Source organism: Tiliqua scincoides, chromosome 7, assembly GCF_035046505.1.
Source record: "Tiliqua scincoides isolate rTilSci1 chromosome 7, rTilSci1.hap2, whole genome shotgun sequence".
Lineage (NCBI taxonomy): Eukaryota > Metazoa > Chordata > Lepidosauria > Squamata > Scincidae > Tiliqua > Tiliqua scincoides.
The window spans coordinates 55,244,451-55,388,629 of NC_089827.1; the positions used below are offsets into that span (position 1 = coordinate 55,244,451).

Below are 144,179 nucleotides of genomic sequence, written 5' to 3' on the forward strand. Positions count from 1 at the left end.
CAACTTGACCTTTGTTGTTAGCAGATCAAAGCACTTATTCACACTCAGTTTCTCTTTTGATATTTTAACTCTGCAATCCTACTGCCATGTTCATATCCCATATTAAAATATTCCCCATAATTTATCATCATCTCTGTGACAGCAGGTATGTGTGTGAGTGCTCTGGAGTCAAGTATTGAAGAGAAGGCTTCTAGCTAACTTCAGGGATATATGAAGCAAAACCAAGCAGATTTAGTCCCCACTGAACTAGCCACATGAACAGCCCGCGAGTGCCTTGCTGCTAACATTAATAATTCATTAAAATATATTTTATAGTGCATTACAATAAACAGCAAACAAATCCTGTAAGCAGGAAGATTGATACTGTTGACAGTGCTTCTTGCCGGACACTTCTATGAGATCAAGTTTGCAGTCCAGGGTGCCAAAAAATGTCTGTTGTTATTAAACTGTGTTGCTCCTAGAAGTCGTTGTCACAAGATGCGGTGATGGTCACTGGCTTTAGATGGTTTTAAAAAGGGATTCTGTGATGGCTTAGTGGAACCTCCATGCTCCCAGGCAGTCTACCTCTAAAGGGCACAAACAGGTGGGTAGACATAAATGCCTCAGTCTGCCTCATGGACAGTGGCATAGCTAAGGGAGTGCAGGGGGTAGCAGTTGCACCGGGCATCAAGCTTTAAGGGGGTACAAGCTGAGCTTGACACTAGTGACCAAAATTGCGAAAATCTTGGTATGTATGAATAATACCATCATGTTACATATTGTTGGAAAGGTAATTTAATGCAGAGTACAATGAAACATACTGCGCTGGAATATCTGTATTCTATCAAAAGTTATGACCAATTAACCAGAAAATGAAAGCACAACTGTTTTGTGGAACAAAACGTGGATTTGCTTAACTCCAAACTGACCTATGAGACTGTTTGCTCTGAGTGCCAATGGGATGCTATTATGATACAGCATGGAACCAATAACTTTTTATTTATTTCCTTAATTAAATTTGATTTTATAATGCATGGGGGGCTACAAAATCTTCTTTGACCCCAGGTAGCAGATAGATATCTTAGCTATGCCACTGGGGGAGGCAGCAGACCAAGTAGGTGGTGAGCAACTGGGGGGAGGAGGTGGGTTCCTCCCAATTTTCTCTTTTTAAAAAGCCCACGTGTGATGTAACTTCCGGTTGTGACATAACTTCCGAAGCAACATTTTGAGCTTGGCACCGGGCTGCATGATCATTAGCTATGCCACTGCTCAAGGGTGGGCTGGCTTTGTTCCTAGTACATGTTCACCACACAAAGGAATAATGCTTAGTGATCCAGTACATGTTTGGCATGCAAAAGGTTCCAGTTCCACTTCCTGGCATCTCCAAATAGGGCAGGAAAAGGGTTCCTTCCCGAAATCCTGGAGAGCTGCTGCCAGTCTGGGACGACATCACAGGCTTAGACAACATAGGCCTAGAGTCTGAGTCATGCCAGGCAGCTTCCTATGAGCAGAAACTCAGGCAGAGTTGTTCAAGATATCATCTCAGTCTGCCACCGTACATTAATAGTGGGGAAGGTGTTGCTAAAGTAATGCTGGTGGTGAGCCTCACATCTTCTGAGCATCGTTCAGCCAACATTAAGCAGGCTGAGGTATAATTGGTTTCCACTAGAAGAAAGTTAAGGGCATTCTGGGTATAGCCCCAAAATCAATGAACTTGCATGTTTTTACATCAGGTTTCATTATTCCTTTTCATAAGAACATAAGAACAGCCCCACTGGATCAGGCCATAGGCCCATCTAGTCCAGCTTCCTGTATCTCACAGCGGCCCACCAAATGCCCTAGGGAGCACACCAGACAACAAGAGACCTCATCCTGGTGCCCTCCCCTACATCTGGCATTCTGACTTAACCCATTTCTAAAATCAGGAGGTTGCGCATACACATCATGGCTTGTACCCCATAATGGATTTTTCCTCCAGAAACTTGTCCAATCCCCTTTTAAAGGCGTCTAGGCTAGACGCCAGCACCACATCCTGTGGCAAGGAGTTCCACAGACCGACCACACGCTGAGTAAAGAAATATTTTCTTTTGTCTGTCCTAACCCGCCCAACACTCAATTTTAGTGGATGTCCCCTGGTTCTGGTATTATGTGAGAGTGTAAAGAGCATCTCCCTATCCACTCTGTCCATTCCCTGCATAATTTTGTATGTCTCAATCATGTCCCCCCTCAAGCGTCTCTTTTCTAGGCTGAAGAGGCCCAAACGCCGTAGCCTTTCCTCATAAGGAAGATGCCCCAGCCCCGTAATCATCTTAGTCGCTCTCTTTTGCACCTTTTCCATTTCCACTATGTCTTTTTTGAGATGCAGCGACCAGAACTGGACACAATACTCCAGGTGTGGCCTTACCATCGATTTGTACAACGGCATTATAATACTAGCCGTTTTGTTCTCAATACCCTTCCTAATGATCCCAAGCATAGAATTGGCCTTCTTCACTGCCGCCGCACATTGGGTCGACACTTTCATCGACCTGCCCACCACCACCCCAAGATCTCTCTCCTGATCTGTCACAGACAGCTCAGAACCCATCAGCCTATATCTAAAGTTTTGATTTTTTGTCCCAATGTGCATGACTTTACACTTACTGACATTGAAGCGCATCTGCCATTTTGCTGCCCATTCTGCCAGTCTGGAGAGATCCTTCTGGAGCTCCTCACAATCACTTCTGGTCTTTACCACTCAGAAAAGTTTGGTGTTGTCTGCAAACTTAGCCACTTCACTGCTCAACCCTGTCTCCAGGTCATTTATGAAGAGGTTGAAAAGCACCGGTCGCAGGACAGATCCTTGGGGCACACCGCTTTTCACCTCTCTCCATTGTGAAAATTGCCCATTGACACCCACTCTCTGCTTCCTGGCCTCCAACCAGTTCTCAATCCACGAGAGGACCTGTCCTCTAATTCCCTGACTGTGGAGTTTTTTCAGTAGTCTTTGGTGAGGGACCGTGTTGAACGCCTTCTGAAAGTCCAGATATATAATGTTCATGGGTTCTCCCACATCCACATGCCTGTTGACCTTTTCAAAGAATTCTGTAAGGTTCGTGAGGCAAGACTTACCCTTACAGAAGCCATGCTGATTCTCCCTCAGCAAGGCCTGTTCGTCTATGTGTTTTGAGATCCTATCTTTGATGAGGCATTCCACCATCTTACCCGGTATGGATGTTAGGCTGACCGGCCTATAGTTTCCTGGGTCCCCCCTCTTTCCCTTTTTAAAAATAGGCGTGACATTTGCTATCCTCCAATCTTCTGGCACCGTGGCCGTTTTGAGGGACAAGTTGCATATCTTAGTCAAGAGATCTGCAACTTCATTCTTCAATTCCTTAATAACCCTTGGGTGGATGCCATCAGGGCCCGGTGACTTATTGATCTTTAATTTATCAATGAGGTCTGAAACATCTTCTCTTTTAACCTCTATCTGACTTAACTCCTCGGTCAGGAGGGGCCATTCGGGCAGCGGTATCTGCCCGAAGTCTTCTGCCGTGAAGACAGATGCAAAAAACTCATTTAATTTCTCTGCCATCTCTAAGTCTCCTTTTATCTCCCCTTTCCCTCCCTCACCATCCAGAGGGCCAACCGCTTCTCTGGCGGGTTTCCTGCTTCTAACATATTTGAAGAAGCTTTTATTATTCCCCTTTATGTTGCTGGCCATGCGTTCCTCATAGTCTCCCTTGACCTCCCATATCGCCTTCTTACATTTCTTTTGCCACAGTTTATGTTCCTTTTTATTCTCCTCATTAGGGCAAGTCTTCCATTTATGGAAGGAAGCTTCCTTGCCCTTCACAGCCTCTCTAACTTGGCTGGTTAGCCATGCGGGCACCCTCCTGGATTTCGTGGAACCCTTCTTTCTTTGCAATATACACCTCTGCTGGGCCTCTATTACTGTTGTTTTAAGCAGCCTCCATGCACTCTGGAGAGATTGGACTCTTTTTACCCTCCCTTTCAACCTCCTTCTAACCAGCCTCCTCATTTGAGGGAAGTCCGCCCGTCGGAAGTCAAGGGTTTTTGTTAGAGATTTGCCTGGTATTCTTCCCCCAACGTGCACGTCAAAACGGATCGCAGCATGATCACTGTTCCCCAATGGCTCAGTAACGTTTACATCTCTAACCAGGTCCTGCGTACCGCACAATATTAAATCCAGTGTCACCTGTCCTCTGGTGGGCTCCGTGACTAGCTGATCTAAGCCACAGTCATTTAGCACGTCAAGAAATCCGGTTTCCTTATCGTGACCAGAACACAAATTGACCCAGTCAATATGAGGATAATTGAAGTCCCCCATGATTACAACCCTGTCCCTCCTTGTCACCTCCCTGATCTGTTTCCTCATTTCAAGGTCCCCATCAGATTTCTGGTCTGGAGGACGATAGCACGCCCCCAGTATTACATCGCTGCACAAGCCTGGTAATTTAACCCACAGAGATTCTACGGTGGAGTCGGACCCACCTTCAATCTCTACTTTGCTGGATTCTATCCCTTCCTTAACATAAAGGGCCACCCCACCTCCAACACGCCCCTGCCTGTCCCTCCTGTAGAGTTTATAGCCCGGGATTGCGGTATCCCACTGATTCTCTGCATTCCACCAGGTTTCCGTTATGCCCACTATGTCAATATTTTCCCTTGTCACCAGACATTCCAGTTCTCCCACCTTTGCTCGTAGACTTCGGGCATTCGCATAAAAGCATTTATACACAGAATGCCCCAGGATGGGCTGCTTATTCGCTCCTTTGTCCCCGCATCCTCTCATTGTGCCAAACCGTCTATCACATCCCATCACCCTACCTTTCCCAATTTCTTCTCCTACCCTGCCTTTGTCTTGTTGTTCTCTAACCTCCCCATCCTCATCCCATAGGGATGAGGAGTCCCGAACCGGATGCCCCTCGGCTCCTGTCGGCCTTCCCCCAGGGATCAGTTTAAAAGCTGCTCTGCCACCTTTTTAATGTTATGTGCCAGCAGTCTGGTTCCATTCTGGTTCAAGTGGAGCCCGTCCCTCTTGTACAGGCCCCGCTTGTCCCAAAAAGTTCCCCAGTGCCTAACGAATCTAAACCCCTCCTCCCTACACCACCGTCTCATCCACGCATTGAGACCCCTGATCTCCGCCTGCCTAGCTGGCCCTGCGCGTGGAACAGGTAGCACTTCAGAGAACGCTACCTTTGAGGTCCTGGCTTTCAGCTTCCTGCCTAAAAGCCTAAATTTGGCCTCCAGGACCTCCCAGCTACACTTGCCCACGTCGTTGGTGCCGACATGCACCACAGCCGCTACCTCTCCCCCAGCACTGTCTACTAGCCTGTCTAGACGAGAAGTGATGTCCGCAACCTTCGCACCAGACAGGCAAGTCACCATGCGGTCCTCACATCCGTCGCAAACCCCCCTCTCTATGTTTCTAATAATCGAATCCCCCACTACAAGAAGCCCCCGACCCCCCTCCTGCCGAGGAGTATCCCGAGTGCGCTCGGATACGGGCCCATCCCCTGGAGAAGGGATCCCCCCTAGGGGATTGTTTCCCTCCTCTCCAGGATGACGTCCTCCAGTCCCGAGACTTCCCACCCGGGCAGCCGAGGAGCTGCACGCCTGAGGTTGGGACACAGCCTGATCGTCCCCGGAAGTCTCCCCACAGTCCTCCTCTGGCTGCCTGCGCTTCTCCAGGTCGGCCACCAAGGCTTCAAGGGAGCGGACGCGTTCCCTGAGACCCTGGAGCTCCTTGCACCGAGGACACACCCATGACTCATGCCCCAGAGGCATATAATCATACATGTGGCACTCGATGCAGAACACTGGATAGCCCCCACCCTGCTGCTGGCTGTCTGACTGCATAGCTTTCTTGTTGTTGTTGTTGTTGTTGTTTTATTTAGGGGTCCTTTTAAAAACTGTACACTGGATAGCAGCCCTTTTCTCAAGGGAAGAGGAAGGGCAGTGTATGGGGCCCTGGCCTCCTCGCCCTGCTGCTGAACTCGCCCAGATGCTCAACTCTCGTGCCTTACCTGGCACTTAGTTTTCATTGCATACATTTAAAAAGTAACATCATGTTCCAAGGCATGATTGAAAACATGTGCAACGTGCATCACAGGATGTGATGTGTTCTCTGCAATGTCATTAAAATGGCTCTTGGACCACCATTTCCATTCTTAGGTAGATTCTTCGTTAATACTTGCAGCCCAATCCTATGCTACCCTGGCGCTATGAGGTACAGTGGCGCCAAAATGGCTGCTGCTGTATCCCACAGGGCCAGAGCAGCCACTAAAGGACACCTCAGGGTTGAGGTTCCCTTACCCCATGTAGAACTTTGCTGGCCCCAATTGGGTTCGTCAGATATGCATCAGCTCCTGAGCTGGCCCAGAACCAAGGAGACCTGTGTCAGGCTCTGCAGGTAGGGAGGGGGGAGAGGATTCTGTTGCAAACTCTGCTGCTGTCCCCACCTCCCTCCTGGGCCCGATCCACCCTCCATCCTGCCCTTCCTCTGCCCAGATTCTCCCCCTACCCACCTCCCCCCTCCCTCCCCCCACCCTGAAAAGCCTTCTCACTGCCCGGTGGGGACACTCACCGGCTGGTGCTCCTCTTTTGTGTCCTGCTGGTACAGAGGTCCAGCACTGAGTAAAACAGATCTCTCTGCCAGCAATGTGTGTCTCTTACAGCACTTTTGCAACACCATCAGCGCTGGAGCTGAAGCAGCAGCGATGGGCCCTTTGTGTTCCCCAATGGGCAGTACATGGAAACTGGTTGGGAGATATCCAGGGATTGCTCTAGGATACCTGAGGTCAAATTTTAAAGAGAAGACCTAAACCCCCTGCCCGCCAACCTAAAAGAAAACAAAAACTAAGGGGAAGTGCTGATATAATATATACATGTGAAGAAACTGTGACTTGCTGGTTTTTTGAAGACATGGAGCCTAGAGACTGAGAGAGGGAGCTGAAGGCTAGAAAACACCTTGGGGTGCAGAGTGTCTCTCTGGAGATCTGATGTGGGGTAGCAGATCTGCTGCTTTGTAGGAGTGCATCTGCTCCTACAGATGCTGCTTGCTTCCCTTTGATGTTCTGCTTGTATGATGATAAATAAACCAAATATTATAAAAAAATATAAGCCTCCAGTGATCTCTCCTCCACAGGAAGCCCAACTCAAGGAGCTCTGTCCCTGAAACTTCTATCCACTTAAGGAAGTGGAGAGCAACACATTGCAGTACACTGATAGTGCATGAAACCTGCTGAAAATGAAATCAGTGGGCATTGGGCACATCTAACTTTGAACAACTATTGGTTGTAAGAGCACTGTGAAAAATCAGCCAATAAACCTTACTGTAAAGATGCACACAAAGTCTTGATACAAGATGGGGCAGGACTCTGGGATCCACATACCAGGGACAGACTCCACTAGAGGAAACTTGGTTTTGTTGCTGAAAGAGGACAGAGAAATCAAAGACAACACGAGAAGCCTGTTGTAGACCTCTAGAACTAAGAAGAGGAATACTTGTGTTGGAGGCAGCCAGGGCAGTTTATTGGTACACAGAAAATGAATAATCTCTTGTCTCTGTGGCTGAAATGGGATTAGGGCAGGAAGTCTGGTCTAGAGGGTAGAGCCTCCATTTGCCTGAAGATAACATCTACAAGGTCGCCGGCACCGTGCGACCTTGAAGCAGCTGACAAACTGAAGCCAAGCTATTCCATCTGCTCTGAGCGTGGGAGGATGGAGGCCAGGATGGAGGCCAGATCAGAACGAAACATCTGAATTGATGTGGCTCTTGAAAGATAGAGCCTTCTTTCAATTGTAAAAATCCCTACGGGGATTTAAATAAGCCTGCCTATGTAAACCGCCTTGAATAAAGTCTTGAATAAAGACCAAGAAAGGCGGTATATAAATACCTGTATTAATTAATTATTAATTAGGGGAAGGTTATTACATGCATAGAATCACCCAGAAGATCTCTACAGTTTCCTGCCTGATGCAAAGAGGGAGCTACTTTATAAAAAAGCTTTTAAAAACAGGAGGGCAATGCTGATTAGCATGAATTACAAAACCTCTAATACCAGGTCTGTGACTTTCCTATGGTACCTGCCATGATAATATCTTTAAGCACGGTTATCTAAGAATAATGAACCGGCATCATTCCTAAAAGGTGACATTCGACTGACAGAGGTGCAAGAAATGGGCCTAGAGGAAATGGTTAATGCTTCCGCAAACCCTTCGAAGCTCCATCAGTTGTATAAATGTCATGGCAAATGAGAGGAGTTCCCACTGGGAGTAATGCGCCTGTTCTCAGTGTGCAGCACTCTAGGGCAAAGACACAGTGCTTGCTCATTCCCTCCCTCCCTCCCTCTCATATAATCTCACATCTCTTAAGAGATGGTGAGCTGAGAGGGTTGGAGGATGGAAACAGAAATTAGGAGAAAGAAGAGTAAAAGGGAGGAATTGGGAGCAGAAGGGCTGTATGCAGTATAGGAAATTAATATGGATGGGTGAGTGAGTATAGACCAGGATAACAGACTAGAGGAAAGAGGGGAGAAAGTGATGCAAAATCTAGAGAGAAGGAGTACAGATGTAGGCAGAGTGAAATGATGGGAGGAGGAGGGAGAAGGGAGAAAAAAAATCACAGAGATGGAAAAGGGATACAAGAAGGGAGGACTAGAGTGGTTGCCTGATGTCAGCTGTAATAGAAAAGGGGATTTATCTGTGGAAAATAACCCAAATCTCAGCTGCCGCTTCAGAGCCGCTGCATTTCAACTCATAAAGATTGCGGTGCAGGTGAAGGGAGGAGGAGGAGAAGGGCCGTCAAATGAAGTCTTTGCTATTGAGAGAAAACACAGAAATGCATCCATTTTGCCAGGACCCTGAAGACTGTGAGAGAGACTGATCTAAAGAGCTTCGTATCCAGTTAAAGCCAACACAAGATGAGGGATGGACAGAGCTTGAGATCTTGTCCATGGTGCTGAAATAAGCAGTTATCCCATCAGTCTTGGGGAGTAAACTCAGAGGCATTCACCCCCACCCTGTTATTCAGGGGAGGGGAGGAAAAGGGGGAGCTACAGGTGTAACGCTTCATGCTGGGTTCCCCTGTGAAAAGGAAACTGAGGCCACAGCGTTGGTCAGGGAATTCTGGTGGTTTTTAAGAAATGGTTTTACTCTATGGGATCAGATCCAGAGAGGAGGCTAGGATTCAGTAGATGCTGCTGCCACTATACCTGCCCTCTTCTCAGAGTCAATCTGCCTTCCCCTTGCCCTTGTCGCTACCCTGTTTTGCACTCCCCCCACCTCCTTTGCGTGTTGGACAACTGTGCCCCGCTCAAATGCATCCCAGTATGGGACATCAGCATCTGTTCTTTTTGTGTCCCAAACCTTTGTGTCCCTGATGTATATTTATCATAGATACACTTTTTTTATAGCACAAAGGTAGTTGGGGTTAGGGTTAGGATAAGAGGCGAACCATATAACTGGGGTTTATTGCCCAGTTATAGTTTGTTTACTGCCCAGTTGTAGTGGGATGCAAAGATAAAAAGAAAAACCCGGCAGGAATGTCCAGAGATGCCAACAACCAGGACAAATTTGACCAGCACATCATCCGACAGAATGCATATACTCTAGTACCCTTGAAATCATAGTAGGGAGATGCTGTGCCTCAAGGGCAGAGCACCTGCTTTGCATGAGAAGGCCAAAGGTTCCATTTTTGACTAGGGCTTGGAAAGACCCTTCCCCAGGCCCAAGACAGCCACTTCCAGATTGAGATTGTCTGACAATACTGCCAGCCTGTGTAGACAATACAGGGGCCCCCGATATCTGTAGATCCTGTATCCGTGGATCTGATCTCCCCCCACCGCATGCACCCTCTCTGGAGGCTCCACTCCCCTTGTCTATGGAGGGTGTTCTGAGCACTTCAGAGGCTGCTTGTCTCCACCCATGGCCTCTGAGGGCTTCAGAATGGCTGCCTGGGTCCAAAAAAGTGACTTCTCAGAAGTCCTTGAGGAGATTGGAAGTTGCTTTTTTGACCCAAATGGCCATTCTGAATCCTGCAGAGGCCATGGACAGACACAAGCAGCCTCTGTGGGGCTCAGAAAAACCTCCAGACCCAACTGGAGGTGGGAGGGCTGGTGGGCGTCCCCAGTTATCCATAACCGCGGGGTGTTCTGGAATGGAACCACTGCGGATACTGGAGCATGCCTGTATTGACAATTCTAAATGAATTGATGTTTTGATTCAAGATAAAGCAAATTCCTATGATCTCATATTTTACTCTCCACTGAAATTATTATTATTATTATTATTATTATTATTATTAACAGTATTTATATACCGCTTTTCAACTAAAAGTTCACAAAGCGGTTTACAGAGAAAAATCAAATAACTAAATGGCTCCCTGTCCCAAAAGGGCTCACAATCTAAAAAGATGCAAATGAATACCAGCAGACAGCCACTAGAACAGACACTGCTGGGGTGAGGTGGGCCAGTTACTCTCCCCCTGCTAAAAAAAGGGAGCACCCACTTGAAAAAGTGCCCCTTACCCAATTATTCTAAGCCATGCTGTCCATGTACACACGCATATATAAAATGCACATCCAGGATCCAGAAAGAAATTCATTAAACCATCGCTGGATGGTTTGGTTCAAGCTGATAAATTAGCTGGAATAATTTACTGTCTACCCAAGTGAAATACGTGCGGGTAGCAAGATTCTCTGCAGTCACACTGAAACTGCGAACAAAATTTATTGCCACAAATGTTCAAGTTTGTAAAAATATGCATATGTATGAAGACGTGCTTCAACACCATTAAACATATGGAGTGCCTGCATGTGCCTTGTTTGTGTGTGTGTGTGTGTTTTACCTTCGGACGTAGCTTTATTTAATCCTTGATTTTTATTTAACTGCAAGAATGTCCTGCGATAACTCACTTGGTTAAGCAAGGTATCTTTGACGGACTGTAAAATCTACTAGGGGAATGGATCCACCGAGAAAAGCTTAGGCACCAAGGCTCACAATTTCAGTATAAATGGACAGAAGGGTCAATACCATTGAAGGCAGCATCACACATCCACATGAAATGGTGCCTACAGTGTTGTCTCCTCCAAAAGTTATTCTGATATCTCCAAATTTGAAAAATACCATATAAGCCAGTGGTTCCCAAATGTTTTAGCACTGGGACCCACTTTTTACAATGACAATCTGTTGGGACCCACCGGAAGGGATGTAATTAACCTGGAAGCGATGTCATGGCCAGAAGTAACATCAATTACTTGTAACCCCTGCTAATTGGGTAAGAGGCACTCTTTCAAGTAGGTGCTCCTTTTTTTAGCAGGGGGAGAGTAACTGGCCCATCTCACCCCAGCAGTGTCTGTTCTGGTGGCTGTCTGCTGGTATTCTTTTTGCATCTTTTTAGATTGTGAGCCCTTTTGGGACAGGGAGCCATTTAGTTATTTGATTTTTCTCTGTAAACCGCTTTGTGAACTTTTAGTTGAAAAGTGGTAGATAAATACTGTTAATAATAATAATTTGGGCTTTAAACCTAAGCCACAGTCAGCCAAAGGTCACAATAAACAGGGTTTAATGTTGAACGTTAAACAGTTCGTATGATGCATAGCTCGATATCCAAACATTCCAGCTCAGAAGTCAAATCAGAATCCTTGGATCCTTCTCCAACCACACAGCCCTCCCCCCTTTCCAGCATCTCATCTTCCCACAAATTCAGAGCAAAGCACCAGATCTCTCTCCTACCAGAAGCCTGTCCTGCCCATTAGCTCTGCAGCCTGTATTTTTCAGCTCTGTATTTTCAATGGCAGCTGAGCTACATGCTCCACGAGCCCCCTGAAATTGGTTCGAGACCCACCTAGTGGGTCCCGACCCACAGTTTGAGAAACACTGGTCTAAGCAATTGTCTCAGGGCTGTGCTTCACATCATGATGCATCTCCTACCCTGATCTCTCTTGCATGTTGGAAATGGGGCTTACCACACATTCACACCGAGCGCAGGCTGTGAACATACATGCACATCTCTTGCACTATGGGAGTGCTCCACCCTGTATAACTCTGGTACAATGGGAGGGGGTGTGGGGGGTGCATGCACACTTTCTAACATAGGTAAACCCAAGATGCACTTCATGTCCCACCTAGAAGTGCTTGTAAGGGAATTTTTAGTGCAAGGAGCAGTTTCAGCCCAACCTGAAGTACAAAAGTCACAGCTTTGGGAATCACAGCTCTGGTTCTCAAGAACTCTTTCCTAGCAGTGATGCAGAGGGACTGTAGGAAAGCCCCCTGCACCATATGAAAGATTGCACTGGGACCATTTTAAAATTAGATCTGGGAATAGGCACACGCATCTGTGAAGAGCCCTGCGTACAGCAACTCCCTGACCCAGAGGAGCTTTTCCATCTCGGCTCTCCATTATGCGCTTCTGATGGATCGCTGGCTGCAGACTGGATGGCAGTGGCGTTGGCAGCTGTTCCCCTCCAGTGGGTGAGAGGCACGTGGCTCTGCTGGAAAGCCGTTTCCCAGCTCGAAGAAATTGGATTAAGGGTCAGAGGATCCTGGCTGTTATTTACCTTTTGATTAAAACCAGCCTGCTTCCCTCTTGAGCAAAAGAGGACAATGTTGCTGTTATTTACTCCGCTGCCAAGCCTGGAGCTCAGTCTCTGGCCTGCGCTATTCAGCTCTCGCCAAACACCAAGAGGCGGAGGGAGGAGAAGGAAACAAGAAGCCTGGGCCGGCCTCCAGCCCTCTTTGTTTTCTAGTGATGCCATCATTAATGACTAGGTCAAGAACACTGCCCCAGTGGCTGTGACCCTGAGGACTGATGCAGGGCACTGCCCGTGGTCTAGGCAGGAATCTCTCTTCTTAATGACCGCTGGTGTTGTGCAGCTCTCCGCATTGTGCCCACAAAGTACAGACCATGTCCGCTATTAAGAGGAAGGGTGCCCTGAAGGTTGTTAGGTCCTAGAATAAGAGCAGGGGTAGTATCAAAGAGACTGGGTGGCAAATCAGGACTCCCGCAGTCCAAATCTTGCCTCTGCTAGGCGATTCCAGGCAAGCCTTTCCCTCTTCGCCTCGGGTTCATAGCTGCAATATGGAGATAGTAATGCTTACTGAGCTTCTCGGGTGGTTGCAAAGATTACATCCAGATGATAAGCACACCTGCAAAATGGTGGAGGCGACACTTGGTTTGGAATGAGTGCATGAGGGCAGGAGGTCTGGTCTAGTGGGTAGAGCCTCCATTAGCCCGAAGATAACATCCGAAGGTCGCCAGTTCGAGGACATCCAGCAGCTCCCTGAACGGCTGAGAATGCAGCTGACAAGCCCAGCTGAGTGATTCCACCTGCTCTTGGTATGAGCAAGAAGCATCTTGGCTGCCCTCCATGTGAGAGATAGAACTACTTGTCAGCCTGCATGGGAGAACTGGAGGCCAGAAGTGAGACCAAACCAGGAAGATCCATTCTGAAATGTTGTTGGTTCTTGAAAGAGAGAACCTCTATGTTTGTAAAAATCCCCTTGAGGGATTTAGAGACGCCTGCCAATGTAAACCGCCTTGAATAAAGTCAGAGGAGTAATCCGATGACCAGAAAGGCGGTATATAAATACCAAGTTATTATAGTTATTATTATAAGCATGACAGCACTTTCTGATAATGATCTGAAAACTGTTCAGGAGCAGATTCAGGGCCAGCCCAAAGTATTCTGAGCATCCACATGGCACCCACTCTCGAAATCAATGAACCTGGGGCACAATCCACCTGGAAACTCTTTTGCGCGAGCCTCATTGAAATGAACGGGAGCAACAGAAGAGCCCTGCTGAGCTCCTGCACACCCATTTATTTCAATGGGGCTTGTGTCCAAAAGCACTTGGACCAATTGCACCCCATGGGTCAGATCTGTCTTTCCACATTGCTGCCCCTAGTGCCCCCTGGTAAGACCACCTGCCTGTGGGCATATGTCAAGGCCATCTGCAGTAGCTACATAGGTCGCGAATGGGTGGGGTCAGGCAATCCATTGTAGTCCCTAGCTATGTAGCAAGATGATGGTCTCAAAGCTGTAGTAACATTGAGCTTAAGCACAGTGGGGTTACAGCTAACTACCCGACCTCACAGTTTTTGGGTGCCATAATACTTAGAACTTTACTCTATCTAGCTTCTGGTTATCTCAGTCCAACTTAGCTGCCCAACCCTCACCATGTTGCTTACTCAAACATGAGTTCAATGAGGTTTCTGAGTTTGTAGTAGCCTAAGGACACACTGTGGTCCACACACTGTGATACAAGCATCTTGTGGTCTTGTATGTGCTCCCCAAGGCATCTGGTGAGCCACTGTGAGATACAGGAAGTTGTGAGATACAGGAAGTTGGACTAGATGAACCTTGGGCCTGATCCAGCAGGGCTCTTCTTATGTCCCATTGCTCTTCTCCCCTTCCAACTTCCCCCTCCCATTTCTTAGGGCCCGGATTTTCAGTATGGCATTACTCAATATAGAACAGAATGCATAAGATCACTGGTGGATGCCACAAAAGACTAAGGGCCAATCCAATTTTCCAGTGCTGGTGCAGCCATGCCAATGGGGCACGCACTGCATCCTGTGATGGTGGGGCAGTCACAGAGGCTTCCTCAAGGTATGGGGGCATTTGTACCTTGGGGCTGCATTGCAGCTGCACCAGTGCTGGAAAGTTGGATAGGACTGGGCCCCAAAAGATTTCCATTTAACCCCTCCTTTCTCCTCCCTCCAACAATATCCATTCCGAACACCGTCATCTTCTCCTATTGTCTTCCCTCCTCTCTGAGATGCCACCTGAATTTTTCTTGTTATCCCCGTTTCTCACCCTTTCCCTACCAGTTCTGTCCTTCCACCTTTCCCCCTCCCTTTCTCCTTCTGTGCTCTCATTTCCTCTTTCTCCTCCTCCCCCAGCTGCTACTCCAGGACAATGGAGCAGATGGCGAGTGGTTTGTTTTATACGTCCCTTTAGAAAGTCGCTTCAGCGCTCAAATCTGCTGCTGTTTCTGGAAACAGACACTATCTAATGCTAAACTGAGCAGAAAGCAGAAAGGAGGAGGCTTGGCTTCTGCAGTGCCACCTGCCCAGGCCTGGGGCAGCTTGGCTTGCTCTTGTCCCTTTCACAGAGGCTTGACATGAAGCAGGCAGCAGGCAGAACATGGTGAGATTCTCACCTGCTAATTGCTGCAAATCAAACTGCTGTGAAAGGGGCAGCAACTGAGACCAGTTCAAATGCTGGCAGCCCTTCCCACTGTGACACCCAAAACAAATCTTGTTAGTCTTTGGTGTTATTTATTCTGGAGATGGGGAAAATCACCATCATGCATTCCTCACTTCCATGAGTGGCAGAGATCACTGAAGACTTGAGGTGTCTTTATAACGTTTGCTTCATTTACAAATGTACAAGCCGAGCATCAGGTGGAGGTGCGCAGCATGTGCTCCAGCCAGGCATCGGACCTACTACTGCATGGCACGTCTCCAGAGAGAGGTTCTGTACTGCATAACTTCTAGCTCTAAGCTTTCTTTTTCAGCTTCACGCTGCCCTCCATTCAACCAACATCTCACCCAGAAGCTACAGAATTGCACTTTTGACACAAACTTGCCAGTCCCTCCCCTTAGCTTGGGAGCATCACCTTACAAGCTCCATTGGCTGCCCCATTCAAAACATCTCAAGGTCTCCCGTTAAAAAGCATCTACTAACCAGTAAGGAACATCAACGTTCTTTTGTCACCTCCTAGACTCTGATCAGGTATTGCCTTAGGGCAGTGGTTCCCAAACTTTTTGGCAACAGGACCCACTTTTTAAAATGACACTCTGTTGGGACCCACCTAAGTTTACCAGACATTAAAAAAGGAGATCTAAAAAGATATTATTTATTGATAAGTAATAATAACCAGAAAGAGACCCTCAAACACTTATCTCCCTATACTTACAGGAACTGCAGGAACTCAGCTCCTTGCGGGGCAGTTAGCAGTTATCTTGAAAACTGCAAGAGCCAAGCTCTTTGCAGGGTACTTAGCAGCTACAGTATCTGATCTTTCAATAGACTCAAGGTTTGAAGCAATTAGTTATCTGATCTTTCCATCACCCTTCAGCAACCCACCAAAAATCAGGTCACAACCCAACAGTGGGTCCCAATGGACAGGTTGGAAACCACTGCCTTAGGGTAAAGCCCTAGTGATTAGCTCATTTACCTGCAAACAGACACCAATTTTATTATATTGTAATATAATATCCTTTCCCCCTATATGCCATAGGACTCAGTGTACCCAGGATATTAGCACTAAAACTGACACAATCATTCAGAATGAAATACAAATACAAAGCTGAAAAGACTCAAATCAGAGGGCTCAAGTTGCAAACTTTGGAAGTGAAAATTCCTACTTTAATTTCATATTTGTTTCTAGAGTATTCATGCGATATGTATTGTGTGGGGGTTTGCTCTTGACATAGTGACCCTGTTCTCTCATTCTCTCTCCTAAGTGTGGACACAAAGCAGATATGTACAAAAAATCTCCAAACTTCTGAAAATATTAACTTTAAACTTGATCCTTTGAACTGAGTCAGGTTTCAGATGATTCAGGCTGGAGTTTGAATTTTGGTTTTGTTTCATTTGTACCAAATGGCTTCTGTGGTATGCCAACCATTATCTAGACCATAATATTAGATTTGTACATTAGATGGAGTATTTACACAATTATCTAATGGGTTAATGGGCTCACTACATTTTGCAACACTTACCTGTTGGTTGCTGTGGATCTGTGGAGCTTCTGATGAATTCATGAGACTGACTTCCACGAGGGAATCTTAGTCTGTTACAATGCCATGCCCCTAAAAAAGTTGCTAATTCAGCTTAATAATAATAATAATAGTAACAATAATAATAATTTATTTCAGCATAAACTTTCATAGATGACAGTTGCTGTTTTGACCATTACAAATACCTATTTTTGTGAAGCACAGTGACACAATGAACACTGTTATTTGGCACCATTTGTGCTTTGTGTTTGGGTTACTTATTATTTTAATATTTTTAAGTTTTCAAAAAAAGCAAGATATATTCAACACATTATGTTCCCTGCCTGATTTATCAAGTGAGTCTCTGCCCCATTCTAGTGACTCAGTTTTGGAGAGTGACACTGGATAATCTGGTGTAATGCTTTGGGAGCTTGACTGGGAAGATCCAGGTTCAAATCTCCACTTGACCATGAGGTTTCCTGGGTGATCTTGGGCCAGTCACTATCTCTTAGCCTCATCTAACTCACAGGGTTGTTGTGTGGACAAAGGGAGGGAAAGAACTATGTACACACCCTGGGCTCCTTGGATGAAGGGTAGAATAATAATAATAATAATAATAATAATAATAATAATAATAATAATAATAATATGTAGAATGAGAGACACCTCTTTAAGTACAGTTTGGCAGAGCCCATCCACTAAAAACAGGGTACCTCTAAAAACCAGACTCAGTACTCATATATCTAAATATGAGATTGGGTGGGAAACCGGGACCGAAGGGTGTCAGGGACAGGAATTTCCAATGAGAAGGCAGGCTGAACACAGGGGAATAGTGCCCAGTGGTTAGTGCGCGCACACCCCATCCTGCTTTCCATTTTCTCTTTACTAGACTAGCAGCTAAGTAAAAGTCTTTGTAGATTGTATCCACTGCCACCATCCCAGGTGAGGGGGAAGCCCTTCCCACATGCTAGCTAGACATTCCCTAGCTAAAGCTACCTACCTGGCAAGAAATCCCCAGCCATTTTCATTCACAGTTCAGCAAGTGGGTCAGTCAAGCAACTGGAAGAGAACAACCCCCCTTCCTATCAGCTTGAAAGTGTTATCACTTGGTTGTAACAGCATCATCTGCACTACCTGATTGGAGGAATGGAAACTACCTGGTCACTCTCTCCTGCCCCTTGGATCAAGATAGGCAAGGGTGCTTTCCAATCACTAGGCACAGTCAAATCTCAGCAGGGAGCCAGCTAACTCAGAAGGGAAAAGGAGCTGAATATACATCTCCTATCAAATTGCCAATGTCATCAGCCAAACAAAAGGCAAAAACTGCCTGTAAAGAATATCCCAGCAGCTGAATGGCACAGAACCTACTGGGGAATTGAAAATGGTCTAAAGTACAGAAAGATGGGCAAAAAAATAGGGGGGGAAACACAGGTTATTCCTCACAATGGCCATGGAGACATCAAGGGCAATCAGTAGAGGTGTTTGAAAATGGTGTTATTTTACTCAGCCCACTGCATTCAGTAAACCTAGGCTGTAACCCTCTCTTACTCACCAGAAACAAACACCTCTATCAATGGGTCTTATCAGGCTTTTTGAAGTCCCTCCATTCATTTACGTTTTCCTGCTGATGGGTGTTGAAACAGTGCGAGGGGTACGTGCTTTATCGAGCACAGCCATTTCCTGCTGTGAGATGCACAGTCATTGCCGAGAAGGGGATTGTAAATAACACCAGCCCCGGCTCACACAATTTCTCCCCAGAGCCAGAGAAATGCCTCATAAAGTAGACAAAGTGTAGACACGAGCGAGGAATCCAGTCCATGAGGAACAAGAATCAAGCCAGAGGTGCCAAGGATGGAGCATGGAGCCATATGCAGTTTCCTTTTCAGACCTGGCAGGCCCTCTCATTCATGCCCTCTTGCCTACCGCCTTCCCACAGGGGAGGTTTTCAGTTGGTGATACAACAGACCTACTTTTAAGACAGAGGCACTAGCTGTCAGGTCCTGATGGGCAAGGGCAGGAAGTCTGGTCTAGGGTAGAGCCTCCATTTGCCTGAAGATAACATCCACAAGATCACCAGTTTGAGGCCACCGGCACCGTGCGACCTTGAAGCAGCTGACAAACTGAAGCCGAGCTATTCCATCTACTCTGAGCGTGGGAGGATGGAGGCCAGATCAGAACGAAACATCTGAATTGTTGTGGCTCTTGAAAGATAGAGCCTTCTTTCAATTGTAAAAATCCCTATGGGGATTTGAATAGCCTGTCTATGTAAACCGCCTTGAATAAAGTCTTGAATAAAGACCAAGAAAGGCGGTATATAAATACCTGCATTATTATTATTATTATTATTATTATTATTATTATTATTATTATTATTATTAAGGCTGCCACACACACACTGCCATCCCTCATAGTTATCCCTTCTTCCCAGAGGGTTGCCAAGTTCAGAACCTGTGCAGCTTCCTGTACCTTTAAGACAGGCATAGAGGTGAGAATTTCACCAGACATGAAATTTTTTTCCAGTCAGTGCAGTACTGTGATGGAGTAAGAGGCAAACAAGTATATAAGGCTGCAGTCCTATACAGTACACACTTTCCTGCAAGTAAACCCCTATTGAACACAGTGGGATTTACTTCTGAGTAGTCATGCACAGGATTGTGCCCTAAGTATAAGTGGCAAAATATTGCTCTTCCCATGAAAGCCCAGTTGTTACAAACAGACTAAATGATGCGCGCACATACAAGTTTTTGCACCATGTAATCTGAGGCTCACTTCCAAAGTGCAGTTCTATGGGGAAAATGCATTCACAAGCACATCCAGCTTCAACCCACAAGGACTTGCAGCCACACGTTCGCTCCAATCTTGGGGTTTCGTTGTGGGAAAAGCTGTTAGCATTTCCTTCAGAGCTGCCAAATATCCTCCAGTAGACTTCCTGTGTCTGCAGGTATCTCAGCAGCACTTGCCAGGCAAAAGGGATGGGGGTTTACCCCTGAAGTTCCACCTTTCTGAGGGCAGGAAACTTCCTGGTCCTCCCCTTCATGGGATAGCAGGTTTCACCATATGTTTTGCTTACCATGTTTATTTGCCATGCTAGTGTGCACCCCAAGATCTGCTTGCGTGGGAGCAAATCCCTGGCCTGCTTCTAAGCAAGCGGACTTAGGGTGTGCCCCAAACCCTGCTGTTGTTCACTGCTACACCCATTGATTACACAATTTGGGTTGCCGTCTTACAACCACTTTCCTGGAGGTAAAGCCCTTTGAACACAAAAATGACTTATTTCTGGGTAGGAACGCATAGGATTGTGTCACTGAATGCATTCGGTGGAGAGGCAGTTCTGCCTGCCGGGGGGGGGGGGGTGTCTGCAATCTCCTCTATGCCTGGGCTGCCATTCTAGACACACTTTCCTGTCCTGAACCGAATGGGACTTACTTCTGAGTAGGCATGCATAAGACAGTGTCATGGAATGTGTTGTGTGGAGTGGTGCCTGCCTTGGGAAAAATGGTGCCTCCCCCTCACCTCTCTCTGATGGTGGCACCCATGGCCCTGCAGCACCTCCCCTCCCCCAGGCTGAGAGATAAGGCCTCTGGCTTCCCACTGACCTGCTAGTTTAATAGTCCATCACAGTCACTTAAGGTTTCCTCCAGAGGGGCCTTTAGCTGGGAAATCTTTACGAGCTTGAAGAAGATGTTCATCAGAATTTGGAGAAGCTGACACTGTTCCAGGGATGGTGTTTGGGACTTGCCAGATCAACAACAGTACCCGATCAGGCTATACCCGTCAAAGGGTCCACCTGGCCAACCTGATCCCTGAACCCCCCAGTCCTGTTAGTGACAGCAGTGGCATGAGACAGCCCCTCTACACATGTACGTATTCTGTACAGGCCCCTGCATCACTGTAGAGTTTCTAGAACAGGGGCGTCAAACATAAGGCCCAAGGGCCAGATGCGGCCCACATAAGCTTTTTATGTGGCCCTCAGGCTTTCAGCTGCTGAGGTGTTACTGCTATAAGGACAGCCCACATGAAAATTGGGCTCTCCCATATCTTGAAATACGATCAAGATTCGTATATTTTCTCTTCTGTCATTTGCAGCTAATGAGTTCCTAAGTGAGAAAAAAGTGTTTATTTTTGGTTATGACCTGTTATGATCACTTCTTGCCTCATGACATCACTTCCAGCCCTCAGCAGGCATCACGAATGCTGTGTGGTCCTCCATGTGAAATGAGTTTCATATGTTTCACAGGAGTTTCGCCTCCTGCTCTAGGAGATGGTCCTGCTAGTTGTTGGGAGGTGGGGGAGTAGATGTCGTGCAGATCTCCTAGCCCAGAGCCTCATATGGCAGCTCCCCCTTTTCCTGCCTCCCCACTGACCATTGGGCTTTCTCTGATAGTGAGAGAAGGAAGAGCTGCCACTGAAGGACTCAGCAACTGCAGCTTCTCCTTCTCCTCCCACCCTCTGAGAGGGGCTGGAGGAGAAGCCACTAACACCAAATCTTCCTCCCATTTGCCAGAAAGAAGGGTAAGCAGAGCCACCAGCCACTGCTGTCTTTTCCCATTGGAGAGAGGATAAAATGCACCATCAGGGTCCCAGTTCTTTCTCCCAAGGCCGTCAGGAACTTGCTACCAGTATCACAGACAACCCCAGTTAAGGGGAAGGGCTAGTGTAGGGCGGGTGGAAAGAACAGAAACAGTAATGGGAGACAGACACATCAAGACTGTGCCTGATTGCTGTCAAAGAGTGGTGGGTTCCCAAATGAATAATAAGAGTAATATCCAAGTGGCTTTTTTTTTCCTGAGAATTCGCCCCTCCGACTGAAATGGGAGTCTGCAGCACGCTAGCACCATCTGCTGGACACTGGAAGAGGCAACAGGCTAAGAAATCTCATTTGGCCTTGAACCACAGAGCATGAGAGGGGCATTCTTTCCTGGACTTTACAGTCATGCTCACATACATTCTTTCAGGTGACAAACTTGAGCACATGAACTATGTAGATCTAGGATAGAGCTATGTGTGGCATCTGAGTCCCACAGCTCCTTCCATCCCCCACATGATCATTAATAGAGAGAAACTATTTGTAATTGGAGCAAATACTAAGAACAAACACACCATTTCATGATTATTTATTATTGCAAAATTCTTTTCTTCGAAGTGAAAATCTAAGTGTCCCTACAAAAGATTCTCTGGACAAAGTCATTTGTAGCTTTAAACAACTGTTGCCGGTACTTAAATCTGTGCCTTTCTGAAGACTTTAAGGCACTTCAGGGACTGGCTTCATTGTTTTGGCAGTTAGAATAGTTTTAACTGTTTTAGCAGTTAAACTAACAAGTGTAAATAGGGTCTCAGCCTTTCAGGAATTACTTCTTTGGCTATGTCCATATTTCAGAAACAGTTTGATTTTGCATACCTGTATTTGGCAGGGCCATGAGGCCCTTCTTAGTCCACTTCAAGTCGTGGACTTGGGAAGAGATGTTGGACCTGCTAACTGACTCAGGCTGCAATCCTAACCACACTTTCCTGAGAGTAAGCCCCATTGAACAAAATTGGACTCACTTCTGAGTAGACCTGGTTAGGATTGTGCCCTCATTTGTTAAGACTGTGTGATTTTAATCTTTATTTAATTTTTCACATTTTTATACCACCCTTCAAGGAGTTTAGGGTGGCGTCCATAGTTCTTCCCTTCTTTTTTGTCCTCACAACAACCCTGTAAGGTGGGTGAGGCTGAGAGAGAAGGACTGTCTCAAGGTTACTCAAGATCAGGGGTGTCCAAAGTTTTAGGCAGGAGGGCCACATCAGCTCTCTGACACTGTGTCGGGGGCCGGGGGGAAAAAAGAATTAATTTACATTGAAAATTTGAATAAATTTACATAAGTTTTCATAAATGAATATATTAAAGACAAACTTATATGAATGAGTGAAGGTCTTGCAATAGCTCAAGGCCTATAAAAGGCCTTGCACAAAGCAAGGCTGGCCTTTCCTTTGCTGCCGCTACTGCATCACAGACGTGAAACATCAAGCATTGGAGGGAGCCCTCATCCCACAGCTCACACGAGAGGTCAAACAGTCGCCCTCACGCTGAGAGAAGTTGCATTGGGCCAGTACGGGCTTCAACAAATCTCCGGAGGGCCAGAGGCTCATTGGAGACTGGGGGCTCCCTGAGGGCCGCATTGAGAGGCTGCGAGGGCCGCAAGTGGCCCCCGGGCCGGGGTTTGGGCACCCCTGCTCAAGATGCATCATGGATGAGCAGGGATTTGAACCTGGATCTTCCATGTCTAATTCCCAAACCACTACACCACCCTGAATCTAACAGAAAGAGAAAGAGGAGATGACATCATTTGGTGCCGTTTCAGGAAGTCAGATATTATTCGTATTATTCTTGAGTAAATATGCATTGCTTATTCAGAATCTAAATATCTGCCCTTGAATTTTTTTGCCCTAACAAGGCAAAGCTATGTTGAACCCCTGTATACATCTGACATCCCCAAATCTAGTTTGCCTAGCACCCAAGATGAATATAATTCTCCCTTCATCATTTGACCCCCCCAAATCATCCCTTTCACACCTCTGGCCAGCCTTCCTGGACACTACTGTAGTGTTTGATTATTCCTTTCCCTGACTTTTTTGCACTTCGCAGAAGTCTCAAAGAGAGGCGAGATCTCACCCTCCATTTGTTCAACACTGACTGCCACTGAAATCAACAAGACAGGTACAGTCAGTTACAGGAGCCAGCCTGGCTCTCAATTTTGTACATGCTTGCATGGTGCACTCATGAACTCTTTTGCAAAGTTATGCACGTGTGTTTGAAGGATTCTGGAGCCTAATCACATAAGACTCTGAGCCCACCACTTTCAATCAGCCCACACAGACTTCCAGCCACACTGCTTTGGCTCTTGAGTGAAGAGGCCATTAATTTCATTCAGCTGGGCTGCTAGAATAGGTTACAAAAGAAAAGAACCCTTCCTATTGAAAATCAGGCACAAGACTCAGGGTCTTGAGAAGCAGGAAACTGTTTTGCCTAGGCCCATCAAAGCCCACAGGGCCATGGGGGCCTGGAAGAAGCCACACAGAGACAAACTGGAGGCAGCAGACAGGGATGATTTGAAGCCAGAGGCTTTCTCCAAGTGAGATCTAATGGAGATCTAGCAGGAAAGGCAATGAATCACCCTGCTCCACAGGACTGTGGGCAGCTCCAGGAAAAGACATTGTTCCAACAACCTCCAAAGTTACAACCAACCCCCTACCTATCTTCAGGGCGCAGGCCCTGGATGGCCTCCAGTCCTGGCCCTTCAGTGGGTCCCCCTTAAAGGGGCCTAGCTGCCAACTATAAATCATGAGCACCAGTCAGGATGGCTCCCTGGAAGGCTTGGTTGTCTATATGTGTGTTCTGGGCTACTGATAACTGGTTTTCCATCTAACAAGGGAGCAGCTCCTTCTGCACTGGAGTGCCTCCGTCCCCTGATGGGCTTCAGGATCCCTGGTCAGATGAGCAATCTAGCCTCACATCTTCCAAGTTTGGCCATGGATGTAAGAGACATTCTTCCAGGGCCCATGAAAAAAGGGCTTATGGCTTCTTCTGCACCGAGCACCTCTCTTTCCCCCTCCTTATCCATTGGCATAAATTTACTACTGCAACTACCACTAACGCACCCCTTATCTTCAGAGTCTCATTCATCTTTTGGTCATGCTGGGAGATGGTGATGAATTAGCATCTATAAAAGGAGAGGTACTCAGGGTTCTAGGCAGAGAACCATATTCTGCCACGGATTCTATATGCACAAAACTGCAGGAGGCAACCAGTCTAGCACAGAGTGCTGCAACATGTGACTAATTTGATCCTATCCTTCCCTCACTGGACAAGGGGTCTTCTACATCATTTTTATGGCACCATCTTAAAACCTGGAAAATGTCAGATCCCCCATTTAATTTTCTTTTTTCCTTGGCCAAGTCCTTTTCTACGCCCATATTTTGAGGCTGCACCTTGTAGATTCCATGCATTTTATAACCTCTTCTGATGCCTTTCCAGAATCAAAGAGCAGTTACTGTTACTTGCAGCGCTAAAACATTCCACAATGGCTTTGACGTTTTTCACGGATTTCCAAATCCGGTTCTGCTTATGATTTGCCGTTTCCCCAAATCCTTCTTAAAAGAAGGACGATAAGCCAGCCATCCCCCTTCCAGCTTTCTGGGTGGTTTGCATTGTAACCATTTGAGATGCACCTTGAGCGATAGCTATACAAATGTTCTATTTTCAGATTGTTTCTCTTGATCAGGTGCCTTGGATGACGTGTGCTTTCTTCTTCTGTATTCCTTCCTCAGAAGGAATTGGCCTTCTTAAAATTCAGGAGCAAAATGCATTTGACATAATGGAGACAAGAACAGCATCCAAGGTGGACTCCTCTCTCAGACTGTAAATTATTCGGTGAAAGACAAAGGTCCTGTTCTGGCAGCAAATGAATTCTTCCCAATCCATTCATTTCATTTCATTTTTTTCCCCCAAGGACTCCACATAAATGTTGCTTTGCATTTTAGTGAAGTGGAACGTTCACTTTCTAGGGCTTTGATCAGTGTACCTTGACTTGATGTGGAGATATCTCTGTGGCTAGAATAGTTTATGGAGGAAGAGACAAGTGTAAGTAGCAAAGCCATGATCCTGATCAGAAGGCTTCTCAGATGAAAGAATGGGTTTCCTGAAAATAGGCGATAAGGCTTAGGGTCGTTAGCTGCACGTTATAAAGCGGGTAAGACTGAAGAACCCATTTAGTCAGAACTTGGAATACAATACTGAAACCACAGATCCCTCTACAGCTGTTGTAAAAAACCAACAGACTTTTTTAACTTGCAAGGAGGCAGGGCTGGCCTAAGACAGTTTGGTGCCTAGGGGGGAAAATCCAAAGGGGACTCCTCTGTAATTAACATGAGAAATAATCCATCTCCTTCAGAAACCTTATCAATCAGTGCATTCATTGGGAAACCAAAGATGCCACAATATTAATTGTCACAAGCCCAAGGGCCAAACTACATGTTACATTCAGCATCTCATTAATAACTAGGCTTCAGATCAGAAGTCAACCAAGAAGTGTCAGAAGTCAACCAAGAAGATCAGGGCCATGGGAAGAGGGGGGGACACTTTCCTCCCGTGCTATTTCTCCACCCAAAATATGTATTGCAAATAGTTGTATATTTTTTAATGAGAAGACAGAAACGGGTGAAAGTGTGAACTCCCCCCTCCATCGCCCATGGTCTCAATCCAGACTGGGGATCCCTGCAGCTGCGTAGCTTTGTTTACACAACAGAAAGGCTTCCTGTTTGTTTCTGACTTGACAGCATTTGTCACACCAGATCTGTCCATCCTCTTGTCACTAGCTCTGAAATGGCTCTTCTCCTTTTGTCTGGTTTGTCTTCCAGCTACCGATGAACTAAGTCTTTGCTGGGTCAGCATGCAGCTAATGTGCTCTGTTGAACATGAGAGAGTTCTGGGCCTGCCCTTGTTTGGAGACTCCTCCATTGAACCAGCCAACCCATGATATACTTTGAGTGTCCCTGGCCAACTGTCATTGGAGGACTGACTGTGGGCACCAGGAAGTGCCTGGATAAAGAAGGCAGTGAAGAGATCGGAACCTGAAAGGGGGAAAGAGAGAGAAAGAGAAGGCATGTCAGGAGAGAGTTCTTGCCGCAGAAGGGGACAGGACTGCATAGGAAGAGGAGTGCCTGTTCCCCAATGTCCCATCTAACACCAGATGCTCTCACACTGCACTGCGGTGAAATGCCAAAACCGATGTTTCCAGCCCTCTAATCCTGCATAGGTTTAACAAGAGCCTCAGCCAAAGAACGCCCTGCTTGGCCCCTTGGGTCTGAACAACCTTGAATGCTTGGCTTCCGTTCCAGATTTTGCAATAAAGCCTCGGCTTAAAGGATGATAAAAGACGGCAAGCCATCAGCAGTGGAAATGAAGCCAAAATAGTTCTGGCTGTAGAGTTTCCCTAATCACAGGCCTTCATTCCTCACTTGTAGCAAAACTTGGTTGGTGTCCCCTTACCGTCACGCTCCTTACCCTCGTCCTCTCCAAACACTGCCAACACACCAAATACGAACATACAAAGCTGCCTTCTCCTGGTTCAGACCACTAGTCCATCTCTCAGTACTGTCTATACCAGGGGTAGGCAAACTTTCAACCTTTGGGATTCTTTGGTGTAGAACCTTGGGTATAAAAGAGGGAATTCTCTCTCCTACATCATTGTTAAAAGTCCAGGATCCCTAAAGTTGAGAATTTGCCCACCCCTGGCCTATACTGTAGCTCTCCAGGGTTTCAGATAAGGATCTTCCCCAGTCCTACATGGAGATGCCAGGCAAAGCCAGGACTTTCTACCTGCCAAGCAGGTGCTCTCCAACTGAACAACAGCCCCTCCCCCAAAACTCAGCAAGGAGCTGCTGACATAGGACCCACCTGGAAGGGTCATCTTGCTGGGAGAAAGGACTGCCCAGCTTGATCGTATTGAGTTTCTTCTCAAAAATGCCATAGCTGAGAGTGACCTAAAAGGAAAAAGCAGAAAGGGAAAAAATGACAAGAAATGCAGGTGTCCTTCAGGCAACATGCTCCCTTTATGTATCAGAGATACTGTGACTTCTGAGCAATATTTGTTTCAGGTGCACCCAAGACCCATCACCTCATTCTGCTACCCAAAATCTCCTCCTCTGTTCCATCTCTCCAATGGGGCCATATGACAATGCTGGACCAGTTTCAAACCTCTGCTGTCTCCAGGTCTCCAGCCCACTTGGGTCCAGCCCACCATCAAGTGGTAGTAGGTGTACTCCAGGTCCCTGGGCTGTCCTAATCTCTTCGTCCTCTGAACAACTGTCATACAAAGAGTGAGACTCAAAGCTGAGCTACAAAATCAGAATCATGCAAGACTATTCTTCTTGGTTGTACACTTCAGAATGCAGGTAGGGTAAGAATCACATTTTCGAACATTCCTACATGTTTTAAAAATTATCTTCTACATGGAAAACCAACATGTCAATAGGACAGCAACTGTTACCCTGCACATGCCTGATCTTGTCTGATCTTGGAAGCTAAGCAGGGTCAGGCCTGGTTAGTACTTGGATGGGAGACCGCCTGGGAATACCGGGTGCTGTAGGCTTATACCATAGTCTTTCGAGACTGAAGATTGCCAACCAAAGAGAAATGTTTTAGCTCTAGCTGAGACAGACATTGCTCAGAAGAAAATTCAGGGGAACAATTAGGGTCTTGAGATGCAAAATGATCCCCCCAAACCAATTTACCTTCGAGCTTCCCCCCTCCACCCCCCCCCCGCCCGCAATGGCTGTTCACAACCAAGCAAATGTTTTCTGTCTTCCATGAAGAACAAAATGGCTGTGAATAACCACATAACTCAAATGAAGGCAAATGTGGTAGTGGTGGTGAGATGCTTCGGTGGGAGAGCATTCCAATACACAGGCCACCCCTGCATTCTGAAATGGTACAGTCCAGTGAGAGCTGCACCATGTGACTTCTGAAGATGTTACTCTTCTCCCAGTAGGCATGTGGACAAGTTATTGGCAGTTACCTTTCTGTTCTGTGGTGCCTTTCCTTGTATGGTGACGGGAAGAAGTTTTACTGGCTAGTTAATTGCCTTTTCATCCCCTTGTCTATTACAGCAGAGCTGTGTCTGGGGAGGCATTTGTCAAGGAAACCTCTTCTAAATAATGCATGATTGATTCAATCAGTGTCACAATTACGGAGGAGATGATGTGAACAACTGCCTTCCTGCCTGCCTCATCCGCTCTCCTGCTCCTGCCTCCCTTTCTCCAGACAATCTCAGCAGCATTTTGATAGCTGTGCAAAATCCCCATTCACAGGCAATAGCAGGGTATCTGCTCACACATAATAAATGGAGAAGTAACTTGCTACAGGAGGTAGCTAAAAGCCAAGGGCTGGCCGGAGCAGTCTCAATGGAAGAGTGCATCTGGGAGAAGCATTGCATTAGCCCCAGGTACACACCATAACACATCCCAATTGAATGAGAAAATGCTCTAGCACTGCAGTGGTTGAGCAATCTCAAAGGAAGATGATTGGCTTCTCAGGAACAGATATGTAACCACTGTGCATTTCTTGGGCTAAAAGAACCAGTGACAGGACCATTGTGACCTAGACGACTGGGTCCCAGTTAAATGCATACTGGAATTGAACATTTGCATCTGTTCTTTTTGCATACCAGACTTTTGTGCCCTAATATATGTATATTTATATTAGATACACTTTTTATTTCCTTAAAATGCAATGGTAGGGTTAGGGTTAAGAATGGGATAAGAGGCTTAGGATATATATAACATAGGGTTTGTTGTCCAGTTATAGTTTGTTTAGTTGCCCAGTTATAGTGGGATGCAAATGATCCAGACACAAAATAACTCCAGAAGCAAATGTCCAGGGAACCAGTGAATGGGATGCATTGGAACAGGTCACAATAATCCAGGACTCAACTACCCTAGTATCAAAGGACCCTGTTTATTTGGAAAGCTCCAGCACAATCCATCAGGTGCGCAACTTTCCTTCTCTCTTTTTACACCATCTCACCTGCTTGGTAAGTTGGGACCTCTGGATTCGCTGCAGATCCTCCAGGTGAGAGTGGAACAGGGTGCTGGGAACCAGGTGACCTCCTAAAAGGTGTTCAATTATGAAACCCACGGTGCAGTCATCTGGGAGGTGGATGAGCTCTGATGTGATCAGGAAGTTGCGGCCACTGAACAAAAACAGACCAGGATACATTGAGTGAGGAAGCTGACTGTGTGGAAATAAAGACCGTCTTGGGTCGCAGGAAGTGATGGAACCGTAGCTCAATGACGGAATGCGTGATGTGCACACTGAAGGTCCAAGGTTCATTTCCTGATAGCTTCAGTTTTTAAAAATAGATTTAACTTGAAGTGCTGGGAAAGCTTGTGGCTTGAGGCCTTGGAAAGTCATGTTTGGGTGGAGTAGTCCATTCTGGTTTAGATGGACCAGCATAAGGGACCTTCATGTGTTCATAAGGATTCTGATGGAGCTAAAATGTTACATAGGCATCTCCTCCTGCATTCTGGTACTTCAGTCTTTAAGCTCTCCTGTTTTGCTTTAAAACGGTGTCTGCCTAGTTATTCTGGTTGCTGAGATACCTTGAAATGCTGGCATGAGCAGAAGGGATAAAGTGACCTGTATGAATGTGCTTGCAGTATGTCAAACACCTCGTAGAGGTAATCTGCAGTTCTATTTTAATGGGCGCTAACTAGTCTTTGATACCTGAAAGAGCAAAGGCCTTCCAAGCCCAGCAGAATCCAGTTGGATATTCAGAACAGCACAGGAGGTGAGCATCTGCTTCCAGCAGTTAGGCTGAGCCCAAGAAAGCTTGCACAGCCTACAGGGATACACACCCCCTGCTGTGTCTGAGTCTAGGTTCATCTCCTGTGGATTAAAGTGATTGCATAGGTGGAGTTTGGAAATATCTATAAATATCTAGCGTGCGCACTCTGAACCATGGAGATCAAGGCCACTTTCGTTTTATAATGCATTAATACATGAGTTAAATCAACCAGAAGCAACCTCCTAGATCGGTTAGCCAGACTTCCCAATAGCACTGTGCAACTGAATTTCCCCAATCTTACTACAGCATACCCTCCAACAGTTCCCAGATGGAACTAGGATATTTTGAACGTCCCTATTCTTGTGCTAAAGATAACTGTTAACACATGCTGCACTCTTGCAACAGGGAGTGCTGCACTCTTGTAGGGGAGGGGGACAGGGGCGCATTCACACTCACTTGCCTACCCTTCCCCCTCATCCATGGGTGGGCATGCACACAAGCGGACATGCAGAAGTGGCTTTTGGGGGATTCAGGTAGTGTGGGGGTACGTGCCACCACTGCCCAGAGCCATGCACCACCACTGTACTCCCCCACCCACAACCCCTGGCTTTCCCCAAGTTCAACACATGCCTGAAGGTGCAAGCACCAAACACAAGCTCCTTGTATTCTAGAACCTTGTACAGCCAGAGTTCCAGAATGCAGGGAGAAATTGAATGAGTAGAATGCAGAAATGGACCCCATACTGGGAGAGTGAAGTGTTCGGCTGTGGAATGTGCCTGCACTGGAGGTGTGACTAGCTGGTGTGCTCCAGCCTCTCCCCACTATAAATTCATTTGAATGATTGAAGAGGACTTACGTTTATCATCTGAATTATATCTCATTGCTACAGTTTGGGAAAGGACAGGCTATGCACTGCACAGTGCTTTAGTGTTCATAAGCATGCATGCGCACTAGACAATGCTAGCGAGTTACACTAACGAAATTTTAACAAGACATTGTTAAAAGGCCAAAAAAAAAAAAAATGAGAACACTGGTTTCCTAGGGAAAATAGGGTCTATCACTGGTTAATTGGGATAGTGGCAGTTGCAGTTTCCTCTCCCAATCCAGAGATCCTGATTTCGCCTCTCTCCCTCCTGCTGCACCACAAATCTGGCATCTGACTTGTTACAGCAGGTGTGCAGTAGGACCGGAAGAAGAAAGGTATGGCTGCCTCTTCTTCGACTGCACTGAGAAATGTACCACTACATCTAAATACACCTCCATTTACTGTATACCAATTCTGTCGTCACCTTGAATGTAGAAAACATGTATCAGGTCAAAGCTTGAGCCTCAAGGCTGAGTTAGCTTTTGCTCCTGGAATGTGTATTGAAAAAAATCTAGGTATCCCACCAGAAACCACACCAGACAAGGTGACTTGGAATGAAATATTGATTAGAACAGTGGTTCCCAAACGTTTGAGCACCAGGGCCCACTTTTTAAAATGACACTCCATCACAGTGGTTCCCCAAACAGTGGTTCGTGGACCACAGGTGGTCCATAAGAACCTGAAAAGTGGTCCGCAAAGTCTCACCAAAAAATGACTGGAGTATGTCCAAGGAAACCCATAGATCAGTGTCCCTCAAGGTTTGTCCGTATCACTTCACATGGTCCACCTATTCAAAGCACCACAGGAAGTAACTGGCAATGAGCCTCTTACTGGTGTTTGTCATGTCTCATCTGGCCTCCCAACCCAGAAGTATCACCAGTTATTTCTGGGTTGGGAGGCCAGATGAGACATGACAAACACCAGTAAGGGGCTAAGGGTGGACAGGAGGGCTTTCTTGAGTGTGGAAAAGCATGCTTTGAAGCTCAGACCGCCGAGCCAAGCCTCCTACCGCTGTTTGTTGATTTGTATTCCTGGTCTTGCTGCCAGGCAGCTGTTGTCCAGGAGTCCTCAGAGTACCACCAGACACCACCAGTGGAACTCGTACCACTGGTTGAGAAACACTGCTATAGACAATTGATTTCGGCAAATTCACTCTCAAAATACGCAAATTGGAAGACCAAGGTGCTTGCTACCATTTTTTTAAAACAGTTAGAAAACTGAAAGTACAATCCTATGAGCACTTACCTGAGAGTAAGCCCTTTCAACACAGTGGGTCTTACTTCTGATTAAACCTACATAAGCATACCATGTTATTCAGCTAATTGCTAGAGATTTGCCTCCTCTCCAGCTGACTTCATTCTTATATCATGACGTTGTCCCCAGATTCCAATGGACTTGCAAAGCAACAGTTTAACTTATTTAGAGCTGTTCCAGATCACCACCTACCATTGTGTCCACGAACTAGCCTTCTTTGTTATTTGAATGGAAAGGCTGAGACATCCCAACTCAAATTTATGATTAACCTTTCATGTGCGGTCAGGATTAATTTGGCAACTCACTGCAGAAAAGGCGAAAGCTACCCAGCTTAAGGGCACGCAGAAAAGGATTTGGCAAATAGCCAAAAGTGACTAAACTGAAAAATTATATAAAGGGTTGGGAAGGATGCCAGTTAGATAATAAGTCCGTAGAACATCGGGCAGAGTTTATTAATTACGGGAATAAAAAATGTAATGCTAATGTTCCACCATATGTTTTGCTTTCATTATTGTACAGATAACTCTATTATTATGGGATCAACCTCTCTCTCTCTCTCTCTCTCTCTCTCTCTCTCTCTCTCTCTCTCTCTCTCTCTCTCATATTTTGCTTCTCCTTCTATTATTTAACTTTGGTACTTGAGGAAAAACTAACTAAAAAAGAAAACTTCAAAAAGATAACAGAGATAGGTCCATGTGTATTGATGAAATGATTTTATAGGGAGGACTTCTTCCTCCAGTAAGGAAGCAGGATGTTCTAACAGAGGGCTGCTGTCTCACTTCACTGACTTCATGCATCTACCTGGCCACTGAACCATTCTGCCATGGAAACAGAGATGAGACGGATTTCAAACAGTTTCTACTTTTGCCCCTGAATAGTTCTGAGCTCTCACCGAGTGCTCAAAACATGTCACTCCTGTCATCACACACAGTCAGTTAAAAAAAACCACAGTACTAAAAGGGAAGGGTGCCTAGCTCAAACATGGATCTGTCTTTTTTCTGTAGGACCATACCTACCTAGGTATATATTACAGGTGGGTGAGCACTTTTCGGCTCAGTTCAGAATCAGCTCTATATTTGCAAGCTTTCTCATTGAGAAAGCCCATTTACAGCCCAATCCTATGGTTCCTGGCACCTGGAGGAACAGTGGTACCAAAATGGTCACCACTGTATCCTGCAGGTGCAGGAAAGCCACTGGAGGTCTCCTGCGGGAAGGGAACTTTTGTTTTCCCAAACTTTTGCTTTGCAGCCTGACACAGAGGATAGGATCCAGCAGAGGAGGCCTCCACCAGTCCCACACCCTCCCAGGCCGGTTCCTCCCCCGCCGCACCCTCCCTTGCTCTGGAACACCTTCCCCTACTCTGAAAGGCTGCACTACCACCAGGAAGTCCCACTTACCTCTGGGCAGCTGCTTAGTGTCCTCTACCCAGTGCTGAGCCCAGCACCAGCTCTAGGCCCTAACACAATTCATAGCTTTGCACCCATCAATGCAAAACTTTCCTGGGGCTTTCCATCAGTGATGGTTTCCTTCAAAGTAAGGCATTAACATGAAAGAATGTATGTGCCTGCATCTATAAAACAGCTAGCTTTGGACTCCTGGACTGCTGAGAACCTCACTGACAAAACATAGGCAGGATCTCATGCAACATTCTGAACTTAAGGATAGATTCTTGGGCAAATGGTGCTGGATTTGCAATACAGTCAAGCATACCAAGCTGGAAAAATTCATCCTGCAAACTAGGTAATTATAATTACAAACTTCAGGACCATTACTAATGCAAACTGACTGCACCAGCTGGCCCAATACAATCTTGAGCGTAATGAGCATGCTGACTCACCCAGAACAGTCTATATGGAATATGAGCCCTCCGCACCAACAAACATACACACCATGCACACTAACTCATTATAACTCAAGGTGGGGCTGGCGCTTGGTTTGAGGGAACCTTCAACAAAGTGCCCTCTGATGAGCCCTCTTCTACATGGTTGAGCCGCACTAAGGTTAGGGGAACAACCTAACCTCCAGGAGCGCATGGAATCCCAACCACACAGAAGAGATTTCTCATAGCAATCATGCCACTGCAGGAAGACATGAAATCCGGTTTCAGAGAAATCACTGTGATCACATGGTGGTGAGACAAAGTCTGATATCTATGAACATTGTTGCTCACCTTGCCCACGGAGCCATCCTTGTGGCCAGCTTCCAGCTAATACAGAATCCAGCACCTCCAGTAGCAAACCAGAAATAGACTGACTTCTGAAAAACAAGGGGGGGGAAGTTCATCATTTCTGCAACTGCATTGGTTCCACACGAGAACAGCACATGTCACAATATATGTAGGCAGATGGGTTTGTTTGTTTGTTTTCCTTTTTAAAACTACAGTCAGGAGAAAACCTTCATGTTCTGTTCTTTACTTCCAGGAGCTTCCGGCTTCACAACTATTTCTACCTGTACCTGCCCTGGAAAAAGCAGCAGGATCGAAAGCAACTCAATAGGGGGGAAATTAACTCAGCTGAAACATCTCGTGAAACACAAAAGTTTCACCAAGTGTTGAAAGCCCATCAGAGAGGGGGTTAAACTTGTTACTGAGGCAGGGAGTTCCATAGCTTATGAGCAGAAGCTGAGAGGGTTTGTTCCTGTGTCCCTGTGCCAACCATACCTCTGCAAGCAGGGTAACACAAAATAGCTGCCTTAGGTGCCCTCCAGGTAGAAAGGAGGGATACAAATCAACCAACAACACAAAGCAGGGTGTCTAGCAACAACCAGAGCAGGTGGGCAGGTTCACAAGGGGAGAAGCGGTCCCAAACCATTAAAGGCTTGAAAGGTGATAACACCTCAAACTGGGACTGGAGATAATAACAACAACAACAACAACAACAGGTATTTATATACCGACTTTCTTGGTCTTTATTCAAGACTTTATTCAAGGCGGTTTACATAGGCAGGCTTTATTTAAATCCCTTATTAAATAGGGATTTTTACAATTTGAGAGAGGGTTCTTTCTTTCAAGAACCACTACATTCAGGTGTTTCATTCCAATCTGGCTTCACATTCTGGCCTCCATCCTCCCACGCTCAGAGCAGATGGAATTGCTCGGCTTCAGCTTGTCAGCTGCTTCAAGGTCGTACGGTGCCAGTGGCCTCGAACTGGCGACCTTGTGGATGTTATCTTCAGGCAGACGGAGGCTCTACCCTCTAGACCAGACTTCCTGCCCTAGATATACTAGTATATCTGCCCTAGTATATACCAGATATACTGGTAACCAGTGCAGATGGCAAAAAGCAGGAGTAAGGGCCCCAACCACGGTCCTAACTGCTATATTCTAGACCCGCTGAAGGCTTTTCAAGACCATGTACTGTGTACTATTGCACCACTGTGTAATCCACATACAGTGTGTCACAAGAGTTCAAGTATGATGTGGAAAAAGTGTGATAGTCCCACACATGAGATAGTATCTGTTCCTTTACAACCACAAATGTTATTTCAGTGCCAATTTTTGGCTATAAAGGAACAGGTTATAAAACAAGGATGTCACACTTGTTTCATACAGAGAGCCAAAGTAAGCAACATGTTGCCTGCTGAGAGCCAGAAGTGACACCATTAAGCAGGAAGTGATGTCACTAAGCAGATGATGGTCAGAAATAAGCACTTTGTTCTCATCTAGAAACTCATTAGCTGCAAATAAGAAGAGAAAATGTGCAAATCTTGTTCATATTTTCAAGATATGAGAGAGCCTAATTATTATGCTGGGGCCAAATAAATTGCTTCCGGGGGCCGTGTCCGGCCCGTGGGTCTTATGTTTGACACCCGTATTATAAAGGGTATGAGGGTCAATTTGTGAAAATGCTAAGTTTTAGAATGACCTTACTAACTCTGCATAAAATTTGTGCGGTCATGTTTCCTGAATGGCAAACACCAGTCCTCACCCTTTGTGCATCATCTCATAGCAAAAGCCTTCTCACTCTTGCAAGAGCAGCCTCGATAACAGAGGAAGAGACAAAACAAGGCCAAGGACAGCCAAGCCACAGCATCCCCTCCTCCTCTTCCCTTCCACAGTACTGACTGTGTGCAATTTGATTGGCTGTTCTTGTCAGCTGTTATCTGAATGGTTTTATGGATGCTATTTAACTGTTGTGCGCTACCTTGGTGGCCTCTTTAGTAGGATGAAAGAAAACCTATTTTTTTTTTTTTAAATGAATAAACAACCAAAGAAACAACCAAAGCCCACCCCACAAGACTAACTGAAGCAGTTGCTTCAGGTAGCACGTTGGCAAGGGGTACTCAACTCTGTCCCCTCTAGTTGCCTCCATTGGGAAGAGTAAAGACTGGTGCATCATTTGGTAAAGCTGAAGCAGCACCAGGAGGGCTTGCTGGCCCTGGTCATGATGATAGATCAGATATTTATGGCCCAATCCTATCCGCCTCCCCTAATAGCATAACTAGCATTGTGCCAGTGGAGGCTGCTTTAAAGCGGTCGCAAAGCCACCTCCACGTGTGCTGGATGCCCACTGGCAGGAAAGCCAGAGTGGTCTCCCATGTGCCAGCGGATCCACTGAGACCTCTCCCCCAACCTGGTAAACCTATGCAGGGAGTTGGAGGGCAGTGAGGAGCAGGGTTCTATGGGGGATGTTCAGACCGGGGGAGGGCTGGGCAGAATGGGAGGGTGACAGGGGCAAGGAGGAGGGCGGATTAGGCCTGGAAGGGGGTGGGATTGGCACACTGAATCCCAACCCCCTTCCCAGGCGTGATCCACCATCCTGGGTCAATGTAGATTAGTAGGTCCAAGTTGACCCATCGCAGCTTGCTGTTGCCTTGCCTTGCGGAGATCCTCAGCAGCCAAAAATCCCCTATGAGATACAGAGGTCACTGTACAGCGGCATTGCCGTGTGGGGATTTAGGTAGGATTGGACTGCCTGAGTGAAAAGTTTTTCCATTTCTGCTCATCTCTGCAGATGAGGTCTTTTAGACAGAAGTTTGCTTCTTGCTGAACGGTTGCCTACTTGAGAACTTAATTCCTCTCCAGGTAATGATCTCTTTTATCTCTCTTCCAGGGACTCTCTGCCATTTGCTTTGTTTGAAATTTTGATGATCTTATCCTCTAGGGTTACGACTAGCTTTCTGCCCTTTGAAAACCCGGACTGACCTGTGATCAAAGGTTCTGCCAAAGATTATCTGAGAGCAATAATTAGGTCTATGCAAACCTTGCAACCAGAAAATAGCTTAAGAGCTGCAGAGCGTCTGTCTAGTGAGGTTAATAACTAGTGGTAAAAGTCATAATAAATAGCTTTCGAGATAACTTTAGTTTGCAAAAGTTTTTGCAAGAGATATGCCTCTGAACTTGAGAACAGAAGATGAGGGTTGTGATTTGCCTAAAAGGGAGAATTTCACAAGGTGCAGCTTCTTCTGCCACTGCAGCAGGATGACAAGGAAGCCAACATTTGGCCCAAAAATGCAGCTCTGAAAAGGTACTGGGCACTGTCGGTGTTTACACTTGGCAATCTTACAGCCCAATCCTAACTTGCGCTGGAACAGGTAGGCCAGCGGGCCTGCACTGTATCCAGTGCAAGTTTCGGGCTGTCTGAGGTTCGGCCCGAGGCAAGGGGAAACTTTTGCCCTTAACCCGGGGAGAGCTGTAGCAGCCTAAATGGGTGGCACAAATTTGAGCAGCCCAGAACTGCCCCAGGCCACCCGGGAATGAGGCCCTGCAGACACCCTGGCCCCGCCTCCCGCTCCCTGCGCACCCACCCCGGGAACACCCACCACCCAAACTCCCCATGCTCACCCATGGAGAATGTCAAAATAACAATCACAACCCACTTCCAGTTTGGCAATCACAAATTGGAAGTGGGTTGTGTTAGTTATGCTCACATTCTCTGTGGCTTGGGGAGCCCTGCGGAGGCTTCTGTGGGGCTCCCTGCACACCAGGAGGGTGCTGCTGCTTCCAGTAAGTAAAAGAAAGCCCCTGGTATCCCTGGCAGCAGTGCAATCCTGGGGATCGTGTCGCTGCACTCCCCCTCCCCCACAACAACTTACTGTATCTCCCAAACTCCAAGACAGTTTGGGAACCACAGCCATAAACCATTGTATCTGATGCTCTTGTATATACTAATGCAAATCTATGACTCACTCACTGCTCATCAGGGATTCTCGCTGCCTAATTTAGAACCAAAATTCTCCACTGTTAAGTAATTTGATGTCAGAACATATATCCAATGATCTTTCAGTAGATTCCAGCATAGCTGCCCATCTCTCTTCTAAATAACCTCCTACCTGTCTTTCGATCTTCAAATAGTCAACCTGTTGCTTCGTTTACCGGGTCAAGGGTGGGACTTACTGTCTGGTTGTTTGGCAAGGTTTCTGCAGCACGGATTGGCCTATTCAGGCTGGGCTTCCCAATATAAACCTCTTGGTCCGGGGAATAAGATGACAAGAGTTTCAACAGAGCTTGTGAGTTCAGGTAGTTGTCATCATCAAGGTGGCAAAACCAGCTGGAGAAAGAATAAAGAAACATACCGGTGGGTCCAAGAACGGGCATAATTTCAGCATAGGAACAGTTGTTGAGGAGTCTTTAATATTCACTCCACCAGTTCAATCTTCTAGGCTCAATTCAGTTCATGCTTGCTGGAATGTGCTTCTGCTCACAGTCTTAAAGAAAAGCTAACCTTAGCACTATTCAGCCATTTTTCTGAACAGATGTATAGGGAGAAGCAGGACTGCACCCGTTACCCTGCACATGCCCGATCTTGCCTGATCTCGGAAGCTAAGCAGGGTCAGGCCCGGTTAGTACTTGGATGGGAGACCGCCTGGGAATACCGGGTGCTGTAGGCTTATACCATAGTCTTCCGAGACTGAAGGTTGCCAATCATCATCAGGATTGCACCTGCTCCTGGCCCACTATTGTATGTTAACATCTGAAAAAGCCTATGGGGGCACACGAACTGAACATGTATATATTCCGTCTATGCACTCAGGAATCCTAACTATTCAAAGGTCAGTGTATGCATACAGTGTATGAACATAGACTCTTTCAGCTATTCCACTGAACACGTATGGGGCCATAGAGCCAGCCACTCAGGTGTGGATGCACTCCTCCTGCCCCCCCTCCTGTGCACATATAGACCAATGGCTGAATGCTGCTCTTAGCATTCACACTGCACCATCACGTGGCATCTTGTGTCATCCATGTGGATTGAGAGATTCGATTCCTCAAACCACCAATGTAAGTGATGGATGCAACTTGAGAGACTCCTAACCAGCCCTGGTTTGTAGTTCCCTCCTAGGACATTGTGCTGAAGCAAACTACGGCTTGAGTATTAAGCTTTGTGGGCAATTTGTGGATGGGAAGCATAAGATGAAATGTCCGTACTGATTGAAAACATTCATGCGTTGATAAATCCCCTCAAGCTCTCACTAAGAGGGGGTGGAAATTCACCCCACCGTGGCCTCGTTTCGCTCCTGCAGTTTTGCTCACCTCAGGCCGCTAGCCAAAAATGCATCAAACTCAGCAGCCATTTTGCAAGAGAGCGCTGGATGGCTATACTCTGCAGAGCAGTTTGTGAGCACCAGATGATCGCCTGATGGGGAAAGGAGACAATAGTGGATAAGCACCTATCCTGCACTTCTGGAATAGGAAGACAGGCTTATTCTCGCAGCAAAACAAAAAAGGAGCAGCTTAGGACTTTTCAAGGTCCTTGCCTTACAATGCCGGTTCCTAATGCACCCTAGTATTATACCCAGGTTGTACATTTAGGGCCCAATCCCATCCTTCTCCCCCACCACCACCACCACCATGGAAGCTGTGACAAAAACAGGCACGCTGTATTTGGAGGAAGGGGAGATTGGGAGACTTCGGAGGGGAAAGGAGAATCATTTCCCTTTACCCTTCATTTCCCATTCCCCTATGGGTCTCCTTTCACTCCCGAATCGGCCTTTTCAGCCACAGTAGACGCTGTTCCAGAACCACCTTTCAGAGCGCGATACCATAGTCTTACCATAGACTGAAGGTTGCCAACTAATGGGTCTCCTTGGACCTGTGCTAGCTCTGTAGCTGGCGCAGGTCCAAGAAGACCCATAGGGGAAAGGGAAGTTTACAGTGGCCTTGCCTCTGTAAATTTTGCAGCGTCCCTGCTCCTTTCATTTCCTTGGACTTGTGCCAGCTCCGTAGATGGTGCAAGTCCAAGAAAAAAAAAAAAGGCCAGGAGGCTGCAAAATGAAGGGATCAGATTCCATGACATTGTTGACAGATCCACCCCATCCTGTAGCCTACCTGCCCCTTTCCCTCCCTTTCCCTTCCCTGCCCCTCCCCACCCACCCCTGCCCCACCTCTGTCTGATCTGCTCCAGCAGGTGCAACAGGAACCAGCAATGACAAGGGAGCACTGATGCCTCTTGTGTCCGGGTTCCCAAAATGGCCACCGACAAAGCATTCTGAGCACTCTAGATGGCCATTTTGTGACAGCTGCTGTGCGTTCTGCTGTCACGACACTCTCCAGCTATTGCGGAATAGGATTGAGCTGCCCGAGTGATAGGAATAGCTTTTTCCGGGGAAGGGTGGGGAAAATTCTGCTTCTGCTTGTGGTTCCCCCACCCTTGCCTGGTAGGAAACATGCTCCCGACGGTAGGGCTGCATCCTCCAGCCCAGTGAGGTACCAGAGTGTACCCAGTGTACAGGTACCAGAGTAAGGAAAAGAAAATATTCCATAATGACTCCAAGACAGAGGCAAAGCCACTGATTCCAGCGGATTACCATGCTGGAGGGAGGCAGGAACTAAGAAAGCACGCTAAGAAAAGCACAGGAGCCAACAGGTACCAGATGAACTGGAGTTGTAAAATAAGAGGACTCTTTTGCTTGGCTGCCTGCCTTCCAGTAATGTTCACAATGATCAAGGACCATGGAGGGGGCAGGGAGTCAAACCAATCCTTTAAAATGGTAATCCAGTGTTGACGCAATGGACCGAGTTGCACAGATTTTTTTTTAATGTTGTCGACAACTTGATCAAAGTATTGATAACAAAATCAAGCAGGGAAGCCCTGGCCCAGCAAAGAACATTTTTAGAAGTCCATTAAGAACATATGGAAGGAACGGGTTGTGTTGCTGGTCATTATTCACCTCCCAGGCAACGCTCAAGGGGTGCTGATGACACTTGCACAATTACCGAATGCATAGCAATCACATTAGCAATGATAGCGCCAGTCAGGGGAAGAATCTCATTTTCTCAGCAACAAGATACGGAGTTTTGGAGTGCTGGGTACATGAGATACGTGCTCAACAGAAACTTCCTTTATTTGGGAGGAAAATGGGTGGAACTCCTGCAACCGATGGGTAACAAGTGTGCATTGATTGCGCATGCCAGACGCCACCATCACTCTTGATTTTCTGGAAAGCCCTTACCGGGCAGGGCCAGGGTAATCTTCTTCCCCAAGTGCCTAATTTTCAACTTCAGTAAATTTGCAAAGATGTGATATAATTGATTCTTCTTGTGCAGGTTATTAAGAGCTACGTAGGGGTCTGTGATGGAGGGAACCGAAGCCATGAGAACCTAAGATGAGGCCCTGCTTTATCAAGTCCAGCATCCTGTTTCCCACAGAGATGCCTCTGGGAAACCCATGAGTGAGACCTGTAGCCCCTCCTGCTGTGGTCTCCCAGCCACTGGCATCCAAAGGCATATTGCTCTGAACCAGAAGGTAGCAGATACCCACCATGACTAATACCCACTGGTACCTTGTCCCCTTTTACAGTCATCTAAGTCAGGGATGTGCAGTCAGGGGAGGGAAAGGACGCAGAGCTACAAAGAAAATAGCCTCAGCATCTCTGGTGTGCTCCCTGGGGCATTTGGTGGGCCGCTGTGAGATACAGGAAGCTGGACTAGATGGGCCTATGGCCTGGTCCAGTGGGGCTGTTCTTAACTACAATTCCCAGGAAGCCTTGCAGGTCTTCTTGTTATCTGGTGTGCTCCCTGGGGCATTTGGTGGGCCGCTGTGAGATACAGGAAGCTGGACTAGATGGGCCTATGGCCTGATCCAGTGGGGCTGCTCTTATGTTATGTTCTTATGTCTCCTGGGACTGGACAAGTGCTCCACCCACTTTCTGAGCGGTTGCATAATCACAGAGGAGACCACACTCTCACTGCTGCTAGACCAGAGTTGCAACAGACAAGAATTCAGCTTCCCCAGTGATCACACAACCACTCAGAAACTGAGCGAAGCATGCGCACCATCAAAGGGAATCATATTGCGCACCCTGTACAGAGACTAGAGCTGCAGCAACCAAAGCTTGGCCTCCACTGTGACTGTGCATGTGTACACTCATGGACCCAGAAGTTCACCTGTGAAGTGATGACATCATCATGTCACCACCATACCTCTGGGTCACCAAGCTCCACATTCAATACCTCCCCAGCCTTGGACCTCACTGCGCATCACTAAGTTCATGGAAGTGAATCACTTCGTCTAGTGGCAGCAAATACCACACATTAATCACGTGCTTTGTGAAGGAGCACTTCCTCTTGCCCTACTCCCTAACTGCTGGAAACCTTACCCAGTCATCAGGCATTGCCCCCACACTTTCATCAAGCCAATATCTCCACAGCCTGAGGGCTAGAAACATGTTTCGCCTATTTAAGAAAAAAAGGAACTGTGTTTCTCAGGATGCTGAACTCTGGGTCTCTAGTTACTGTACATTTCATACCATGTGCAGAATGGCAGAACACATGCAAGCCTATCTCAAACCTCTGCTTGGAAAGTTAATGAGGCTCCTCTGTCAGGTATGTAAGGCTGTTAAGCAGGGCTCCCAACACACCAGCTACAAAGAAGTCAGCTAACGGAGGTGCAATGCTAGAAGCTGGATTACCCAGTTTTGCCTGCAGTTCCTCATCTTCTTTATCCGTGAAGACGTATGTCTGAGAAAAAGGGAGAGAGAGGGGGGTTACTCCATTGTCTCAAATTTCCTGAATTCTGAATCTGCCCTCCTGTGACAAGCCACAGAGTTCTGCCAGCCTTGACTACAAATTATCTGAGACAGCTACCAGAGCCATGTGCTGCTTTCAGCTCCCAGAAAGAGTTCTCTTCCGTACAAATGCAAGAAAATTTTTACAGGGATGCTGTGAAATGAGGATTGTAACAAGTCTGGATATTTTTAAAGTGCAATATGATTATTGATAATAAGCATCTGGTTTAGTTTCTTTGCAGAGAGAGACCGTCTGACTGACCGACTGCTCCGTACAGAAAAATAGATTAGCCCAGATTTTCTCAGATCTGGTCCTCTGAACTCTTGCTTGCTCTATGCAGCAAATTTTTCATTTATTCTCAGCTGGTTTAACTGTCATGGCTTCTCCCAAAAGAAGCCACCCGCTCGTAGATCTGAGGCTTTGGTAGAGCACATGCTTGGCATGTAAAAGGTCCCAGGTTCAATCCCCCATTAAAGACCTCTGACTCTAAGAGCCCGAGAAGTTACTTCTAGGCAGGAGATCAGGCTAGACGGACTACTGGCCTTACTCCGTGTCAAGGTTGCTTCATCCATGAGGCCAATTAGGGCAGGAGGTCTGGTCTAGAGGGTTGAGCCTCCATTCGCCTGAAGATAACATCCTAAGGTTGCCAGTTCGAGACCACTGATACCGTGCGACCTTGAAGCAGCTGACAAGCTGAGCTGAGCTATTCCATCTGCTCCGAGCGTGGGAGGATGGAGGCCATAATGTGCGGCCAGATCAAGAACGAAACATGTGATTGTTGTGGTTTCTTGAAAGATAGAACCTTTCAAATTGTAAAAATCCCTGCGGGGATTTAAATTGCCTGTCCATGTAAACCGCCTTGAATAAAGTCCGAGGAGGAATCTGAGGACCTAGAAAGGCGGTATAGAAATACCTGTATTATTATTATTATTATTATTATTATTATTATTATTAATTGAGGCAGCTGCCTCAAGAAAAAGATTGGAGAAGAGCACCCACAGCTGGCTGCCCACTTGCCTCCATTGCTCCTCGTCCCATTCCCTAAGTTGGAAAAATAAGAGGGGAGGCAGAGGAGAAGGGGAGAGTGGGGGCTAGATCATCAGACTGTCCTTCAATGTACAGCAACTGTTACCCTGCGCATGCAAGATCTCATCTGATCTCGGAAGCTAAGCAGGGTCAGGCCTGGTTAGTACTTGGATGGGAGACCGCCTGGGAATCCTGAGTGCTGTAGGCTTATACCAATAGTCTTTCGAGACTGAAGGTTGCCAACCCTTCAGTGTGGGCTTGCAATCCATGGTGAGTCAAATCCATGGATTGCAAACCCGTGGATGATGAGGACTGTCTGAATATAAATGCCGATTCTTATCTGTAGCAGATGTGCATCTGTTGTCAATAGATGCCTTGATGATTACTAAGGTTTTGAAACTGGTTTTATCTGTAGGGTAGATATGTATGACTTCTGTACAACAACTGTGCATCATTATGCAGCTTTGATGTGCTCACACAGCTCCTGGGACCAGCTGGGGGCTGAAATACCTGGTCTGATCCTATGTCCCTAAGTAACTCTGAGCCTCGGGGGGGGGGGGAGGGACCTCCAAATGGAGAGTTTGCCCTCCGAGAATCCTGCTTTGATGTGGTTAAGATCTCAAACAGCCGAGAAAACAGAAGCTCAGTGGTGAAAGGAAACTGAAGTTCAGAAAAGAACATCTGCTTGTGTGTAAAAGCCTTGCAAGCGCCCTGCTGCTTCCCAGCCCTTCTCCTTTTCCCCAGTCCTTCCTAGCCCCACTCGACAACATTATGTGGCATGTTCTCCATCCCAAGGGCAGAGTGGGGATCCCGTCCAGCAAAGAATAGCTCCTCTCAAGCGGAAAATGGGCTTTTAAGAAGCCAAAGGGACTGAAAGGGAGAGAGACACAAGCCTTAAACAATCTCCCCACCAGCTGCCTGCAGGCTGGTTAAAGAGTGTACTCGTGTTCTATATTGAAAGAAGGGCAAAGTCAGGCAGACAGTCTCCAAGGCACGTGGGCCTTCTCTGGGCCCAGATGGTAGCCAGGCCTTCTTACATAGCCAGCCTGCATATATGATTGCAGGTCTCTAGTTTCCAAAAAGAATGGCGGAGTATAAGGGGGAACTACAAGGGAGAGAAACCACATGATGAAAGAACAAAAAACACAGGGTAGAAAAAGAAGGGGGAAATGTGTAGGGGGTGTAGCAGGGCTGAGAGAATCTGGGGAGGGGATTATTTAAATGACATACAGCACCATCCTAACTTGCACTGGAACAGGCAGGCCAGCGGGCCTGTGCTGTATCCAGCGCAAGGTTCAGGCGCTTAGTGGCTCAGCCCAGGGCAAGAGGAATCGCTTCCCCTTATATCGGGAAAAGCCACTGCAGCCCCAGTGGGACTACCTCCAGAGGTAGCGCAAATCCAAGCAGCCCAGGGTTGGCCCAGGAACAGGGTTAGGATCTGGCATAACCGCCAAATCCTGGCCCCACCTCCCACTCCCTGCCCACCCACCCACAGTCCTGCCCACTGCCCGCCCACCCTCCGCCCACCCCAGAACACCTTCCCCCCACCTCCTCCCCAGACTCCTGCATCAGCCAAGCATGGTAAATGCAACTCACCCTTTTCCTGGGGCTCGCCTTGGCGCGGGGAGGCCGACACAAGTCCATGCGCCAGCCTAACCCCTCTTATGTTGGCGCAAAAGTGCTTTACGGCTGGCGCAAGTCACTAGCTTATCTGCACCATAGGACTGCACTTTTAATTCCTTAATCTCTGCCTGAAAATGTATATTTATTAATCATATGTTAATCAATGCTGACCATCCCTGAAAGCACTCTCACCATGGATTTCCATCTGTGGGCATCCCAGAAGTGCTTGAAATTATTGCTCTGTGTTTCCATGCTGAAATCCGCCCAAAGGGTAGAAGAACTTTCCAACTTTTACCGCAAAATTGTATGCATGTCTACTCAGAACTAAATCCCATTCTCTTTAGTGGGGCTTACTCCCAGGAAAGCAAGTATGGGCCTGCAGACTTTAGAGATGCAAAGCTTGAGGGTTGAGAGTTGAAAGTACTTGCACGGTTTTGTGTGTGCCTTTTAAACCTCTCAAAGTGTGTTGTGAGTTTTGAAGGACCTGTATGTCTCCTTCTATGGCAGTGGTTCTCATACATTTAACACTGGGACCCACTTTTTCAAATGAGAATCTGTCAGGACCCACCGGAAGTGATATCATGACCGGAAGTGATATCATCAAGCAGGAAAAGTTTTAACAATCCTAGGCTGTAATCCTACCCACACTTACCCAGGAGGAAGTCCCATTGACTATCACTGTTAAAAGAATACACATATAGTAGCCTGTTAAAAGTATAGGTCTGTAACATTTCCCCAAACACAGTCACATACCATGGTAGCATCAGGTCTAACAGATTAAAAATAAAATATTGAAATAAATGGGGACCCACCTGAAATTGGTTCATGACCCACCTAGTGGATCCCAACCCACAGTTTGAGAAACACTGTTCTATGGAGGTGTCTGACTGTAAATCTGGATAAGAAAAGTCTTCGATGCTTGGCCCTTTAGAGTCACATCAGGAACTACCCAACTTCCCCTTGCAGGGTTTTGGGTGCTTCTCTGGGTTTGACTTTCTTGGCCTATCCTGCCAATTGGACTGCTCAGCCTTATAAATCTCTTTTAAAAAATACTCCTTACTAGTGTGGAGGAAGCAGAAAATCTAATTGGTTTCACAACAGAGTCAATTAACAGTTATGAAAGGTGGCTTGATCATGATTATTCTTAATTTGTTCCTCATATGCCTGCTTCCTTCTATTTTTCACAAACCTAAAGAAGTGTGCGAACATCATTTAATAAAGGCAATTACATTTTAACATGAGCCTGCTTTGGTTTAGCCAGACCACGGAAAGGCAGTCCGTCAAATGCATGTCTCCGCATTGAGGTCATACACACTAACCTGGGAGTAAGTTCTGTTAAAGTCAGAGGGGCTAACTTCTGAGCAGACATCTCTAGACTTGGGCTGTTAGGATGGGGGTCCCTTAAAGTGACATGTAAACTGCCAAAAGTAATGGGACTAATCCAGGCAACTCGAACCACTTTTAAATTAAATGGATTTCAAGGGCAGCAATCAACTCTGTTACTGAAAACCAATGGAACTTAAAAAAAAGTTTGTCTGGATTGTGCCCATGATCAGTCACTCTTTAGGGTTGCTTCATATATGATTATTTTTTTCCTAGATATAATCTTCATGTATGAGAGAGCAGGCATCCCATCAAATTTGAAGCAAGGAGTATTGAATCTTTAGATATACGTAGTTCGGGTAAGTTTGTTGGTACTGTATTTTCTAACTCTGATTGAATTCTAGTTCAGATGTTAGTTTAGAAAATATCATTTGGCAACTGGAAATGGGAGTGGTGCTAGAACATAAAGCCATGTACTCACAGGGAGAGAGCATGCTTAATATGAGTGAGCTTCAGGCATCCCCAAGGAGCCGAGAGAGCTGAGGCTTATTAGCACAGAGGGAAAGATAGCAGCAGACTCTTCTGCTCTACATCCCTCCTCCATTAAAGATCTGTTTCTGCGTCAGATCTACGTGGATCACTTCCTCTGCATGCTTTGGGGGGCCATTGAGGGATGCGAACATTACTTTTTGCTAGGTAAATCATATGGTAGATCACATGGATCGCCGTCATAACTATGAACAGCAGAAGGGTTAGAATTGCCAAGGAGCTGCAGGTATGTGAGCTGGTGAGAAGCAATGAGCTTTGGACAGGGATGGTCATATGAACTTGCCTTAGACTAGGTCAGCACATTGGTCCACCTAGCTGAGCATTATCTATACTATCTTCAGGGTCTTCAGGACAGAGGTCTTTCTCTACCACCTGCCACCTGATCTTTTCAGCTAGAGATGCCAAGGACTGCTCTTTTTCTGTCTTATGGTATCTTAAGGTCTCCTCCCCCAAATGGGCAGACTCTATATTCTTGGGGGCCACTCCAGACTGTATCCCTAGTTAGCCACATCATCTGATCGTTCCCCATGGGTCACCAGAGTCCATAATATATTATTAAGATAGGACCACCTGGCAGTGAGAGTAAAAAAAGACCACACTTTGATTAAAGTTGGAAAGGCTAAGGGCTGGGTAAAATAGCTTCAATGGGTCATTCCAACTCTCAAGTCTCCGCATTTAAAGCACAATCTGACTATGCAGAGTATATATGTGCAAATCACACATGTAACTCTCTGCTCTTCCTTTGGAGGTTCCTTAAACTATCAGTAGAATCCTACAAGTTTTGCTTCCTGGTACTTATGCTGGCTTTAAGGGCTTTACTCTAAAATCAGTTTTTTAAAAACCCTCTAATTGTTCTGAATCTGAGCTGCTGATGGCCCCATTCCTGCCAGGTAGGACAACCAAGGTGTTGGCATGTTGTAGGAAAATGGATCTACTGGCCGAGGAAGTTCTGAACCTCTCTCTTTGACCTTCTCTAAAGTGTCTTCCCTGGTTGTGTCCCTGAAGACAGGTTCCATCTCCTGTCTTCTCACATGTTTACGTGCAAGAAAAGGCACGACATGGCTTGGGCACCAAGCTTGCACCTTCCCATCTGTAGACAACAGCATCTGTGCCCAGCCCAAGATTCTCAGGGTGCAATCCCAACCCACTTTCCAGCACTGACAGAAGGGCAATGCAACTCTGAGGTAAAGGAAAAAATATTGCCTAACCTTGAGGAGGCCTCCGTGACTGCCCCCCCCCAACTGCAGGATGCAGCACATGCCCCACTGGCACAGGTATGCCAGTGCTGGAAAGTTGGTTAGGATTGTGCTCTCAGTCAGTAGCTGTCCTGTGAATATGCAAGGCATCTGGATGGGCTGCGCATGGATGCCACAGAGTGTGAGTCAAAGGCTGTTGCAACTGGCAAATCCAAGGTCTAAAACAATCTCCATGCAGAACTGCCCTCAGTGAAAGGAGCCTCTCAGCCTCTTCTCTGGAGTCAGCTTACTCCAGGCAGCTGTGGCCTCACCAGAGTCCATTCAATCATCCTCCCGCGCACCCTCATACCAACCTGATCTCTGACCCGGGATATCCAAGTATCCAGTAGCAATCCCATCCTGGACCGGTGGAACTTCTGAGTTGTCTTCACAGCAATGAAAAGGTCTCCAAGTACAAGGTCTGTCTCAACCATAGGCCTTGCTAGGTCGCCCTTGTGCTCCTCTTTGTTCTTGAGGTCCCTGTCAACGTGGTCCATCACGTCCACCAAAGCCGGTTCCTGCTGCTCCTCTCTAGCAGGCATCATTTTTGCAAGCTGCTGAACATCAACGACCTCTTGGATGCTGTATCGTCTGGTGGAGAGGAGCCCCATGCTCACAAGTAGAAGAAGGGTGCCAGAGAGGCCACGAATGAGACGTCGGTGCATTACTCCTGCTTCTGATCCCACCGCACGGATATCAACAGGGCTCAAGTCCCCTGGCTGGCTTCAGTGCCTACAGTGCAAGCCCTGTTCCAGTGCATGTCTCTCCCCCAAAGGGAAACCACACAAGGTGAACAGACAGGCAGAGGCCTTGCTTACAGTAAAAGAGGAGGGGACCTGAATGTGGCTCAGAAACAACACCGAAATTGCCACAGAGGTCTGTCTCGCTCACCTCCCCCACCATCACCCACTCACACCTAAGGGTACACAGAAGCCTCCAGGGTAGAGACAAAGCAGCTGGGAAGACCTGCTTTTCCAGATAACAGAGGGCAGGAGACAGCTGTTTGCAAGTAGCAGGTGAGCTGATTGTGCCATCAGAGCCAGGAAGACCAAAAAGACATGGTTTGGGGCCCCATTTGAAGCCACAAATGCACACTCCCACGGGCAACTCAAAGGTCCACACAGAAGTCCAATCCAGGCACAGGACGGAAAGTGCCAGGGTTTCCAGGGGGTTAAAGACGCAGAGCTGTTTTCAGGCAGAAGGCAAAACTCAAAGGCCTGTGGCGGCTCCCAAGCTTGAGGCTATTGTAGTGATGGGGAAGAGGCTGGACTGAAAAGGGAACTGCTTTTCTCCAGCCCCACCAGCTGTCTGCCGTCCCTTGCCTGTTCTGCTTTGCCTACAGAGAGCAGACTCCACCCAGGCCCTTTTACAGGGAGAGGGTTAAGCAAGTCATCTCTGCCTTTAGGGAAATCTCCCATCTAACAGCCTCCTATGCTGCCAGCTGCTGCCCTCCGGCCTGCTTTGTCAGGCACTGAAAAGTGCCCATTGGCTGACTTTTCCCTGAACAAAATAACAGGGAAGCTGCAAACATTTCTTTCAGGTGGGCTGGCTGATAACTAAGGGCTCCTAATGGAAGATCACTGATTGCAAATGTGGTTTTCTTCACACCTGAGAAGCATAAATAGGCACAGAGGACTGATTTGTGTGTGTGTTTGTTTAGGGTATTTTCCCAGGGCAATTTGCAGTATAAAAGAATAAAAAAACATCACAGCACACACGCCATATTTATTTAAATACCAATTAAGAAGGTAAATGGGGGCATTTTCTTCACTATCCAGCTATGCTGCATTTATTGGTTCTAACCAGGATATGGTACTTTTACAGGAATCAAGTTAGCAGTAACCCTTTCTAGCTGGGCAAAGAGGCTTCTTTTTTAAGTGGTTCTCCTCTTATATTTAACAGGAGGTTCATAACTGTCCCTTGTCACCCCAGCACAGCTTTTTAATGTGCAGATGCTAATGACATTTATGCCCCAATCTTACCCCCACCAGTGCATGCAATGCAGTGGCGCCAATGGACCGCATACTGCAACCGGGGGCCTGACCAGACAGCCTGGGAGAGGTAAGTGAAAATATTTTTTACTTACTACCCCATAAACCACCTGGCCACCTGGTTCTTGACATCTCTAGTTAGGGGCCCTTTCTTTGGATCTTGGAGAGCTGATTCCACTGAGGTGGCTCACCTTCATCTATGTTGGAAACTGCTTGGAAAAAACTGGGATGGAGTCTTTCCTGTTTCCAGATCAAAAGTGGATCACAGAGAGGAAGATCTTTGACTTTCTCCTGTTGCAAAGGCCAGGTCAGCCTGCTCAGGGGTGGCCTGGCTGAACTGCTAAGGATCCTTTAGAAGAGGCTGCCAGACCCCAATTCCAAAAACAAAGAGTTGTGGTAGGTGCTCTCTGGAGTTGTCATGTTTTGAAGTCGCACTACAGGAACGCTCCATCCATAGTTTTTTCTGCTGTTGTGAAGTTCTACCATAAGGAACAAACCTTTGAAAGGAGGGGCATCTGGCAGTCTCAGATCGGCAAGGGAAGCATGCGCGGATGCTTACTAAACAAGCGCACACACAAAATGTACATTTCTCCCTTTACATCCCATCCGTGCGGCTCACAGAGCTGTTGCTGCAAGCCGGCCTCCGCCCCACTTTGGAGAAGGCAAGCCAAGTATGCGCCCCCTTCCCCTCTGCTCTGTTCTTAAAGGCCTTCCCATGAGAGACAGTCATTCATCCCAAGCAGTTTGAGCTGCTCTGCGTTTTCCGCACAATCCTTTCTTTGCTATATTCTTTGATGAGCAGTGACCTAATTAAAAAGCACTGCCTTTTAGAATATTATCAATGGCATCTGAAGGGAAGATACATGCATTTTGTCTTTTGACCTAGATTCTTAGATTTCCCCGTCAGCTTTAAATTCCCATTTGGTCCCATCCCCACCCCAGCTACAGTTGTACCCAACCACACCATTTCACCCATCCATCCACTTCAATCCACAGTTGCTCCTTGACTGTATCACCTGTTGGTATTGTGTCTTGGGTCACATCCTGCAGGAATTTGGATTTGGCCCAGTAGCATAGCTATGAGGGGTGGCATGGTAAGTATTGTAGGTGATACAATGTGCGGTGTGAGCTGCCCCTCCCACTTGCTTTTGGAGCCATTCTGAGCAGCAACAGCTGTGTAAACCCCTGTAGCTACGCCACTCCTCAACTAAAATACTGTCAAGTCCCAAAGACTGTGGTGAACCTCAATGCACCCTGGGATATTGGGGAGAAGGAATTAATCTGATCTAACCTTTGTGTCCCTTCTTTAATTTGCTATACACCAGGGGTGCTCAGTACGTCAATCGCGATCCACCGGTCAATCGTGAGGCAAAATGAGTCGATCGAAGGCTTCTCTCCCGTCCAGGCATCCCCGTCCTGGGAGTGAGCCCCGTCCTGGGAGTGATGCATCCCTGGGAGTGAGCCCCGTCCTGGGAGTGAGGCATCCCTGGGAGTGAGCTCCTGTCCACGCATCCCTGGGAGTGAGCCCCGTCCTGGGAGTGAGCCCCGTCCTGGGAGTGAGGCATCCCTGGGAGTGAGCTCCTGTCCACGCATCCCTGGGAGTGAGCCCCGTCCTGGGAGTGACGCATCCCTGGGAGTGAGCTCCTGTCCACGCATCCCTGGGAGTGAGCCCTGTCCTGGGAGTGAGGCATCCCTGGGAGTGAGCTCCTGTCCACGCATCCCTGAGAGTGAGCCCCGTCCTAGAAGTGAGGCATCCCTGGGAGTGAGCTCCTGTCCACGCATCCCTGAGAGTGAGCCCCGTCCTAGGAGTGAGGCATCCCTGGGAGTGAGCTCCTGTCCACGCATCCCTGGGAGTGAGCCCCGTTGACTCTACTGGGGCTGACTTACCTTTCCCCTGTTTTTGCGCTGGTATGTATGGAGATCTGCCCCCCCAACTTCCATCTGTTGGTTCTGTGTGCAAGTGGTTTTGCACTGGTCTTGCTGTGATGTCTATATAGAGATCTTCCCCACACCTTTCCCCTGTTTTTGCACTGGTCTGTATAGAGATCTGCTCCCCCCCCCCACTTGTATTGGAATCAAGGAAGATCTGGTGAGGAGGTAGATGTGGTGTCAGCAGTGGCTCCTTTAAGGGTAAGGCCTGGGCATCCAGCAGAGTGTGCTGCACAGCTGCAGCCACTTGAAGGCAATAGGGCCCTCAGGGATATAAGAGCACCTGAGGCAGGAAGGGCTCCACTTATTTATGTGAGTCAGCCTTTTCCTACATGAAGATAATTAAGTCCAAGTACTGTTCCACCATGACTGATGAACATTTGGAAGTGTGCTTGAGGCTGGCTGTCAGCAGCTACTGTCCAGACTATGCATCCTTGGCTGATTCACTTCAGTGCAAGTCATCAAAGTAAACTCAAGTAATTACAAAAAATGTTTATAGTTAATTATGTTGTGTTGTGCAATATTGGCTCATGCAGTTATGCAAGGTACACCAACATACATTGTACACATAAATGTTATGTTATGATGGCGCGAACATTGTAAAAATAACTCTGATAGATCTCCGGGCCTTGCTGGGTTTCAAAGTAGCTCTCGAGCCAAAAAAGTGTGAGCACCCCGGCTATACACAAACAGACAACTTGGCTAGTGACTTCTGAGGAGGATGCCTTGCTCAACTTTTTCCAGACTATTGTTTTTACTATTTGGGTGCATGAACCACGGCCAGCAGAGGTGCCGCTGCTCATTTCGACTCTGCCCATGTTTTACACCTCCCCCCTTTGACATGGCACTACCTCCCTGGGACAGTACATGGATGGAGAGAGCACCCACAGCCTGCTTCAAAGATTCATGTACAAGGTGGCTTCACACAAGATATTTCCCAACTGGAAGAGAATTTCATGATTGATTGATTGATTGATACCCCTAGCACTTTGGAAGTACACTATTTCTTGCAATATTTATATTTTGCCTTTCTCAATAGGCTCAAGGTGGTGTATATAGGTAGGCCGAACATAAATCCATTTTTTCAATGAGATGTTTGCAAGTATCATTCCATGAGACAATCTCATAGAACCGCCATTTCTCCAGATGTTTCCCTTCATAGTACAGTCACCCTCCTGGCTGCCGGCTCTTGCACTTTCCAAGCCTTTCACAGGCAGCTGCAACCAAGCTTCAGACCTGCTCCTCAATGATGTTATCCGTTTTTTGCCAGCTGTCTTCTCCACACCCCACTCCTCCAAACAGACACACCAGCAACCTCCCTATCTCCCATCCAGGCAGCCAATCCTGCTTAGCTTTTTCAGGCAAGGTGACAGTTCAGCCTCCACACCCCACCTCCTGCCAATACAATACAATGCAGCAGGGCTGGCCCAGCCATTTTGCGAATGAGTCAATTGGCATTGGCTAGTGCAGGTCTTTTTAGACTGGGGTGTCATGACGCCCCAGCCTGTGGGCCCTGGCTTGTTTCCCCTTAAGGGATGGGGGTAGCCAGGAGGCAGGGAGGCGGCAGCGGCGTGATCCCCAGGATCCTGCACTGATCCCCAGACACTCGCGGAGGGCTCCCTGCACCCCTGGGAGGCTGCAGGAGGCTCTGGTAAGTGTACCCAAGCCCGTGCAGCCCCCCTGAGCGGCGCAATCCTGGGGATCGTGCTGCTGCCTTCCCTTCCGCCCCCGCTGCCTCCCCCCTGCCTCCGCAAGAGCTTACTGCTGCTTTCAAACCCCCTGGGAGTTTGAAAACTGCAGGGCTAATGGGTTGGAGTTCAAACAGAGGGGCAATGAACAGACACTCTCCCCCTCCCCCCTCTGCCACTGCAGATGGAGCCAGCCTCCTTAAAAGCTCCTCCTCTACTTGGCTGTTTAATTGAACAAGACATGCAGGGCATATGCCCAGCACACCCTCCATTGCCTGCTTTGTTTAAGGAGTCCCTCCAAGTGAAGAAGGAGTGGGGACAGCAGCCAAATCACAAAGCAGCAGCTGCCAGTCCATCGTCCTCCTCCGGAGAACCTGGAAATCATGGCAAAGGAGGAGGTGCTGGCAGAGATTAAAAAAAATTGCCCCCTTGGCATAGCAGCTGGGGCAGGTGGCCATCAGGCTCCACCCTTGTTATGCCTCTTGCAGGCTGGCTGTTGCCAGAAGTGATGAGTGGCTGGCTCCATGCAGCGATGGACACCATTCCCCCCACTCCCCCAGGTAGGATCGTACAAACAAAACGGAGGTGGAGAGAGAATAGAATGGGACAGGGAGGGGGTGGAACGGAGAGGTGATGGGGTGGGGTGACTCTGATTTTGCTATGGGTACATGGGCTGCCAACATCTTCCCAATCCATGTATTTGTGGTCCAAATAACAAAACACAATGGTTTGTATGGAGATTTTCTCTGAGTTGTTGCCAGCAGCGCTCAGCACTGAAATTACTGTGGTTGGGACCCTTCCCCTTCTAAGAGCTGACATCCCCTTCTTTTTTCCCTTTTCCTTTTTTAAAAACTTCTTTTTACTGGATTTTTTAGAACTTTCCTATGCTAGGATGTGATCGAATGTAGAGGTCAACAGGGAGGTACTGGGACACTCCAAGGGAAGAGGAGTTGAAAGACTAGAGGAGACCAATTCCAAGTGCAAAAAGAATGATGTCTATTCAGAGATTCCTTCCAGAAGAGTTACTGAAGCACCGTAGAGGGCCTTGAAACTGCAGGATTCACAACAATACATCAAATAAAGGGATGACAAGTCATAAAGAAAGAGTCTGGTTTGTTTTGTCCTTTAGATAGGCATATTTCATACAATAGTTTTTCCAGAAGGGCTGAACGCCAAACTCCAGTATACCTGCTCTCAACAGATGGCTGCAGCCTGATTTCCAATGCAGTGCCATTTCCAATCTAGCCGCTGCTCACACAAATAACAAGCCTTGATGGAGTAAATTGGAGTAGCTTCCCTTGAAGAAGCCAGCTTACCAAAATCCCCATCAAAGAGCTGAAATTTTTAAAAAGTCACTCTGGCTCCAGACCTTGCACTTGGTCTCCACTCCAGAATTTTGCTGTGAATCTCTCTGTGCCCACTTGGAATGCCAGATACAGGGGAGTGGCAGCAAAATGCAAGTATCTTGTGGTCTTATGTGCTCCTTGGGGCATCTGGTGGGCTACTGGGAGATACAGGAAGCTGGACTAGATTGGCCCTGGCCCTGCCTGATCCAGCAGGGCTCTTCTTATATTCTTAAGACTGTAAGTCCCCAAGCACCCCTTCCTGGATCAATCCTTGAATCTTAGATGAGATCCCATAGTAACTCAGCCCTGTGACTGGAGTTCACTGGTTCTGTGTCTACCTGGAAACCAACTCAGTAGATGGGCAGCGCAATCCTAACTTGCACTGGAACAGGCAGTTCCCTGGATTCAAACATACAAGTGCAAGCCTATGTCTCTGCTAGCCTGCCTGCCACATCCTCAAGCACTTGAAAAACATTGTCCTGCAGTGCAATTGTGGTCACTTTTCTTGTTCTCATGCTGAGCAAGTAAAGGAAGAGCTTAAGCACACCAGGAACATAGCTGATCATCTCTTGACCATGTCAAGGTAACCACTATCATTGCCTGAGCAATGGGAAATGATGAAGGCTTTTCCGCACAATTGTCACACTTGATTCTCCCAAACTACTATGAGCTTCCCAATTTGGCTTCATGTGGCCTACTCGATAGATGACATGGCCGGTGGTAATGTCAGCTCTGCTCCTTTCCACTTAAAAATGTGTTTCCTGATACTCCCAGAGATCAGAATGTAACAGTGTGACTTACAATCCCGCCAGCCAGTCGTAAAAGTCACCCCTTGTCTGAGCTCGGCAGGTGGTTAAGCAACTATACTGAGCTGAGTCCCACTCCCTTGGATCAACAGTGAAAGGAGTCCCCCTCCCGGTCTGATTCCACTCTGAGCCACTTTCCATTTTCAAGGCTGCGCACATGCGCCCATTTCACAGGAGCAAATAACAAGTGCACCATGTGGGAGGGGCTGTATAGCTCAGCTGTCTGCAGAGATCATCTTTTTTCTTTTCTTTAAAATAAAATAAAAATGTTTCTAGCCCTTATGGCAGAAAAGATGTGTCTGAAAATGTGTTTGTGCAACATGTGCTGGACTTTTCAACATCAGAGTGGCAGTTGAAGATTTCCAGTGGTCGAGGGTGGCACTTCAGTGTCTGTGGCCCATCTTCTTGCCCCTTCCCATAATTAGTAAAAATGATAGCAAAAAAAAATTATGAAAAAGTATTTTAAAATGCAGAGCAAAATACGCAAACTAGAGAAATTATACACATTTTCCCCAGTTGCGTAATTTATATAGGTGACCTAATATAGGTCACCAACATTTCTCAGTACCCGGCTATAGAACTTCATTTATTTTTAGCACTGAGTACCCTCAGCCTTGCCCATATTTTTTAATTCCTTGCCTCAAAATCCATGATTGTCCTCAGAAAATACTCACAACTATCCGTTTTTAGCCATAACAAAACCAAGTTCAGGCCTTGTGGTGACTGGGGGGGAGGAGAGGGGAATCTTGAAGTCAGTTCCTCCCTCCTTTTGCCCTGATCTGACCCTACACTAGGACCAAAAACAGTTGCTGCTGCTGCTACCACAAGGCCCACATCAGATACCCATCCTCAGAAGTCTCCCTTTTAGTTACATGGAGAACTCTTCCAAAATGTAACCAATAGTGCATAACCACAAGGAGGGCTGGGGTAACAGCAGCTCTGCTATCGACAGCTGTGCCTAACCATCCCTTCCTTTTGCTATGGTTCAGAGTAGGGAGTGGCTGCTCTCTTTTGGCAAATGCCAGGGGCTCCAGCATTGGTACTGCTGGCCAACACTCATTTGAATCTCTGGTTTTTCAGAACTGCACCATTGCCCCAGGGGGCTGATCACTGTGGTGCTATACAGAGTTCCACTGCAGACCACCAAGCCCCTCAATTTCCAAGCCACCATGCTCTCAGCCCCAACTGCTGTACACTCTGGTGGCACCACCCTCCCTCACAAACACCCATTACGCATCTCAAGCCATACAACAGGTATGGCTGATACTGTTGTCAAATCCTTGTTACTCTCTCTATGTTTCTCCTCAACCCCCCACTGGCAGATGTCCCACAAGGAAAGACACCATGAAGACACAAAGGTTAGCCTACAGCCTGCTTGCAGTGACCAATGTGTACCTAAGTGCAGGTTGCTGACCTACGCCTTCCAGTCAGGATGCCTGTAGCTTTGCAAACTCCACGGCAGACAGTAAACCAACTGGTGCAGTCAGACCTCACTGGCACCTGTTACTGACGCTACTACAGAGGTGGGGCTTGTTAGCGGGAATGATGAGTCTGCTTATAGGAAGGAGGTACAGGAGTTGTTATTGTGGTGCCAAGAAAATAATCTCTCACTTAACATCAAAAAAACTAAAGAACTTGTAATTGACTTCCGGAAAAAGAGGGATGTACACACACCATCATACATCAATGGTGAGGAGGTGGAGAGGGTTGCTTGTTTCAAATTCCTGGGTATTTACATCACAGAGGACCTCTCATGGACTATTAACACCAGCATGTTGATAAAAAAAGGCACAAAAGCGGTTATATTTTCTGAGGAAGCTTGGAGGTTAAATCTGTCACAGCAGCTGCTTGTTTCTTACTATCATTGCACCATTGAGAGTGTCCTAACCTATGATATCTTGGTGTGGTACGGAAATTGCTCTGCAGGGGACAAAAAAGCTCTGCAGAGAATTATTAAGATCGCGCAGCACATCATCAACCTTCATCTACCAGCTTTGGAGGACATCTATACATCTCGCTGTCTGCAGAAGTCACATAGTATTCTGAGAGACCCCTTCCATCCGGCTCATAAGTTCTTTGAACTGTTGCCTTTGGGTAGACGATGCAGAACTATTAGAGCAGCACCACACGATTCCTGAACAGTTTCTATCCCACAGCCATAATTAGGTTGAATAAGGCGATATAGTTGTTACCATGCTCCTGGGCATTATGGTCTGTTATACGGTTTTTATATTATGATGCATGTTGTATAGAATGTGTGGGTGAGTGTGTAGAGTGTGATTGTTGGAATTGTATATATTTATGCTTGTATCTCAAAGGTGCATAAATTTCATTGTGCTGTAGCACGACAATAAAGTTACTACTACTACTACTATTACTTGCCTGTCTGTTGGCTAACTTGTGCAATGGCACAACAGCCCTGCAGGGAGGAGATGGTTGGCAACCCTGTGTGTGTGTTTCTCCCATTCAGATGCTGCTCTACAGCTGATACTATTCAAAAAAATTTTGACTGGATCACACTTGTTACTTTATTAGCAGTTAGGGATTCCTTCTTCCTACCTTAGTTGTTTCTTACCTCTGCTAGTTTCCTGAGCAAGCTCCTGGAGAGCTGGAAAACGAGGATAAAAGGAGAAAGTGGAGTTCAGTCATCACTGGCCTCCTCAAAAGGCACAAGACCCTATGGATCGCTTTCTTCTTTATATGCTTCCCTGTCTGCTCCGATCATCATTTTGGGCTCTGCTGTCAGAAGTACAGCAGGTATATACACTGACATAAGGGGGGGGGACCTGGGGGGCAAATGCTCTGGGGTGCCATGCCTTCAAGGGTGCCGCTGCCTTCCTTGGCCCTGTACAGAGGCCTCCAGAAGGCCTTTAAACCCAGCTTTCAGTTTTTGGACAAATAGTGGAAGTGATGCTTTAGGCCTTCCAGAGCCGTCAGAAGGCTCCCGGATACAACAGTGGGTGGGGGGACATTCTCTTCAGTGAAGGGGTGGCATTCTCAGGTGGCACAGGGGCCAGGATCACCAGTGGGTATCTACCACAAACACGGCCTTCTTCAGGGTGGCTTTTAACTCTATGGCATGACCTCCTTCACTGGAGGCCAACATAACCCCCCCACACACACTGTACTCCTTCAGGTGGCACATTAGAACATGCCTGATTTGTCATGCTATTGGAAAGGACTGTCGCAAATGGTGTTATGGTATTCTAAAGGTCTGAAGGATGCTGAGCTTTGGTTGTTCATTTATTTTTATGCAGTTGGCACTTTGGTTTTAAAAAATAATACTTTTTTCTCATTGCAAGCCACCTTAGGTTTCCTCAGCAAGAAAGGAGAGCTAGATAGGAAGTTGCACCTTCTTTATCTAGTTATCTGTCCCAGATCTCTCTTGGAAAGCTTCCTATCCCTTTGGTGGTCCCCTGATTTTATTTCATTTATTTATGTATAGCTTCCCTTTGATCATCAGTATGTTCATATGCTGACTTATTGGGAACACTACGCCTGAGGCCCTGAGAAATGCCAAGCAGTTGATAGGTATGTCGGAGGAAGAGCCTCCGTGGCCTTCCATATTTACACTCTTTGCACAAAGCAATGACACATGTTAACTGCAGCGTCATCCTGGTAGCCTGGAGGAGCTGGTCTTTGGAGATGTTTTGCTTGCACCACCAACTAGCCCGAAAGCAAACAGCTGCTGCAATCTGGGGCGTCTTCTCCTGACAGGGGACTCTCTCTGAGATGCAGCCCCATCAAAACGCAATTAAACTGCACCCTTCAGCCTTGCTGGAGGCATCGATTCCTGGGAACTGGAGTGAATGGCAGGGCATCCCTGCCTCTCGTGGCACTTGCAGCTGTTTGTGGCTTTGGCACTGGCTCAGGGCCAGCGCTCCGCTATCCACGTTCCTCTGGAGATATAATTTAGCACACCTGCCCTGGATCTGATTTACAGATCGTAAGACTGGTGGCGAGGCCATTTGTTTTATTGTTCTGTATTGATTGGGAAGCAGTTCATAAATTATTGTTCTATTACACACCAGCATAAAGATCATCTGGACTCTTCATTTTCATAGATGCAGTTCTCTTTGCAACCTTGCCCACAGGCTACCATCCATGTCTTTGCATCCTCAAGATTCAACTACTGCAAGGCACAGTATGTGGGGCAACCCATAAACACCATTTAGAAGTGCCACTTTGTGTATCAAGTCATAGACCAACTCCTTATGGGGTGCAAAGAACATGTGCTGCCTGGTCTGGAGGAGCTGCACAGATTCCTGATCAAGGGCCAGGCCCAATGGTCACTTAACTTGGTTTCATGTTTCAACACTCTGTTTTGGCCTCCCTGCCCCTTTAAGTGCTGCTGGAGAAGACCCGCTTAGAGGCCCCTTGATTTGGGAGCTCAGCTCTGCTGGAAAGCCTTTTCTGTGATATCCCTGACATTCTGGCACATTTTAGCCTGCCAAAGTCCAATCCTGCTGTTGTTGAAAAGATCTGGCAACGCAGTCCTTTTTCACAGGGCATTTTAAGGATTTCTTTTATGAGCCAACAGGATCATTGGGTGCTTACCCTGGAGGCTATCTTTAATCAATACTGAGATGTTTTTACTCTTTTTCATTTTTACTACAATTTCCAAGCTGCCTCAAGTGGTAGAGAGCGAAGAGGTTGAGGTCTGAACCCAGGAAATCACTCAGGTCCTGTGCACAGGAGGGAATGCAACAAACGCTGTGGTGGTCAGTTTGTAACTAGTAACAGGGAGCAGCTGTTCCTGATTGCTGACTCTGTACAGCTGATTGTGGGTGTTCCTTGTGCATATACCAAGGCCGAAGACAAACACTCCTCGGTGAGTGGGGGTGAGTGAGGGTGAGCATGTAGGGTGGTGAGTGTTAAGGAATAGGAATCAGGATGCTGTAATGTGTGTTGCTGTATGACTGACCAGTGTTGCTGTAAATATCCTTGTATATAATATATCTTGGTGATGGAACCTAACTCTCGTGTCAAGTGCCTTTTTGCCTTCTGAGAGATTGCCTTGGACATCAGCCTCGAGTTTCTGTTGTGCTGCCGTTTGATTTTGCTCTGCTGGAGACTCCTACACACACCCAAACCTCCCTGCAACATATACCTTTTTAAATGAATGAATAAAACTCAAGTGCCACTTTCAATCTGCCAGTTCAGACACAAAAATGAACTGAGGTCAGCCAAGGTCAAATGGGCATCTTGCGCACACCTTTCCGCCCGAGCAGTCTTGTATCCCCATACATTGGGAGTCTTGGGCATAAGAAGCACTCTGAGCACCTGCCCAAAGGCCAACACAAAACAGAAGAGTAAAATGTCTAAGGATGCACTATAAATATCAGGCCAAAATCAACCTTTGTGTCTATCCCAGAGTGTCCCTCTCTTTTGTCCTGTTCTGAATTGGAACAGAAAAATCCCAATCACGCAGGTGACACCATGGCAAAGAAGAACTACAGTTCACTGGCCAGGTTACCAACTGGCAATGCTCTGTCTATAAGCCCTCTGCTGCCAGAACTGGAAGGTGCAATACCAGAACAAAAACACAGCTGCCATACTTGCTTTTAGTGTAGATGTATGAGCTGTCAGAACACAAACAGGCCCAGCCAAGATGTTGTGGAAGGGTGTATTTTGGCCAATTTTCCAGCCCTGTTGCAGCCATGACAATGGGGTGTGCGCTGCATTGGGGGGGGCAGTCATGGAGACCTCCACAAGGTAAGGGAATGTTTGTTCCCTTACCAAGAGGCTGCATTGTGGCTACACTGGCACTGGAAAGTTGGATAGGATTAGGCTGTTATTGAGAGTGACAAATAGCAAGCTCCAGCTTCACATGTCTGAAAACCCTTAATGCAGGAGAAATGGGTGCAACTGCTTGGAGGTGGAAGGGATCTGCAGGATGTATTCCATGGGCGTCACATTGCTAATGTGCGCTGGTGAGGGCACCTAGGGGTCAATCAGTACTCTAATACGGAGACAGTTTTTGCCATGGCAGAGCCCATGCATGTAACTGGGACCATGTAAGCACACACAGTCCTGCTACATGGAAATCTGCTCCTTAACAAAACTCACTCCTGGACGTGACTAGGACCATTTTTCAGGGTGAATCCGGCAAGGCTGCAAATCTGGATGTTACGTATCCCTGCCTATGCAGACAAGCCAGACAGCACAAGGCAGAATCCAAGCTTCTCCCTCCTCAGTTGAGTGATTTCCTGCTCTCTCACCCCAGGCCACATCTGAGCCAATGAGGGCTACCACTGCAAGTTGGTGAGATAAAAATTCAGATTGTAGGCATACCTACAGAGTCTCTGGTCAGCTGAGGAAGCCATCTCATCAGCAGGGCCATGCAGAGTTGGATATAGGCCTGGACCAGATGGGAAATTGGGTTGTCTCCTAAATATTTCAACAAGCCATTAACCAGTATTAAATTCATCTCAGTTAAACTCATCTTAATAATGTGAGAATCTCCGCACACTAAGGACCTTCCGATCGTCCAACGTCGCAATTCATATACATAATCAAAGACAGAAACATCCAACTATTCAACACCAAATATCTCATCAAAATTTTTCTGTACTCCCTTGTTTTCCATGAATTGTCACTTAAATTTTGCACAGAGTTGGTTTCTGTTATCTGCAATTATTTGTTTATATTTTATCTGTATTTACAGCCCAACCCTAACCTGCCCTGGAGCAGGCAGGCCAACTGGCTTGCCCTGCATCCAGAGCAGGGTTGGGGCTGAAAGTGACTCAGCCAGAGGCAAGGGAAATCGCTTCCCCTAATACTGTGTTGTGCTGCAGTAGCCCCAATGGGGCTACTCAGATGTGTGCCACCTCAAGAGGTGGTGCAGATCCAAGCACCCCGGAACTGCTCCGGGCTGCCTGGGACCAGAGTTAGGATCTGGTACAAGTGCCGAATTCTAACCCTGCCCCCTGCTCAACACCCACCCACAGACCTGCCCGCCACTTGCTCTCCCCTGCTGCCAATGCCTTCTCCCCACCCTTTCCACCCCCCCAACCCTCGTGCCAGCTGGACTCAGCTAGTGTGGGCTTACATCATCTACTGGCCCTTCGGGGCTTGGGCCACCTTCCCTTCTCAGACAATGGTGCAAAAGTGCTTTACGGCAATTTCACACCGTTGGGCCGGCCCAAGGGACTTGTGCCAACCCATCATCAGGTCTGAATTGCACCCTTAATCTTCTTTCAAATTTTAATATTTAGTGCTAAAAGATGCCCCTTAACTCTCTTGGAGTAGGCCCCCTCAAAATCTTAGGTCCATGCCAACTGGCCCCCCCACCTCTGTTCTGGCTTGCTCATCAGTAAGGAAAAGTGGCTTGCACGTGATTAGAGGTAACCAACTTCTCATGTCAGTATTCTTGACACATAGAAATGAGAACTTTGTTCCCTGGCAAACATACGGCAGATCAAGAGTTTCAAAATCCCTTTCTAGAAGCACTGCCTGGGCCTCAGGGCCTTGGAGAGGAATTTTGTCAGGGGCTACAAAGTTTATTTTGGGCCCCTTCCAAAAGGGTACGAGAGTGGATGAAACAAAGTGAGGGAGGGTAGTAATGAGGGGAACAAAACAGAGCAAGGGAGGGTGGCAACAGCTGGAAAAGTCTTTGGAGCCCAGGTTTACTGGGCTTCCCAATGAAGATCCCAGGTCTACCTGCCCGTGCAGCGTTGGCAACTAGATACCACAATATGGAAAACCAAACTCACTCTCAAGTCTCTCTAAAAAAATTTATAACAAATTATTATAGAAAATTAGCATTATTGTACTTAGGCTCACACTAGAGGAGAAAGTGTCCTGTGTGCATCAAACATATTTCTGCGGCAGCTGTAGCTCTGCGTCTGTGTTCCTGAGCTCCTATACACACCTTCATGGGGCATTAACCCACAGGCCAAAAAGTGACTGTAGCAGGCCGGTTTCCTGCCAGATTTGACACAAGGAGTGTCAGGCATGCGTTCCATGGCCCACCACATATGGGTTTCAGTGGCGGCAGCAGTCATGCACCCAGCATCCCACCTGTCCAGATGAAATAGGAAAATATAAGATCCCAGGAAACTTCTGGGCCCCCTCCTCCTTACCCCCTTTACCCCCCTCTCCTAGGCCCAGCTGCACTTGCGCCGACACAAGCCGCGGCATGGGAGCCGCGGCGGAGGCTTCTTCCTCCATCCGCACGTTGGCACATCTGAATACACCGACGCGGCTCCCACTCACGGAGGTGCAAACGTGCTTTACGGCACGTTTGCGACCCTCCAGGGCCACCTATGCCAGCATAACTGCCGGTTAGGATTGCACCCTCAGTGTATCAGTTATATATAAAACCTGAATAATCAAATGTTTATACATAGGCAGAAGGAATCTACTGGTAGATTCCTGGCTGATATGCAGTAGACCGACAAACATTTCTGATGCTCAGCAATGGTGTAATGATCATCAGAAAGTTACAAGTTTAAAAAAAGTTTTAGTTGCTCCTTTTAGTTTTGTAACTACACAGAACGCCCACCCCAAGAGCAGGTGGCTTAAATGACTCTTTACATGACTTCTACAAGCTATTTACTGCCAATAATAGGTACCTGCAGAGGCAAATGGCATTCCTTCTGCTAACCCAGCCTTGACCGCTCTTGCTCTACTGCCTGGTCAATTAACCTGTAGGGTTAATATTTACCTAGGGCTCCTCTCTCTTCACTCCACCCCCAGGGAAAATTAGGCAACTGATCCAACTGGAGCTGAGCAAGTAGAACTGCAGACTTGGCTACTGGGAGGCCTTGAAGAAATTGTGGTAATCAGAAACAGGTCCTGAAACCAAGTTAGGAGAAAGGAAGTGCCTTGTGATTCTTATAGGAAGAGGCCACAGACAGAGGTTTCTGGGTTCTTTCCAGCCCAGACCTGCTATGATTTCACTAAGTGGCTTTCTACATATGACCTTCTATTGCCCTCTGCTGAACCCACTTCTCTATCAGTAAAATAGACCTTGTCGACACCATGTCAAGCCAGGCATTTACAGTGATGAATATTCAAGCCAGGGCCCTCAGCTTCCATCTTGTTTGCCTCAGTGTCAATGCTGGATACAGTGAGCAAACATAGTTTCAAAAATCTAAGGAGCAAGCCCTCAACGGAAAGATTAGCTGGCTACATAGCTTTCACACTGCAATTGCCTGTCCTATACAAGCTCTCCGTGCTTCCTGTAGCTAACAGCGCAATCCTTTGCAGGTTGACTTAGAAGCAAGCCCAACTAAGTTCATTGGGGCTTATTCTCAGGCAGTTGTGTAGCTAGGCCAGGTGGGGATGTGTGTGTCCCCCCCTCCCATGGTAAGCTCTGCAAAATGGCCTGCTTGCCAGCCCTTGGCTCCAAATGGTGTCATTTCTGGAGTCAGGGCTGTGCGTGCATGTGAGGGGGTGAGTTCTCCCACATGTCCAGTCACCCACCCTCCCCTACCATACAACTGATCGATTATAATAGTGCAACCTCTGCTCTTCTGTCATAAAATTCAGCTAGCATTGGGCTGTAAGGTATAGATAGTTGTTATCCAGAAGGTTGCAGAGATTAAGCCTTAAATAGTCAAAAGTTATACATGTGAACCCAAAGTTGTGATGCCTTCAGGGACTGACTGATAGTGAAAGAATGAAAAGATCCAATTTCTTCAGAAAAATTAGGTCAATAAAAATCAATTTTAGTGATCCTTTACCTTCCCTGAACATCTCAAGAAGCTTGCGTTTGTAAATAGAATGCAATTGGTTTGGGGGGGGGGAGAACTAGACTAGAAGCGGTTCAAACCCTACCCACCTGGTAGGACCCATCCCCAGACCCTCATGAGGCCTCCTCTGAAGAGAAGCATGACTGTTCTGCTGCAGGACCCTGCACAGACTGACACTTCAAGGAGTCTACACTCCAAGGGACAACCAGAGATTTGCTCCTGCCTGAGACTTCATCTGGACGGTCACACCAATTCTGAATCCTCGTTGTTATCTGTGCTGCTACAATGGAGAGGCCCAGAACTGGCAACTCTCCACCTGCGTTGCTGCCCAAAGTCTCCACTCCATCAGCCTTACTTAGCAGGTGAGCACAAGTGCATACTCTGGCTCAGAACCCAGCTAAGATTCAGTAAAGCTTCACTATAAAAGTCTGCCTGCTGCAGCTCCAAGGAAAAGCTCCCCCACATGGCATTGCAACCCAGTAACTTCTACTGGACAGCTCCCCAGCTGGGCCAGACCTCCTGACCAAAGCCCCATCTCAACCACCAGTGTTGCACAGTCCTCTTGCCTGTTTAGGCCTCCTAACATGGCCTAATGAGAAAAAGCCAATGTTAGAAAGGAGTCTACCCCTCCAGCCCTGCCTAGCCCTTAGTAGGGTTGAACCTCACCCTCTTTCTGTTCCCTCTCCCCTCTCCAGAAGACAAAATAGGAAAAAGAGGAAGCAGGAGAGTACCAAAGTCTCAGACAGGAGCCTTCACTTTGGTTCCCATTCATTTGTTCCAGGTTATAGTGATATATGGATGGGACTTGAAACCCCAAAGTAAACAACATTGCAAATGGAAGCCATGGCAGGGCTCACATTTGTCATCTTTTTCATCTTCCTTCCATGGAGACTCGGTTTGAAATATTGATGAAAGACAGATTAGCAGTGTCTGGAACCCCTAAGACCATCATTGGGCAGGCACACATGGATATGCAGCAGTTGTTATATGTCCATTAACACGAGTGAACCATTCACGGCCCTCAAGCTCCCGACCACTTTCCCTGACTGAATACATTCCCTGGTGTGCTCGGCAAACCCTAAAAGCTACACAAGGTTAACTCTGTGAATCAACAGCCTGAGAAGAGAATAGTATTTCCCAGGGGGCAACTTCAAAAGGTAAGCAAAGAGCCTGGCTCTGTACCTTAAGTCAGATTGGGCACTAGGCTTCTGCTTGTGAACTCTCATTCTCCTTTCCCTTATGCACCTGAATTTGTCCTATTTCTCCCTCTCTAACTCCACTCAATCCTTGCAAAAGGGACAAGGGAGGGAACAACACAGAGAGCAACATGTTGAATTGGAGCTGCACTTTGTTCTAGTTCCTAAGCTGGAGGGGCTATATGAAGACAACCTCTGCTGAGTGGATAAAGCAACAGCTAACCTTCTGGAGGACCTTCTGGGTCAAGCCTCTTCTGCTGTTTCTGAGAGAACAGGACATCTGGTCACCTGCTCTCAGTCTAAGAAGGTAACTCAGAGGGAGCTGCAGGAATAAGAATCTAGGCAGAGTTCCTTTGTCCTGCAGCTCCCTCAGAAAGAGTTCACATTGTACAGTAGATAGGAGAGCCAGTATGGTGTAGTGCTTGGAGGTTTGGACCTATACGAGGAAGGCTGAGATTCAAATGAAGGTCACAAAAGTAATTTTGGACAAGTCTCTCACTCTCCAAGGTTGTTGCATAGGAGAACCTAGTATGCAGCCCTGAGCTCCCTGGAGAAAGAACAGGATGGGCATGTACTTAAAAACACAGAATAGCGTTGCTGACCCCATAGCCACAAAGGGTTATACCCTGACAGCTCATGCTTGGCTAGGGCAAGGCATAGGAAGGGAACTGGAAGAAAAGTGGAATGAAGCTAGATGGGGGGGGGGGAATGAGATAGCGGGAGACAAAAGACAAACTGCTCCCTACCATTCTTTCAGCTGATGCAAGAAGAAGCCAAAAGTTCACTTCCATTGGAAACATATTTAATCTTTTTTATATGCAAGTCTTTGATAAAAAAAAAAGTCCATAATTTATACACAATAAAGCGTGCAATAAGGCTGTCTCACTATCCCATTTACTGTTGCTTTGGCTGAGGGGACTTGGTGTGTCCACATGCGTCATGCCTGCTTGTGAAGACATGCCCCACCCCCACTTCCTCTGGGATGCAAGCTGAGGTAGAGACAGGCGTCACAGAGAAGATGGAGAAGGCAGACTCTCAAAAGAGGCAGGGCAGAGGCTGTCGAACTAGACCAGGACACAGTGCAATTGAGAGACATTTTTCTGAAGGCTTTGTCTTGTTTTCAGGCCAAGTTAACAAATGACTGAACCATAAAGAGGTCAAATGGACCAGGTGTGTATGCTGCATGGAGGAAATCATAGATTTTAAGGAGCCCCCATGGGCCATGGAGTTCAAGCCCTTACCCTGCAGGGGCGAGGCTGCAGCTCAGTGGGAGAGCACCTATTTTGCCTGCAGATGGTCCCAGGTTCAGCCTCTGGCCTCTCCAGGTAGGGCTGGGAACCTTGAAGAGCCCCTGCCAGTCAGGAAACAATACAGACAGTGGTCTGTCTCACAATAAGGCAACTTCCTACATTTGACTCTTCTGTTTGCAGTTTTCCCCAAAATGACAGTCACACTTCGCTATCCTCAACCCACACGACCCTGGCCTGCTCCTGGAAAACGTGGGCTCGCACCACCTTCACCAGCTCCTCTGCACTGCTCCAGGACTGAGGAGGCACCCAGGCCCACGAACAGGGCAGAGTGTGGAGAGTCTGCTCAGCCTGCTGGCACTGCTTCAGCACCTCCGAATCGCGCTGCCGTGGCTTCCCGAGCAAGCTCCTGGAGAAAAGCACAGAAGAGAAATGCACCATAAACATATTCTTCTGAATTCCATGAATTATGCATTAGCATAGATGGGCCAAGTCGAGCATGTTCGTTTCAGCACGTCAAAGTCTAATGGTCTGAACCCAAGAACTGATGGGCCACTAACCAAATGCTCTCGGTTGGAGCACGCACCGTCCACTGCACTCCACAGTGCAACATCACAAATTCCAACAACATTACACCTTGTGCTGGCAGCAGATACATCAGCCTGAGTGTTTGGGATTTTGGATGTAGTGCTTTCAATACTCAACAGCGGGGGTCACACAGAACGCCTTCGGCAAAACCTGCAACACAAGAAGGCCTCCCATGTTCTGATCGTTCCTCAGTTGATTTGCTTTACCTACAGACAGCTTTTGTGGATGGGGAGGCAAAAGCAGAGGGTTACTGACAAGCTTTGATGTGCATCAGGTGCTGGCCAATGCAGAACTAGAGCTCTAGGTTCAGAGCAGACAGTGGAGATGGTTCAGGAAATGTCCTTTTCTTTCTCTTCTCTGTTGTTGCAGGGCTTCACTGCATTCTAGCCCTATCTGTGGAATTTCTGCAATCCAAACAGACTAGCAGCCCATTCCTATTTTGGCTTTATACCACCAAAATGAGTGTTATGCAGGGTTCCTTCTCACACAGCACCAGGACCAAGGAACATCCACTAAAATTGAGTGTTGGGAGAGTCAGGACAAACAAAAGAAAATATCTCTTTACCCAGTGTGCAATTAGTCTGTGGAACTCCTTGTCACAGGATGTGGTGATAGCATCTGTCCTGGATGCCTTTAAAAGGGGATTGGACAAGTTTCTGGAGGAAAAGTCCATCACAGGTTATTTATACAGGTATTTATATATCACCTTTCTTTGGTAGTCAGATTTCTCCTCAGACTTTAATCCAAGGCGGTTTACATAGGCAGGTGGTTCTAAACCCCTGTAGGGATTTTTACAATTGAATAGTTCTAGTCTTTCATAGAACTCCTCATTCCAGCTGTATTCCTTCCCGGTCTGGCCTATCTCTGGCCCTTTGCCTCCCACGCTCCACTTGACGGCAACTCCTCTCTGCCACCTAGGCTCAGCTCATCAGTATATCAGTGTGTCCTCAGTTCTGGGGTACTTCCGGTTGTTTCAAACTGGCAACCTCAGATCTTCAGGTATACAAGGCGGCAGCTCTACTAACTGAGCCAGACCTCCTGCCTGGAGGAGGTTACAAGCCATGATGTGTATATGCAAGAGGTAGGCTACCTCACAGTGCCAGATGCAAGGGAGAGCAACAGGCTGCAAGTCTCTTGCTGTCTTGTGTGCTCTCTGAGCATCTGGTGGGCCACTGTGAGATACAGGAGGCTGGGCTAGATGGGCCTTTGTCCTAATCCAGTGGAGCTTTTCTTACGTTCTTACGGTCCGGCAACATAAGGCCCTTTACTGCTGCTGCAAAATGCAACAAGCCATTTGGTGTGGCCTAGCTCCTGCCACAAGCACCAGCAGATCAAGGATGTCTGGCAGCACCAGTAAGTCAGTACAGGGAGTGGGAGGGAGGGGGCAGGGAAGAGAGCAGATTGGGGCCAGAAAGGGGGTGGAATCAGCGGCAGTGGTGGATGCCAATATCCTTTCCCCCTTCTCTACCTTGCTCCCCCAACCGAGGTCCATGCAGACCTGCACCAGTGATATCGCTGCCCCAGCAAGCTGATGTGGGCCTACCCCAGGGCAAGGGAACAAATGTTCCTTGACCCAGAGGAGACCTCCAGAGGCCAACACTCCCCTGCAGGACACAGTACATGTCACACTGGAGTAGCTGCATCAACATGCAGGGAGTTACTTAGAATAGAACTGTAAGGCTGCAATCCGAAATGCATTTACCTGGGAGTAAACACCACTGGACAAAACGGGACTGACTTCCTAGTAAAAACGTATAGGAGTTTGGGGTAGAAGTGGACCCCACCTGTCCATCTCAGTTCCTCATCATCACCACTTGTAGTCCTTCTAAGTTCTTTAAACAGTATATCCCAAAGGCATGCAGTAGGGTGAAGGGCTGCCACAAACAGGGCAAAACCGTTAAGGTTTCCAAGCAAGCATGGCCCAAGTGCACATCAGCCAGAGAGGAAACTGAATGACAAGAGAGTCAGGATAGACAAGAGGAAGTACTTCTTCACCCAGTATGTTATTTAATTTATGGAACTTATTGCCACCAGATGAGGTGATGGCCACTTGCTTGGAGAGCATCAAAAGGGGATCAATTCCATTCACAGAGGACAAGACTAATAGCCATGACAATGGCTAATCACCATGATTGCTATAAGCTACCTCCAGGTTCCCAGAGTAGTATGCATCCCAGAGGATCATTTTATGGGAGACACTATAGGAGAGAGGGGCATTTGCCCACAGGTCCCACTCCAGAGCTTCCCAGAGAATTCTGAGCCCTTAATACCAAGTACTCATGTTTGCTACCATTTTCTCCTCTGTACTCTCCCCCCCCCCCAAAAAAAAAAAACTGTAAGAAATCTGTTCTGTGTCTTAAAATGAAAGCCAAATATCAATTCACACATGCAATTCACACTGCTGTTTAATTCTCTCCATTCAGTTCCTCCTATGGAGCAATTTCACTGGGGAAAAAGCTGTAGACAGACAGCAGATGCCCACTGCAGTCTCTTTTTCCTGGCCTCTGTGATCACAGAAAAGGTTATAAAGAAAAGCAGTTGCATCTATTTACTACCCATTTTACAGAGGTTTCTCTAGGCAATCGCCTTGATGGAAGGGCTCATGTGGAGAGATAATAGGTCACTAGGTTCCATGTATGAAGTGACCCACAGAGGCACAAAACTAAGAAGGAAGCTCTAGGGTCTGTGACACAAAGCCCAATTCCATTACTTGGAATTCATTGGCATCCATGCAGATTAAAGACCTTTATAATAAGATCTGCTTCGGTTCCTTCCTTTGGACTCCTTCACTGTGAAATACTGGAAGAGGTGGCACCCTGATCAGGAGTCATGTCTCATGGTGGTACCAAACTTCTGGAACATCCTCTGGTGGGAAGGGGGGGTTTAAGAAGGTGACCTATTCTTGTGCTCAGGCTTTCTGGCAGACCCGTAAAACTGGCACTATATCAAAGGGCATTTGGAGCTCCCTACACTGCTATTTTGAAGTGTTTGTTTTCCTGCAGCAGAGAAATTTCCTGTATTTGTTGCTTTTGCTTTATTATTTCTTGATTAATTTATGCTTCCAATATTGTTCTTGCTGTTTGGCTGCAGGCCATCTCAGGGTGCTTCGGCACAAGAGGGAAGGGTGGAAATATTTTAAAAGTATGTTAAGTAAACTAAAGCAAAAAGATACAGCCTTGCCATGCTTCATTTTCTAAGGGGGATTCCTTCTTCTAGGATCAACACAATCAAAAGTTATGTTTGAAGGAGCAAAAACACACACACACACACACACTACCCTGCTTGGGCAGCACCTCCTGTTCCAGCCCATCCTCCTGCCATATACTTTGGCAGCGATTAATTTTCCCCATCTACTAATCCCAGGAAGAGCTTCTCATACCTGACTCCCTTGATGTTCTTCTCAGTGACCTCGACGTGGATAATGATGGGGTATATTTCACTTTTAATTAGATCCCTCACCACCTGGACCTCCAGATCTAGCAGGCAGTGTTTATTCTGCAAAGAAATCCAACAGATTTACTGATTTAAATGGAAAAGAAATAACCCGTCCCTGACAAGTTACATTAAATCAGAGCCCACACTGTGAAATATCATTGCTTTTCCAATAGTAATTCCATTAAAAGATGGGGATTTACAACCAAACCTAAGAGGAAAAATAGAGAATTGAAGGGCAGGGTCAGCTGATATATAACAGATGGAGTGTCCAGTGTGTCTGGCTGGGAGGCAATTCCAAGCAGCTTCCTTCAGACACTCCATTTTCTGGATTAGTCAAGGATAGCAACACCCACTCTAGGATGCAGCTTTATACTGGGAAGACTCCTTCTCCCAAGAAGGTGAGGAAGATGAAGTGAGGATGTTGTCCATGCAGACATTCTCCCCCCCCACCCCAACGCACAGCTCCACAAAAAAAAAAAAAATAGAGAAGCTTATTAGGCTGTATTAGACCATCTCCTTGCAGGTGCTCAATGACCCTTTTCCTCCTACTTAGCATGACTGTGCTTTGCTGCTCACCTTTCCAATAGTCTTGCGGATGGTGTGGATCCCCCCATAATCCTTCTGGCTTTCAGAGATCCTGTCAGCATTACCAATGAGCTTAGTGGAGGCAGAGGAGAGACTTGTTTCAGCAAGGGCATCTGTGAAAGGAAGAGAGAGAGAGAGATTGAAAAAGTAGAGAAACATGTCAATAGGCATGAGTCTAGTGCAACAGAATTTTCCAAAGGCTGCAATCCTAATTCTCTGCATGTTTCATCAAAAGTAAGCTCAACTGAATTCAAGGGATTTAATTACAATGCATGGATTTGCAATCTAAATTGTGCCAATTAGAATATATTTATTGATCTATATCTACGTGTGAATGTGTATAAAAGAAAGAACAAGCACAGGCAGAGATTAGACAGGAGCAGTAATGGAAGCAGCAGGCCAAGAGCTGCTGGCCATCAGGAGCTGATAAGAGCTTTGCCTCCAGACTTCCTTTGGTTTCAAAAAGCTTTGCAAAGCAGTTCCGAGGATTTCTGGAAAGGAGATCTGCCAATGAAATGCCACCTTTGTTTAGGATCTTCCTGTCAGCCTCCTCCTTTGACCCAGCAGAGGCCTTTTGTGTCTTCACTGCAATCATCTGACAACACAATCTCAATGTTTCCACAACACAGTAATGGGTCCCAGTTTGGCCCATGTTAGAATCACTTATCAGGCAATACTTTCATCACCACAAGCCTTTTGCCTGCAATCTTGCAGGCCATAAGCATGGGCTGGTTTGGGATGCTTATTCCCTCTTGGGGTGAATACAAATTCTCAAAATCCCACATTCTGGTCCAGATCATGGGCCCACTCTGTAGTGCATGTGAAGGACAAAAGTAAAACGAACGAACGAATGAACGAACAAACAAACGAACAAGAGAGAAGCATTCTTGATCAGAGAGAAATAGAGGCCATATGGCCAATCCCTCTGCTGTGGGAGTAAAGATGATCAGGAGATAAAAGATACAAAGTTCACTTCCAGAGATGGCCTTGAGGGACAGATCAGGTCTGGGATACAGGATGGATACCCGAGCTCTTTTTCTGACTCTACCACTGGCCCAGGTCAGGTCACTTGGCCTTTCCAGCTTACCTGTTGGGCAGAAGTGGAAGTCCTGATGGGAGGAAGGAAGGGCCAGAAGGTTCCTGATGAGCTGGGGTGCTAAACAGCCAGGCGAGAGCATGACAGGACGACGGGTCTGAACCAACAGAGGGCGCACCGGACTGTAGGGTTTTGCAATTCCATCTGCGAATAGTAGGCAATGCAAAATGAGCAAGAGAGGTGGTGAGGCAGAGATGCAAGATTCAGGAATATATGACTTTAATGGCTAAGGCAGTAGTACTCAAACTGGTGGGTCGCAATTCACCAGCCCGTGTCACACTGCCCCTATCCCTTTAAGGGGCAGGGGCAAGGGGAAACCAGCAACATGATCCCCATAATCGTGCTTCTGTGGGGGCAGGGGGGCTTTTTTTCCCCCCTAACAGAATTTCCCTCCTGCTTGGGGGGGGGGGGTGCTGGGAGCCCCACGGAGCAGACCATTCTGCAGGGCTCCCTGCAGCCTGTTAACTGTGAAAGTTGTGTTCGCGACCCCCTTCCTGGTTGCAATCACAACTTTCACTGTTTACAAGCTGCGGGGAACCCTGCAGAGCACTCTCTGGGGCTTCCTGCACCCCCTGGACTCCAGCAGGAGGTAAATTCTGTTAGAAAAAAAGCCCCCCTGCCCCCACAGCAGCATAATCCTGGGGACTGAGTCACTGACTTTTTCCCTGCACCCAGCACAAACTTATCTCTGGAGATTCATTCCCGAGAAGTTTGAAAACCCCTGGGCTAAGGTATCCATGGCACAGCTGGCAAAGAGGTCTGTGGGCCACTGAAGCCCCCACTCCCTGGCTGCTGTGAGCCTTGCTCAGCCCTTTCTGGCTTGTGAGATTTCAAGGGACACTGCCTGTTTCCAAAACATAAAGACTTCTGTGATGCCTTCAAGACAAGGCATTTATTGCAGCCTCAGCTTCTGTAGGAAAGATCCTACTTCATCAGATGTATCCCATCATCTATTTGTTATGCTTTGTGGTTATTTTTATATGCATTCTGTGGCTTTTTTTCCTGGCTTTTGTTGCAAGCGAGCTTTGGTCACCTTTGGCAAGAAAAGCAAGATACACACTTTTTTTTTTAAAGAAATACATAAAAATAAAATTATATTGTCAAGCTTTTTCACAGGACTACTGTGGGAGGGGGCCTTGAGATGTGCATGAAGCCAAATTCTTTGTCAGGTATCAGATTCCAACATCATCTCATGAATATGCAGAATATGTGCACTGCCCGGTACTGGTATACAGAGTACACCCCAGGGGAGGAAGAACAGTCAACAGTCGTGCATTTCAAGAATTCCTGGGAGTTATTCATGCAAAATGGCAGCCTGGTTCAAAAAGAAGCCTTCCCCACTGGGATGGGGCTCACAACTCACCTGGGTAAGGGTCCTGCCAGGGGGTTTCTCTTTGCCCCCCATTCTGCTGCTTGTGCTTCCTCAGGCGAAGCTGATCCAGGGCCCGTCTCTTCAGCTGAGAAAGAACAAAGCAAAGGGAGGGGGGAATGAGAGGAAGCACAAAGAATGCATCACTCCAACGCTTGCAGAATGACAGCTACATGTTTATTATTGGAAGTTAAATAGACTGTCTTGGGATACAACTCCCAAATCGAAGAAAGGCATATCAGCAATTAGGCTTCCTCCTCTTTCCATACTCCTTTGAGAAACACTTCAAGATAACAATATGAGGCATTTCTTTGCATTCCCAATAAGAGAACATGGCCCCTAAGAAACTGTTATACCAGCAGAGATGACTGTTGCCAGCACACTATTAGCCCAGGATTGCAGTATTCCCAAGGGCTGGGAAAGGAAACACGAAACAAGCTGCCCAGTCCCTCAGTGCCACTGTCTAAAGAAGTTCACATGGATGACCAAGGCCTGAGCTGCTTCAAGCTTCACACAGTGTGAAAGAGTGGGTTCTTGGGGGGGGGCCCTCTCCATATTCCCATGGAGAGGGGTGTCGAAGAGTTCAAATTTCTTACCAGAAATTTTTTTCTGGCACCTCTATATCCTGCATCTTCAACCATTTGAGGTGACTGTGCTTTGCTCCACAACCCCAGATGTGTGCGACTTGGTTATTCAACAGTGAGAGGAAAAAAGTACTTGTGCAAGTTCAAAGAGACCTTATTCTGTAGAGTCCTTCACATTTTCCAGCACAGAGTCTTTATTAGTCATATTTATATCCTACCCTTGGCTCTGCAGAACAAAGTATGGCTGTGTATGTGAAGACTGCCTCATGTTATCCTCACAATAGCTTGGTTCAAAAGCTATCCAATGGTTGTGGTGGGTATGTGGGGATTTGAATCCAGGCCTCCCTGGCCCTAATCAACACTCTACCCACTACATTACATTGACCTTAGCATGGACAGCAGCTAAGCACAGGACAAGATTAACCATGATTTCAGCACTGCTTTGTATAAAACTGAGGCCAAAAGCCTTGTGCACAGCCTCCAAAAGCAAACCTCACTCTCAGCAAGAGGCTAGAGTAAGGATAAATTTACTAGAGTCTGTAAACAACCACCACAGCATGGGAGCAGCTTCATCAAAATTGCACAATGAGTCTTTCTTTCTGGCCCAGACATCCCCAATTCCTCCTCCAGCTTACCTTAGTCCTACAGCCTTTTTGCCGGGCTGCTGTTTGGCCATTCTCCTGTACCTTCAAAAGCTGGTGAGCCCTGAAAGAAAGATAGCAATCAGAACTAGCTCACTGGAAACCCAAAGTGAGACGGCAGCAGCACAGTGCAGCCAACTCATCCCATTCTGGGTACCAAGTACTACCGGAAGTAACTGGCAATGACATCATTACCAGTTACTTCTGGGTTGGGAGGCCAGATGTGATGTGACAAACACCAGTAAGAGGCTCAGGGTGGGCAGGAGGGTTTTTTTTGAGTGTGGGTAAGCATGCTTTGGAGTCTCCTGCTGCTGTTTGTTGTGTCACGTTCCTAGTCTCACTGCCGGGCGGCAGATGTCCGGGGTCCTGCAAGTACCACCAGACACCACCTCAAGTACCACTGGTGGTGCCCATACCAATGGTTGAGAAACAATGCTTTGGCACTAAAAAGAACGCAGCCTTTGTGAGAACTATTTCCATCATGGTAGCCCTCACAAAGACTACAGCTCCCACCGGTCTTTCACCTTTCTGTTTGGAGAGAAGGGAGGGGGAAAAAACCTTCACACAACACACTTTATAACAGCGGTTTTTAACCGCTGTGCTGTGGCACACTAGTGTGCCGCGAGGCAGCCTCAGGTGTGCTGTGGGGCCAGAGGCATAAGGCAGTAGGCAGCAGCCGTCCCCAGGAGAAATGGCTGCTTTGACCCTCAGGAGGCAGTGGAGAAAAAGAAGCAGCAGTGGCTGCTTTCCATCTCCTGCTGCTGAGCAAGAGGAAGGCTGCAACCCGATCCTCATTTACCTGGAAGTAAGTCCCGTGGACTATTATGGGGCTTACTTCTGAGTAGACACGCCTCGGATTGGGTATCAAGTTTCTTGTCTGCCCTGTGTGCTGATTGGGCAACCAAAAAAGCCTGGAGGAGATCCCCTCGGAGCCAGGGACCAGGGGGAGCCAGGGAGCCAGGGGCAGGCAAGCAGGTAAGAAGCCAGTGAGTCTGCTGAGGCCAAAGAATGGGCTTGGCTCAGGGTCCATGAAAGTCCCTTTTCCTTGCCACAGTTGCCTGCAGCTCCCCAAAGCTACCATCCCTGCCTTGCCTTTCAAAGGAGGGGTGTTGGGCCACAATCCTATCCACACTTTCCTAGGAGTAAGCCCCATTGACTATAATGGGACTTGCTTCTGAATAGACATGCCTGAGCTGGGCTGGGCTCTCAAGTTCCTCTCCTAGCCCCACTTTCCTGGGAGTAAGCCCCATTGATTATAACGGGACTTACTTCTTAGTAGACATGCCTAGGATTGGGCTTTTGGTCATACTTCTTTCTGAAATACAGGAGCAGGCAATTGGGGGGGGGGAGAATGTGAGGCAAGTGATTCTGGACCTTTGAAAGGTACAGAGGAGTGAGGGGAGGGACAGTAGGAGAGGTGCTAAGTGCAATTATGAGATGGGGGGGGGGAATGTGCCTGTGGGGGGGGGGGAAGAGGAGGAGAGAGAGAAGTGCCAATTGCCTGCTCCTGTATTTTAGAAAAAAAGAGTGCAACCAAAAGCCCAATGTTATGATTGTCTGCTCAGAAGTAAGTCCCACAGGCACATTCCCCCCCCCCCCCAATTCCCTCCCTAGTCTTTGGCTGCAATCCTAACCACACTTTCCTGAGAGTAAGCCCCATTGATTCCTGTAGCCAATCAGTGTGAACAACAGTAAACCAGATGGACTAATGGCATGACTCAGTTCAAGACAGTTTCCTATGTGTATCAAAGTGCACACCTTACTGATCCCTTGGAAAATGCAGCCATTCATGAATATAGGAGATAACAAAAGGGTTACAGTTGGCCTGAACACCAAACCTGACCTTCACTCTTGCAACTCTGGTTTCTTGGAAAGGGGAAGAAGACTTTTGCCAACAGTCCTGCCAACTGAGCACCTCGTTCCATAGAATTTAATGGGAGTCACCAATAACCTAGTCCACTCCTGGCTGCAACTGAGTTGTCACTACTCAATCCCAAAAATGTTGGTCAATTTATCAAATTAGTTGCAAGGCATTAAATACAATTACGTTTGCTTATATTTAATAACAGCTGAACCAAGAGGCAGACTTTCTTTGTTTTTAAGATGGCATATCCATATGCCATGGTAGGCACCATCTGCCATAGAAAAGAAGCAATTCTACCTAACGTTTCAGAAGGGGGAAGGTCACCTGCAGTTTTTATAATGCTGTATTTTTTTTTTTAAGAAAATGTGTTACCCAATTAATCAGGAGGTGCCTTTTCAGTCAATGGAAAAGGATTTTAAAACTGATTCATTTAATTCAGGGGTCTCCAAACTTTTTTTGTACAAGTGCCACATTGTATATTTTACACATTTTCGTGGGCAAAAAAAAAAATCTGCTTTATAGAGGGTGATCCTGGAACTAGAAGTGGGTGTGATCTTTATTTTTAGATATTACAAGGCTTGGGGAGGTATCCGCGGGGGTTCCCTGCTCCGCGCAAGCTCAGGTAAGTGTACAAATGCCCCTGGAAGCCCTGGCAGCAGCATGATCATCCTGATCGCATTGCTGCATTCTCTCCTCCCCCACAAAGACTTACAGTGGTTCCCGAACTCCCAGAGAATTTGAGAACTGCTGCTTTGAGAGTCTTAAAGGATATGACCCAGATGACTAAAAATGAGAGTTAGGCAAGCTGACACCACTCTGGCCATATAAAAAAATGAGTGCGGCAGACAGAATTGTATGTGGTAACTGTCCAAACCCATGGTTGGGGAAAAATATTTTAAATTGCTGTGGGCTAGATAAAATCTTGTGGCAGGCTGGATATGACCCCCAGGCTGTTTGGTGACCCCTGATTTAAGTGATCAAAGGTTGCAGCAGTGTTTTGTTTTGTTTATATGGAGAGCAACTTATTTCCACTTTGTATCAAGTGCTTTACAGAATTTGCATCTCATTTATTCCCAGTGACACTGGAGGTCAGCTCTGTGCAGAGGTTCTGACTAGGCCAGGGCCACCCATAGCTACTTCCAGCTGAGCAGCAATTGGAAGTCAAAACCCAAACCCCTACCCATCCACTGAACACACCAGTTCCCTGCTGTTCCCCAGCGGGCTCTGAAATACTTGCAGCACTGTTGTGTCTCCCCCCTTTAACCCCAAATTGCTATCTCTGCAACCTCACCTAGCACTGTCCCCCATCTGCATTTAATTTACTCAGTATAACATATACCCACACTTCCCAAAAAATTCAATAGTAACATAATAAGAGCACAGTACCAAATAAAACTCAATTAGCACTCTAAATCCTGACTCTTATCTAACTGTAATCCAATAAAATTACATAAACATTACAAAATATGTTGAAAAGCCTGCTTAGATAAGAAAGATCTGCAGAACCAACTAAAAACCTGCAGACTAGATTTTCCTAATCTTCAGTGGGCAGAGTGTCTGACAGCCCTGCTGTGTGCCCCAGCTGTTTAAATTTCTCAAACAAAGAGTACTGAGTGGGGTCTCTTGTGAAGAAATTAATGGGATGGAAACAGAAGCACTTTCTAACAGGCATTCTCTCCCCAAATTTGTTGTCCTACAGATCTCTTCTCCTACAGCATCTATGCTTAGACTTAAAGGTTAAGAACCAATTAACCTCATGCTACTCAACTGCTGAGTAAAAAAAAAAAACTACTACTACAATGGGGTGGGGGGATGTGCAAAGTTGCTCTTTTCTTTCCAAGTGCAAAGGATTAATTGGCACACAAGAACAACCTGAAGTGTTGACATTTACATGTAGAGCCCTACATCGCCTGGATCTGTACACCTGAAAGATTTCCTACTCTCGTATCAGCCTGCCCAAACACTAAGGCTGGAGGTACCTTCACAGGAGGTAGCTGTTGCCTGGGGAGAGGAAATTCTCAGCTATGGCACCCTGCTGTGGAAAGTTCTCTCCAAGGTCCTTGCCTGGCATCTACTTTGCTGTCAATCTGGTGCCAGGCAGACACCTTTTTTTTTCACCTGGACTGCAATCAAATTGTTTTTCAGCCTAATCGTATTCTTCCCCCCCCCACCCCCACCCAGCAATACAGCAGCAACAAAATGGCTATTGCTGCATCCTGCAGAAGGGGGCAGTTGTAGAGGTCTCCTCTGGGTCTCCTCTCCAGTAATCCTCCACAGTACAGAGGGGTCAGTATATGCATTAGCTGTGTCACACGTATGCTGACACAGACCGACATGTACACATGCCTCAGGATCATGTCGGGGAAGGAGGTGAAGATTTGGCAGTTGCTGCCAGATCCATCTCCTTTCTGAACCCAATCCCCCCATCCCCCCATCCCATTGCCTCCTTGTTGTGTTCTCCCCCATTCCCATCACTGCCTTGTTCTGCCCTCCCCTACCCATGTTCTTTCCCCCCCCATCCTGTCTCACCTTCCCCACCACCTTACCTGCCTTAACAGATCCAGGGGGGAATCAACCAGCAGAGGGGGGGGGGAAGACTCCAGCCTGTCCACAGTGCTCCAGCAGTATGCATGCAGTTGGAGTGTTACTTACAATGCTGTAAGGCAGTTAGTCAGCCATCTGCTTGTTCTTATTTTTAGTGTTATTTTATATTGTTTTTACTTAGTTTTGTGAGCCTCCCTGGAAGCACAGATGTGCCTAAGGGCAGGACACAAACGCATGGGCAGGAGGTCTGGTCTAGAGGGTAGAGCCTCCATTTGCCTGAAGATTAACATCCACAAGGTCGCCAGTTCGAGGCCACCGGCACCGTGCGACCTTGAAGCAGCTGGCAAGCTGCAGCTGAGCTGTTCCATCTGTTCGGAGCGTGGGAGGATGGAGGCCAGAATGTTAAACCAGATCGGAGTGTAACAGCTTGAATGTGGTGGTCCTTGAAAGAGAGAACCTTCTTTCAATTTGTAAAAATCCCTGCATGGATTTAATAAGCCTGCCTGTGTAAACCGCCTTGAATAAAGTCTTGAATAAAGACCAAGAAAGGCGGTATACAAATACTGTATATTATTATTATTATTATGTCCCACTTGACCCATTACCTGTTGTAATTTGGTACTGTCCCTTTCTCCAAGTCCCGGAGAGTAAGGGGGTCCACTCGGGCACAGTACCACTCCAGCCGTCCTTCGTGCAAGGTATCTGTGACGTGAAGAATCTCCCGAGACTTGAAACTCAGGGCTTGCGGGTCAGCAACTTCCAGAAGGCTCAGGTTGGCCCGCACATAGAAGGAGTCACCAGGAGCCTTTTCCCCAGCATCTAGTGCTTCTTTGAGGGGCTGGTAACCTGACCAGGAGAAGAAGGGACATGAGAAGAGCCCTGCAGGACTGGACCAAGGATCCCTCTAGGACTGCATCCTGCTCCCCACTGTGGCCAAGTAGTGGCTTCTGAGAAATCTCTAGAACTGGGTTCCAGGTGGGTAAATTCCTGCAGGAGGCTGGCTGTACATGACAAGAGATCCAAAGGCACAGCAAAGCCATTGGCAGAGTGATCTTTCTCCCACCCCAGATAAGGAGGTATAACGTCACAGGCCAATAAAAGGACCCTATTACAGCTGCTGCCTCCCCTGCCAAAAATGCTGCTTGTAAAGTTAAGTGGGAGGTATGGAGGCTGATGAAAGGGATGCTCTGTCCTGCCTCCCACCTACATGAAAGCACTGCAAAACAGCCCATGCCAGGAAGAATCAAGCTGCAGTAGAATTAGGGAGAGCCCTGTGCTGCACCTTCCACCTTGCTCCATTTTGCATGGGACCCTGAGCCTTCAGGTATAAGAACATAACATAAGAACATAAGAACAGCCCCACTGGATCAGGCCATAGGCCCATCTAGTCCAGCTTCCTGTATCTCACAGCAGCCCACCAAATGCCCCAGGGAGCACACCAGATAACAAGAGACCTCATCCTGGTGCCCTCCCTTGCATCTGGCATTCTGACATAACCCATTTCTAAAATCAGGAGGTTGCACATACACATCATGGCTTGTACCCCATAATAGATTTTTCATCCAGAAACTCATCCAATCCCCTTTTAAAGGCGTCTAGGCTAGAAGCCAGCACCACATCCTGTGGCAAGGAGTTCCACAGACCGGCCACACGCTGAGTAAAGAAATATTTTCTTTTGTCTGTCCTAACCCGCCCAACACTCAATTTTAGTGGATGTCCCCTGGTTCTGGTGTTATGTGAGAGTGTAAAGAGCATCTCCCTATCCACTCTGTCCATCCCCTGCATAATTTTGTATGTCTCAATCATGTCCCCCCTCAGGCGTCTCTTTTCTAGGCTGAAGAGGCCCAAAAGCCGTAGCCTTTCCTTGTAAGGAAGGTGCCCCAGCTCCATAATCATCTTAGTCACTCTCTTTTGCACCTTTTCCATTTCCACTATGTCTTTTTTGAGATGCGGCGACCAGAACTGGACACAATACTCCAGGTGTGGCCTTACCATCGATTTGTACAACAGCATTATAATATTAGCCGTTTTGTTCTCAATACCCTTCCTAATGATCCCAAGCATAGAATTGGCCTTCTTCTCTGCCGCCGCACATTGGGTCGACACTTTCATCGACCTGTCCACCACCACCCCAAGATCTCTCTCCTGATCTGTCACAGACAGCTCAGAACCCATCAGCCTATATCTAAAGTTTTGATTTTTTGCCCCAATGTGCATGACTTTACACTTACTGACATTGAAGCGCATCATGACGTGTATATCAAGCGTATATATGACAAGAGCAGCAAAGGGTGTGATAGGATGAGGTTCCCTGAGGCATTGTCTTGAGAGCACCACCTTCCCTGCTCCTGAAGCAGCTTTGTAGAAGTGTTGCCTGAAATACAGCTCTAATGCCAGGCTTCTATAGGTGTATAGGTACTCTTGGAACTGGTTTAAACACCTCCTGCAATGGAGAGAGGGAGGGGTCCATACTGGTCATGCTACAGAAAAGGGAGGAGAGACAGTTATTCCAATCTGTCCTCCAGGCGCCGACACCCATGGCCTGAATCCTGTGGGGCTGTGCCTTGATCTGGCCAACTTCAGATATGTACCAATTAGATGGCTTTGGTCTAGGGCAGTGATTTTCAACCTTTTTCATCTCAGGGCACATTGGAAAGGCACTAAAATTGTCAAGGCACACCATCAGTTTTTTGACAATTGACAGGGCACACTGTGCTGTCAATGGGGGGCGCACATCCCCCAATAGCCCTACTAATAAATGACTCTCTCCCAAATTCCCGAGTCACACCTGGGGACCATTCGCAGCCCACCAGTGTGCCAGGGCACAGTGGTTGAAAATGGCTGGTCTAGGGTTATTGTTCCATCACATATAGAGGGTCATCTGCTGAGCCATAGGGCAGATTAAAAGATTGGGGTTATCAGGGACTCCCAATGCTAATGGGCAGCCTTCCCCAGCATCATACAAGACATCCCAAACCGTAAGTTGCATATCTTGCATAACCTGCTTTGCTTCCACTGCCTGTGTGGTAAAAACACGAAGGTACACAGAGCACATGTGCACTAAAGTCCCATGAATCACTCAGTCCCAAGAGTGGATAGGGAGATGCTCTTTACACTCTCACATAACACCAGAACCAGGGGACATCCACTCAAATTGAGTGTTGGGCGGGTTAGGACAGACAAAAGAAAATATTTCTTTACTCAGCATGTGGTTGGTCTGTGGAACTCTTTGCCACAGGATGTGGTGATGGCGACTGGCCTGGACACCTTTAAAAGGGGATTGGACATGTTTCTGGAGGAAAAATCCATTACGGGGTACAAGCCATGATGTGTATGCGCAACCTCCTGATTTTAGAAATGGGTTGTCAGAATGCCAGATGCAAGGGAGGGCACCAGGATGAGGTCTCTTGTTATCTGGTGTGCTCTCTGGGGCATTTGGTGGGCCGCTGTGAGATACAGGAAGCTGGACTAGATGGGCCTATGGCCTGATCCAGTGGGGCTGTTCTTATGTTAATGATCTGGCAACTGGAAGTCTCACAGAGTCTTACCTTGGCCTTCAGAGGTTTCACTCTGAAGCTAGAAACTCTATTCAAATAATAAACGACTGAGATCCAAAAAAGAGAAATTCTGGGCCAAATATTCAATGCTGTATGATATTTCTGCTGGGGAATCACAAAAGCACAGAAACACAGAAAAGGGCTCTTGTTGCCCAGATTTGCTAAGGATCAACAGCCATGCAGTCAGTTAAAGCGGTTTACCTTTCATATCAGGCACAAAGAGAAGAGCTGATGGGTCATCCCAGTGCAACAGGCTCAGGTAAGCTACCTCCCGTGTGCAATTCTCCAGGGAGAGCACCTCCCCATTTAACAGTGTCCCCCTAAGCTGCCACAGAAACACACACAAAAAAGAGGATGCATGGATCAGACACCTTGAGTTTCTCACATAACAGGTCTGCTCTGTGAGACAAACTACAAACAAACAGGGAGAGCAAAATTATGTCAGCAAACCACGGTCTGCTCCCAGATCTAGCACAAGCTCCTGGTTCTCACCTTTAAAGCCCTCCCTGGCCATGCCCCTTCTTACCTCTCTGCTCTCATATGCCACTACACTCCTGGTCAAGATCTTCATTCTGCGAGTTTTACCACCCCAGCCGCCCAACAATCTCCCGATTCTTCAAACAGCTCCCAGGAAAGTGTGCACAGAATTGAAGCCTTAGCCTACGTAATATTCCCATGATCTTCCCCAGTTTTCCTGGCATCATTGCCCATCTTCTGTTGTTCCCTTGTGTCTATTTAAGATTGTGAACCTCTCAGGGTAGGGACCTGTATTCTCTTCTGTTGTAAAGTTTCATGCACACCAGTGGCACTATACAATAACACAACTTTATTTATTTAGGGTTATATCCTACATGATCCTGCCCATCCCTGCATGGGTGATTCAGGGTAAAATGCGATCCTAATGATTTCCCAAGGACATGTGGAAAAGTCACTTGGTTCCTTGGAGCCAAACTACTCGTTAGGCATCCAGAATAACATTCAGCTGTGTAGTTCAGCTGTATAGCTGAGGAGGGTCACTGGAATGCTGTGACCCTGGGTGGCACTACATGTGACAGCAATCCAGTCACTACAGTCCTGCACCCCTCACTCACAGATGACCTGCTCGGAGCAAGGCAGCCTGCTTCTTCTTGAAGAAGTGGTTGATTCTTTCCAAGTGATCATGCCAAGAATGACTGCAGGGGTGGGCAGGAAAACCTCTTCCCCCACAGCCATTCTCTGCACTTCCAGCCATTGCACTTCCAGCAAGGCACAGCCACTCCGAGAATGGCTGTGGGAGCAGGCAGGTTTTCCTGCCCACCCTACAGTCATTTTCGGCTCAGTAGCTTGAAGCAAGGCCAGCTGCTTCTTCTGAAGTGGGCAGCCTCGCCCCAAGCATTCCAAAAGTAATTGGGGTGATGTCATCACATCACAGTAATCACTTCCGGGTCAGAGGGAGTGGGTTAAAGGGGGCAGCAGGTTGATCAGCGTGCCCCGGGGTGGTGTGCCAGTTAGCTATGCCAGTGGACGGGTTTTTGTTGGTTGGTTGTGTAGATAGTACTGGAGCTGTGCGATACATGGGAAAACCACAACAGGGGTAGGGGGCTTTTGTCCCTGCCATAGTGTGAATCCCATCACAGCTCCCCCACAGCATAATTTTTACTGGGGGGAAAAAGTTTCCATTTTTAAAAAAACCCACCAGGCTATACTATGCACTAACAGTATGCTGTTTGGCCCTTGAAATTGCTTCATCTGAAACAATACTTTTGCAAAACAGAATTCAGCCACTAGTGGCCATTCTGCATTGTACACCAGCCCTCCAAGCTTTTAGTAACTAGAAGAGACAAAAAAGGGAGAGTCATTCTGTTGCTTATTATTGCTTTCTTTCCTTCCAGCCATACTAAAACTGTTCCTGCTTAGGTATGAACTGCAATTTCATGGTTTATCATTACCTTTAGGAGCCGGCATCCCTCTCGGAGTCCTGCACTTTCAGCTTCAGAGCCTGGCCTCACCCACTGGACATAAATCCCTGTTCTGTTTCCTCCAAGGATGGAGACATCTGCAGCAAGTCCCCTCCCTTGGAGTGCTGGAATGCTCAGGTGACTTCTACGAGACAAATGCACCACAACATATCTGAATGGGGGGAAAACAGCAAGAGGGACTGAGACTTCTTTGCCAGGAAGGTCATTCTCTGCCTTGATTACCAGGCTCCATAAATTCCTGGTGAAGGAGGTTGTAAAGCCTGCCAATTTTGCCTGTCCTGTAGGGAGAGTAATGCTCAACATTCCCATCATTGGGCCAAACTCAGATGGATGCTCTGAGTCTAGTTCTTTCACAGATACAATAGAAACTGGAATCTGGAGGAGCTGTTGCCATCAGCCCAGCTGCCTTAGTCCCAACAGATTAATGATATGAGCTGTCTCGCTGGTCTGAACTTCTCTGCAACCTTCAGGATCAACTCATTCCACAGGAGGGAAAAATGCCCTAGGTAGAGCCCTGCAGGGACCACCTCATCATCAATAATTTGCTACTGCTTTTCTTCCACCCTTTGTAACTACAACCTTAGGGACTGCAACTCAGTAGCAAAGTGCATGTTTCACTGATAGGAGGTCTCAGATCTTGGCATTGCCAATACAAATGTTCTCAGTTGGTTGGATATCTACCCCAGACCTTGGAGAGCTGCTGTCCATCAGACAATGCTTGGCTAAATGGATCAATGGTCTGAGTCAGAGTGTCCAGGAGGCATAGGGGCAAGAGCAGAGAAGCAGCAGCAACAGTGGTGCAGACCCCCAGCAGGAGGAGATTAGATGGGTCATGGGAACAGGCAGTTGTGAACCTACCATAAGGTCCAATGGGGTAAAAGCCCCAGACACAAGGCACCAGGACCCTGCGGAAGCCTCTCTGAGGCTCCTGACAGGGGCGGAAACTGTGCTTCAGGTTTTCCAGAAGCACAGTTTAAGCGTCAGGGAACCTCACAGAGGTTTCTCCAACGAGTTCCTGGGTTGCGCAAGGCTCCATGAGCCTCAGGTGAGTAGGGGGGCAAACTTCTGTGTAAGGGTGGCAGTAGCCCACAGGGGGGCGCCATCGCGGACCTTTGCCCTGGGCATGGGGCTGGGGCAGTCCGCTGCTGGGAAATGGTAACAAACAACTGTGGGCATAGGATGGTCCAGAGCAGATGCCCCACCTAGGATGCTTGAATTCATACGGCTGTCTCTGGAAATTGTCACTAATGGGGGAGGAGGAAAGAAGAAAGGCAAACAGACCTCCTAGCAATCTCCTGCTGCTTAGAGGTGCTGGACAAGCAGATTTCTGACTTTGCCCTGGTGTGCACACTGCTGGGAGAGGAACTTGATCTGGCAGAGGAGGTGGTGGTAGTAGTAATGCTTCCTGGTGAAGAAAGAGATGCAGAACATATTGATACGGGTTACAGGATTATGCTGTATCAATTCGGTCCAAAAGGTACTGGGGGAGGTGTGGTTCAGACAAGAGAACCAGGGTAGATGGGGACAAGAAGAGCCCAAACCGAGAGACCCTTTCCCATGAATGGCTCCTATGTAGCTGGGTAATGTTTAACTGACACAACCAATGGACAGGGGGCAATTGTGCAGGGGGCACTCTATCAGTGCATAGTTGCTCCAGCTGGGCTGCCAATTCTACAATCAGGACACACACGAGCGCCTCCTTTCCCACATGGCCATATTTAAAGGATGCCTTAAATTTGGAGCATCAGAGCCTGCTTTAATGTTAAGCATAGGCAGGCAGGAAAACTCCTCAACTCCACTGTCGCCTCCGTTGGATTTTGAGAAATGCCCTTAAGGAGGCAGAAGATAAATCTGAACTGGATTCTGGTGTGTGTGCGTTGAATGGGTTCTTGGCAAAGCTCCTCCGTTTTTAGAATCATGCCAACCACCTTCACCCCTAGCCTCATGTTTGATTGCAAAAGCCAAACAGTTCCCGCACACATGCCAAATTCTCCTGGGACTGTACCCTGGGGAAAAAATGTCACAAATCTAGCCAGGCCCAAGATATACAGAGGGACACACTCTAGAGATTTACAGCCCATCACCAAGAACCGATAACAGCCTGAAGCTGATGCATTTCTCTCTTCCGGTTCTTACTTCTCTGAAACTGAATTGGAAACCCTCTATAAATTAAACATGCCAGACTGGAATATCCTAAGAACGATGCATGCATACATGAAAGCATGACGCTGCTGAGCCCCTGGAGATGCTCCCAGAGCTGGCAAGAGAACTGTGGGCCAAGGGCACCCCCTAGTGGATATATGGTCTTGCAGCCGATCTGGTAGAGGACAGCCCCTCCTCACCCAAATTCCTTCATGCATCGTTCTAGTAACTCACAGCGGAAATACTGCATCCACAATACCTGTTAAGTCTTCCATGCTGCCGAGGGACCCATAAGACCGACTGAAGGCACAAACATAGGAGAGAAGACATTTCAAGTATGTACAAGTGTCATAACTGTGTTCCTATATCTCTACATGGCACTAAAAGGTTTTTTTTTTAAATTACATGTGCATCTCTCCCTTTCTCCAAATTCAGAGAAATACATGATGCTCCCAGTCATCACCCATTCCGAGTATGTACCAGGGCCAGATTTGTTGGCTGCAGAGGAAGAATAATACACAGACATCTTCAGGCCATTCTCCACGTCCACCACTGCACTGATCTTCACAGGTGCCATCACCCGTCCCATCTTCTACTCCCAAGTCACCGTTTGATCCTTAGGCCTGGCAATATCATGCTGCAGCTGTGGGCAACTGCCAGGCCCACCACTTATGTCTGCCCATGGGCTCCCAGTCACTGCTTTCTTTTCCCCTACAATGCCCCCAAGATAACATCTGTTTCAAGTTTATTTGATATATGGTTTTACGATTAGACTTATAATTATTTAGGCTTGTTTTAATTACGGTTTATTTTAAATATCACTATTTTAATTCACTGTAGAACGGTGGGATCTGAATTAACAAATAATAATTTACTACTAAAATCAGGTTAGGTACTAAGCTATGTCCCCAAATACATACTTATATCAAGACATGTTCTTATGGCACATGGGAATCTGAACCTCCAAAACAGGAAAGACCGCGATTGAAGAGGCCAACAGGGAGAATTCCACTGTTGAATCTGCCTGAGAATCTGGGTATTACCTCTTAATGGGCATATATCCATCTTCCCGTTGCCGTCGAAGTATGGAGCCAGCACAGGGTGGGAAGGGAAAGATGGAAAGGCGGTTTATTTCCTTCTCTCTGTCTGGAGACATTTCCTAAATAGAAAAGGGAGGGAAAGAACATCATAAGCACCAGGCTTTACATTTCCTTGTCTCACTCTCCTTCATGCTCACTTACATTCTAGGATTATCAGCCAATTAAATAGCATGAGTTTCAATACATTAATTACTCAATTAAAAAATCTGCACACGTTTTGCTAGGGATAAAAATACAAGGCAAGGACCCATCCTACCACCCTTCCTCACTTTACTCTTTTGCCATCATCAGCATTCTCAACTGGCTAGAAACCTCCAGACCACCAAGCTGGCTGCCCTGGAAGGGAGAGGAAAACTTTAGGAAGCACACAGGATAGTAACCAATTTGTTTTCTGGCTGTTTTCCCTCCATCTGAAAGCCAGCTGTGAAGAAAATGTTGGCAGCAGTGGAAGAGTTATTTTTTAAAAGGCACAGCAACCCTATCAGTGGTTGGCCATTGGCCCAACATTCAGTGATAGGGTAAAATCATGCAAATTGAAACGTGCACATATAATTTGTGGTCTTTATGCTACTTGCTCCACACACACACACAAAACAAGACTAAGCGAATAGGAATTAATGTGGATCCCACAATTCCTTTCAATTCCAGAAATCTTGGAACTTCTCACATTTCACAAGTTTGTCCCCAGTCATAAATGCCAGAATCTTGTTCTGACAGTGAAAGCTGAAATCCTGTGAGCTGAGACAGTTGCCAAGTTCAGAGACACCAGCAAATCATGCAGTTTACAATCCAGGTTACTAAACCAAGATCAAATCCATGACGGTGGTTTGTTGGATTGTCTGATCCAGGCCAGCTCCACATGGATACTGACATAAATCCCAATGCTTTTTTGTCTGTTTCATGTCCCTCCCTAACCCAAGAGCTCAGAGTGGTGAACAGCAGTTTAGCTTCATGTCTGGGTCCCAGTGCCTTAAAGAGCTCATAAAAATACACCTTATAAATGGACAGAGAGCAGCAGGGGCAAGAAGAGCAGACTTTGAAATTTAAGATGCATAATTTGTTTAAAACAGTTCACGCACACTATCTCAATAATCTTCACAATAATCTGGAAGGTATATCAGTAGTATTATCTACATCTCTCTACAGGTGCATCTCTCTACAGGTGCTGGGAGGGCTCTGAGCAGGATTACCTAAGTGAACTCATGGCTGAGATGGAATTTTAACCTACGGCTTGCTGGATCACATTCACACTCAAGCAGTTCAAACCTAAGCACACACATGCAGAAGTAGGCTGCACTTTCAGTGGCATTTCCTCCCAAGGAAGCATCTGGGGACTGCAGCCTGATTCACTATGCTATACCTATGCTCTAAACAACTGGCTATTGCAGCATAAACACAGCCAGTTATTTCTCTAGACTTCCTATGTGACCTGCGTGGCATACTGCAGTAAAGTACTTACCAGTGTGGGAGTCAAAGAAGACTAAGATATTTGTGTCACAACAAACTGAAAATGACAGGCAAGCTAGAGTAGCATTTACACTGTAGCAAAAACTGCTGAGGACAGAAATTCTCAAAAGTGATAGAAGAGACCTTGTATCTTTGTCCCTACTCTCATCTCCTAGCTCCTGGGTACTGTTTTCCGTTCCGACACTCTCGGTTACTCTGGACAAAACCCTTTGCCACCCTGGGCAACAGTTCATGAAAAAAATTAAAAGGCCAATCAAACTGGCCACCTCTTGATGATGCTGAAGATGTGCCCAGTTCTTACATGGTGCAAATGTAAAATAGCAGTACAATCCCCAAACTCTCACCACATCCTGGTTTATACAATCCCCAGGGAAGACGACCTCCAGGATACCCGGAGTATCCACCGTTCCATCTTCCAGGGATGAAGGCTTCTCTGTCATGCTCCAGGTGCTACTTAGGATGGAACAGAGTGAATGGGAGGAGGAGCACATCTGGAACAGGGAGAGAGAAACAAGGTAACTTAAAGCCCAATTCTGAGCTCTGCACATCAATGTACTGCAGGCGCACACTGTTGCAAACATGCCGTAAGGCATATTTGCAAGTCTTAGCACCAGCCCAGTGCCGGAGCTAGCCCAGTGCCAGTTGGCACTAGGATAGCGCCGGTGTAAAGCCAGTGCTTTGCCACTCCTCGGTCGCCCAAACCACAGGGCAGCGGAGAGGTAGGTGGGGACATGGGGGGAGGCAGGGAGGAGGCATCCTGGGGTGGGATGAGGTGGGGGAGGATAGGGAGGAAGTGTTCCAAGGGAGGGAGCAGGATGGGAGGATGGCAGGACCGGTGGAGCTGAGCTCCACGTTGGGCCACACAACCCAACACAGAACTCTTTGATTCTGCAGCAGCTCCTTGTTCTGCAAGAGGCCTCCACTATGAGACTTACCTTCTTGCCCAAGCTCCTGGTGCACTGACAACGCTGTAGCTGAGCCTCTAGTGCACTTATCTTGCCCTCAACCTGTGTAAGTTTGCTCAGCAACTCATCCCTCTCCTCCTCCAAGGCCCGGACCCGCTTGCGATACTGGTCCTTCTCAATGAGGCTTTGGGAGTACTGAAGTTGAATGCCATCTCGGCTCTGGATTGCCTGAAAGAGACACAGCAAGAGGTGTAGATATGCCTTGGGCAGGCAGGACTACAGGTAGAACAGAGCAAATTCTGACAAGGTGGGAATAGGGTAAAGTGATAGGAGGTTGTTGATTAGACTGTCTGAACTCTAAATTAGAAAATGAGAATTCTACAGTCTGAGTAACAGTCCAATCCTAACTAACTTTCCAACACAGATGTAGCTATGCCAGTTGGGCATATGCTGCCTCCCATGATGGTTAGGAAGTCACATATGGTTTCTTATTTCCCCCCACCCAAAAAAATTCATACAGCAACTTAGATCAGTGGTTCCCAAACTTTTTAGTACCAGGACCCACTTTTTAGAACAAAACTTTTATCTTGAAAGATAGAAACTTTCTTTCAAATCGTAAAAATCCCTACGGGGATTTAAATTGCCTGCCTATGTAAACCGCCTTGAATAAAGTCTAAGGAGAAATCTGAGGTTCAAGAAAGGCGGTATAGAAATACCTGTATTATTATTATTATTATAAGAAAGAAGCGACACACCTGATCTCTTTCCTTCTCAATTTCTTCCAGCTGAGACAGCACAGTATTCATCCTGTGTTTGTACAGGTCACAATTCTTCTGCAGTGTCTGGAACCTCAACTGCAGACCTTCCATATCTTGCAAGTACTGATGGGGTGGAAACAGAGTTATACCTTCCAGGGATCAGTGTAGGGCTTAGTCCTAAAACCTGTTTTCAGTGCTAATTTCAGAAATGAAACATAAAATAGTGTACATACAAAGTATTTCCCTCCCCCCCCCCCACTTCTCATGAGTACCCACACATAGCCCACAAATGCCTGAGACTGGAGTTAAAGACTTCCATGGTGGAAGGCAATTTTGAACCCAGCATCTCTTTACTGGAAATCAAACCATACCCAAATCCAAAAACTGGGGGCTCTTATTTGGTGAATCAGAAAGTGGTAACTAGTTAAAAAAAATTGGTGCAAAAATAAATTAAATAAAAATAACCAAAGACTCAGAGATATTATTGTGAGGGCTGTGGGGGTTCCTCCTTGCTCCAGTTAAATTTGGAGGCACCGTTTCTAAATGGGTCACCTGAATAGCAGAGGAGACTGGTGGTTAGGACACAGACCTCCTGGTACTTAAGAGGAGGCCTGCCAGTCAAGAGGAGCTTTCTGTTGAAAGGTTCTTGAATTGAGGCTACTGGAAATATCTTGTGTTTCCCTGGCACTTCCCTTCTTCCTTGCTGCCACTCTACCATTCATCCTAAACAGGTTAAGTTCTTTTCTGTTTTGTTGTAGTGGAACTTTTTGAAAGGAAGGATAGAACCCTCAGGAACTAAGTGCAAGGGAGATTATAATTTCAAAAAGGAGGGCATGCTGCACTGAATTAGAGGAAAAGAAGCTCAGTTTGAATGTGTGTTTATGATGGGGGGGGTGTTTAGCAGTAGTAACTGAAGTAATAAGATCTCTTTATTACAGTCCTTTGTCTGTTGCCCCCCTGGATGGCTGGACCTAGAGTTTTCCTCTCTGGCTACTAGACTGAGGAGAATCTCTTCCCAGAATGGAATCATTGCATTGTATTCATTAGTATTCTTATAATAAGAAACAATGGGAGGTCTTGCAACAAAATGCTGCAGTATGCACATCTCCCTATGAGTAACTCCCAATGGATTCCGTGGGGGTTACTTCAGAGTAAGCATGCTCTGGACTACAGTGTTGGGTTGCAGGATCCAATACTGAAAAGGCTGCCTTAACTTTTTCTCACTCTCTCTGTCTTGTTCTCCATTTCCAATTTCTTCCGAATTTTCCCTTTCTTTATATCTCACTTTGTATCCAGTCTCAGCCCCTTCTCTAAGCCTTTCAGCATGAAATACACTTCCAAATCCTGCTGAATAGTAACCTTGAAAATGAGGGTTCTTCCCTGACCACTGGAGAATGTTCCATGTCACAGCAATGTCTCTCTAGGAATTCACTGGCTTTAACCTTTAGTTATCCTGGATTACTAAGTAAAGCATTTGGGGTCTTCTTTCCCTTTGTCTTTAAAAAAAAATAATTTCACACCTCAGCAAACCCCTGGAATTCAGTGAGTATTCAGAAACCCTTATATTCTTTGTGGGTACAGGTGGACCAGTGTTATATCTGCAGAATCAGGACCTGCAGATTCCAGTACTGTGGGTCCCCAAACCTGCAGGTTGGACCCACCTGGAGCCTTCGGAGGCAAGGGGAGCTGTGTTCCCCTCACCTCTGGAGGATTACTGGTCCCTGAAACCCACAGATTTCAGTATCCACGAGTTTCCTTCTCCATGGGGGGGGGGGGGTCCTAGAACAGACTCTAGAAATCATTAAATACATGGGGCATTGTTAACACTGGAAAAGGAACAAAACCATGGGGCCCTAACATTTTCCTGGGGTGTCATAAAAATACTGATGAACTTGAGCTGGAAGCGAACCCAAGTTCTAAGTGGTACAACTGCCTGCTAGTTGCATCCTAATGACAATGGGGCTGTGCAGTGATGATTCCTAAGAACAAGTGCTTGGGGGGGGGGCACCTTACCTTATCCCTCAGCTCCTCTGCCCACTGCAGCTCGTTTTGCACTGAGTCCAGTTTCTGGCACAGTTCCTGCCGGTCATCTTGTGCTTCTTTCCAGTCATGTTCCAAAATGTCTAAAAGGATCCTCCCGGAGTCTGGCATTTGGCCCTCTCCTGCTGCCTAAACAACAAGGGAGCAAAATCAGTTGCCTGCTGAGATGATCTGAACTAGGGGTAACATGACAAATCCGCAGTCAAGATTCTAATTTAGCAGGGCAATGTTACACATACAGAGAAAGGAAGGAGGAAGAGTGGCATAAATGTGCAAATGAATGAATGTTAACCAGGTTTAGGTATGTAGTACAGATATGCTTGAAGAGCTGGACAAATAATATAACCCACTTTCCCATGGTGACTCTCCACTGTATTGAGAGATAATACCTGCTCCAATGACCATGGAGCACTGATGGTTCCTAGCGGTGCTCAGCAATAGCATGGGAGCCCTCCTCATCATCTGAAACACCAAACTTGACAGGCAGTGATGCTCACTATATTGAAGACTCACTGAAGGAAAGTGAGTCTGACCATGGATCCAGTTATCTGTAGACCATCCGCCTGGGCAGCCGTCATTTTGACCAAGAGGCAAAAAACTGGTACAAGTGCTCCCAGCAGTAAAAACTGCAATTCTCTCCAACTTGAACTCAAAAGCCAAGCTGTGTCAGATTAAATCTGCACAGTCAAAATGTTACAACCAAGCAATGCTTTATGATGCGTTATGAATGTAGGGAGATGGTTTCATGTTTTCCAAGATAAGAACCTTATAATTTCATGCTACACAGAACCGGTTCTCAAACCACTCCAAGTTAAAATTATACGGTATAATGGCAATATCAACAATTTGCAGAGCATGTAATAGATTCATATAATTGATTGTAACCAGATGCTGCCTCCTTAGTAATCTATTTTTGTGTTCCTATTTTCCTAAGTAAAATCAGGTCTTCTGCTGATCAATTCTAGTTGTTGGGGAGGGAACACCCTAACTGAGAACATGGATAAGCAACTTCCGATTCTGACAACTAGAACAAGCTGCAGGTTTTGAGATAAAGTTGTATAAACCCATTTTAAAAGTCGGGAGCATCACAAACAGTTAGAATCTTGCAATACAGGTTGCCTTTTGAAACACACAACAGGGGAATATTCTAAAATAACACATGCACATATCTTCCATGGGCAAGATGGGGGGGCATGTGCAACTCAGATACCAGCAGGCAGCCTACTTTTCCCAGACAACAGCTGAGAGCCACAGCTGCTCAAAGCACCCATTGATATTTTAGCAGCATCTAAGCCAACATAGCAGGGCTTTCTTCAAAACAGATTTTATTTTTAGCATTGTACGAATGCCAGCCCTGATCTGTGGCCGTCCATCCTATCCTCAGGTAACACGCAATGGTAGTCTTGCTACAGTAGCAGAAATATTTATTAGGTTTATCAACTGCCTTTCTTCCAGGGCACTATATAACTGAAAAATACTAAAATACAAAACAGAAAAATACAGGGGGGAAAACCAGAGTGCTCTCAGGGCAGTGCTGGTCTCTTTAGTAGCTCATGGCAGAAATATTCTGTTTGGGATTCCTCTTCTCTGCTACCTTCTCCCCCTGGGCAGAGGGGAGGTCAGGGAGTTCACAAGGTGTTCACACTCTCTTCCCTTTCCCTGACAGAGATCCACAAGGAGGAGGAAAAAAGAAGAGCAAGCACATCTCCTACCAACACACCCTTGCAACTGGAATTCAGAGGCATACCGCCACTGAACCTGGAGGTAGCACATGGCCACCAAAACTAGTGACCATTGAGAGAACGGTCCTCCATGATTTTATTCAATCCTCTTTTAAAGTCATCACCACGCTTTGTGGCAACAAACTTTGTAGACTAATGACACACAGTGTGAAGACACAGGGCAGTGTGACTGTTTCTGATGAAATGCAGTCCAAAAATGTTGAATCATATTGTAAACAAGCACATTAGACATTCTGCATAGTTGAAGTTCCAAGTTCAAGCAACAGCATTGTCTTCTAAACAAGCTCAGTTTCACTAAATATAAGATCTCAGGGGAGCTGCTGCTCCATCAGAATTTATACACAGTACCACACGAAAAGTCTGATTTGATTTGAGCCAGCTTCTTGCATCAGCTCTCTCCTCTTCCCTTTGGGACATTGAGGTTTGTTCCCCCTCTTCAGCTAGTACCTGCACCACGCTCTGCAGCTCCTGAAGTGAAGCTATCAGCCTCTGGTTCTCTGCTCGCAACTCAGATACGGCGTCAGAACGACCAGGTTCCTCCACCTCCCGCTGGGGAGCCATCGATACCTGTTTCCGGAGAAGGGAGCACTCTTCCTCCAGGCTGCTAGCCTTGCATTTCAACTGGTCCAGCTGGAACACAAGGGGTCAAAAACCAAGAGCTCACCATCACTGCAGGAGTAGTGCTGGTTGGAGCAGCAACAAGAGAAACTGACACAGGGCTAGCTTCAGCAATGGTCTTGAACGCCAGGGCTGAGCCCTGGCCCAGCTAAAGAGGAAGAAAGAATAGTGAGAGAAGGGAGAGCACCTGGACAAATGCTAACTCAAGGGCAATTGAGAAATGGGCAGCACAACCCATTTCACATTTCTGGGCTTGCAGGTCAAGAGGTACGACTATTTCCAAAAACTCACCTATTTTGATACGGCATATACTGAACATCTCTTAAAAGGAAGTAGGGAAGGACATACAAAATGTGATAGATTCTCTGTCTCATAGTGCCCTTTAACCTTCATAGACAGGGTAGCATTTTTGTTCATCCTTTTAATGCACACAGGTAAGAATTCATGCTCCTTGTGCAATACAATGTATGTCCATACTACATGCATCAATCATGGCTTTGTGCCCAGAACCCTGGGAGCTATGTTACCCTACACATGCCCAATCTCGTCTGATCTTGGAAGCTAAGCAGAGTCAGGCCTGGTTAGTACTTGGATGGGAGACCGCCTGGGAATACTGGGTGCTGTAGGCTTATACCATAGTCTTTCGAGACTGAAGGTTGCCAACCATAGTTCTGTGCTAGCTGTGAAATGTCATTCTCCCCATACAAACCTACCAGGTGGACATATGTTCCGCTGGCTAGGGGCCGATCTCAAAGATAAGGTTGATTCTATTCTACATTCTTGCACATCCATGTGGAACAAGAGTTATCTGGGAAAGGTGCTTGCAAGAGCTGGAAGGAGTCTCATCAATGGCTCCAACACCAAAGTCTAAATACCATGCTTGACATAATCCCAGTGAAAGCTTTCACACTGAAACTAAGTGCCCAATCCTATCCAACTTCCCAGTGATGCAGCTGTGCCAACCTGCACTGGAGAGCAGTAGCGAACTTCCCCAGCCCCACGCCTGGGGCAAGGGTCCACGATGGCGCACCCCCCCCGCAAGATGCCACCAACCCCCACACGAATCCACCCCCCCTCATGTGACTCCAGGATGCACCGGGGAAGCCGGCGGGCTTTCCTGCATTCTTAAACTGTGCTTCTGGCAAACCAGAAGCAGTTTCCAACCATGTCAGGAGCCTTAGTAAGGCTTCCGCTCAGTCCTAGAGGCACGCAAGGCTCCGCACCCGGGGTATTGCCCCTTTCACTTAATGGCAGGTCCGCCACTTTTGGAGGGGCAGTGACAGAGGCCTTATCAAGGTAAGGGAATGTTTATTCCCTTGCCTCAAGGCTGCATTGCAGCTGCATCTGTGTTAAAAAGTTGGTTAGGATTGGCACCAAAACCCTGGTTCCTTTGAAGTTGGTGCAGTCCAGTTCTGGTATATGCCCACATTCCCCACAGTTTCTGCTCTGACATGACAAAAAGTGCCAAGGTAATAGAAGACACAGATACCCAGGAAGGGGCTAGATAGGTAAACATCAAGTCAATGCTGAAGAGCAATTGTTGGTGCTGCAATTCACCTGAAGCATCACTTAAGCACTTGATGAGGCCTTGTACAGGGACAGTATTCTTTTGGAAAGAAGTTATTAGCTGCATTAATTCTGTATTACAACAAACACTGATATTCGTTAATGCGCATGTTCATTTGAATTATCTGCCTGTTTCATGGAAGTTAACTGCAGGATAGCAGAAGTGGCCTCTTTGCGCCCTAACTACAGCTGAAGTATTTATACTAAAACACTGGAAGGTAAAGGGTCCCCCTCCTTCTATTCAGTGGATTAAGGACCCTCTAACTTTATTAACATTTGAAAGTATGGCTTACAGACAGCAACTACGTATGAATATAAATTTGGAGGAGATAAGCACAGATTGCTTATTAATATGCTTTGTAAACTGTATGCATTTTATTTATATTTTCCCCCTTTTTCTTTTATTTATTAACAAAGGGGGGGGAGTCTATGCTGCAGGGCAGTAGTGTGTGAGAAGTCAATGACTTAGGGTACAATCCTATGGTTCCCTAACATCTAGGGCTACAGCAGTGCCAAAATGGGTGACTGTATCCTATGGGGCCAGAGAAGCTCACAGATGCCTCCTCAGAGTAAGGGAACAAACATTCCTTTATCCCATGACAAGCGACCATGGTCCCTATTGGGCTACTCAGATCTGCACCTACTTTTGAGCAAAAAATAAGGCAACCCATGTCAGGTTTTTCAGCTCCAGAGGGAGCATTGGATTTAGTGACAGTCTTCTGTAGTTTCCAGCCCCCTCCTGGACGTGGTCTTCCCCATGGTCCACCACTCTCCCCGCCTTCCCCCCACCCCAAAAAGGCTCACCACCAGCCGATGGTAAATCATCACCGGAGGCTCCAGTTCATCATCTTTCCAATGCTGAGGCCCTGTACCAACTGGTGCTAACCTCAGCATCAGCCCAGTAGTCTTACTGTTTGTGCCAGAGTACCTTAGGGCACATTTCACATCACCTGGAGCCAGCAGTAAGTGTAGAGTGCATGGGGTTAGTCTGATAGAACTGGGCTGTTCAAGTCCTTGGTCTCAGCAGCCAGAAACAGAATATCAGATTCTTAACTTCTAAAACAACAGTTTATTACCAGTTTGCCTGGAGGTGAAACCTTCCTGTCTCAGACACAGGAAATGGGCATGTTTATGGCTCCAGGTGAAAGGCAGATAACCAGGGTGTGGTCTGATACATTCAGCCAGTTGAGTGATGTGAGAAGTCTTATCCAAGGAATTCACCTAGATTGTTTGCAGAGTCATCGAAAAGGCATTAGCTAGAAAGCAAGTGGGAGAACACAGTGGCCAGAAGGCAACACCACACCCTAGGCAGTAGAAACATGTTAAGTATTTCCAGATGGGACATAGACGACAATGGGCTTAAGCTACAGTACACAATACTCTCACACACAAAAAATGTGGGTAGATGCTTTCTGTAGGTCAGTGTCCAAATTATGAAGGGAAAGGTAGGAAAGACCTCATGAAATCTACAAGCCCCATCATCAAACTCCCTCCAAATGCAGCCCCCCCCCCATTTTCTGTTGATGGTAGAGAAAGGGGCAACACAAAAAGTAAGGTAATTCAGGCATTGCTATAGATGAAAAAGGATCAACACTGTGGCCAAAGAGTCTCAGCAATTTCAATTTTGAAAAGCCATCTCTGTCTCTCTTGAGAACTTTTGCACACTAGAACAGTTCACACAAACACAGGAAAAGTGTTTCTTTAACTGTAGCTTCATTCCAATATAGTACCTGAAGTTGTTAGCATGAATGTAGCATAGTGACTAAGATACTTCAGTGTTAGACAGGAAGTCCCTGGTTCAAATCCTGCCTCAGTCATGAATTTAGCAGATAGCCTCAGGAAAGCTACTTCTTAAGAACATAAGAACAGCCCCACTGGATCAGGCCATAGGCCCATCTAGTCCAGCTTCCTGTATCTCACAGTGGCCCACCAAATGCCCCAGGGAGCACAACAGATAACAAGAGACCTGCATCCTAGTGCCCTCCCTTGCACTGGCATTCTGACATAACCCATTTCCAAAATCAGGAGGTTGCATATACACATCATGGCTTGTAACCCATAATGGATTTTTCCTCCAGAAACTTGTCCAATCCCCTTTTAAAGGCAACCAGGCCAGATGCCATCACCACATCCTGCAGCAAGGAGTTCCACAGACCAACGACACGCTGAGTAAAAAAATATTTTCTTTTGTCTGTCCTAACTCTCCCAACACTCAATTTTAGTGGATGTCCCCTGGTTCTGGTGTTATCTGAGAGTGTAAAGAGCATCTCTCTATCCACTTTATCCTTCCCATGCATAATTTTGTATGTCTCAATCACAACCCCCCTCAGGCGTCTCTTTTCTAGGCTGAAGAGGCCCAAACGCCGTAGCCTTTTCTCATAAGGAAGGTGGCCCAGCCCGTAATCATCTTAGTCGCTCTCTTTTGCACCTTTTCCATTTCCACTATTTTTTTTTTGAGATACGGCGACCAGAACTGGACACAATACTCCAGGTGTGGCCTTACCATCGATTTGTACAACGGCATTATAATATTAGCCGTTTTGTTCTCAATAACTTTTCTAATGATCCCAAGCACAGAATTGGCCTTCTTTACTGCTGATGCACATTGGGTCGACACTTTCATCGACCTGTCGTCCACCACCACCCCAAGATCTCTCTCCTGATCTGTCATAGACAGCTCAGAACCCATTAGCCTATAGTGAAGGCCAAACCCATTAATGAAGTTTTGATTTTTTGCCCCAATGTGCATGACTTTACACTTACTTACATTGAAGCGCATCTGCCATTTTGCTGCCCATTCTGCCAGTTTGGAGAGATCCTTCTGGAGATCCTCACAATCACTTCTGGTCTTCACCATTTGGAAAAGTTTGGTGTCGTCTGCAAACTTTGCCACCTCACTGCTCACCCCTGTCTCCAGGTCATTTATGAAGAGGTTGAAAAACACCGGTCCCAGGACAGATCCTTGGGGCACACCGATTTTCACCTCTCTCCATTGTGAAAATTGCCCATTGACACCCACTCTCTGCTTCCTGGCCTCCAACCAGTTCTCAATCCATGAGAGGACCTGCCCTCCAATTCCCTGACTATGGAGTTTTTTCAGTAGCCTTTGGTGAGGGACCGTGTTGAACGCCTTCTAAAAGTCCAGATATATAATGCCCATGGGTTCTCCCGCATCCACATGCCTGTTGACCTTTGCAAAGAATTCTATAAGGTCCGTGAGGCAAGACTTACCCTTACAGAAGCCTTCTTGCAAGCAAGGAAAAGTCAGAACTGAAGCAGAAACAATTTGAGAAAACCTCAAAGGCGCACTGAAAATATGGTTTATATTAGGTATAAATTCTGTTGCAGTCAGTGACTCATCTTCAGCGGTTAAGCAAAGCAGCCATTGTTGTCTTGCAGCCTCAGTTTTCCCCATCTATGATATGGAGATTATACCAATCTTTCTTTGCAAGGTTGCTTTAAGGATTGCCAAGATAATTCACAACTTTTTGAATACTTTAAATATTGTTAGTTTAATTGTTCTTAAAAAGTCAGTTCCCTGGCAGGCCCTAAGACATGAGGGACAAGCATCTAAATAAATTAGAATAATCTATAACAAGAATAATATGAAACACACACATTCCATTATAGATTTGTGCAGGCACACACAAATGCATCCCAAAAGCACATCCACAGCTTCTGAGACACACAGCCTAAATGAAAAGCTTCCTGCCCAAAACACTGTTAAGTGAGTTGAAGAGTCTGCATTACCTGCAGAAGATTAAGAAGTACCTTGGCCATGGTCTGTGTATTAATGCCTTCCCAGAGCAAATGCAAAAGTGGCTACGGGGCACAGATCTCCCCAACAAAGGCTGGGACTGCCACTATCTATCATTTTTACAGCATCATCAATATGCATAGGGCTTTACAGAGCAAAATAGCAGGCAGTTGCTTACTCCACAGTATACAGTGAGACAAGGAGGAAGAGATAATAAAAGGAAAGAGTAGGAGGAGAAACAGGGATGTGCAAGAGACACCATATTATCACAAGCAAATGCAGTTTTTCTCAGAAACTGAGGATGATACAGTAAGGACATATCTGTTGGCATTCTTTTTCTTTATAAAAAGCCACTGTGGAAGAAGGTAGCATCCAGATTGAAACTGTATATGTGGAGGGAGGTCTGATACACACACACTGAAGTTGCTATTTGCTTCAGTAGCACTTCCTTAGGCCATCAGCAGCATCAGGGGAGAACAATGTTGGGGGGGAAGGGTGAGACCCTCTCCCTCACTCACTACAGTTGATCAGGATTGGAAGGATGAGACAAGCCTGTCAGGACATATGTGGGACATCAGGAAATGCTATATCTAGAAACAGGGGAATGTGGAGTTGTACACCAGAAAAAGGTTCAACTGGGGAAACTCCCAGTGGATGTGTCACTGTACAATCAGATCAGCCTTGGGCATTGCCTTGCAATGCACCCTCTTCCTGTGAAAATCTCACAAGTTTCATCTTTCTCCATCACAATGGCCCAGTCAGAATGCAGCCTTCACATCTCTCAAGAAAGGGAGATGCAAAGACTGCAATTAAGGTACATTGCAGTGGCGGAAGGAGACACCCAGGAAAATGGCATGGCCTGTTTGCAACAAAGAAACAACCATCACATTCATGGTCTGTCATATTTTTGGCTGGGAAGAAACAAGGGGTTTTCTTTGGGGGGGGGGGGCAAGTAAGCCAAGAACATTTCTTGGCTTACTTGCAAGAGCCACATGGAAACCATGTGCACACAGGCATCTTGTACCTTGTTCACTCCCATTCGCTGCTTATGTTATATTCTGGTTATAGTATGCGAGTTACAAGGAATGAGGACACTGCTGCTATGAGGAACAGCCCAACTTGGGTCCAAGGACTGAACTTGACCTTCAGGCCCATCTCCAATTCCCCAGCAGAAGCAAAAATTATTCCAGTTATGAAAAGGAAATACCAGAGACTGCAAGAGATGTTGGAGAGAGACTCTGCCACCAACAAGAACTTAGCCAGAAAAAAACCTGAGATGACTAAGAAATTCAAAATAATACCATCTTTAAACTTGCTACAGTAGCACCTATACTCTGGAAATGATAATTTGTGCCTTAGTATCTTTCTGAAGAACATGCACTGTCTAAGTTTAAGGAAGGAACACCCTAGATGCACTCTTATGACCCCAGGCCTTAAAAAGGATTGCATTAATAATTCTCATACAACCCACACCTGCCAATATAACTATACTGAAAACATATAAGGTGTGGTTTTCTCTGGGGCTGACACCTTTGGCTTACTCATTTATTTTAGAGAATTCAGATGACATCAGTGGCATTGCTAGAGGATGCAGGCTGCACTGGGTGATGTACATGGGGGCGATACCACTACTAGACAAAATTTTAAAAATCTTGGTATTTTTGAATAATACCATCATGTTATATATCACTCAGTGTGTAATTTCATGGAGAATGCAGTGAGACTAACCATGTTGAAATACCTTGATTCTATCAAAAAACCAATGGGGCGGGGCAATTGTGCATCACCACATCCACTGCTTGGGGCATTGTCATGCCCGCTGCATGGAAGGAGGTCTGTCATGGAGGGACACACTGGTCTCCCGCACCAGGTGATACAAACCCTAGTGATGCCACTGGATGACATTCATCCAAAACCACTGAATTCCTGTGCTTTCTCCCTCTTCTAGACCATAGTTAAAAGGTACAGACACTGTGTTCCTCCATTGTATCTGGTCACCCTGCCTAGCATGTAAAGCTGGGAAAGAGCAAGATAAGATAAAACTAGAGCAAGCAAAAAGGAGTTACAATGAATTTGGCAGAGAGACCAACCTCAAAAAAAGAAATTCTTCCAGGCTGCAGGCAGGGCAGAGCAAAACGTAAGGAACAAAAATGGGACAACTTCAAGAATGCCGTGCTCAGAATGAGATACAGCCAAGGAAGCCGCAGTAAGAACCATCAACTAGCACTTTATAGCTTTCATCCTTTTGTGGGAGGATGAGCTCAGTGAGACCAGAGTATCTACACTGGTGCAGGTAGTACTTAATTCATGACAGTGACTTCAGACACAAGGAAGTGAGCTTGGCTTGACTCTGACATGTTACACCCCTTTCTGCCACCCTGCTATGAATAGTGCACATTTGCAAACATCCATGTGCGTACATACATCCCGCTCACCGTACCCCCAGTTGCAGGTCCCGGCTTCGGAGGACAGCAGCGTTCCTCTCCTCGCAGATCTGCGCATAGCGCATGGCCAGCATGTAGTTTTCATCCTTCAGTCGCAGCAGCTCCATGCTATTGGAGTCCCACTCCTCCTGGAGCCGTTGGCAACGCTCCTGAACCTTCTGCAGCTTCTGTAGTTGCTGCTTCAGCTGAGAACACTCCTCCTCCAAGGCCTGGTTCTTCACTTGGAGCTGGTGCTGTTTGGCCAGGTGTGCTTTCAGCTGAGCCCTCGTGTTCTTCACTTCCATCATGAGGAACTGAGTCAAACCTTCAGGGCCCTCCTCATCTGGAAAAGGACAGAAGGTCAGCTTCATGAGCAGCAGGACGAAATGCAAGGGCTTTTCAGCCAACAGTAACCGAATCACACTTTACACAACACAGACGTTTGCCACATGATCCCCTGGCATTCATGGCAGTAAATAAGGCAAGGCGCGAAGCCAAGATGTGTGTTTGTAAACATACACTGGGCATGTGTCAAGAAGATGCCACTCAGAGCTTCCTAGTGTGGGTTCATGTTTACAAACAAGCATCTCTACTCCATTCATTGAAGTGATAACCACCACAAACACACTTGGTGCACAAAGTGTGAATTGGAGCTTCAGCTGGGTGGGACAGTTGCTGCATCAGACACATTTGATGATTCAATTTGCTGAACAAGGTTCCAGGGTTACAAAAAGGCATCTACACATACGAATAGAACCCCAACCTGCTATTTTCTCATGTGTAGACAGATACCCAGAACTATTCACATATGCCTCTTTGATAACTAGTGATTTTCTTTTCCATGCAGATACCCTTACCCCATAAGTGCAATCTCTCAATCAGACCTTGTGATCTGTTCCTCTGAACTAGATGCGACTGTAATCACAGTGCTGGCCCTAGCATGCTTGCTTATATTTCTGTTAATAGCATGCACGGCACAGGGAAGATCCAGGCTGAAGCCGTAGCAGGGAGCAGAGAGGCTTTAACCTTACCACCCACTACAGTCACAATCTACACCTGCCCTCTTCAGATATGTGCAACTGCAATTTAAGGGACAAGCAATCATGCATCATAAAATCCCAACATTAGAACACATTTTGTGGACATGGGTAAGATCCATCAGACAGAAAGAGTACATGCGAAACTTGCTCCTACACTAGGACATCCTGCAAACAGCTTTTTCAAACCCACTAAACTGCAGAAGTAGGTTCTTTGGAGGTAAATTTGATGAAAAACAAACAAAAGCAATGACTGAGAACATAGATCTGGAGCACATGATCTTCTCAAGCTGCTGCCACTGCCTAGTCATCCACAGTCAGAAAGCTAAGAAGATGTTGTATTTTTAAAAAAGGAAAATTGAGGTTCTCGGGAATTCAGGTTCCTGAGGACCTAAGGTTCTACACAGGCTAGGACAGAGGTCTCTAAACTTTTTGGCCAGAGGGCCGCATCAAATATCTGGCACGGTGTTGAGGGCCGGAAAAAAAATTTAAATATAAAATTTATTTAAATAAATTAGAGATGGAACTTAGATGAGTGAATAAATGAATGAATGGGATCATTCATTCAACCTCTCTGGCCCTTGAACACCCTCCAGACACAACCAGAGCACAGTTCCAGTCATGTTTGGCCAGAGGTTTTCAGGGGACAAGAGGTTGGCCACAGGTCGGATAGAGGCTCACCGCGGGCTGCATCTGGCTCCTGGGCCGGGGTTTGGAGATCCCTGGGCTAGGAGATTCCACTTAAAATGCCATCCATCCAAAGAAAGTCCACACAATAACACAAACACACAGACTGACACTTTCTGTCAAGGATTCTGAATGCCAGGATTCCACCAAGGCTGTTCCAAGCCTCTCTGCATCTATGGAGATGCAGCACACATCTCCACAGCACACACATGGCCGCCCACAACTTCATACCCAAGATCATAGAGCAGCGCTGAACTGGTTGCTTCCCCGTCAGTCGGGTGAACTGCTCCGGGTAATAGAACTCCAAGGCCTCCAGGAACGCTTCATAGCCTCGCTTCCCTCGGCCCCGAAGGATATCCATGAGGAGTCCTGCAGAGACAGTCAAAAGACATCTTAGCTGAATGAATGTGGAACCAAGGCTGTGTGCCACATGATCGCCCTGAAGAACCAGTGAAGAACCCTGAAGAACCAGCATGATATAGAAGCAGGGGGTCTCTAAACTTTTCAGCCAAAAGTCCACACTGAATATCTGGCACAGTGTCGCGGGCCGGAAAAAATATAAAATTTAAATAAATACATTAGAGATGGAACTTATGAATGAATGAATGAATGAATGAATGAATGAATGAATGAATGAGGGCCCAATCCTATCCAACTTTTCAGCACCGGTGTAGCTGCAATGCAGTCACAAGGTAAGGGAACAAAGGTTTCCATACCTTAAGGAGCCCTCTGTGACTGCTGCCCCGCCATAAGATGCCGTGCATGCCCCATTGGCATGGCTGCACCAGCACTGGAAAATTGACAAGGATTGGGCTCTGAATGGGCTCAAATGTCCAGGATTTCTCCAAGCACCAACACTGCCCAAGAAATAAAGCAAACAAATAGACCCCCATTCCCCCACCCCACAAGCACATCTCTGGTTGTATTTGGTCAGCTGGATGAGAGGCTCTCTGGGGATCAAAGGCTGGCTGTGGGCCGGATAGAGGCTCTCAGTGGGCTGAATCTGGCCCCCAGGCCAGGGTTTGGAGACCCCTGATATAGAGTTAAAGTGTTAGACTAGGTCCACGGAGACCCAGGTTCAAATCCCCACTGAGCCATGAAGCTGATATGAAGACCCTTGGGCCAATCATCTACTCTCAGGCTGGCCACCCTCACAGGGTTATTGTGAGGATAAAATGCAGAGGTGGGAAGCCATGTATCCTTGGAGGAAAGGGAGGGATAAAAGTATAACTAATAAGTTATCCTCGACTCTTAGAATGATAGTGCTGGAATGATCCAAAAAAAGGCCATTTAGTCCAACCTCTGCCACTGCCCCCAAGCAGATGGAGGATCTGGGAGACCCATCTTCATCTCTTGCCACAGTCTCACTGAGTGGCAAGACATCCTCAGCTTTCATTTTCCATCTATAAAATGAGAATGGCAGTGAGTCCATGAGAGCAAAGCAAAAAAAAAAAAAATGAGTACTGTAAAAACTTTTGGCACTTTAAAAGACCATAGGAAAAATTTTATTAACAAAAGACAGGATCCAGACTGCTGCTTCAGATTGGGACGCTCAGCAGAGCGCAACATGCAGCCATGGTTGCCCAGACAACAGGGCAGGCTAGTAGGCCAAGAGGGACAGGACCCCAGGAGTTGTGGCTGTTGCCAGGGCAATGGAGACAACAACCCTTGGGCATCCGGACCTCAGATGTATTGCAGCAGAGGGCAGAAGACTGCAGAGGCTGCCGGCATGTCAAACTAGCCAGGCTTGGGGAGAGGAGGAGTCTCTAAAGTTCCCAAAGTGAACTTTACAGCTCAGAATCCGCTGCCCCGAGACCCCTCACAATGCAATGCAGCTTGCATCAGGTGGCTATGTAAATGGGCTGGCACTGGGCAAATACCCTGAACAAAGGAAAACTGTCAGGAAAAGTATTCCTGGTCACAAAATGCATAATGGTGCAGGTAAAGTACTCTGAACACTCAAAAACACTATGTAATAAGAATCATTAGTGGCATCCATGTCAAAAGGGACACAAAAAGACCCATAAGTCTCCAAGGAAGACCCACTCTGTGCCCCATCACCAGCAGAGGTGTGATCAGTGGGCCCATAGGAGGGGAGTCTTTTTTGTTGTGGAATTGAGGCTACAGAACTCCCTGCCACAAGAAATCTGGCCAGCCCTTTCCTAATGATGTTTGGACATCAAGGGAACTCCAGTTATGCCGCAGGCAGAATAAAAGAGTCTGATTTTACTCCCCCCCCCCCCAGCCCATTCTGGTGTTTTGTAAAGTTTATCTCCATGTATCGTCCAAGGGACTTCTTAGCTTGCTTCTCTCACCTGTGCGGTTGCTCTTGCATGGAAACCGATAGGTGCTCAGCACTTCCTCTTCATCCTGCTCATCTATCACACGACACTGGCGCAAGTAGGGTGTCAGTTTTGCTGGGTTCAGAGAACGGGTGAGCTGATGCCGCACACTCTCTATCTTCTCCCACAGCGCACCTTCCTCCTCTTCTGCCTCCGAAAGGCTTTGGGTCTGGTTGGCTGTGTCCTCTGGCCCTAAGGGGTGCAGTCCCATTAATTTCCCCCTAACTGCTTTTGACCCCATCCATTGTACTCCCAGCCAGGTGGATACTACCTGGGCAAAAGGGTTCTGTAATTGTTCAGCAATGTGGACCTCCCCACCAAAAAACAAAAAAAACAACAACAAAAGGTCTTCCAGAGAGCAAACCACCAACATAAAAATTACCCTTGCATAAATCTAAATTTCTTTCCCCACCACAAACCCCACTCTACTTTCCCTCTCCAAGTCTCAGAAATGTCATAGAGCAGAAAGTCAATACCTCCAGGGAGGAAAACCGCGGAGAACATTGCCCTCACTCTTGCCAAGAGGAGCAAATCTGCTCAGGGCCTCTGAGGCACCAGAAACATAGGTCTGAACCTGACCCCAGGCTCAGCACAGCTTCAGTCACCATTTGCAGGGGCTTCCCCAGCCTCCCAAGGGGCAAGCAGAATATTAAAAAATATACGTAGTATAAAAGATCTGAATTGCACCGTTTACTTTCCAGAGAAACCTCTTTCAGCAAACTCCATTGTTGCCCACGGAAACCTCTCTATCTATTGGCCAATAAGCAGGCACAGATGAAAACCCTTCCAAGCCATAAGTAGAGCTTATCACCTTAGACTGGCAATAGGAAAGTAACTTTCACATGACACATTGAAGCCTTAAGTTTTGCACCATTTAAATTATCATGGCTTCCTCCAAAGCAGTACAGTAGTTCCCAAATCATGACCCTAAAGAAGGACACATGGATGTACCCTGAAGTTCACAGAGTTCCTTGGAAAGAGGAAATGACTGTCAAAATAGTTGGTCCATGGCATGGAAAGGCTCAGAATCCTTACAGGGACTTGCAGTTTACGAGAAGACAAGGAAAGGATAATGGACGTGTCTGGGGTTAGCAGTGACTGGTGGGAAGCATTATTATTATTGGCTTGGCTTCCTCTTGGTGGCTGTCAGAAGCTCCCTGGAAAGGGGAATGGTGAGGTCCTGCAACCTTAACATTCATACAACTAACAGGGTAGGAAGTAGGATGTTTCTCCTTGTTTGTTTCTCATTACCAAAACCAAATATAAGCAAGCCCCCCCCCTTCCAGGCGACCTCACCAAAGTATGACCAAGTGAGGTCTCTCAGAAAACACCATGAGTCACAGTAATATTCTCAGACACTCAAATGACTTGCTAAGTCACCAAGCACAGGTCTTGCCACACCCATCCCAGAGCAGGCTGCCCTTAGGGCAAGTACTTTCTACAGCAAGGAAGATTGTCATAAATCCTAAATGACCTGCAAGGATGAATCCTAAATGACCTAAATATGACCTTGCAGGTCATTTAGGATTTCAATGTGCTAGCAGTGATGATGCCCCCCCCCCTCTCTCTCTCACACACACACACAGGTAACATCAGTTTTAAAAGAAACAAAATATATCTGCAAGTTCACACTACTCTACCTGTCATAGTGAAGAGTCACAGGTAGCACCAGTCCAGGTTAAATACTTCCCACTTATGTGAATACTTCTTTGCGATTCCTCTTCAGTAAAATGATGCTAATCTTCTCTGGTCCATTTCACTTTTTGTGAAGTTTGGATTATCCTAAACCCAGTTGGCAACAACAAAAGAACATGATTATTACAATATGGCTCCTCCTTTTTGTCTCATTAAGGAACCCTGAATGGCCTCTTTTAATCTCAGTGCATTAACTCTCTCTCTCTCTCTCTCTCTCTCTCTCTCTCTCTCTCTCTGTTTGGTCTTTGGCTGACCCCAGGCATCTCTCTCTCTTGCAGCATGTCCAAAGTGCACATGGCTTACACCTCGAGGAACAGAAGTTGCACAAAGTGCTCCAAGGATAACCTAACTTTTCATCTCCACCCCCGCCCTACATAACTTCACTGCTCAAATGACACCAGAGCCAAATTCAGCTCTGAGTTCATTTGGATGTTGAAGGGAAATGACAGAACAAGGGCAGCTTACCAGTGCTCTAGTATTTAAAGTATTCAGACTGCAGGACTCAGCCCTGTTGAGTTTCACTTTAAGCTCAGCAGGACTTATCCCTAGAATTGAGATCCAAAGCCAAGCCTCACTCTTCTAACTTGGAAAGAAAGTGCCAAGAGACAAAGTAACATGAGAGATGTGATCATATGCAAAGTACCTTTCTTCCACTACCCCCCCCCCCCCACAGGTGCAGGGAGAGAGGTTATGGGGGGAAAACTGCTTTTCACCAGTTTATGAAGTTGTACTGTAAAAGTGGTACTGAAACAACCAAATAAATAAGGGGGGGTTGCTTTTCCAAACAGGCATGGACACCCCAGCAGCTCTCATTTCAGCAATTAAGTAACTAACGCATTTCTTATATTACAGCTATATATCCACATAGACAGGCACACACAGAGAGAAGGGCCTCTCTAATCAAGTAGCAGGAGAGATCAGGGCCCTAGGATACAACCCTCTGCATACTTTCCTGGGAGTAAGCCTCATTGGCTACAATAGGACTTACTTCTGAGTAGACATGCATAGGATTGGGCTATGAGGCGGTAATCCTATCCACACTTTTCTGGGAGTGAGCCCCACTGACTACAATGGGACTTACTTCTGAGGAGACATGCATTGGATTGGGCTCTGATGCTGCAATCCTATCCACACTTCCCTGGGAGTAAGCCCCATTGGCTATAGTGGGACTTACTTCTGAGTAGACACACATCAGATTGGGCTCTCACAGGGGGTCAGAAGACATTCACGACCCTCACCCAAGGTGCCTGCACACCTAGGCACGAGAACCTTTTTTACTCTCGCAGTCCCACCCCAGCATCCTCTGGTCCTCCATGAGGACTACTACCTTGAGCTTCTAAGGTGATGGGCTGCAAGCACTCCGCAGGCTGTGGCTGCCTCGGTCTCCCAAAACATATGGGGCTGACCAACTTTTCCCCCGCCTCTCTGCTTCGCCTTCCTGTCCACTTTCAGGAGCCCCCCCCTCCGCGTCACGCCTCCTTTCGCCCACGCCTCCCTCTCGCAGTCATCGACACGCAGCCGGAGCCAGACACGCACCTGGCGGGGGCAGTCCGCGGGAGCAGGCAGGCAGGCAGGCAGAGAGATCAGGAAGAATGCGAGGTGGCCTGAGCCCAGGCAAGTCCTGGCAGCCCCTCCGCCTGCTCAGGAATGCGCTCTGGCTGGGTGGATTCCATTCCCGGAGGAGAGGACAGGAGACGCTCCCCCGGGGGAGGCGAGGGTCGGGGGGATGGGGCGAAGCCAGGGGCCAGAGGGGGAGGACATACAGCCGCGAGTGGGCGAGGGTCTCTTCTGCGCCAGGGCCCCCAAGAGGGATTTGGACCAGGGGGTACAAAGTTTCTTTGGAACTCCTTCCCAAAAGGGAGGGGATGAAAGCGCAAGGGAGGGTGGGTAACAAAGGTGGGCAGGTGACAGGGGTGGGGAGGGGGCAAAACAGGGCAGGGGGAGGGTGGCAAGCTGGAAAAGTCTTTGGAGCCCAGATCTACTGAGCTTCCCAGTGCAGAACCCACGTCCAGGTTCTGCACTGGGTCCTACCTGCCCAGGTTCAACCTACCTGGCCCTACCTGAGGTACACATGTCCTACCTGCCCAGGCAGCATTGGCAGTTAGATACGGTAATCCTGAAAACCAAATGCACCCCTAAGTCTAAAGTCTTTTAAATATAGAAAATCACTGCAGAAAATGAGCATCACCATATTTAGGTTCACAATTAATTAGTCTGTGGAACCCCTTGCCACAGGAAGTGGTGATGGCATCTCGCCTAGATGCCTTTAAGATGGGATTAGACAAATTTCTGGAGGAAAAGTCAATCACGAGTTACAAATCATGATCGTTGTGTGCAACCTCCTGATTTTAGAAGTGGGTTACCTCAAATTGCCAGATGCAGGGGAGGCACCAGGACACAGGTTGTCTTGTGTGCTCCCTGAAGCCCTTGGTGGGCCACTATGACATACAGGAAGCTGGACTAGATGGGCCTTTGGCCTGATCCAGTGGGGCTCTTCTTATGTTCCCCGAGAATGAAAAATGCTGTTTGCACCAAAACATACTTCTGCAGCAGCTGTAGCCCTGCAGCAGTGTCCCTGAGCACCTCTACGCTCCTTCATGGCAAGCGGCTCCACAAGCCAAAGAGCTACTACAGCAGGCCAGTCTCCTCCGAGATTTGACACTGCGTTAGGGAGTGTCACATATGCATTCCTTGGCCCAGCATATATGACTTTTGGTAGCAGCAGCAGCCATTCACCCAGCATCGCACTCAGGCAGTACCCTGGGCCCAGATACAAATTACCCCCATTTACCCCTCCCATGGGCCCTGAACAAGGTGCCAGAGTGGGGCAACATACAGTGGAGAATGGGCAAGGGTCATTTCTGTGCTTTCCTTGGTTCCCTTCCACAGATCTTGCTGCTATTATCATCATCATCATCATCAACAGCAACATCTTAGTACAGCACTTTCTAAGTGCTTCATAGATATTATCTTATACAACATTGTACAGACTTCAGTATTATCCCCATATTATAGATTTGGGGAGGGGGAACTGAGGCTGAGAGAGAGTGACTGGTCTAAGGCCATCTGGTGAGAGTTCATTTATTTTTATTGATCAAAACATTTTATCACCACCACCATCACCCCCCACACACACACACACACTTAACGGGATGTTCAACGTGGCTTACAATCAGTGGCGTCACTAGGATTTGCGTCACCCGGTGCGGAAGGCCTGCGCGTCACCCAATGTAGTGGGCAGGGCAACACCCCAGGTGGGCGTGTTGATGTACCATTGCCCCGCCCCACCAGTTTTTTGGCTGTACCTTTTGTTAGAACACAGATATTTCGATGTGGATTGTTTCACTGCATTCTGCATGAAATTACGCATTGATTGATATATAACATGATGGTCTTATTCCTCCAAATTCTGATTTTAGTTATTTTGAAAACTTGTAGAGTCAACAACATACAACAAACCTTTATTAGGCATATAAACTTGTAGAGTCTCATACACACACACCCTGTGTCAACTTACTAACAACTTATTGCAGCAGTTCTCAAACTTTTAGCACTGGGACCCACTTTTTAGAATGACAATCTGTCCAGGACCCATTGGAAGTGATGTCATGGCCAGAAGTGACATCATCAAGCAATTAAAATAAATAATTATAAATAATTAAATTAAAATAAAATAATTAAATAAGGGGGAGCCAGTCCTGTTCCACCAAGTGAATCTACTCTGAAGTAAGTCCTATTGTGGTCAATGGGGCTTACTCTCAGGAAAGTGTGGGTAGGATTGCAGCCTGTGAGCCCAATCCTATGCATGTCTACTCTGAAGTAAGTTCCATAGTGGTCAATGGTGCTTACTCTGTGCCTGCAATAACAACCCCCCAAAAAGAATCAGTGAGATTTCCAGCCCTCCCAGTGCCCATTTTAAAGTTCTTCTATTTCAGGACATCAGAATAAAGACCCTCCTGGCCTCACAAGTGCAAAATAGAGCACTTTCCTCTTACCATTCAAGCCTCTTTTTGGTTCTTTTTAGGGGGGGAGGCTGCCTTCTAGAGCAGCTCCATCGGATCAGGACCCTTCTGGTGTCCTCACATTCCCCTTTGCCTGGCCTGACCACCAGCCAAGGCACATCTGCCTACTCGTGAGTAAACACAACTGTGAGGCTGCTTTGCTTTCCATAGGGCTCCATAAACTGGGAGGGAGGCAGCTGGGAGGGAGGAACCTCCTTCTCTGGTGTTTTTGGGGGCTGCACTCATTGGATGAGGACCATTCCGATGTCCTTGGCACCTCTCAGCCTGCCTGGACTAAGGCAAGTCCACCTACTCACGAGTAAAGAGGGGAGAGTAATTGGCCAACCTCACCCCAGCAGTATCTTTTCTCATGGCTGTTGTTTGATTTTTTTTCTGTAAACCGCTTTGGGAACTTTTTGTTGAAAAGCGGTATATAAATACTGATAATAATAATAATAATAATAATAATAATAATAATAATAATAATAATAATAATAATAATAATAAATGCGAGTAAACGTGGCTTCCTTTTGGGCTCAGACTCACAGCTGGGAGGGGGAACTTCTCGGTGTTTTTGGGGGGCTGCATTCATTGGATCAGGACCGTACTGGTGTCGTTGGATTCCTCTCAGTCTGCCCTTTCCGACGGACTGTGGCAAGTACACCTACTCACGAGTAAACACGCGATATGGCTCACTTTCACTTTCCATAGGGCCCCATGCGTTTTTTCCTTCCGGTTTTTTGGCCATAATGTTTGAAGGAAAAGAGCGATTTCAATTCTGTTTTTTGCACTGCACACCGCTGGCCATTCCACATCCAATGGTGTATGGCATGACGCGGTAGCTCCTAACCCCGCGATGTTAGCGTATCCTCCCCCAGGGCATGTCACATACACACACACCCCCGCATGTCACCCAGTGCAGCCCACACACCCCGCACCCCCTAGCGACACCAGTGCTTACAATGCTCATTAAAATACCATAAACTACCAAAGCAAAAGTAAAAGGGTTAAAAACAAAAGCCAGTATACAGTATTTTTTCCCACTTTTTTTAAGCATCAAACACAGCAGTAGCAATAATAATAAAAGCATCTAACAACAGAAACTGCAGTTTCCCCGTAGCTACCCAAAATAAATTAAAACAACCAGTAACCAAGAAGCAAAAATAAAGTTCATGGCAGAGGCATGATGTACACCAGAGTTTTGATATCTCAGTCTTATATAGTGCATGTATACTCAAAGGTAAGTACCACTCTCGAGTAGGTGTTTGCATAGAACTGCACATGTAGCCAGTGTTCCCAACAGAGTCATGAGCAAACGGAGTGTATGTTCTGGATTTATCTGTGGCAGCCCAATATCCTCTGTGATCTTGCAGGAGGATCTGAGGGAGTCCTTGGAAATCATGGCACAGCAGCTTTGCCTGGGTCTACTTCTCTGCATTGGCTTTTTTATTTTCTGGGTGTTGATTGCACAAAAAGATAAACAAAAGTCCCACAACTGTCAATGGAAAGGGGGGGAAGGTGTTGGGTTCTCTAAAGCACATTTTCAGAGCTCCTGCCAATATGAGATCTTCAAAGGAAATTTGGACGTGGAATGCATGATATCTGAATTCATGAGCAGAGCGTCCAAGTGGAAGAATGTCAAAATTGCAAGGGGGTCTCTTGAGGACACACACTTACAAATATTTGATTTTTTTCCCATTCACTATACATTTTAAGTACAGGATATAGTACTGGCAGATGCAAATGACTGCTTTGCCATATGAACCTTCCTTATACTGAGTCAGGGCCTTGATCTGTCTAGCTTGGTGTTATTGATCCCTGAATGGAAGCAACTTCCTAGGTTACATATGGGGGGGGGTCTTTCCCAGCTCTCCCAGATAGAATGTGAGACCTTCTGCATACAAAACAGGTCCAGTCCCACTGAGCTACAGTCTCTTCCCCATATATGAGTCTATTCAGCTTCATAGAGCCCAAGCTTATGCATGTCTACTCAGACGTAAGTTCCATTATAGCCAATGGGGCTTACTCCCAGGTAAGTGTGGCTAGGATTGCGGCCTTACTCTCAGCTAAGTGTGTATTGGACTAAGTGTGGACCCCGCACCCACCCCTACAAAGAAAAACCTCCACCCCGCATAAAACAGGTCAGCATTTTAAGCGCAAGAAACTACTACTGCAGGACCTGAACTGTATGAATTGATTCTATGAAGGAGCCCTTCATTTCAAAATTTCTTACAACCCTTATCCAGAGCTTAAAAAATTAAATGACAAGGCACAAGTTGCTCTGTGATCTGCAAGCCTTTCCCCCTAATCTCAGATGTGCAAAGGCTGGGGCTGCTGCCTTCCTGCCTCCTCCAATTCCTTTCAATATCATACAGCAGAAATTCAACCAGCTCAGCTGTTCTTGGCGTGGAGATGCAATTCTGCAGAAAGTTTCATTATTCACTTTCCACAAGTTACACAGCTGTTAAGATTATAGGAACCCTGGAAAAAGGTGGCAGCCCTAGTGGGGATATACTGACCTTCCTCAGTGATGAAAGAAGGGCATTTTGCACATGTTCAAAAGCACTCTCTTTTAATTTCAGATCCCTGGCATGGACAAAGGCCAAGAGGCCTACCTATGATTAAATTCTGATTTGACCCTATGCTCTCTTGCTGTACTTCAGTAAGAAAAAAAGCTGGGCCAACACAAGGCTCTGCGGTGGGGGGAGGCGTTCCTGGGGGGGGAAGGGCGGGTTGAGGGAGGCCCTGGGGGCGGGCAGGCGGGGAGCAGGAGGCAGAGCTGAGATCCAGCAGTTAAGCCAGATCCCAACCCCTGTTCCCAGGGAGTTCGGAGCAGCTTGAAGACACTCCACTCTCCTAGGACTTGCACCACCTCCAGATGTGGTGCGGGTCCAAGGAGACCCATAGGGACCAGTTTTCCCTTGCCTCTGGCTGAGCCAATTCTGGCCCCTATCCTGCGCTGGATACAGTGCAATCCTCCTGTCTTGCCTGATACAGCACAGGATAGGATTGTGCCCTTAGTGAAGCAGAATCATCACCCTGTCGCAATGAATGGGAATGGTGAAATCACTATTAATTACATTTCTATCTCACACCTCCTCCAAGGAGCACAGAATAGCAGTCGTTCTTTTTCCCACTCTTCCATTTTCACAACAGCCCTGTGTTTAAACTGAGTGGTGGTGATTGGCCCAAAGTCACTCAGTGAGCTTCAAGACTGAATGCGAAATTGAACCCAGATCTCCCTGATTCTAATCAGACACTCTAACTACTACACCCCAACTTCTCTAAAATGGCTGTTAATGGGCACTTGCATATCAGCAGACAACAGAGACAGCCCAAGACACTGCGTTGCCTCAGGCAGTAAATACAAATGGTGTCCCCAATGAAGTAAGAATATAGAAGCCAACTAAATAATTGATAGTTTGCTGTGCCTTAATAGTAAATGCACACAAGCGCACATGCACTGCCTGAAATCTGCCACCTGAGATGGGACACTTCACCCTACCTGCCAAATGCTGGGCCCAACAACGATTCATTTATATTTACTTATTTTTCACATAAGACAGCAACTGTTACCCTGCACATGCCTGATCTTGTCTGATCTTGGAAGCTAAGCAGGGTCAGGCCTGGTTAGTACTTGGATGGGAGACTGCCCAGGAATACCAGGTGCTATAGGCTTATACCATAATCTTTTGAGACTGAAGGTTGCCAACCATTTTTCACATCTCACTCCAGTTCAGCAAGTGGCCAAGGCAATGTACAAAGAATAAAACAATAAAACCAATTAAAATACCTAAAATATTAAAATGACAAAACAAAAAAGAACAATCCAGCAGCATTAACTATTAAAAACATTTGAAAAACAGAATATATTAAAGACCCAGCAGCATTAACTATTAAAAGCATTTTAAACACACAGAGAGAGAGAGAGAGGGGGGGGGGTTGTAACTTGGGTATGTGCAACCTTTTGGTTTTAGAAGCAGGCTACCTCAGTGTTATATAGTGGGTCCAAGCGAATAAAGGAAGGCATAGTGATAACAGCTCGATACGTTTATTCCATCTTCAGAACAGAACCTAGCAATGAATCTGACACAAGGCAAACACCCCTGGCTTTTATAGCCTTTAGCTCTGCCCAGACTCCCCATGATTGGTGCAATTGAAACATTAACTAGGGAGCCAATTGGACGGTAGGATTTCGATCCATCACCTGATTGGCCAAAGTCTGGTCCAATCAGTTATGCAGGATTTCGATCCTGCATAACTTGCATACATAACACCTGAACCAGGTACAAGGGAATGGTACCAGGGAATGGCAGGTACAAGGGAACCTGAATGCCAGGTACAAGGGAGTGGTACTAGGATGCAGGTCTCTTGCCATCTGAGACATATGGTGGGCCACTGTGAGATACAGGAAGCTGGACTAGATGGGCCTTTGGCTTGATCCAGCAAGGCTCTTCTTATGTTCTTAACCTGGCACCTATATGAATATAAAGTTGGGGATCTAGCTAAACTGAGAAGGGAAGCAGTGGAAAAGCCAGGAGCAAGAAAAGGGGAAGAGTAACAAAGATTAACAGCAAGTCTTAACAGTACATTGATAGTTAAAAGCAAGCCCTGGGTGTGGAAGAACTGAAGGCTGCAGCGTCCAATGCAGCATTGCCATCTGATTTGATCTGACATGTGAGCAGAGGCAAGAAATAAATGCTTTGCCAAGGAAGAGTTGCCAACTGACCACAAAAGTAGCCTTGTTCCAAAAACATCCAGGCCAGTTGTCAGAAAAACAGGGCCCAGTGTCAGGTTGATGGGCCCTGGGATGACCCCCTGCTTTGGACCTCCCACCCACCAAGGCACCCCACCTCCTCCACCTCCTGCTGCCACACTAAGTGCTGTGACTGTCACCTGTACCGAGGGCTCAGGGATGAACCCAGCCAGGATGGCAGTCTGATAGGCAGAGACTCTAAGCTCCTGCCTGAGTTTGTTCTTCACCTTTAGTCCTTAGTACTTGGAGAGCAGGATGTCCTCTTAATCCTGTATCTCCTGTATCTAAGCTTCAGTTCCATATCTCATGGCACCCCACCTGGTAATGTGATCTAGGGTAGCTTTCTTACAGTCCAATCCTGAGCTGCCCAGCACACGGGGCTGCTGTGGCACCAAAATGGCAGCCATGGCATCCAATGTGCCCTGTGTAGCTGCCGCCGCCTCCTCAGGAAAAGCGGACTTTTGTCCCCTTCCCCCAAGTAAGGGAAGTAGGACCGCAATGGGGCTACTTGATTCTGCGGTGGCTCTTGAGCCAGCTCAGAATAGAAGAGTCCCATGTCAGACCACATGGTTCAACACGGGGCTCTGGATCCGGTGTAGCAGTTACAGTATGTTCTGTCAAGCCAGAGAGTGATTTCATTGTTGAAGCTATCAGCACCCTGGGAAGCTGCTGTCATAATGCATTTTCAAGCAGCCCAAAATGGAGGGCTGCAGCCCATTCTCTTCTACTTACTTGGAGTGAACTATAATTTATAGGAAAGGTTTCTATGGAAAAAGATAAAATACAAATGTTGGCATCCTTCACTCTCGGAAGACTATGGTATCGCGCTCTGAATGGTGGTTCTGGAGCAGTGTCCTCTCCAGTGCGCGAAGCCTGGGTAAAGTAGGTATGGAGGACAGGCAAATCCCCATGCAGCAAATCCCCCCTCTCCACGTCGCTGAAATGGTCCAATGGAAAGGCAGAAGCCAATACGGTTGGTTCCAGCGACGTCGCAGGAGTTGCCAGAACATAACTGTGTTCAGCCATGAACTGCCTCAGGGACTCCAGCTGTGGATTTTGCCTCGAGGTTGACTCCTGAAGCCTTTTCCATAACTGGATGTAGCCACAAGGCAGTGGAGGTTTGGGATCAGAGTTTTCCTTCTCTCAGATGAGCTGCCTTCCCAGGCTGACGAGTCCCATCTACCCGGTGGCTGTTTAGTTGCCTCTTACGACAAGTACAGCCAAACTGAGGGCCTATTCTTATCCCCCAGTCCCCAGGGGAGATACAAATAATAACAGCAGAAGAGAACAAGTAAAAATAAACAGCTAAGATAACGGGATAAAATAATCCCATAAATAGTGTGACTCCTCATAAAAGTCTTTATAAAACACTTAATAGAATAATAAAGCATTCACAGCAAAACCAACTATATGTTATATTAGATTTATAACCTAATTTCTTTCATCCATGGCATTAGGCCTGTGCAAGTGGTCTTCTGTGCAGCCTCCACCAACCCAAACGTCACCAAACAGCATTTAAGAAGTTAATAGCATCCAAGGTGTTTTGTATCTTCAGATAATAATATTGCAGTTCGATCCCTTTGGGTGTTTATTCTGAAGTAAGTTCCACTGTGTTCAATGGGGCTCACTCCCAGGAAAATGTGCATAGCCTCAGGCACTTCCAATTTACTTAAGCAGTAAGATGTTGCAGATATATACTCCTTTTATTTTGCATGATTTAATATGTTTCTGTAGTATCCTATCATACCTTTGTCATAATTCTAGTGGGAAACCCTGGCCTCTGAGCGGCCCACTTGGAGGCAGGCTGTGCAGCATGGCCTTTCCCAGTTTGAAGAGACACTTGGCCAACAGTCTGAGGCTAAGAGGCAAAGAAGGAAGGCCCATAGCCAGGGAGACAGACCAGGGACAGACTGCACTTGCTCCCAGTGTGGAAGGGATTGTCACTCCCGAATCGGCCTTTTCAGCTACACTAGACGCTGTTCCAGAACCACCTTTCAGAGTGCAATACCATAGTCTTTCGAGACTGAAGGTTGCCAACAATAAAAAAAAATATTCTAACGATGACCTCAGGTGATCAAGTGCCTATGACGTAGGACCTAATTCTATCTACCTTTCCAGCATTGATGCAGCTGTGGCAATGGGCTGTGTGCTGCACCATGCAGGAGGGAGGGGACAGTCATTCCCTTACCACAGGGCTGCATTGCAGCTGTATCAGTACTGGAAAGTTGGATAGGATTTGGGCCCTTAGAGTACCATCCACAGACAAGGTAGTGGTTTATACACTTTGGGGGACTCCAGATATGCAGAACTAGAAAAGTCTGTAACATATAGGAAAGAGTGGTGGAAACCCCCCAAAATGTACTGATACTCAGTCCACATCAGCCAGTTTTGGGGGCTTCCCCCATTCTGTCAATGCTCAGTGGCCCCCGGTCACTATAAAACAGGGGTTCTTAACCTTTTTACAATTACAGACCATCCCCCAAATGAACTGCCCACTAAGTCCCAACACTTCCTGTGCCAGGCTGTTAAAATAATAAACGCCAGTCCTATTATCACCAGTCCCATCCATCACATATGGATAGCTAGCAACAGAATGTCTCAATTAATGGTGATAGATTAATAATCTAATCTAACAACAATTTTTAAAAAAATTGTTCAGAAATCAAGTCCCATACCCCAACCATTTGGTTCCCATACCAGCAAGGAAGTAAGGATCCCTGCTATAGATTGTTGAAGCCTCTGTTTTAAAAGCCAACAGCAAAATGTGATGGTGGAGGGCAGGAGAGGGTCTTGACTTGCTTCTGCCTATTGGGCACTCTGTCGAAAGCCCCTCTTGCATATACTCCTAGCAAACTCAAGTGGTTGTGTCCCTGTCGTACTGCAAGCAAAACTGGACAACCCTCAAATTGCCAAAAAAAGGATGAGATGTGACCCTTGTTTTTATCACTGATCAACCAAAACAAAAAACAAAAAAAAACAAAAACACCTCTACTTATAGGTCCCCCAAAAAATAATACAACTGGAAGCAAATGCTGGAGTACAAAAGTTGCTAATTTTCTCCCAGTTAGATAAAAGATGTTGCATTTTTGTCTTTTGCTTAGACAAAGTACATTAATTCTTCCCGACAATGTGTAATCCCACAACTAATGGCTTTAGGGCAAAGATGAGATTTGAATCTCAGGTTTTGTGATTCACAGCTCAGTCACACACAGGGCAAACATATGCTCTGATTACTCAGAAGTAAATCTGACTGTGTTGAATTGAGATGACTCCCTAGTACGTATTTCTAGGATTGCAGCCTTCTATGTTGCATTAGCTCTATATGCACTGGCGTCGCTAGCAGGGGTGCACCAGGGGGGGAACCACGACTGGACAAAATTTTTAAAATCTTGGTACTTTACCACTACCACTATGTTATATATCATTCAGTGCATAATTATATGCAGAATACAATGAAACAAACTATGTTTAAATATCTCTATTCTATCAAACATTATAACCAAAAAACCCACATCCTCTGGAGACTACAATGTGCACAGTCCTGGCTAGGCAGAGAATATCCACCTAAGAACTGCAGAGGTACCTGTGGTGCATGAACTCACGCAAATACCACAGTCCTAAACACTCTTACCTGAGAGTAAGTTTCACTGTACAAAATGGGACTTATTTCCAAATTAACATGGCTAGATTTGTGCTGAAGATCATCTAATTTTTGTTAAGAAAAAATGCATTGACCTTGAAGGTGCCAGACTGTGGGGTTGGTGAGGGACATTTTGATCATTAGTTTTCAAGATAAACTGCAGGGCCTGCAGGAAGGGTTAGTACTAGGTGCAGTGTGGCACCTAGACTAAGGCTGCAATCCTATACTATTATAATATCTTTAGCCAGCATGTAATTAGTATGTGGAACTCCTTACCACAGGATGTGGTGATGGCATCTGGCCTAGATGCCTTTAAAACGGGACTGGACAAATTTCTGGAGGAAAAGTCCATCCCATTTTACAAGCCATGATGGGTATGTGCAACCTCCTGGTTTTAGAAGTAGGCTACCTCAGAATGCCAGATGCAAGGGAGGGCACCAGGATGCAACAGACTGACTTGAGTGCTCCCTTGAGGCATCTGATGGGCCACTGTGAGACACAGGAAGCTGGACTAGATGGGCCTTTGACCTGATACAGGGACTCTTCTTATGATACAGGGACTGTATCTTCTTATGATACAGGGACTCTTCTTATGTTCTTATGTTCACTTGCCTGGGAACAACCCCTATCAAACACAGTGAGACTTTCTACTGAGTAGACATGCCTAGGATTCCACTTTAAGAAGCCTTGGAAGAAGTAGAGCACAGTGAGAAACAGGCCATAAAATTAAGTGCGGGCTTCAAAAGCCATTCACCAGACTTCCAGGTGCAAATTGCATGAAAACCAGCTCATTTAGACATACCCTTAGGTTTTGTATAAAAAGCATAAAGGGGAACTTTGAGCTCCTGTTCCAATATTCCTCTGTCTACTTCCTCCATTTCTTTGTTGTTCCTAATTGCCTGCACTAATGTTTCTATAATTAAATTGAAGAGAAGAGGCTCTAGCGAGCGTCTCGGACTTGTTATCTTTTGTAATACTACATATTGGGGTCAGTGTTAGCCGTGTTTCCATACGCGTGTGCCCCCAGGTTTGAGCAAATGGATGTACCGGTAATACGTTTTGCAAAAGCTGCAAATTTCTGAGGGTTGTTTTTTTTTCCCCGTATTGGAAAGTATACCACGTTAGCAGCGCTTGCGTTTAACCGTTGGCATCGCGGTCACTAAGCCATGACTGGTGGACCTGGGAATGTATTCCATGATACAATTTGTGATATTAGAGTGTGACATTAGAAGTGGCAGTGCTCTGAAAACTGGAGTGGATGCCCATTAGTTAACTAGGGACTCAATTTACACTTCCAGAGATAGAAGAAAGAATGCATTTCCTCATAAATGTGCACATTGCCAGAAACGGAAGCCTTTTTTCAGGAGGAAATAATGATTTTCAGCTTTTGAAGAGAATGCCAGATAAATAATTCAGGAGGAACTATGAAGAAAATACCATTAATTTTTGAAATTCATTCCCACAAGATGCAATGGTGGCCATAGGCCTGACGGCTTTGAACGGGGATTGGCCATATTCCTGCAGGAGAGGTTTATAAAATGGTGTTTTGCCACAATAGCTAAATGGAACCTCTGCAGACAAAGAATGCACAATTGTGAATACCAGGGGATAAATAATGGAAGCATGGATGTTGCCTTTGTGCTTGTGTCCCTCTAAATAGGACCAGTCAGGAGGTACCTGGCTGGTTAGCCACCCATTGTTGGAAACAGGATACTGGACTAGATGGAACTTTTAGACTGACTCAAGCAGAGATGTTCTTATCGGGGGTGGGAACCCTCTGGCATCCTGCTCCTGTAAACAAATACTAGAAAATGAGAAAAAGAAGGAGGAATATCAGTTTGTCTGGTGAGCCCATGTGGTCTGTAAATGATGGATCCTCATTAACACAGGCTTGCAATAACCACTCTCCTAGCTGGTCACCTGTTATGAATAAGAATTTCCTCTAGGGGATCAGGAAAAGAAGCATTTGTAAATGGGAAGATAACTGGTTCTTATTTTGTCCCTTTCCAGCCACAGTTAATTAGCATAGTTTGTATCCATATATATGTAGGCCAAGGGCATTTTTGTGGGCTAATAACTATCATGAACTCATTTCTGCATTAACACTAATTGAAAGGGCTCCTGAAAGCCCCATCACATATGGGCAAGCTTTCTTTATAGAGTTAGATGTACAAGGCAACTATAAGACATCGGTGTGTGTAATACACAGGTGGGACCTCATTATCCACAGGGGTTCCATTCCCAGACACCCCATGGATACAGAAAAACGTGAATAATGAAATCCGCTGTTTTGGGGCCCACTGGAGCTCTGAATGCGACCAGAGCCTTGCTCCAGTTGCATCTGGAGCCATTCTGAGCCTTGGAGAGGCTGCACATGGCCCCTCCGAGGCTCAGAATGCTGCCCAGAGCTTTTTCCAGCAAATTCCAGTTTTTGGCAAAAATGGGAAGTCGTGAAAAAAGGCTCCATGCAGCTTTCTGAGTCTCGGAGAGGTCACACGTGGTGGCATGCAGCCTCTGCGAGGCTCAGAAAACCTCCCACATGCAACCTGAACAAGGTTCCAGTCACATCTGGGAGTCTTCAGTGGGGCAATCCATGGGTTCAGAACCTGCGGAAGGAGAGTCCGTTGGGCGCTGGGAAAAAAAAATTTACATAAATTTACACAAATGAATATATTAGAGATGGAACTTACATGAATGAATGAAGGTCTCACGATAGCTCAAGGCCTCTAAAAGATCTTGCACAAAGCAAAGCTGGCCTTTCCTCTGCTGCTGCTGCTTTCAAATGTGAACCAGCAAGCAGCGGAGGGAGCCCTCAGCCTGCAGCTCCTTCTAGAGATCAAGCAGTCAGCCCTTGCACTGAGAGTAGTCGTGTTGGGGCAGCACAGGCTCCAGTAAATCTCCAGAGAGCCAGAGGCTCTCTGGAGACTGGGGGCTCTCCATGGGCCAGATTGGGGGTTCCCAAGGGCCGCAAATGGCCACCAGATAGGATTTGGGCACTCTGGACTAGATGATATCCAAGATCCCTTCTAGATCTAACATCCTATGTCCAATGCCCACCCAGTCCTTTCCCTTCCCCAATGGCCTCCATCTTAGCAGAGCTGAAGGTGGAAAGGAACCCCTGTGTGATAATAATCACAGCTTTCCATAACAATCAGCTCTCTCAGAAGGGAAGATATTGTGTTTCCTCAGCCTCCAGCAAGCTAACAGCAACACTCTCTGCAGTTTGCCCGGGACAGGCAGCAAGAAGGTGACATGAGCCAATGCCACTGCCTTCTTGCTGCCCTCTTGGCTGCGGTCCACTGAGCTCCTCCCATCCACACTGCTTCCAACAAAGAGAAGCAGACCACCTCCTCGTCTAGGAAGGGATCTGTGATTGTGCCAAGCTCATAATGGTGTGTGAGCCCAAACCGGAAGTGGAATAAGAACATAAGAAAAGCCCCACAGGATCAGGCCAAGGACCCATCCAGTCCAGCTTCCTGCATCTCACGGTGGCCCACCAGATGCCTCAGGGAGCACACAAGACAACAAGATACCTGTGTCCTGTTGCCACTCCCTTGCGTCTGGCATTCTGAGGTAGCCTGCCTCTAAAACCAGGAGGTTGCATGTACCCATCATGGCTTGTATCATGCGAAGGACTTTTCTTCCAGAAATCTGTCCCAATCTCCTTGTGAAGGCATCAAGGCCAGACACTATCACCATGTTCTGTGGCAAGGACTTCCTTGGCAAGGAATGCTGAACTAAATGGGCCTTTGATCTGATCCAGTAGGGCTGCTCTTAGTACTCTTGTTCCATTCTGTCTGGCTTCACTGTTTTTTACCTGCCTCCTGGGCAGGGCTAGCCCCAAATCTTCTGATGACTGAGACAGCATGCCAAATGCTGCCTTTCCTTACCAGATGATGTACCAGCCTCTGCTCCTCCCACCCTCCAATATTCTAGCTCAGCATGCTACTCCTCTCCACATTTCCTTGTCCTCTCTGTCTGCCTCTTCTTTTTCCAATCCAGGTAGTGGAAGCAAGTGGATGACCAGAGATGGCCCCCCCAACCTGCTGTCTGGGGCGACTGCTTCAGTTGGTTTCATGGGCCCTCATACAATTCAACTGTTACCCTCCACATGCCTGATCTCATCTGATCTCTTAGAAGCTAAGCAAGGTCAGGCCTGGTTAGGACTTGGATGGGAGATCGCCTGGGAATACTGGGTGCTGTAGGCTTATACCATAGTCTTTCGAGACTGAAGGTTGCCAAACATACAATTCATCAAACTAGCTTTTTGTTTCCATCATGGAAGCTCCGCTATTTGACCGCAGACTGTTGCTTACACCTTTACTCCGAGATGTTCGAATGTGTGTGGACATTCCGTGACATCACAGTCCAATGGCTGGGGGAGGGGACTCACAGGCAAATAATATCACAGTGTTTCATTTGTCCCCCAGTGGAAATTTGGAATATGTGCTGTAGGGACAGTTTGATGCTCAGGGAGATGAGGGGGGCTGGTTTATTTACAAATTTGATTTACAAATGTATGATTTGAACAGGGATTAGGAGGATGCAGAAAAAGGGAAAGACTGCCTGTTTCAAAGCTGTATGATCACTTCACAGGTCCCAAACACAACCAACTTATAGCACAGGAAAAGGCAAAACAACTTCTGCAAGTTTCTTGCAGTCCCTCCCCCACCATGCCCTGTCCTATCCCTCTTCCAACTCCCCCACTCCAGTTTCTATCAAAACTGCGCATTCCATCAGCACATCAGTGCATTCCATTGGGCCTTTCATCACTTAATGGCCATGTAAAACCACTTGAATGGTCCCAGAATAGGTGATCTGAGGGCACAACAGAGAAAGCAATGCCCCAAGGGGTTTTCACCTGGGCATTATGTCATGCAGGGAAAAGGACAGTGTGATAATCCCTTCACCCACAGCAAATAGTCTTCAGTCTTCCTCTTTTGATACTTGTGTGTTTTTTTCAGGGTCAGGCCCCTAATATGCATTCCAGAGTTCAGTGTCTCTCAGCAAAAAGGTGGGGCACTTTTCTTGAAAAATTCCAAAGTAGTGGGAGAAGATGCCTGCTGTGTAGGGCAGATTTAAAATTCTCAGGAATACTGCTCAGTGCCTGTTCTCAGTAGCCTGAAATGTGGAATTCAGTAAGGGAAGCTTTTCCTGAAGTACAAATAAGAGATCAGAAAACATCCCACTTGCTTCATGTCTCTGTGATGGGCTGCTGTCAAGGACACAGGAGTCAGATCCAATAAATAAGTTGGCAATCTTGTACATTAACATTTTTCCCATACCATCACCAATGTATAGGATGCCATTCAGTATAAGAGGAGAAAAAGCCAGGTCCCTGCCCCCAAGCAATCTCAATTTCAACCCTGATGGCAGCAAAGAGAAAGGGAAGGGTAACAGAGGATCAGTACGCACAAAGCCAATTTGGTTTAAGGCCAGTTTGGTTGGTAATTGTTAAGCCATTCCTAAATCCAAGCCAGTGTTTAGAATGGCCAGTCAAAGAGTCCATTCCAGAACTTATATTCGACTGAAGGAGCAAGGAAGATTCAAAAGAAATGGGCCACCATCTGTGGCCATCTGCAGAGAAGTCACAGCATTAAATTCTCTGTTTTATGAAGGCCATTCTGTGCACTAGTCTCATTTTGAAGAGGTCCTGGCGCTCTGCTGCAGGGCCCAGTGAGACGGGACACGGAGAGGTCTGTGTGAGCAGATCTCCCAGCATTTTGTAAAAGTTCAATGGTCGCCGCAAGTGGGGGAGAGATGACAACAAATGGCAGCTGCCCTGCTGGGTTTTCCATTAGGAAAACATTTCATGGGGATCTTTGTAAAAAAAGATCTGAAGGCCGCAGAAAATGCTGTCGCTGCTGAGCCTCTCGCCCTGTTCCTCCTTTGCCTTCCTGTCTCACCTGCCTGCTGTAGCAAGGAAGACTCCTCCAGTGTGCAGCCTTAATCCATTTTTGCCTGGCCCACCGGTGTACACATTTGGACCCTGTTGCGTATATGCAACGTTGGGCAGAAATGGCTTCACTTTCTCCTCCAAACCAGTTTGATTTTGCCTCCAGTGGCTCCAGTCCTTTTCCCCAACTGAAATGCAGGAAACAAAGAGGCCTGGTGTTGGGAGGGTGACAGAAAAGTGAATATTGAGGACCAGGTAACATCTGAACAGGGAAAGTTTCTGCTTGTAGCCCTGCTGCTAGGCCTGGGTGCAAGGCCCCAGCTGTAACCAACTTTCAATTAGTGCATACTAGGTCTGAGAAAACTGTGGAGGAGGCCGCTTCACAGGGCCTTTCGATACCGTACCAACTACCAAGTGGGCTTCAAGGCCAACTTGATTAACAACAAGGTGCAGCTGTAAACTTCTCAGGTTGGGAGTGGGGATTCCACCATGAGTAAGAAGGCTTGTGGCACGTCCGTGTTCGCCTGGAACCAAGTTCTGATTGGTGGGTGGGTCAGGAGACCTATAAAGGTGAGGGAAAAGAGCTTTTTTGGGTTCTAGCTTTGCCTCTAGCTGAGGGGGCCTGAGCTTTGACCATTCTGGTAAGAGGGACCCAACTTGACTGCAGCAAGATGGGTGAGACTGGACTTTGGAAATTTAAGACTTTGGTGAGTGATAGTTAGAGTTAGGAGCTATCTCTTTATTGTTTTATTAGTGCTGAGTGTTGTATTGGCATGCTCTATCCTAAATTCTAAAACCTTTGACTGATGCAGTGCTGTCTGTATAACTGTTCTTTAAATCTATATTCAGTAAATCCTATCTATTACAACTGACTGGATTATTGGGACTGGTGAAGCGAAGGGGACTGGTTGTGGGAGTTAATCCAGTGTGACTGGGTGGAACCTGATGACCCAGTATTAAGAGCCTGCCCCAAGGTTCAAGCTGAGTTCAAGGGGGCTCAGGCTGGAGCACGGTTCAGGGAAGGGTTCCCCAAATTTGGCCTGGCTACCAGAATTGGAAGCTCTACGGTTAAAGAGCAATTGGTAACTGGAATTGGAAAGACCTGAGGGGTGTCAGGTGGTTGGTTATATGGGTTTATGGCCACTTGATTACCCTAAGGGCAATAAACAGACTGCAGGGCCCATAAGGGAGGGTCCTCTTGACTGTCACAGGGACATCTGTGATCCAATACCTTTTAAAGAAGATGAATAGCATATCTGATGGAAACCCTGGCACTTAACACTTTCCTCCACATTGGGCAACTGTGCTCAAGCACGCACTCACTCACTCACTCACTCTTTCCTGGGTCAGCAGCCTGCCGTTTAGGATGTTGCTTGTTCTGTCCTTCTGATGCTATTTCTGAGTGACTGTAGCAAACCGTACAAGATCAGGAAACCCCATAAGTAGCATAGCTAGAGGGGGTTGCAGCACTAAGTTTTGCAGGCGCCTCAATGAGCCATGTAAGTTGTCCCTCCCCCTTGCCACTGGAGCAATTTCAGGTGGCAGAAGCAAAGCAGAGGCATCGTTTCCACTTTGCTCTCACCACCGGGAAGGGACCAGATGGCAGGGAAAGGCAGCTTACATGGCACATTAAGGCGCCTGCAAAACTTAGTTCTGTGATCCCCCCGTAGCTACGCTACAGAACTCAATATCAATTCAGGGAACTAAGGACCCAATCCTATCCAATTTTCCAGTGCCAGGTGCAGCCATGCAAATGGGGCATTGCACTGCATCCTATGGTGGGGAGGTAGTCACAGAGGCCTCCTCAAGGTATGGGAACATTTGTTCCCTTACCTCGGGGCTGCATTGCACCAGTGCTGGAAAGTTGGATAGAATTGGGCCCTCAATGTGCAGAAATATCTTCATGCTGAATCTACAAATCCACCTCCATTTTTTCCCCTCATGGCCTGCTCCAAGTCCCTCTGGATTTCCCCTTCTCCCTCCCTGTACTTGGGCCCTGAGCACAGGAGCAGAGACTGGGGAGGAAAAAAGTTGGCAACTGTAGTCTCTCCCTTATTCCTCCAGTCTGTCCTCCTGTGCAGTAGACTGTGCAGAGACCCTGGCTTCTAGCCCAAACTGCTTGAAATGTACTTCTTTAGGAGAAGGGGGAAAAACAAACTGTATTAAAAAGCTGTACAATACAGCAGTATTTGCATTTCGTCTGCCCCATTAAGCGCCAGTTAACACAGTGGGTGCGAACCTTGCTGCTGACTCATCCTCATGAAGGGGGGGGGAGTCCAGCCAGCTCCCGTCTTCACTTGGAGCCAGCAGTCACCGCTCAGCTATTGCTCTCTAGGATGCCGCTGTAACAGAGAGAACTCAACCCACGGCCTCCAGTCAGCGGCGTTTAATTCCAGTCTCGCTTCTTTGCCTCCAGTCAGAGGAATCAATTTGCCAGTCTCAAATGAATGATCAGAAGCCAGTACAAGCTGTACTGTCTCCAGCGAACTGAGACCAAATGGAGCTTTGACAATTGTTGCTGCTAGTTATTCTGCGGCAGCCAACCGGCATCTCCGTCCTTCTCTGTCTTTTCGCTTTAGTCCTTCTCTTTTGGTTCTTAATGAGAAGGTCTCCTGGGCAAGCCTTATGAGAAGCCTGGCACAGAAAAGTGGGGAAAGCAAAGACAGAATTATCGCTTCCCTTGGAAAGGGAGGGGTGGCACTATCCCAGCAAAGGGGGGGGGGGAGCTTCTGCCTATGCTGGAATGATGTCTCCCTTTATCAGCATTTTCCCTGGGAATCATCACTACTTTCACATCTCATGAATTGTAACAGACTCGCATCTGTCCAACACAGGAGCCTGGGACCAGTTTTGATGATCATATGTATTCAAAAGGCCAGCCCGTTCATTTGATGGCTGGGTTCTGTGCCCTGGTAAGGTCAACATAACGATGGGGAAAGCAAGCAGTCAAGCTTGCAACAGACTTCTCTGCAATGAAATTAACCACCCATGGACTTCGTGATTTCTAGCTTGCCCAAGGCCTGTGCAGACATTGTGTTGAGAGAGAGAGAGAGAGAGAGAGAGAGAGTGGTGTGTGTACACACATGTAAATACATGCAAGAACTCATGGCAGATGTTCATATGGGTCAGGCACAGGATACCAACCCATATACAATATTCAGAACCTGTTGCCCCAGTGCCCCATTTCCCACACATGTACATTCATTCCACACACTTTGACTCCCTGAAATATTTGGGGTGGCAATCACATTGTGCATGAGCTGATGCAATGCAGTGGTTAAGAGCTGGGTATCAGAACTTCCATGGTTTGAATCTCACGTCTGCCATGAACTCACTAGCAGGCCTCAGGCAAGCTACTCCCGCCCAGCCTCAGCTGCAATGATGATGATACTTACCTTATAACGTTGTTGTAGGGCAGTGGTTCTCACACATTTAGCACTGGGACCCACTTTTTAGAATAAAAATCTGTCAGGACCCACTGGAAGTGATGTCATGACCGGAAGTGACATCATCAAGCAGGAAAATTTTTAACAATCCTAGGCTGCAATCCTACCCACACTTACCTAGGAGTAAGTCCCATTGACTATCATTGTTAAAAGAATATACATAATAGCTTGTTAAAAATATAGGTCGGTAACAGTTCCCCAAATGTAGTCACATACCATGGTAGCATCAAGTCTAATATATTAAAAATAGAATAATGAAATGAATGGGGACCCACTGCAACTTTGTAAGGACATCAAGATATTGCATGTGAAGTGCTTTGTATATGCAGAAAGCACAATGTTATCTATTATTACATGTACATGCAGCTGTGTGAACATGCAAGCTGTTTGTGAATAGCATGTTGGTGAACAGCACACATATCTGTGAATAGCATGCTGGTGTTAGGGACTCCTGCCCCACTTCTCAAGCAGAGAGAAGTTCCCCTAACTGCATCCCAGCCTAGGTTTGGCTGATGGAGGAAATCACTGGAGGCTTAATTTGTCTCTGTCCTATCTGTTTTATTTATAAATATTCAGGTTTCAGCATTGGATGGAGTAGTAGGTAACACATCCCCGAGAGCCACATCAGCTGCATGGGTGTTCAAAACATGCCCATTCCCAGCTTCCGTTCCGGCCTCTGCAGGATCCAATCCAAGCTGGCTCTCTGTCTTCCCCAGAATCTCTAGCTCACACTGTCCCTTTGTCTCAGTGTTAACTCAGAGAGGGAGGAGAGGAGTTCCTTGCGCTATTTTGTTAACCCTCTTTTGCCCAGGCAATTAACTCAGCATTGTCTCTGGTCCTGCCAGGACATCAAACCCCAATCTCACAACATTCTCTTCTGAACCACAGGGGTGGCAAGGCAAGAAGTGCAATTTATCATGTCAGCACCTGTTATCACGTTTTGTACGGTTTCCTGCAGGTTGATTCCCTCATCCCTGTTGGGGATATCATTGGGGAACTTGCTAACATCCACATGCATAATTAGGGGCATTGAGCGCATGAACAAATAAATCAACACATGTGCTCCTAAGAGCAAGAATCACACCGTGTGTATGTGCGCATGCAAAAGTAAGTAAACATGTACACTGCTTGTATACCAGTTTACTGTATATCTAATCAAAACACTTGTGTTCTCTGCTTTCATAGAAAGCCAGCCTTCTCCACTCCCCATCTGCTCCCACACTGGGCAACTTTCAGGATACAGGAAGGCTTTCCGGCTCAGATGTAGACAAGCTTGGAATCCTGCAGCTCCAAGTTGTGGCTGTTTATTTGTGCTTACGTAATATCTAAAGCCCTACGTGAGATTAGGGGTCAGTAGGGCCGGGGAGATTATGCAAATATATCAAAAGTCCGGGCTAGGGGTGGATTTTGTGAACACAAATTAAGACGGTGATCTTCGGCGAGCTTACTCAAATGTCACAAATAAGCCCCCGCTGATTCCAATCAAGGCAGTTCCAAGGTAACAGCTGCAACGCTTCACGCTTAAATCGGCTTTTGCATTTCCTGAGTCTATAACATAAGAACATAAGAACAGCCCCACTGGATCAGGCCATAGGCTCATCTAGTCCAGCTTCCTGTATCTCACAGTGGCCCACCAAATGCCCCAGGGAGCACACCAGATAACAAGAGACCTCATCCTGGTGCCCTCCCCTGCATCTGGCATTCTGACATAACCCATTTCTATAATACCTATAACTCAGATGAGGGGCATACATCGGCTGGAACAGAACAGCGGTGGCCAAGCTTGAAGAGAGTGTACTAGAAATCAAGTCAAAAGTATTACTGAGCATTGCCGGCCACTGAGCAATGCAACACCTAGGCACCCTTCCTTTCCTCCCCCCTCCATAAGTCCACAAGTCTTGGTGTGGTCTGGCCTCTAATGCAGGGGTGTCAAACATCAGGATGCGGGCCCTGGAAGTTCTTTATCTGGCCCTCAGGCTCTCCCAGGTTCACTCAGCTGCTGAGTTATGCCAAGGTGTCACTGCTGAAAGGGAAGCCCCTATGATAATTGAGCTTATGATAACTGCTAATCGGGCTTATGATAACTGCTCTCCCATATCTTGAAAATATGATCAAGATTTGCATATTTTCTCTTCTGTCATTTGCAGCTAGTGAGTTACTGAGAAAAAAAAGTGCTTATTTCTGGTCATCGTCTGCTTAATGATGTCACTTCCTGTTTAATGACATCACTTCCGGCCCTTAGCAGACATCATGCATCGTCCCCATGTATGAAATGAGTTTGACACTCCTGCTCTAATCCATTGAGCCAGGGAGCAGCAGGGTGCCAGAGAGGTGACCACAACAAATTCCGTGGTGAAGATAGGCCCACTGTAGCTCAGTGGCAGGATACCTGGTTTGCTTGGTCTCCAATGAAATTGCTGCTGTCTCCACATAGAACTGTGACTATCCCATCTGAAACCCTGGAAAACCACTGCCAGCAGTGGCATACAAAGAGGGTGGCCAGAGGGCCCCTGGGAGTATCTGGTTATTATTACTTGTAAATAAAAATATTATTTCTTTCTAGATCTCTCTCTTTTTTTTTTAAGTCTCATAAAGCTAGGCGAGTCCTGATAGTGTGTCATTTTAAAAAGTGGGTCCTGGTGCTAAAAAGTTTGTGAACCACTGGTTTATGGATTGCAGCCTTGGTCTCTCTCCAGGAGTCCACAAATGTTGGTTTGGCATGTTAAGCCATTATTTTTGGTTGTCATCCGTGTCACATCACTCCACTTCCGAGCGCTGTCTAGCAAACTCAGAGAAATCAGGAGAGGGGCGGCATGCTGTTTTACTTGCTCTGGGGCTTGGAGAATATAAGGAACACCAGGAGTCTCCACCAATTTGAGAGACTTCTATTCCCTTCTGATCTTCTCACCTTTTTTTTTTTTTCTGAGAACTCAATGATCTGTAGAAGATCTGTAGAAGACTGGCTACATGTCGAAGTCTAAAGTTATTTGCCCCTGGCAAGCTAGTGAGTGGATTTGTGGATGCCTATCTCTTCCCTTCCATTACCTTTATTGTCTCACTTAAAGGTTTGCAAATACCAGTGTGAGAGGCGTGCAAATACTGGTGCCCTTGTAATGTCCTACTATGGACTCCAACTAGAAGTCAAAACTATTGACAGACAAATCAATAGCATCTGCAGGCCGCTTCCTTTCAGACAGTGACTCCCAATCAGGAGCATAGACCTGCCATGAAAGAGCTGCTAGTGCACTGAAAGACAGAGAGAAATTAAATAATTAAAGGCTCTTCAAGAGCCCAAAGTGCCCATCTGCAGAGGAAGCCACCCACCCTCTGCATCTTTGTATGATCAATTGTTCTGTAGTTGCTTCAGAACAGAGGGATAATCCACTGTTAGGGGTGTGAAGTTCAGTGGCCTCCTTATCATGAATGTGTCTGGTGTTATGTACTGTCTCTTTCAGAGGCAAGCCTGGATGTCCTCAGAATGAGATGGGCCATGTGAGCAAACTGGAAGAAACTAACTTTTGCAGCAGTGGTATACTAGTATGTGATTGGTTCAGCCTGAATGATCTTCAGAATCAAGCCCAGTCACTAGAAACAGTTCTCAGTTAAGTTGCTCTTAAGTTGCTCAGTTAAGTTGCTCTGAGTTAAGTTGGACAGTTGTTATTTGTCCCTCCTGGGGGGGGGAGGGTTTGCAATAAATAGCCAATAAATAGTTATTAGACAAAATCTGGTGTGGCTGTGCTGTCTTATTCAATATTTGGAACATTTCAATTACAGGTCGTTATCCAGTGGGGGTGCCGTTCTGAAACCCCCAGTGGATTTAAAAAAAAAAAATCAGTGTACCAAATGAGTGGAAAAGTAGCTTTAAAGACCAACTTCCATATTTCTTGCTCCTCCATTGTTGTCCCAGAATGCATTAGTATAGACACTTACCACATTCAGCCACTAGATGGGATGAATAGTGTGATCCAGCAGTTTTCAAACTCTCAGGGAGAGTTTGAACCACAGTATGTCTTGGTGGGGGCGGGGGGGGGGGGAGGCAGCAACGTGATCCTCAGGATCGCGTCACTAATGAGGCTGCAGGTACTGGGATGCACTTACCAGTCCCTGCAGCAGCCGTCCCTGGGTACTGGGAGCCCTGAGCGAGCATCTGCAAGGCTCCCCAGGTCATCAAAAGTGAAAGTGGAGTGATTGCGCTCTCCTTCTGCAAAACCGGAAGTGAAGCATGATCGCTCCACTTTAACTTTTAGAAGCCTGGGGAGCCCTGCAGATGCTTGCGCAGGGCTTCCTGGATGGCTGCTGCAGGGACTGGTGAGTGCATCCCAGTCCCTGTAGCCCCGTTAGTGACACGATCCTGGGGATTGCGCCGCTGCCTTCTCCCTGCCTCCTCGCTACTTCCACCCCTTAAGGGGGCAGAGGCCAGGGCCTTCAGGCTGGGGCGTCATGACACCCCAGTTTGAAAACCACAGGTGTAATCTAATGGAATGAAGTTATAATTACTTAACAGCGCAAAGGTAGGAAATGATATTTTGATGCTTTTGTCCTTGTTAAAGGTGGACTTCCGTATCAATGGTGAGTCAAATCAGTGGATACCAAATCAGTGGATACCGAGGTTCCAACAGTATTCCCAAACCACAGAGAGGGAAGAATGAACCACTCTCAGAGGAGGCTGCCTGTTGTATGTCTAAATGAAGAGATTTGCATCTCTCCTTCCAAGGGAGACAAAAAAAAAACTCAGCAATGACTTATGCAGGAACTGGGGGGTATGCTCTTCTGCAGATGGATATGATCTTACACACACACACACACATTTTGGCAATAAAAGTGAGGCATACCTCCAGTTTCAATTCAGAAAAATAATGGAGCCTTAGCTCTCTTTTTAATGGCTGTACCTGCTTTTCAATAACACCAGGACTCCTAACAAACACGGCTTTGTGTCTTGCTATATTTTTGGTATACATCACACCTGACTCCATGCAGGGAGTTGAATGAGATGACCTCCGGGTCCTTTGCAGGCCTCTAGTTTTACGACTCTCCAGCCTTCAGGGAGAAGAATTGGTAAGAGCCCCTTACTAAAAATACAGACACTATTCTCCCTGCATTCATTAGAACCGCAGGCCACACGCCGGGGCAAAGGATAGCAGGGCTTGAGAGCCTGCAGCAAAATCAAATCTCAGATACGGTCTTTTAAATGGAATCCATTTTTCATCACCGAATCATTTCTCAGCGAAGAGCCGGGTCCATCCCTCAAGCCAGTGATGAATAAGCCTGAATCAGAATTAAACCATAAATTTCCATCTCCAGATAGGTATACCCCTGGCTCTGTTTCTGAATTGTCTTCTTATTAAAATACTGTTTTGCTTGCACACACGCACACAAAGCAGTCTGAGGCGCACACAAAAAATCCTTGCTGACTGACTTTAGAACAAGATCTCAGTCCTCATTCTCAAAGCACAGAATGGGTCGAGACTTTCCAGGCTTATAAATGTCCCAGAGGACTCACTTGTCACCTACCGCCCCACTGGCTTAGCTACTGTTTTCAGAAGGCCGTGGAAGGGAGGGCATTCTTTGGCTAAAATTTGGAGAAGTTCAGGCGTGAGCCTTGTGGATGTCATTCCAAGCCTTCCTACCTTACCCCGTAAATGTGAGCCAGTGGTATTGCTCGGGAGGTGTGGGGGATGCGGGCCACACCTCCTGAGTTGATGCACTCAGTTGATGAGTTGATGAGTTGATGCACCGAGTTGATGCACTCAACACCTCCCGAGTTGATGCACTCAGGGGGGGTGACACCAATACTGCCAAAAGGTTTTGAATCTTGGTACATTTGAATAATCCCATCATGTTACATATCATTTGATGCATAATTTCATGCAAAATGCAATGAAACAAACCGTGTTGAAATGTCTCTATTCCTTCAAAAGTTATAGCCAAGAAAAAAAATTCAGTGGGGGTGGAGCAATGGTGCATCAGCACATCCACTGCCCTGGGCATTGCCCTGCCCACTGCCAGGGAGGAGGTGCATCATGGAGGTGACGCACTGGCCTCCTGCACTGGGTGATGCAATCCCTAGTGATGTCACTGATGTGAGCACTGTCCGTATGCATCACACAGTGCACTCAACATGACAGGTCCCTGCTGCAGGGAGCTTACATTCTAAAATTTGCCACAGCTGAGGCAACAGAAGGAAAGAAAAGAATGTGGAAATGCCGATAAACAGGAGGAGAAGGTGTGTAGAGGTTTGTTTTAGATTAAGGTGAGGTTTGTTTCAGTAGGAGCAATGGGTTGTGTGAAAGGTGTCAAGGAAGAGATGGGTTTTAAGGTGGGTCTGGAAGGAATAAAGGCATCATGAAGGTGGTCCAGGAGTTGGAATAGTTGCCAGCTACTCACCCAGGCTTTTATTGGCCCATTCAGGCGTTTATCTTCTTGATCAGTTGCTAGAATCAGACCATACAAAGCGAAGGAGAAGTAAAAATTCATTCCTGTTGTGAGGACAATGGGTGGGTTGATACATATCCAAGTAGACCCATAGAGCAACAGGGTATTTACCTTGGGAACAACAGTTCCCTTACTTCAAGGAGGCCTCCTGATTCCTCCCCCCCCCCATACACACCATAGGATGCAACACATTCCTCCATGTGGCGGCTGCATCAGCGCCATTGGCAAGGGTTAGGATGGGACCAAAAGGCCAGGGACATGCGGTGTAGGGGCGGCAGGTGAGGCAGAACTGCCCCTTTGTTGTCTGTGGAAAAGCACCACAGCTGCCCCGCCCGCTTACACCTGAGGAGGCTCTCCTTACATGTGCCTCCTCAGGTGTAAGCAGGCAGGGCAGCTGCAGTGCTTTTCCATGGACTACAATGGGGTGATTCTTCCTCAACTGCCGCCCCCGCGCCATATGTCCCTACACAAGGTCAACACCTTGTTTGCCACAGGAAGCCTGCCCACAAGCCACAGGAAGAAACCCACAAGCCAGTCATGAAGGTCATAAGGCCCCTTGTTGCAGCCCCCTCAGCAAGTGGTACTGAATGGTACACTGTCTCTGAAATGGTAATCCCATATATCCAATGTAAGAGTTCTCCTCCATGAATATGGCTGATCCCCATTTAAAGCCCTTCAAGTAGTGGCCATCACTATAGCATGATTCTTGGTTTGGTTTGCTAATCACCCCAGTTCTTTACTGGCTCAGCCAGCACTAGAGTCTGGGAAGCCAAGAAGCACAAGATTCTGCCAGACCCTGATAAGATCAAGACCCATCTCCATCTTGGCTACCTCACATTGCTGCTACCATGGCTCTACACTTGTAACACCAGATTCCTTCAGGCCTCATCCCTGGTTCCATCTGCCCTAACTCTTCCCTCTGGCTTCACCCAAGGCACATGGGTCCCAATCCTCTTTCCCTTTGGGAATGGAAATGCTGTCCCTTGGATCAAAAGTGCATAGTCACGCTGATTTGCGAACAGAATCAAGGCTAGCCTGAGAAGTGGCATGCCAACTGCTGTCCCCACTTCCTTAGAAATGTACCAGTCTCTGGTCCTCCCACTTCCTAGACTGGAAAAGGAAGAGGGGAGGTGGAAGTGTGGCGGAGAGGAGGGTGGTGGTCTAGAACTCACTACCCTACTCTCCTCTACACTTCCTCTTTTGTTCCATCCCCCTCTCACTTTTCCAATCTGGTGAATGGGAGGAGGAGAAAGAGCAGTGGAGATGGGCTGGCAGAGGTAGAAGCTCCACTAACCTGCTGCCTGAGGCAACCGTCTCAGTCAGCCTCATGGATTGGCCAGACCTGCACAGCCTGACTGAGTAGGAATTGTTATAAACCTGGAGATATTGCACCCGGATAAAATGCAGCTTTGCAATTTATAGTCAGAGAAGTTAGTCCTGACTTTGTTTTTCTCCAGTGCAACCAAAAGCACTTTGTAGCTTTGTGCCAGATGAAAACACACTAAACAAGTGATCAAAGAAATTAAAAATTTAATCCTGTTTAGCTCTCCCTCTCTTCTCTTTGGCTCCCCTGAGCAACAGTTCAGAGACTGTGTATCAGCTTAATCGAAAAAGCTCTGCCATTTCTATTAGGAAATACATAGAGGTTGATTCTTCACTGTCTCGCCTCAAAGCGGGAGAATTGGAATCATCCCAATAGACTTTAAGCACAAATTGGAATCACACATTAACTGTTGATTCCAGAAACACACACAGTTCTGTACATCAAAGACCTCCTAAACAATTGAACAAATAAACACTAGTGCAGGCAGAGCAAAGTCACTGAGGGTCTGCAGTGTCTATGGGCACAGAAGGGGACACTGGGAACATGGACTGGGTGGGGTGGGGTGGGGTGGGGTGGGGAGGGGCCTTTCTCGGGCAACTAATAGTACTATTATTGCTAATGTTTCATGTTAACACTTACTGCACATTTGATGCATGTTTACTTAGAAATAAGTCCAATTGTATTCAATGGACCTTACTCCCAGGAAAGTCTGTATAGGATTGCAGCCTCAGTTTTGCATAGAACACTGGGCAGATTGACAGCCTAATCCTATGCATGTCTACTCAGAAGTAAGTCCCATTAGAGTCAATGGGGCTTACTCCCAGGAAAGTGTGGATAGGATTGGGCTGTCAGTCCTTGCCTCAAAGACTCATGCTGTATGCTAAATAACACTGAAGGAGAGAACATAAGGATTCCATCACCAACCAAAAATGGAAAGGGGGAAGGAGCTGCTATGTTCCGATCCAGAAAGAAACATGTTTAAATGTTCCAAAACAAAACCATGGGTGTCCACTTCTAAATTCAAGTGGCAAGCTACAGAAAGATAACATACAACCACATGCTAGTGAGCACAGGCCCATTCCTCTTGTAGCATGGGAATCATGAACAAGGAAACTTCCACTGGATGTGAACAATCCATTGGTCCATTAGCCCAGTATGGTACATTCTGCCTCATCATGGTTGTCCAAGATCTGCCGCTTAAGATCTTACCTCAGAATGCCAGATGCACCAGGATGCAGGTTGTGTCCTGTTGTCTTGGTGCTCCCTGAAGTACTTGGTGGACCACTGTGAGATACAGGAAGCTGGACTAGATGGTCCTTTAGCCTGATCACGCAGGCCTCTTCTTATGTCCTTATCTTTTTTAAAACATGGAAAGAGCAGGGATTGAACTTGTGGCTTCCTATATGGAACCCGTGGCTTCTGCAATGGATGGGTTCTGCAATGGAGAATGGGTCCTGCAATGGATGGGTTCTGCAATGGGTTCTGCAATGGAGCCACGTGTGTAATCCCATGCTGCTCAGGAATGTATTAGGGCCCAATCCTATCCAACATTCCAGCTCCGGTGCAATTGCAATACAGCCATGAGGTAAGGGAACAAGAGTTCCCACACATTGCAAAGGCCTCTGTGACTGCCTCCCAAACATAGGATGCAGCGCATGCCCCATGGGCACAGCTGCACTGGCACTGAAAAGTTGGATAGGATTGGGCTCTGAATAGATTAAACCAGGGGTGCCCAAACCCCAGCCCTGGGGTCACTTGCAGCCCTCAAGGCCTCTCAATGTGGCCCTCAGGGAGCCCCCATATCCCCATCTCCCCAACAGCTTTCATGAATTCATTGAGAGATTGGGTTCTATTTGAGCCTTTGGTCCTCTAGAGATTTGTTGGAGCCCACACTGGCCCAATGCAACTGCTCTCACTGTGAGAGCGACTGTTGGACCTCTCACGTGAGCTGTGAGAAAAGGGTTTCCTCCACTGCTTGCTGTTTCACATCTGTGATGCAGTAGCGACAGCAAAGGAAAGGCCAGCCTTGCTTTGTGGAAGGCCTTTTATAGGCCTTGAGCTATTTCAAGACCTTCTTTCATTCATATAAGTTCATTGTTAATCATTTATGTAAACTTATGTAAATTTATTCAAATTTTAAATGTAAATTAATTCTTTTTTCTCCCCTGGCACCTGACATAGTGTCAGAGAGATGAGGTGGCCCTTCTGCTAAAAACTTTGGACACCTCTGGATTAAACAACCATGTGGGCAAGGACAATCACTTGGATCTGCCCTACATGCCTGTCCGCTAGGATGGAGGGCTATGATCTGATGGGAAAGACTCATGTGACGGGCCCTGCCCATGTTTGCATCCTTCACATAAATTCTTGCATCCTTCACATGTGTCTGGGCAGTGTGGGATCACCCCACAACAAAGCAGATCCCTTTCCGCTGTGGAAGTGTGTATAAATAGGGCCCTTGCCCAAATCAAGGCAAATCCTGCTGCCCTCGGAGCCTGTTTACGCATCAAGCTTCAGTTTACAAGCAGATAATACCACAACCACCCATAACCCCCAGACCGCATGCACATCGCCAAAGTCAGCGGTCCTGCTTTTCTCTGCAAATGCTCCAGGTTGCCCTACACTTGTAAAAGCCCGCTGAAGTGTGAGAAGCTCAGCGATGGCAATGTAGTTTAAAACGAGGAAAACTGGCTGATCCGGGGGGGGGTGTTCAGGAGGGGCCAGGCCTGCTCCATTTTGCTGCTACGCAGGAGTTTAGCTGCTGACTTTGCAGTTACGTTGTTGGCAGCTCTGAAACCCAACAGCTTTCATGAATTCATTGAGAGATTGGGTTCTATTTGCAATTTGCCTGCACTGCACAGCACTTTTAATGACTGCTGCATCGAGGAAACATGTTGGCATCCTCCGAGGCCCAAAATAAATATTTAACGTCCTCCAGCTGGATGTGTAAATTCAGAAAGATATTGTTTTCTCCACTCTCTTTCCTGAGCAGCGGGAAGCAGAGAGCTGCCTTTCCAAGGTCAGTTTCTTTCAAAGAAGAAGACTCCGGAGTCCTGGAGTGCATTTGTGAAAAAAAAAATCTGATTATTACCTCAGTCACAGGTAAGGAACAAACTGATGGAAAGCAGCCATCGGTGCCAGGAGCAAGGCCCAAGACAGAAGCCAAGCAAGCTCAGACTAGGCCAATCATTTTCAACCACTGTGCCATGGCACACCGGTGTGCCGCAAATGGTTCGCAGGTGTGGTGCAGGAGTTTGGGGAGGGTCATTTATTAGTAGGGCCATTCGGAGATTTGAACCCCCTATCAGCAGTATGGGTTGCCTTGTCAATGGTCAAAATACTGATGGTGTGCCTTGGCAAGTTTAGCGCCTTGTCAGTGTGCCATGAGATGAAGAAGGTTGAAAATCACTGATCTAGGCAATGGGATGCC

The 144,179-nt window shown here is 46.8% G+C and overlaps 2 protein-coding genes and 3 pseudogenes across 4 annotated transcripts; 3 read left to right on the forward strand and 2 right to left on the reverse strand.

Moving 5' to 3' along the window:
* Positions 1-26,253: 26,253 nt before the first annotated feature.
* Positions 26,254-49,518, reverse strand: MFNG (MFNG O-fucosylpeptide 3-beta-N-acetylglucosaminyltransferase). 3 transcript variants are annotated; one of them, XM_066633810.1, is made up of 9 exons: positions 49,423-49,518; positions 49,168-49,314; positions 43,001-43,049; positions 39,624-39,726; positions 38,487-38,640; positions 34,323-34,408; positions 29,274-29,439; positions 27,147-27,232; positions 26,254-26,320 (listed from the first exon to the last, which is right to left on the reverse strand). In XM_066633810.1, exons 1-9 carry the CDS (start codon positions 49,516-49,518, stop codon positions 26,254-26,256), a joined length of 954 nt encoding a protein of 317 aa, XP_066489907.1. The 3 variants fall into 3 exon arrangements, with proteins under 3 accessions (XP_066489907.1, XP_066489906.1, XP_066489905.1); XM_066633809.1 differs by having other exon boundaries at positions 49,168-49,278; positions 49,360-49,518; XM_066633808.1 differs by having other exon boundaries at positions 49,168-49,518.
* LOC136658266 (5S ribosomal RNA) lies at positions 27,724-27,840 on the forward strand (annotated as a pseudogene).
* On the forward strand, positions 38,864-38,980 carry LOC136658006 (5S ribosomal RNA; annotated as a pseudogene).
* An 18,816-nt stretch (positions 49,519-68,334) lies between the features above and the next one.
* Positions 68,335-112,681, reverse strand: CARD10 (caspase recruitment domain family member 10). Its single transcript, XM_066633599.1, has 22 exons — positions 112,582-112,681; positions 111,200-111,341; positions 109,533-109,751; positions 107,449-107,586; positions 105,511-105,836; positions 97,577-97,759; positions 95,361-95,516; positions 93,345-93,470; positions 92,620-92,817; positions 92,029-92,175; positions 90,161-90,276; positions 89,377-89,417; positions 88,257-88,380; positions 86,946-87,099; positions 85,219-85,342; positions 82,066-82,306; positions 77,047-77,116; positions 75,822-75,915; positions 74,450-74,602; positions 73,354-73,475; positions 72,722-72,837; positions 68,335-69,163 (listed from the first exon to the last, which is right to left on the reverse strand). Exons 2-22 carry the CDS (start codon positions 111,204-111,206, stop codon positions 68,956-68,958), a joined length of 3,063 nt encoding a protein of 1,020 aa, XP_066489696.1. The 5' UTR covers positions 111,207-111,341; positions 112,582-112,681; the 3' UTR covers positions 68,335-68,955.
* On the forward strand, positions 98,258-98,376 carry LOC136658154 (5S ribosomal RNA; annotated as a pseudogene).
* Positions 112,682-144,179: the final 31,498 nt, after the last annotated feature.

Bases quoted from the DNA above. Each gene is read 5' to 3' on its own strand.
- CARD10 (XM_066633599.1), bottom strand. The intron at 105,837-107,448 runs GTATGAAGTTGT...GTCCTTTTCCAG, and splicing joins GCGCTGCTCTATGATCTTGG to ATGAGGAGGGCCCTGAAGGT. The intron at 69,164-72,721 runs GTATGAGAAGCT...GCTTTTCTCCAG, and splicing joins AAGAACATCAAGGGAGTCAG to GAGCTTGCTCGGGAAGCCAC.
- MFNG (XM_066633808.1), bottom strand. From the start codon at position 49,518: ATGCACCGACGTCTCATTCGTGGCCTCTCTGGCACCCTTCTTCTACTT. The intron at 39,727-43,000 runs GTAATCCAGCTT...TTTCCCCATCAG, and splicing joins GGAACTGCAGGCAAAACTGG to GCGATCATCTGGTGCTCACA. The intron at 34,409-38,486 runs GTAAGTCCCACC...CTTGTTTTTCAG, and splicing joins CCTTGCCAAACAACCAGACA to AAGTCAGTCTATTTCTGGTT.